This window comes from Aedes albopictus, chromosome 1 (assembly GCF_035046485.1).
Source record: "Aedes albopictus strain Foshan chromosome 1, AalbF5, whole genome shotgun sequence".
In the NCBI taxonomy this organism is placed as follows: domain Eukaryota; kingdom Metazoa; phylum Arthropoda; class Insecta; order Diptera; family Culicidae; genus Aedes; species Aedes albopictus.
Genome location: NC_085136.1, coordinates 87,453,347 through 87,584,272, shown reverse-complemented (window position 1 = coordinate 87,584,272; position 130,926 = coordinate 87,453,347). Strand labels below are relative to the sequence as shown.

The 130,926-nt window shown below is 41.2% G+C and overlaps 1 protein-coding gene across 5 annotated transcripts; it reads left to right on the top strand.

Annotated features, from left to right (window-relative positions):
• Positions 1 to 21,723: 21,723 nt before the first annotated feature.
• Positions 21,724 to 101,700, top strand: LOC109427441 (putative uncharacterized protein DDB_G0277255). 5 transcript variants are annotated; one of them, XM_062844937.1, is made up of 8 exons: positions 21,724 to 22,954; positions 26,072 to 26,268; positions 51,413 to 51,657; positions 61,535 to 61,935; positions 87,956 to 88,311; positions 88,779 to 88,931; positions 100,244 to 100,762; positions 101,165 to 101,439. In XM_062844937.1, the coding sequence occupies exons 1-8, from the start codon at positions 22,944 to 22,946 to the stop codon at positions 101,293 to 101,295; spliced, it is 2,013 nt and encodes a 670-aa protein (XP_062700921.1). In that variant the 5' UTR covers positions 21,724 to 22,943; the 3' UTR covers positions 101,296 to 101,439. The 5 variants fall into 5 exon arrangements, with proteins under 5 accessions (XP_062700921.1, XP_062700922.1, XP_062700919.1 ...); XM_062844938.1 differs by having other exon boundaries at positions 21,725 to 22,954; positions 51,416 to 51,657; XM_062844935.1 differs by having other exon boundaries at positions 21,725 to 22,954; positions 100,244 to 100,949; positions 101,165 to 101,317.
• Positions 101,701 to 130,926: the final 29,226 nt, after the last annotated feature.

Genomic DNA, 130,926 nt, shown 5'->3' with positions numbered 1-130,926 from the left:
GAAAGGATTTGATTTCGGCGAGGATGGCAATGAGGCAATTTGAGCACAACTTGGCTGTATTGTGGTAACACTGGTGGAAGAGCGGTTTAAACTAAACTATGAAATTGTGCGAATTTCTGGGTCACGTGGATTGACTGAATTCAAACTACAACTAGAGAGTAACATTCTCGAACGTTCAATGCTGTCTCACTATTCGCAGAACATCAGCTTTCTTCATATTTTCTTGTTCATTATTGCCTGGTGCTGGTTATTTTTTCGACCTTCTCGCAGGATCTAGCACCATTCCCCTAGCTTACTATCCGGAGGTTCCCAAAAAGTTTCCCGAAGCAAACCTACGGTCAAAGTTCCTACCGGGGTTGGTTACCCGATCATCCCTAAGGTTGCTCGTATCCCGGTCAGTTCCAAAAAGTGTGTGTAGGGATCGGAGTTGCATGGCAGGAGGTTTAAGGACTTTACAAGAGGTCTGAATCGCACAACCAACCCTTACCGAGTATGGACAACAACGGCCTCTCTAAGAAGCTCACTAGACTGAACAAAGCGGCGATGGATGGTACACTGAAACCTCCATTTAGGTAGGAAAAATCTATTCAGGACCCTCCCTGGAGTTTAGGCCATCCGATCTACAAGCGTAATCAGTGATCCATTGGAGCATTATGAATGAAATTTATGCTTACACAGCCTCATGTTGGTATGAGTTGTCAAGTGGTGAGTTCGTTGTCAGTTTGAGGATCTCCAAGAACATCCTTGCGTATAGGTTATCGGATCTACCAATGATATTTTAAGGTTCTTCAAGAACTCCCTTGAGTATAGATCATCGAATCGACGAGGGCTACAGTTGTATCCAAAAGCATTAAGAATGAGGTTTATACTCACACAGTCCCAGGCATCCATGTTCTATCAAGTGATGAGTTCTATGATTATATAGCATATCCGAGAATTCCCTAGAGTTAAGGCCTTCTGATCCACAAACGTAATCAGTGATCTTTTGGAATAATATGAATGAAATTTATGCTTGCATAAACTCATGCACCTACTGTGATAGACATTCGTTAAGCCGAGGCTAAAAAAATTTCAAAAATGTGTCAGGAAACTCATACAAAAGATTTTATGATAAAACTTTTTTATCGTAGTGATAGTATATCTAGTACTGTTTTATAAAAATGTGATACATCATGCTTACATATACACTGAAACAAAAACGAGTGTAAAAACCCTTCAAATGTCATTTTTTGCTTAGACATTCGTTCAGCCGAATTGAACATTTTTTAGAATTCCATAATAAAAAACTAACAAATTTCGAAAAACATCCAACAAAATCATTTTGTATGATGACCTGCATTATCGACTTGTAAATCATGAATTAGGTCGTTTTTGGAAGTGTTGCCATATTTATTTTGCATGCATCTCATATAAATATGTCATAATATTGTAAATGTTTCCAAATTGAGATTTGATGTAGTTATTTTTTTTCGGAAGTGTTTCAAAAGAATGCAATGAATGTTTCATAAACAAAACAGGTTGAAAATTTACGAAAAACAATGTTTATAACCAAGCTTGCTATTTGATGAAAACATTCGCGAAATGATGCGATTTGCTTTCGACAACGAATACGTTTTCACCCATCCTCGCTTTATTCAATCTACCTCCCATACGAGTAGCACACGAACGGACTCAACACTAATCAGCATAGTTGACTCTTCCTTTTCGCCGTTGAGCCGTTGCGTTCTAGCCAAGCATCTCTTTTCATCGCTTTCGATGCTTTTCGACAGCTTATCGCGAAGCATCGTTGGCTGGAAGCTTTATTAGTATGGTATCGGTACATGCGAATGTTGCTTCTGTGTGCGTGTCGAGCGTTCATGCCGTAGTTTCGCAAACCAACCTATTCGGTATGGTTCGGCTGTTCAGGCGAGCGTGTGACGGCCCAGTCAGATGTGTGCAAAATCGTTTGTGATTTACATCATGTTCGTTTTGCCACCTCTTTGCTGCTGGTCATCGCTGATCAGTGCACAGTTCAATCGCACGCGATAAATATACAGTTGATGAGTTGTGATGAGCACTAGTGAGGTGATCATTTGCATCATTGTTTATAACAGAAAAAAATAACGCAAACCATCAAAAAATCACGTATTTAAGTATTGTTTTGATGAAATATTATGGCTTCACTTGCATAAACCACAGCGTTTACTACTATTACGTCTTCTAATAGCTCCTAAAATCTTCCAGACTGTATTCTGGATGAAATAACATACATTGGACGGCTCATATTTCGAGAAATGGCACCGAAATTATTCAAATTTGTATCATGAACTACTTGTTTCATAATTTAGACATTCTTTTCAAATAAATCATGTTAAAAATGAATGTGGTTCACAACTAAGACTCGTTTATAATATCTTTCTTCAGATTGAATGAAATAAGCCAATTGTTTGACCATATCTTGCATTTTTGTATGAGCATCTGCTCTTAAATAAACAGGGTACAACAATTCTGGAACTTCTTGCAGTTCTTTCACTTAGCAGTCTTCTAACTCATTTAGTAATGCTAGTATTAAACAGGTATACTCCACAGGCATTAGAGCACGTCTTTATTTCAATGCAGAACTATTTATTTAAGCTTTTATCAATCCCATTTTAAAGTTTAAACAACCAAAAACTAGTATATTTAATTTTTCATGACATTTTATGCAATAATTTGAACATTTCTAACAATAATTCTTGCTTATCTTGCTAACACGTCATAAACTGAATGCCTTGGAGTATATCCTCGAAATATACTCACGAAATTGCAAAAAAAAAACTAATGAAACCCAATTTTTCATTTACCTCGGCTAAACGAATGTCAAAGCAAAAAATGACATTTGAAGGGTTTCTACCCTCGTTTTTGTTTCAGTGTATATGTAAGTGTGATGTATCACAATTTTATAAAACAGTACTAGATATACTATCACTACGATAAAAAAAGTTTATCATAAAATCTTTTGTATGGGTTTCCTGACACTTTTTTGGTCTCGGCTAAACGAATGTCTACACTGTATGTATGTGCTGTCAAGTAACGAGTTCGTAGTCAGTTTGAGGATCTCCAAGAACTTCCTTGAGTATAGGTCATCGGATCTGCTAACGTATTTGGTTGTCTCAAAGAGATTTACGACTAAGGCTCATACTCACACAACCTCAGGTAACTATGATCAACCAAGTTTTGAGTTCGAAGAATCTTTAATCTAAGAACTCCCTTGAGTATAGGTCATCGAATCTACGAGGGCTACTAGTTGTATCTAAGAGCATTTAGAATGAGGTTTATACTCACACAGCCACAGGTATTGTATAGGAGTATCCGAGAACTGACTGGAGTTAGGGCCATCTGATCTACAACTGTAATCAGTGATCTATTGGAGCACTATGAATGAAATTTATGCTTACACCGCCTCATGTTGCTAAGTGTTGTCAAGTGGTGCGTTTGTTGTCAGTTTGAGGATCTCCAAGAACTTCCATTAAAGAGTATAGGTCATCGGATCTTCTAACGTACAAATTTGGTTGTTTCTAAGAGATTTACGCAATAGAGGAAAAACTAAATGGGCTTCTGTATTCCCCTGAAACCGCTCTGAAGACCACTGAGATGCCTTCAAACGATTTGAAATGCCTCCAGAACCCTCATTAAACCTTCATGACATTTACCTGAGTGCCACTGAACCCTCCTGCAACCTGCAACCTCTGAGATCTCCAGAAACGCCCTGAAACGCATTGAAACGCTTTGAAACTCCTCCAAAACTCCGTGATACACTATGAGCCACACACCTAGAAAATATTATGTAATTTTAGGTGTCCTGATCCTGACATATACGAGCATCATCAAAAACACAAATTTAGAGGTTATAACATGTAAATTTACGTCTTTCAAGACACCCCAAAATAAAACTTATTTTTTCTTAGCGTCTAGCAATCGCTAGAACCGATATGACAGATAAAACATAGAAAAGTAAAATATTGTCATGCATGGGATTCGAACACCGGATCTGCTGATCGTGAGTCACATCTCTTACCTCTCGGCTATTTCACCGAATTAGAAGGTGGCTGATGAATGTGGTACTGATTCTACGTTTCTAGTGAATCGGCTTTGTTGACATCTAACGCAACCAACCAGCACTTACATGATGCGCGTAAAATTGAGTCCACTTTGCGATTCAGTCTTGAAACGTTTACGTTTTTTGGTAATTCCGTTTCGTGGAAATTTCAGAATTTCTAAGTGTGCACTGAAGCCCCATTAACCCTCTTGAAACGCTTGGAAACGCCTTGAAATGCCATGAAAAGCCTTGAAACGCTTTGAAACACCTTGAAACGTTTTGAAAAGCATCTGAAACCTCTATCAACCCTGCGAGAAATTCAGCCTGTAAAGCCTCCTATACCCTTCTAAAACCTCCTTGGACGCCCTGCAACGCATTGAAATCCCTTGAAACGTCTTGGAACGCTTTGAAATGCCTCTAAAATCCCTATAATACTTGCGTAAAATTTATCTGAGAGCCTCTGAAGCCCCCTAAAACCTCTGTGAAACCTCTTGAAACGCATTGAAACGCTTTGAAACGCCTCTGAAACCCCCATGTAAACTCCGTGAAATTACCCTGCGAGTCTCTGCAGGACCTTATCCTCCTAAAACGCCCTAAAACGCATTGAAACGCCCTGAAACGCCTTGAAACACTTTGAAACGGCTCTAAAACCCCTTTTAGACCTACAGAGGGTGGCCAAAATGTTTGGGATAGGCAACTTTTTTTTTCACTCACAAAAAAGTTCAACATGGTGTAACTTTTCATAGAGTGCATCAAATATTTTCAAATTTTGACCGTTTATTCACCTATTACCTGTGCATCAGTGGTACAAATTTGAGCTCGATTAGTTAATCTTTCACAAAGTTATAACCGTTCTGGTAAAACATAATTTTTAAAACTACCAATTTTTGAACTATCATATCTCGGAGACCAGTGAACCGAATTGAATGAAATTTTGAGCGATTATCAACAACATAATAATGCTTGAAAATTCATCAAAACATAGGTACTTTTCAAACGTTGAAAAAAGTTTTGATGGATTGACACTTTTTCCATCTTTTTCGAAAAAATGTATTTTTTTACATCAATGCGCAATGGGAAAAAATAGGAATAAAACGCGAATAAATTCAATATCTCTGCTCGGGGTGAATGAATTTTTGACACAAACTGTAAAATTCTCTATAGTTTCAGACAAGGAACGTGTCATTCACCGCACGATGCTGGAAGTCAATGTATTTAGCTCGTTTTATCCCACTCTCTCTCTTTTTCACCTTTTTCGAAAATTTCTGAAGTGCAAAATAAATGTTTTTTTTTTAAGTCGGAAACACTTTGGAAAGCCTGGAAACACTTAGAAACGCTTTGAAACCTGCGAGATATTCACCTGAGAGCCTCCGAAACCTCCTACACCCTCCTAAGAGCTTCTGGGACGCCCTGTAACGCATTGAAACTCCTTGAAACGACTTGAAATGCTTTGAAATGCCTCTAAAACCATTACAATTCCTCCGTAAATTTTCCCTAAGAGCTTCTGAAGCCTCCTAATACCTCTGCGAAACCTCTTGAAACGCCATGTAACGCATTCAATCGCTTTGAAACGCCTCTGAAACCCCCATGCAAACTCCGTGAAATTCACCTGTGAGCCTCTAAAGGACCTTAACCTCCTAAAATTCCCTAAAACGCATTGAAACGCCCTGAAACGCCTTGAAACACTCTAAAACCCCTTAAGGACCTGCGTGAAAGTCACCTGAGAGTCTCTGAAGCCCCTTAAACTCTTGCGAAACCTTCTAAAACGCCTTGAAACGTTTTGAAACGCCTCTGAAAACCCTATGAAACCTACGAAAAATTCACCTGCGAGCTTCTGAAGCCCCCTAAAACCCTCCTGAAACCTCCCGTGACGCCCTGAAACGCTTTGAAACGCCTCTTAAACCACAATACAACGACAGTGAAATTCATCTGAGAGCCTCTAATGCCCCTGTGAAACCTCCTGAAATACCCTTAAACGCCCTGAAACGCATTAAAATGCCTTGAAACGCTTTAAAACGCTTCTGAAACCCTCATGAAAATTCCGTGAAATTCACCTGTGAACCTCCGAAGCCCCCTTAAGGCCCCCTAAACCTCCTGAAACACCCTGAAATGCCCTTAACGCATTAAAACGCCCTGAAACGCTTTGAAACGCTTTGTAACGCTATGAAATGCCTCCAAAACCCCTTTAAAACCTCCATAAAATTCTCCTGAGAGCCTCTGAAGCCCTCTTAAATCTTTGTGAAACCTCCTGAAATTGCCTGAAACGAATTGAAACGTCTTGAAACGCTTTGAAATGCCGCTGAAATCCCTTAAAAATCTTCGTGAAAATTACTTGAGATCCTCTGAAGCCCCCTGAAACCCCTGTGAAATCTCCTAGAACGCATTGAAACGCCTTGAACGCTTTGAAACGCCTCTAAAACCCTCATGAAACCTCCGTGAAATTCACCTGCGAACCTCTGAAGCCCCCTTAAACCTCCTGAAACGTATTAAAACGCCATGAAATGCTTTGAAACGCCTCTTAAATCCCTATCAAACTTCCGCCAAATTTGCCTGCGACCCTCTGAAGGCACCCTTAAACCTCTGTGAAACTCACCTGAGAGTTTCAGAAGTCCCACAAAACCTCTCTGAAACTTTCTAAAACGCCTTGGAACACCTCTAAAACCAGTTAGCCTAGTAGTTAAGGCTATGGATCGCCAATCCGGAAACGGCGGGTTCGATTCCCGTTCCGGTCGGGAAAATTTTCTCGATTCCCTGGGCATAGAGTATAATTGTAATTGCCTCACAATATACAAACTCATGCAATAGCAGGCAAAGAAAGCCCTTCAATTAATAACTGTGGAACTGCTCAAAGAACACTAAGTTAAAGCAAGGCAGGCCAAGTCCCAGTGTGGACGTAGAGCCATAAAGAAGAAGAACCTCTAAAACACAAATGAAATCCATGTGAAACACACCTGAAAGCCTCTGAAGCCCCTAATATACCTCTGAAACCTCCTGAAACCCCCTGAAACGCCTTCAAACGCTTTGGAACGCCTCTGAAACTCCCGTGAATTTTCCTTAAGAGCATATGAAGCCACCTAAAAGTCCCCTAAAACGCCCTGAAACGCCCTGAAACGCCCGGAAACACCTCTGAAGACACCCCCATCCACTCCCCTAAAAACTCCCTTGAAATCCCTTTTTTCATCCCCCCTTTACATCTGAAAGCCTTGACCTCCTCCGCTTTGCATCTGCATGCCACTTGCCCTTCTCAAACTTCTTTGCAACCTTGAGATCCATTTAGGTAATGAACTGAGTCAATTTAGGTAAAAATTCTATTTAGGCAGTCCCGACTTGTTACCAAAATGGAGATTAGGGTGTATAAAAAAATGCGTAAGAACTCCGGGCGATCTGTCTAGTTCATTCGAACATCGACGGGAACTACGACAAGGTGATGAACTCTCGTGCCTGTGATGTTGAACAGCAGCTGAGATGTGACGGACCGGGCTCAACAACAGGTGCACGATTTTAACGAGCTCCGGCCAATTTTCTCAGCAGATGCAATTCCAGAAGCAATTTTTGACAGAGATTCGAAGATAATTTTAAAGATTCAAACAAAAACGATTCTAGGGAGTTTCTTTGGAATGCAGAATTTTTTTTCTTTAAACTATTGCTGAAATTGCTTCAGAATTCCCTTCAGGTTATAGTTAATGCATTCAGAGATTCTCGCAGGCATCTATTTTTAATTTTCTCTGAAAATTTTTCAACAGAAGTTTCTCCATGGAATCTTCAGGGTTTATTCAGACCTGACTTCAGGGATTCTATCATATTTTTTTCCTGTGATGCTTCAGAAACTTCTTCAAAGATTCTCTCAGCAATTCCTGTAGAATCTAGATTTTTTTATCGTGAAATTCTTCTATGAATACCTGCATAGGTTTGTCATGTCCCCCCAAGAATTCTTTCAAAGTTTTTTTCCAAAATTTCAGAAATTCATGCAGAAGTTCTCTAAAACATTTTTCTAGGATGTTTTTTTTTGTTTCGACAAGGTTTCCTCCAGTAATTTCCCTATGAAATTCTGCAGAATTTCTTCCATAAACATCTTCAGCAATTTTTGCTTGAAATTACTTTAAGGACAAACGTCTTGAAACCCCGCGACAAACAGTGCATCAGAACTTCAGACGCACAAATCTCAATAGGCAAGCTTCAAACAACAGTGCATTTCTTTATTCTGTTCTTGCTCACTTGTAATGAGCTTAAAATGAGAAAATCTGGTGCGCTGGTGTTGTTTACGAAGAGATCTATGCGCTCGAAATCGTGAGAAGGTGTGAAAGTCGGCCATTGTGGAGATCATTTTGGGATTCTAACAAGTCTGCCTTAAGAGTTCCCCAAGTATTTTTTTATGATTTTTTTCTAGGTATTGAGGGGATACTTCGAGGAGTTTTTTTTAGGAACTTTTCAAACTCGAAATTTATGACAAAAAGATGTTTTTTAAAAGAAGGATATCCAGTGTTTTTTTAAGCATGTCTTCGAGAGATTCCTGTGGAAATATCTGAAACAATTCTTACATTGATCTTTGAAGAAACCTCAAGAGATATTTTTGACGGAGGCACAGGATAATTTTCTAAAAAAAAACCTTGTAGAAAACTCTGCAGCAATTTCAAGAGGAATCGCTCATAGAATTCTTGGGGGAACTGTGAAATTTGGAAAGAAATCCCTTAACCTTCCGTAACTCGCGCAGTTGACTACCTGCGTCAGCACCACGCTAATGCTGAGTACAAAAAGCGATATTATTTCAACGTGTTGTACAAAATACAACAGCGCGATCGCTCGAGGGTTAACCCTCTAATACCCAAATTTTTAATTTTGATCTGAATAACATTTTTCGTCATCTAAAATCGATTTAAACATGTTTTGGAAGATGATTCTTTTTAATTCTCGATTTTGTGAATTTCAGTTTTTGATTTTTCTAATTTTTATTTTTGAACATCCCCACACTTTTATATTTTTCCTGGAAGTCTTTTCGGAATACGGATTTTTTGAGACGAAAACATTTTGAGATTTTATGATAATGGTTGAAATATATTTATTTTACATTTTTTTTATAAAAAAAATATTTTCCGTGTATTTTTTAGGAAAATCTTTTTAGAGTGTATTCGATTCCCTTAAACTATTCTACTTTGATAGAATGATTTGGGAAAAATTTTAAATATGTTATTTATAGCGATTCAATACAAAATAATCAATGACTTCTGAAAGGTGACTGAAACATCAATTTTTCAATGATTTTTCAAAAATGTAAATACGCTTTGAAAGACACAAAAAACCATTTTGAGATATACAGAACGGTCCTAAGTATCTGCCAAAAATATAAAAAAATTGATAATCCACGAAACAAAAATTACAAAAATGCTCAAACTATACCCCGTCTAAAGGCGGGGTTGGGTATTAGAGGGTTAACCTCTGAAGCAATTTCTGATCAAAATCTCAGTAAAATTTATGTAGAAACATCAGGAAGTACTCTTGAATTAATCCAAAAATACCCAGGGAAAACCTCCCAGCAGAATAAGGGCAAGATGAAACAGCGGGTTGTTTTCTAATGATGATAAACAATTTGATTGCTCTTACAAAATCAAGTGAAAAAAAATCTTGGATGAATTTCAGGATAAATTCACAAGGGGATTTCTAAAGAAAACTTTTGAAAACAAAATCCATGGATGATTTATGAAAGTATTGTGAGGAAAACTACAGCGAATATTTTTAAGTAATCGCTGGAAGAATTTTTGAAGAAAGCTCTAGAAAAATTCTCAAAGGAATCTGTGGAAAATTTTATAGAGAAAATCGTTGAGAAATTTCTGGAGAAATTCTGAAAGATTTTCTGAAGGAGTTGCATTTCTGTAGCAATCCGAGGATGATTTATGAAAATAATTTGAAAGAATTCATGGAGCTTTTGAGGAAACCCATGGAACTTTTATTGAGGAGTTTTTAGAGAAATCTTTCGAAGATCCTTTGGAGGTAATTCTAAAGGAAATTTCAAAGGGATTTCTCAAGAAATTCATTGTAGACGTTCTACAAAACTTTTGAAGGGGTCCGTAGAAGACTTTCTGAAAAAAAGGAATGCTTCACTAACGGAATCCATTAAGTGCATAAACTCCCACACAGTTTACTCTCGGAACCATGAGTAAGCCTTGGGTTGGCTTTTCACTCGCGAGTTGCTTCACGATGAAAACATGTCCATCACTGCCGATATCTTATTGGTTCCTTGTATAACTGTAGCTGATCTGGCGCATCTACGGGTGATTAATCAAGCTCTCTACAAGAATTCTTCCAGCTAATCATCCCCGGATTCCTTCTGAAATAATTTCAGATATTTCAAAACAAAAAAATCTACAATTTCTTCAAGAACTTTTCAAGAGAATCTCTCATAGAGTTCTTCAGAAATTGTTCCAAAGTTTCCTTTAGAAAATTTTCCAGTGATTCCGAGATTAAATCCAGTTTCTGAAATTTTCCTGGAGATTCCTTCTACAATTTGTATCAGGATTCCAAGTCTATGGTAATTTTCTATAAATTTTAATTTTCAAAATAATCCAGGGATTCTTTCAGAAATAACACTGCAAATTCAGTCTTAAAATCTAACAGTGTTTCTTTTAAAAACTCATTTGGCGGCGGATACAGAAATTCTTTTAGGAATCCTTTAGGAAATCTCTCCGGGGTTTTCTTTAGACATTACCTCATGTGTTTCTCCGGAAATTTCTCCCATTATTATTTTAGGAAGATTTGTATGGGTTCTTTCAGAAACTTCACTAAGGATTGGAAATTCTGGCTAACTTCACTAAGGATTGGAAAACTGGCAGCACTGCTTCTGGTATCCGTTGCAATAATTTGTAGTGATATTATTTCTTGGATATAGTGTGATATCTATATATTTTATTTATTATTTTGATTTTAAAGTGTTTGTTAAAGTCGGGAGTTCGAGCATAAAGTCGTATTTTTGGTGTTCTGTGTATATAAAGGCTGAAAATGTTAATTTAAATTTCTGTTATTTTCTTGGTCATCAATAGTAGTTGCCTCGCTCCAGCAATCAATTATCTGTGTATACCGTTGCTTTTGTCTTGTGTCTGTATTGTGGCAAACAACATTCATCTCATAGGACGTCATAAAGGTGTTGCGAGGTTCTGTAGAACGGCAATTCGTGTTTGTATCGTTGGTTGTTTTTCTGTGGTTCGAGTATTCTCACTAGTAGCACACGTCAGTGGTTTCTCTGGTCTCTGGCAAGGGCCATCGTCGCTGCGTACAACTGCCACCAAGTAGTTTGTATGTATGCAAGTGGTTGCGGTGTAATACTGCAGAATTTGGCGAAACTGAGAAGAAAGAATCCAGAAAACACGTCGAGTATATCCACTAGTAGCACACAATAGTGGTTACTCTGGTCTCTGGCAAGGGCCGTGATACTGCGTATAGCTGCCACAAAGTAGTCTATACGTATGTAAGCGGTTGCAGTTGCGATATACTGCAGTATTTGGCGAAAGTGGATAGAAAGAGCCAGCGTTAAACCGATTGCGCAAGTATTAAACCTGTAGTCTTGAGTACCTCGCCACTCATGATGTGAGGTTGAGTTGTACACGTCACAGTTTGTTTGTTTGTAAGTTCATGTAGCGATAACATCTCACAGATCGATTGTTGTATTGAGCAATACTTTGAAAATTGATTTTGATTTTAACTTGTTCAGTGTGTTGTATTTTGTTATAGCTTTATACACTACACGCCCTTTACACGTGTTTATGCTTGTGTTGCTTCTGTTGTAGTAGTTTTGTCACCATTCTTTTAAATTGTTTGGATTGTTTACATACTCAATTCAAGGTAAGTAGCATAAATCAAGAATGACGGTGGACGACACGAATGATGTTCTTTCTTGTACCGATTGTAAGAAGGAGGAAAATGATCCAAATAAACTTATGACTTGCTTGTACTGCTTTTCGAGTGTTCATTTTAAATGCCGTAACATATCAGGATCTTCAATTCGTAAACTCAAGCAAAACATGTATTTCTGTACCGCTAAATGCTCAGACATCTACAAAAGGATCACTGATATGCAAAATAAACGTTCATTAATAGTTGATAGTCTAGGCTCAGAGCTAAAAAAATCGATACACGCTATTGTTTCCGCTCAAATGAGTGAGATTAAAAACGAAGTCAGCTCGATCACAAAGGCCATTGAAGACTCGCAACAGTTTCTGTCTTCTAAATTCGATGATATAGTGCATGATTTTGAAGCTTTTAAAGCGGAAAACTGTCGTCTTAGATCAGAAGTTGATGTTTTGAAAAATGAGTTGTCTGCTTTAAAAACGTTTACTCATAATTTAGAATGTAGTGTAGATAAAGCCAATAAAGAATCGATCGGCAATAATGCTATGATACACGGAGTGCCAGTCCAGTCCAATGAAGAAGTCACTAAAATAGTTGCAAAAGTTGCTGATTGTATAGGTGCAGAACTTCCTACTGAATCTCTCATATCTGTCTCTCGAGTGTCTCCTGTCAGTTCTACCATTGATAAACTTGTGCCAATACGAATTGTATTTAGGAGTAAAGCTGTAAAAGAATCATTTTTGGCTAAAAAACGCAAGTATGGAATGCTATCATCCGCTGTAATTGACCAGTCAATTGTTTTAAATGGGAAGCCTTCAAATATCGCCATTAGAGATGAGCTAACTTCATATTCATTGGAACTTTTACATGAAGTACGAAGCTTTCAGAAAGACATGAAACTAAAATACGTTTGGGCTGGCAGGGATGGAGCAGTTTTGGTGAAGAAGGATGAAACATCAAAACCGATAATCATTAAAAACAGAAATGATATTAATAAGCTAGTACAAGGATCTTCTACATCCCAGTCGCTCACAAACTTCAAGAGGGCTGTGTAAATGTTATCTTTTTATTTGTCAAATGCCCATTCACTGTTTTTTTTTTCGTTTTGTTTATTATTATTATTATTTGTATCTTTTTAATATTAATTCACAATGGCTTACCATAATAACTACTCACATATACATATTGATGAATACAATGAACATTGTGCTGTTGACAAAAATAATATAAATCAACTGCGCATTTTGCAATGGAACATTCGAGGAATGAATGATATTAACAAATTTGATTACATTCTTGAAACGCTAGAGCACTGTAATCTACCGATTGACATAATTGTCATAGGCGAGACTTGGATCAAAAGAGAAAATGTAGCTTTGTATAATGTACCTGGATATAATGCAATATTTTCGTGCAGAGAAAGCTCTAATGGTGGTTTGGCTATGTACATCAGGAATGACCTTCATTTTGCTGTTCAGTGTAACGTACATGTCGAAGGTTTTCATCACATTCATGTTAATATTTGTCAAAATAATCGTACCTTTGATATTCATGGCTTTTACCGTCCCCCGTCATTCGATGTTAATAACTTCTTAGATATTTTGGAAAATGTATTTGATAATTGTGTCTCTAATAGATCTTGTTTTCTTGTTGGTGATGTTAATATACCTATGAATACTTTTGGCAATAATGTAGTTGTAAAATATAGAACGCTTTTAGAATCGTACGGGTTCGTCTGTTCCAACACTTTTCCTACAAGACCGATAAGTGCAAACTTAATAGATCACGCAGTCTGTAGAATTGATGATCTGCCTCGTACTAGGAACGATACAATCTCTTCGGATCGTAGTGATCACTCCATGATACTTACGTCTTTCCAATTATTTGAAGATAGACAAAAAGTAACTCTCGTCAAAACAATTGTAAATAATCAGAAAATCTCCAATGATTTTAAAACCTATTTGGATTCTCTTGGTGAAGTTCAGGATCCAAATGTATGCCTAGCTAACATCATATCTACTTATAAAACTTTACATGAAAAATACTCAAAAGTTATAACTAAAAATGTCAATGTAAAAGGAAGTTTCTGTCCATGGATGAACCTTCATCTGTGGTATTTAATTAAAATAAAGAATAATTACATTAAGCGACTCAAAAGAAACCCCAATGATCAACACCTCCAAGGCTTGCTCAAACATATCTCTAATAAAGTAACTGCAGCGAAAAAAAGTTGTAAAGTGTTGTATTACAAAAACCTTCTAAATAACACTCCACACTCCAAACTATGGACACATATTAATAAAATATTTGGGAAAAGTTCTAAATCAAGTGAGATTACTCTCAATGAAAATGGTATAAAAATTGATAATAGCCAACATGTTTGTGAGATTTTTAACAAATATTTTTCCAACATAGGTCAAGAGCTCGCTAACGATATTGTAGTGGATACCTCGTCTAATCCGTTGTCGTATTTGAAGAGAGTTTCCGGTTCAATTTTTTTTAACTCCAGCATCTCCTAATGAAGTAACTTTGCTCATTAATGATTTAGCTTCAAAAAAATGTGGAGGTCCCGATGGTATCACAGCCGATGATCTTAAGCAAAATTCTGTTAGTTTTTCCCGAATCTTGGCACAGATCTTTAATAGGATTATAGAAACAGGAGTTTATCCCGATTGCCTGAAAGTAGCTAGAGTGATACCAATTTTTAAATCTGGCGATGCCCATGATGTGAGTAATTACAGACCTATATCAACGCTATCCACATTTAACAAAATTATAGAAAAGTTACTTATTAATAGACTTGTTCCATTTTTAAACCAGCATAAAGTGCTTTATAAATTTCAGTACGGTTTTCGGCAGGGTAGTAGTACTGAAACGGCTATTTCTGAGCTGCTTGATGATGTTATCAAGGGAATCGATGACAAACAATTAGTTGGAGCCCTCTTCTTAGATCTGCGGAAGGCGTTTGACACGTTAAACCACACAATACTTTTGAGAAAGCTTGAAGCGTATGGAATCCGAGGCATTGCTAATGATATAATACGCAGTTATCTGACAGGTAGAAGACAATTCGTGTCGATAGGAGAAGTCGTTAGTTCTTTAAGGCCAATTTCGGTAGGAGTGCCTCAAGGCAGCAATATTGGCCCATTATTATTCTTATTATATATCAACGACCTTAGTAAGCTTCCGCTAAAAGGAGTGCCACGTCTGTTCGCTGATGACACAGCATTGTTTTATTCGCGTCTTGACATTCAAGCAGTAGCAAACGACATGAATGATGATTTGAAGGTGTTATCCAAATATTTGGCATCAAATTTACTTTCATTAAATATTTCAAAAACAAAGTATATGGTCTTCCGTTCTCCTAGAAAAAACGTTGATAATAGTTTTATAGTTTCTCTTAATTCATGCTCAATTGAACAAGTACAGTCGTTTAAGTATCTAGGTCTATTTTTAGACACGACTTTGAGTTGGTCTGAACACATCAAACATGTAGAGAAGAAAGTCTCGTCGCTTTGTGGAATTTTGCGAAGGGTTAGTGGGTTTTTACCTCGTAGCGTACTTCTTAAATTTTACTTTGCCCATATTCATTCAATTTTAAGCTATCTTATAATTGCATGGGGTCGTGCCTGTAAGTCACATCTGAAAAAAGTCCAAACTCTCCAAAACAGATGCCTCAAAATAATTTTTAAGAAACCTTTTTTGTACCCTTCTTTACAGCTTTACTCCGACAATTCTCATAACATTCTACCCATCAATGGCCTTTGTGAACTGCAGACTGTAATCTTTGTATACGATACACTTCATAGAAATAATTTTCATCATAATATTCAAATGTCCTCTATTCCTCATAGATACACTTTAAGACGACCTAACAACCTACACCAATATAGAGCCACAACTACATTTGGTAAAAAACGAATATCCATCATTGGTCCTATCAAGTACAATCAATTACCAGAGGAAATCAAGCAAATAACAAATCGTTCAATTTTCAAAGCCAAGTTAAAGAACTTCTACAAATTGCGTATCACCGACATTCTAGGCTAATATTTTATTGCAACCTCTACCAGAAGTAAGTTTTTGTTATTGTTATTTAAATTAGTTTAAGCTCACAGTGGCTCCCTTAAAAGGAACAATATGTTCCACTGGGATGTCACGCCCAACACTTTTATAATAGTTATCTTTATATTTAGTTCTTTTTTATTCTTAATCACTTAACCTAATTTACAGCTCTATTGTCCACTGGGGCACTACGTGAGCAATTTCAATTGACAGCTGCACTTACATTTTGTACAGCGCCTAGATTCTATTCTACTTTATCGAACTGGTTGCCTTTCTGCTGCTTTCACTTTTTCTACTTTATACCTAGTAGAATGATGAGCACAAGGATGATGATGATGGATGGCCGTTGTTCCTTTCCAGTCCGATTGCGGGTCCATTATGAGTAGCAGTTCGCCAATGTCTAGGTATCCGGGTCCGTTTGAGCCATGGGGCTCAGAAGAGGGTCAGTGTCAGTTGCTCTCGGGGGAAAAGCAACTGACGAAAAATTGCAAGTGCCGGGGCTGGGAATCAAACCCATGACCATCCGCATATAAAGCGAACGTGTGACCAACTACGCCACGGGCCCCGGCTAATATTTAGTTCTTTATACTTAGCATTTTGTTGTTTTTTTTACTCAGCTCGTTTCAATTTCATATTAAGTTTTTGTTTTAGTGTTGCCAGAAAAGAGCTGAGATAGTTGCGTCCACTACCAGGGGACTCACTCTACGAGTCCTTTGGTGTGGGGGATAGTGGCGGGTAAAAAAAAAAAAAAAAAAAAAAAAAAAAAAAAAAAAAAAAAAAAAAAAAAAAAAATTCTCCCGAGGATTCGTTTACAAAACTCATCGGCAATTTCTTCAGAGATTCCTTCCGAATTTTCTACAGGATTTTTCTAGCAATCCTTTTAAGAATTATTCCATACATTCATTCAGTGGTTTCTTTAGGAAGTTTTTCAGAGTTTCCTTCAGATAATTGTTCAGGAATTGCTGTTTGGAATCCATTTCAAATTTGAGCAAGAATGTGTCCAGGAATTTCACAAGGGATTCGTCCAGTAAATCTTGCAGAAATTCCTCCTCCAGAGATTGTTGCAATTATTACTTTCAGTGATTTAGACAGGAATTTCTCTAGTGAAGTGGGTCTGATGTGATAATTAGGTCACGTGACTATCGTGCCGAGGGCCTGGGATCAAATTCCAATCCCGACAAACTCACAGAATGTGTGTTCTTCCTTGGGAAGGGAAGTAAAGCGAAACGAACTAGCTCCAGGTTAAAAATCTCGTTGATAAAAGTTATAAAGGAATTCCTCCAGAGACAAATGCAGGAATTCATATTGAGATTTCGTAAGGATTTCCTCAGGGTATTCCTCCATGTATTTTCCCAGTAATTTATCCGGCATCTCCTCTAAGGATAAATCCAATAATTTCTCCACGAATTCTTTAAGAAATTTAATCAGCAATATTCCTAGGGAACTTCTGCAGAAACTTCGTTATGAATATCTCTATCCAAAAAGTATCGCTGATCTAGGTGTTTCTCTAGATGTCCCTGGAGATTTTTTTTCAAAAATCAAAGAATGCTTTTTGAAAATCCTCCACGAATATTAGTAATGAATTTCTTCAAGAATTTTTCCAAAAATTCTTCAACCATTTTTTCTAGCAACTCCAACAAAGGTATCCCAAGAAGTTTCCACATATATTTCTGCAAGCAGCTGTTCAGAAATTCCATTTGAAATTCCTTCAAAAGTTTCCCTGCGATTTCTTCAGGTATTCCTCCAGATATTTATTCAAACTTCCCAAAAAATATCTCTGGAGCTGAGAGAAAGGGTCTACAGAAACTACTTAGCATACTTCTTTAATTTATAGAAAAAAATGATGAGAGATTGCTGAGAAATTTTTAGCTTCCTTGAGAAATCCTTAGAAGATGTTTTTAAGGAATCTTTTAAAAAAGGTGTACAGAAGTTCCTGCAGACATCACATAAAAAGGTAGAATTCTGGAAAGAATCCTTGGAAGAACTTTTGAAGATACAGGGGATGGCCGAAATGTTTGGGATATGCAACTTTTTTTCTATCACAAAAAAGTTCAACATGTTATAACTTTTCATAGAGTGCATCAAAAAATCTCAAATTTTGACTGTTTATCAACCTGTTATAAGTGCATCATTGGTACAAATTTGGGCTTGATTGAATAATTTTTCGCGAAGTTAGGACAGTTCGGGTAAAACACTATTTTTTAGACAACTCATTTTTGAGCTGTCATATTTCGAAAACCAGTGAACCGAATTGAATGAATTTTTTAACGTTTATCAACAATATATTGATACTTAATACAACGTTATAAAATGTAATATTTTCTCACGGCGAATTAAGTTATACCGGGTTGAAATTTTTACCCATTACAGGAAAATAAGTCAAATTTACAATACCGCACAAAAATTACTAAATGTGTTCTTCCTTTAATCTAAATAGGCTCTACTATATCTGATGAAAGATAACTTGAGAACAGTAGTGGAAAATCTTTGGACATCAACACTTAAATTTATTGACATTGACGTTAAAATGTTACATTTTTTTTGAGAAAAATCCAAAAAGTGTCAATCCATGATAACTTTTTTCAACGTTCAAAAAGTATCTATGTTTTAACAGTTTGTGAAGCATTTGTATATTGTTAGTGTACGTTCAAAATTTCATTCAATTCGGTTCACTGGTTTCCGAGATATGACAGCTCAAAAATGAGTTGTCTAAAAATAGTGTTTTATCCGAACGGTTCTAACTTTGCGAAAGATTAATCAATCGAACCCACATTTGTACCAATGATGCACATATGACAGGTTGATAAACAGGCAAAATTAGAGATTTTTTGATGCACTCTATGCATGTTGAACTTTTTTGTGAGAGAAAAAAAGTTGCCTATCCCAAACCTCTGAAAGAATTCCCTGAATTATTAATACCATTTTTGAAGGAATTAGTTCAATACAAAAAAAATATTACTGGAGAGAATCCTTCTAAAAAATCATGGTAGAATTCTTAGAAAACTATTGGAAAAATTTTAGAAAAATATTTGAAAGAATATTCGAAGCTCCCGCAGTTTTTATGAAAATATTTCTTGAAAAAGTCCCATAAAATTAAAGAATAGATTCTGGAATAATTTCTGCATGAAATGTTGCGAGTCTTAAAAAAGCGTGTTATAGAATCCCTAAAGGAAGGTTTGAATAATTCCAGAGCAATCATTGGACGAACTTTTGGATAAATACATGAGGGAACATCCTGAAATATCTGCTTGAGAATTTTATAGAAGAATTTATAAGTTAATGCCAGAGAAAATTCATGAATGATTAAAAACTCTGACAAAATTAAAAAAAAAAATATTTCTGAAAAAAATCTGGGGTTTCAAAGGAATACCGTAGAGGAATTTCTGAAAGAATCTTCGAATCTCTGTGAACAAAAATCTCATGGAATTGCATCTTTTGAAGAAAAGTTAGGTAAAAAATCCTTGAAAAAATCTTAGAAGAGTTTTTTTTATATAAATTTTGGAGAAATTCCAAAGAAAAACTCGTGGTGAAAACTCTGGCAACATTCATGGTGAAATTCCTTCCATCCTTGTAGCAATCCTTGAAAGAATCATCTAAAGTATCCCTCTTAGAATCCCAGGAGGAATTTTTGAAGGAATTTCTGAGGAAACTAGTGCACTAATTTCAAGGTTTTTTTTGGAGAAATTTCTTGAGAAATTCCTGAGGAAGACCAAAGAAAAGCTTCTGGAGAAATTCTTGAAGAAATGCATGGATGCATTCAAAAGGGTTTCCTTGAGGATATTTTTGAGCAGGGATGGGAACACTCACTTGCAGAGAGTTACACTCACTTGCTATTTTCTCAACTCAGAAGCGTGCATTCAAGATACGATGTATGGACGATTTTTGCCTTGTGGTTTTGTCTAAAATTTTGCCGAATAGAGTAGGGGTCGCACACGAATCCTAAAGTCGTGACAGAGCCGTGAAAGCCACTCTCCACGAGGAGAGCGTAATTTACATTCACCTCGTGGAGAGTTGCCTTCGCTGCTCCCTCACGACTTCTGTATGCGTGTGCAACCCCTACTCTATTTAGCAAACTTTTAGACAAAATCACAAGGCAAAAGTCGTCCATACATCGTTTTTTGATTCGTGTGAAGAATTAGCATTAAGTTTAAATTCACAAATACAAAGAAATAAAAAAAAAGTTTCTTGATTGCACGCTTCTGAGCTGAGAAAACTGCAAGTGAGTGTTTCCATCCTTGTTTTTGAGTGATTCTTAGCTAAAACATTCTAGGAATCCTTCAAGAAACTTTTTTTGTAATAATTCTAAAAAAAAATATGATAAATCAAGAAAGAATCGCCAAAACAATTTCAGGCAGTATCCCTGCAAGAAGTCGAAGAGAATTTTTAAGAAAATTCTTTATGAGTTTAGCAAGAATTCTTTAAAAAATCCTTTAAAATCTGTATACAGAAAAAAATACGTGAAATAGTAATGCATCAATCTAAGGAGTTTAAGAAAATTCTTTATGAGTTTAGCAAGAATTCTTTAAAAAATCCTTTAAAATCTGTATACAGAAAAAAATACGTGAAATAGTAATGCATCAATCTAAGGAGTTTATTCTCAATAATGCGCAATAGTGAAGCCACCAGTAAAAGAGGCGCTAAAATTTGGAAACCTTGAGTATACAGCTCAGATTTTACCAGATTTTACAGCATTGATACACCGCCAAGAAATTTTTCTGAGATTCCTCCAAAGATATTTCCTATTTTTTATTTCTCAAAGGGCAGGCAAATGAAGATAGATAGACAGACAGAAGCGCTTGTCAAAGAAAATTATCTACTTAGCCTTCGAAGTTTGCATTCCTCTGGCCTGAATGTATTGTACCATATGGCGTACGACAGAACGGAAATACAATCAGATTCCAATATATTATAGAAAACATATTTTATATATTTTGGGGAAACGGTTCATTTGAAAAATATTTTCGTTGGATAAACAACAAACTTCATTCGGAGAACTGATTTCCGGGGCAATATCGTACGATTGTTTTAGATGTAATGGTATCAAAGGAAAAGCTAGGGGCTGTCCATAAACCACGTGGTCATGAGGGGGGGTTCGGCCAAAGACCGTTTTGTATGGACGAATAAAAAAAATTGTATGGACTAATGACCACGCGGGCGGGGGGGGGGGGGGGGTATTGAGAACTCCCAAAAAAAATGACCACGTGGTTTATGGACAGCCCCCTATAAGACCGTTTATTCTGAGATTAAAACTTCTCAGAAATAAGCATAATTTTATACGACCATGTTTGCTGTTCTAGACTCTTTGCTAGAATGTGAACTCTTGGCTAAAAGAAAAGGCTGACTAAAAGTGATTATTTTTTCACTAGGAGTTTATTGACATAATTTCAGTACGTCTTGTGCAGTAGCACCATAACATAACTCCGTAGCAGATTGTACAAGTGCAACCTAAATTAACCTTTGTCCGGTTCAACTTCTGGCGCCAAGCAGCGTTGGAACCATTCAACAGCACATCTGAATTCATTGATCGTTTGTATCGTTTCTCTTCTTCTCTCAGCTTCAGAGCGTGGAGTGCATTCCCTCTCCCAACTGCCTGACAGCAAAACGTTCAATGTCAGATGGTTTCCGCTCTCTTGAAATCGGTGAATGACACCGAGTGCGCTCCGTTCCACGGGTGCAACGATACGGGTGTGGAAGCGAGATAAGCGAACAAAAACACTAAACGGCCGGAACGAGAAGCAAAACCCGCGGGAAAGAAACAGTTTCTTTGCTGTTCGAGAAGCGACAAGCGAGAGGAAAAGAAAACGGTGTCAAGTGATACATTCTTCCCAAGTTCGATCAGCAGGCAAGAGGCACTTCGACGGTTCGCAGTTTTCGTCGTCGCTCGTCGTTTGGATTAGACCTAAACATTTTCCTCTGGATTCGGGTTTTAAACCTGGACGGAGGGGTGCCTATTATAATTCGGTTCGTGAACTTGTCCACTGTTGGCTAACAACAGCACAGAGTGCGGCAGTCGTAGTTTCCGTTGTTTTCGTCGTCGTCATCGTTGTGACCGAACAGGAAATTCCATCGATTCTTTCCGATATTTATGGCCTCAAAATTGGGCTGAATAGTGCTGGGTTTGATTGGAAGTGTTTCATGGTTGCAGTTTTCATTTCCAAAGTTGTTTCATGTGACTTTGAAATCCAAACAAAAGTGTTGATTTAATGCTAATTTCGGGGTTATTGTTGTTAGCCGATCGTGACCAGTTAGAGAAAGAGAGAGTGTGTTAGTGTTTGTGCACGAGCAAGTCATTCAATGTTGATTAAGAACAGTGAAAATACGCAAAAAGGGTGAGCAAGCAAAGTGATTGGGGGAGGTAAACAGCAGCAGCAGCAGTAGTGGTCGCTGCAGCAAAACAAAGCTGACAACGGAAACCGTGGGAGAGGAAAGTGGTGCAGAGCTCTGGATGGAGCGGCAAGTGGTGTGAAAATAACTGTGGGAACCTCCGCCGATGAAAGGCCCCTTTTGCCAGAAGCGGGTCTTGGAAAGTTTCCGGATCTTTGGGGAGTGAAGTGAAAAGTTTTCGGAATCAGTCGCAGCAGTTGGAAGCAGGTTTCGGGCAAAGAAAATTCAGTGTGGAATGCGTTTCCAAGAGAAAGATTAGGAAGAAATCAGAAAGGAATGTGATATGGTGAAAAATCAAAACAAAGTTAAAGTGAACTAAATTCCAGAGTGCGACACCAATTTGGCGTGAAACGATTCAGTTACATCTACCATCAAGCTACAAGGCAGTAGTTGCATGTTCGTAGCAGATAAGTCACGCAATTGCTGCTCTGGGCCTGTCAAGACACCAGGTGTGTGTTCGAATTAGCCAATGTTACTCATTGGCATCAACATTAAGGAAACAAGGGGGATTGATGTTGTGGCCGTACGTGCATAGTGCACCACGGTGGTAGACAAATTGAGCAACCTGAAGAGAGACGGCCGAGGAGTCATTCGACGAGTCATGGAGAAAAGGTAAATCGGTCTCGCCGCTCGCAAACATTCAAATACCTCAAATAGCTGCGAGTGCTGCACGAAGACGATGGGAAGAAATGCGAATGGTACACGGAACAGCAACAGTCCGGAATGGCTCCAGGTTTAACAAACCTCATCTTCTACTGAAAGTTGCCAGAAAGTTGTCTTCAACGCTTTCGATAAAGCCTTCCAAGCTTTTGGGACCAAGACTTGCAACCTTACAGATGTGGCCTTCTACGCTTGCGAAACGGAGTCTCCCAAGCTTCTGAGAGGAAGTTCTTGAACATTCTGGAATAAACATTTCCAAGCTCTGGGACGAAGCCTTCCAAGCTCTGGGACTTCTGGGACGAAGCCTTCCAAGCTTCTCGGGACGAAGCCTTCCAAGCTTCTCGGGACGAAGCCTTCCAAGCTTCTCTGGACGAAGCCTTCCAAGCTTCTCGGGACGAAGCCTTCCAAGCTTCTCGGGACGAAGCCTTCCAAGCTTCTCGGGACGAAGCCTTCCAAGCTTCTCGGGACGAAGCCTTCCAAGCTTCTCGGGACGAAGCCTTCCAAGCTTCTCGGGACGAAGCCTTCCAAGCTTCTCGGGACGAAGCCTTCCAAGCTTCTCGGGACGAAGCCTTCCAAGCTTCTCGGGACGAAGCCTTCCAAGCTTCTCGGGACGAAGCCTTCCAAGCTTCTCGGACGAAGCCTTCCAAGCTTCTCGGGACGAAGCCTTCCAAGCTTCTCGGGACGAAGCCTTCCAAGCTTCTCGGGACGAAGCCTTCCAAGCTTCTCGGGACGAAGCCTTCCAAGCTTCTCGGGACGAAGCCTTCCAAGCTTCTCGGGACGAAGCCTTCCAAGCTTCTCGGGACGAAGCCTTCCAAGCTTCTCGGGACGAAGCCTTCCAAGCTTCTCGGGACGAAGCCTTCCAAGCTTCTCGGGACGAAGCCTTCCAAGCTTCTCGGGACGAAGCCTTCCAAGCTTCTCGGGACGAAGCCTTCCAAGCTTCTCGGGACGAAGCCTTCCAAGCTTCTCGGGACGAAGCCTTCCAAGCTTCTCGGGACGAAGCCTTCCAAGCTTCTCGGGACGAAGCCTTCCAAGCTTCTCGGGACGAAGCCTTCCAAGCTTCTCGGGACGAAGCCTTCCAAGCTTCTCGGGACGAAGCCTTCCAAGCTTCTCGGGACGAAGCCTTCCAAGCTTCTCGGGACGAAGCCTTCCAAGCTTCTCGGGACGAAGCCTTCCAAGCTTCTCGGGACGAAGCCTTCCAAGCTTCTCGGGACGAAGCCTTCCAAGCTTCTCGGGACGAAGCCTTCCAAGCTTCTCGGGACGAAGCCTTCCAAGCTTCTCGGGACGAAGCCTTCCAAGCTTCTCGGGACGAAGCCTTCCAAGCTTCTCGGGACGAAGCCTTCCAAGCTTCTCGGGACGAAGCCTTCCAAGCTTCTCGGGACGAAGCCTTCCAAGCTTCTCGGGACGAAGCCTTCCAAGCTTCTCGGGACGAAGCCTTCCAAGCTTCTCGGGACGAAGCCTTCCAAGCTTCTCGGGACGAAGCCTTCCAAGCTTCTCGGGACGAAGCCTTCCAAGCTTCTCGGGACGAAGCCTTCCAAGCTTCTCGGGACGAAGCCTTCCAAGCTTCTCGGGACGAAGTCTTCCAAGCTTCTCGGGACGAAGCCTTCCAAGCTTCTCGGGACGAAGCCTTCCAAGCTTCTCGGGACGAAGCCTTCCAAGCTTCTCGGGACGAAGCCTTCCAAGCTTCTCGGGACGAAGCCTTCCAAGCTTCTCGGGACGAAGCCTTCCAAGCTTCTCGGGACGAAGCCTTCCAAGCTTCTCGGGGCGAAGCCTTCCAAGCTTCTCGGGATGAAGCCTTCCAAGCTTCTCGGGACGAAGCCTTCCAAGCTTCTCGGGACGAAGCCTTCCAAGCTTCTCGGGACGAAGCCTTCCAAGCTTCTCGGACGAAGCCTTCCAAGCTTCTCGGACGAAGCCTTCCAAGCTTCTCGGACGAAGCCTTCCAAGCTTCTCGGACGAAGCCTTCCAAGCTTCTCGGACGAAGCCTTCCAAGCTTCTCGGACGAAGCCTTCCAAGCTTCTCGGACGAAGCCTTCCAAGCTTCTCGGACGAAGCCATCCAACCTTCTTGGACGAAGCCTTCCAAGCTTCTGGGACGAAGCCTTCCAAGCTTCTGGGACGAAGCCTTCCCAGCTTCTGGGACGAAGCCTTCCAAGCTTCTCGGGACGAAGCCTTCCAAGCTTCTCGGGACGAAGCCTTCCAAGCTTCTCGGGACGAAGCCTTCCAAGCTTCTCGGGACGAAGCCTTCCAAGCTTCTCGGGACGAAGCCTTCCAAGCTTCTCGGGACGAAGCCTTCCAAGCTTCTCGGGACGAAGCCTTCCAAGCTTCTCGGGACGAAGCCTTCCAAGCTTCTCGGGACGAAGCCTTCCAAGCTTCTCGGAACGAAGCCTTCCAAGCTTCTCGGGACGAAGCCTTCCAAGCTTCGCGGACGAAGCCTTCCAAGCTTCGCGGACGAAGCCTTCCAAGCTACTCGGACGAAGCCTTCCAAGCTTCTCGGACGAAGTAGTTCAAGCTTCTCGGACGAAGTATTTCAAGCTTCTTCAATGATGTCTCCCGTAGCTTAAAAGAATTATTCTTTCAACTTGTTTTTATAAGAATTATTCATCAGCCCGTCCCTCCCAACTATGACGGCGACGTCCAAGAGCGCCGTAGTTTTCACTGTTGCACGTTGTTACTTCGACTCAGGCCCAAGCTTTGGCCCGGGTACTTCGGAGCACTTTGTGCCTTCCCTCTTCGCCATCGACCGCCGCCGCAACTCCGGCAAGCAACAGCAGTTTTGTATAATTGCATAAACGCATAACTCTCCCCGTGTGTGTAGAGCTGCCCCGTCCCGTCCCGTCCCGCGCCACCGTACATACGTACAGTTAATGCGTTTTCCACATATTCACTCACTCTCAGTCGCATAGTTGCCGGGCCGGTCGACCGACGAACAGCTCGGAAAAGCAGCCAGCCAACACTCGCGATTAGGCAGTTCGAGTTCTCCGCCGTGCACTTACAGCCAGTTTGGTTCGATTTCGTTCTTTCTTCTTTCATGTTCCCGTTCGTTCCCTGTGCTCCGGCCGTCCGTGGCAACACAGTTTCGACGATATAACAGTCTCCAGCCTGTCGGATCTGCAGCTGGTGGGAAATTCGGTGTCCGGAGCGGGGGTCACGATACCGGATCATCTCCGGGAAGCGGCAGCGCAGCTCATCAATAGTAGCAACAGCAACAACAACAACAGCAACAGTGGAGGAGGTGGTCAACAACAACGCAACAGCTCCATCAACGGTAACGGTGAGAAAATGACTTATGCTAATTAATTGAATTAGAATTCCTTTCGTGGCGTCTCCAGGCGAATGGTGGACACGGTTCTCTGTGTTGAATGGTTTGTTGAGTGTCAGAGTCGTGCATGTGCAATAATGTATTGTCTGTTTTGACGAAGAGTTTCTTGGTTTATTTTCTTACAAATCATCCGTTTTTTTATAATCAATTCTTTGCAAGATATTTTTGTTCCATTTGAAGTGCAAAGCTCGGTTATCCCTGCTAGAAAAGTTATTGAATATTCTTAGCGATACTTCTTCGTATTGTTAACACGAAGTTGTAGAAATCGACTTTAGCTACAAAACGCTTATTTTAGTTAACTATTAAGAATATTTTGTTACTTACAGTTTGTCAGTTTCTTTACAAGTAATCATCCTTTATGTGATAACTTTCAACTACTCAACGTCATATCTCTCACCCGTTAACCAAAGGCATCGAGTTCTTTCTTTATTTACTTCCTCCTACAACGTCCAATAACGAAAACCCTACCACCGGCCTTATTAGAATGACTTTCGCAGTCGTCGTCCAGGCTTTTCCTGTGACAGCTTCCTGAACTCTTTCTCATATCCACTGGCCTCGAGCTGCGCCCTTCATGACTAACACCAGATCTCTTTCATTATAACATCCAGATACCAGATCTTCATGACGTTCTAGATATCATTGGCAAGCATACTTCCCTCCATCTTTTGCTTATTCCATCCGATGAGTTCTGCACAAACCTTTTTTAAGTTTCTCAATGTTGCTTGGTTGTTCGTTGACTACCCCCTTCATTCGTTGACATCCGTCTTTGACAGAATATCAAGAATTAGAACATTCGGTATCCCCCAAAACGTCTACCTGGTTTATGAACAACTCCATGCTGGACACTGCTTGGTGAACAGGCAGCTCCAAAATGGCTACGTCTATTACATAGGTAACCTAAGGAAACGTCGACCATGAGGTCGTTTGAAACATTTCCTTGATATCTTTGGTCACGGAGATGCTAGGAAGTCGGACTGTTTCAAAGAGCAGTGATCAGAGACACTCAATTGACTGTTGTTGCCCGCGCGTCCCAAAATGTCTATTTGTTCTACTTTTCGGTTTCAAAACTATGCCAATACCAATGGCAGGTACCATCTTCGGTTACGGTTGGTAGTGGTCAATTCTTCGTAATCTCGAACCTACTGTCTAACTCGTTCGTATAGTAGGTACTGTATTTATCCTTCTTTTCAGCAGCCTTTCCAAAGATCGTGTTCGATAAAACGCCATGTTATGACTGGTGTGTTGTCCAGCCCAGTTTCGAAGGCTCCACCGACTCTTCTGGTGGACGTTTTAAGCCGCATTTTTGATCTCTTGTCCTCCTTGGATTCCAGAAGCTTAATGAGACGCCTTATACCGGTGTTTTCAAACGAATTGGAGTCGCGACCTAGTTGGTTGAGCTCCTGCTCTTGATCGGTCCAGCTGTTTGGTTGTTTGCTCAAGTTTTGATTAGTTCATACTATTTCGTTAATCCTCTGCCTGAGATATCCACTTGACGTTCCCAGTCCACTGCAAGTTCAGTAATTCTTTTGGTCCAGGCATTCAAAGTTGATCTTCCCCCGTACCCCCTTCTTCCTATAAAGCGTCACAGGGCCTCCGCTAAATCCGACTCGTTCGGTAGATTTTTCGCTACTGGCAATAACAAGAACTGATACTGCGTGCACAGTAATTTGACCTCCCCGCGAATACAGCCCTATCCGTTTTCATTGCTGAAAAACGTGTTTAATTAGGGAAGAGGCTCCGTCTACTCCGTACCTTACCGGGGACCCCATACCTTATCACGAGTTGAACTACAACCTCTAGGTTGCCTCTACACCTCCAACCTCTAGACTGCAGCCACGACGACCAAACATCATGGAGTCTTTCACCCGTCAGGTCCCGACAGCGACAGAACCTGAGTCAGTCCAACACTTCCGTCGGAATCCTCGGAATCAACCTGTGAATAAACCTTCCTTTGGTGAAACTATCCCTCGCACGCTACCTGTTGAACGCCTGATAGATGGTCGAGCTCAGGCCCGATAGAGCGTTAACGGATGTATCTGCAGGTCACTCTTATTAGCGTAATCGGTACACTAGCACGAAAGTCCAAGTGATAGTTCTCACTAGAGTTCATTGAATAAATGTTGTAGTAATCACGTTTACAAAACACTCATTATATTTCGGAAGTCATGCTAGGTTTATTTACACTATATACAATGTTCACACTAATCTAATTATATCATTGCCCCGTTCCCATTCTGTGGGCGAACGGTGCGACGCGGCGGTAGAACGCGCAAAGCACAGTGAAGACTGTGCCATAGGACCGTACGATAGGGCGATCAACTACAGTACTGACTGTCTGCTACAGCTACTGCACAGTAAATCAGGATAAGAGTCCCCAAAGAAAGGGGGGAGGGGGGGGGGGGGGGGGTAGGTGTACGGCAGGAAGGTTATTGTTTTATAATCAGCGGTCGATCTCGTACACACGAACTGGGGAAGCATTCAGCTCGGATGCTGCTAATCGAGCAATACAGTACAGTATAGCTATCCAGACGTTGTTACGAAACAGCGTGGAAACGCTCCGGACAGTGATATATAATATCATTTCTGGATGGTAGGCTATATCTGTACACATACAGTCTGTCCAGTTGGGACGAGCTTCATAACGAATCAGCGTTGAAACAATCCAGGTAGTATTCGCTGGTCTGGCTCTTGATCGGATGGAAAGAGCGATAGCTGGATCGATAGTGGTTCATATGATGTAACGAACAGTGGGTGCGACTGGTAAGATTCGTTGGCCAAAACTGAATCCAGGATATAACAGTTCACATTGGCGTGAACATACTCCCCGCCTTGAATCAATGTGGATTCAACTTAATTCGACGTGCTCCTAGGTAATTCAGAGTTGGCGATGTTCGACGGGTTCATTGGAGTTGTATTGAATGTTGACATATAGCAGCAACGGGGGCTGTCGCTTTCGATTTGGCTTGACTGTCGGTTTAGTGACTCGAATCCGAAATCTATGCGAATGCTGAAAGGTGGAAACGGCTAACTACTGTCTGTAAAAGGAACATAAGGGTACTTGCCTGTATCCAAGTCCCGTCCGTTGGGTCCGATGACCCAACGGAGAGCATTGTTCCTCTTTACAGTTGCTCCTCGTGCATGCTCGGTTCCCCCGAGCTTGGGTCAGGAGTCCTCTCGACTGACGAATTCGTTTTGGAAGATGGATGGGGAACAACGGTTGACGGTTCAGCAATACGATGCGATGTTTTCTTGAGATGTCGGTTCCTAGGATTGCTTGTAGATGGCAGCTTCAGATTCCAAAACCCTGTGTGTATGTGTAGGTGGTATGATGTGTGGCCAATCTTGTGGTACATTTCTTGGAGATTTGTACGCAATAATGAATTCCTCCGGTCCGATCACATATGATGCGTCGAGGAACAGAATTCCAAACGGAAGATTGACCGTTGCAGTGTTTCGAGCAATTCATCCTGTGGTGCAGTCTGATGTGGGACTGCACGCAAAAAATTCCCCCAGCCCAATCACAATGAGTGCATTGCGGGAAGAAAGTAACAGAGGATGATTGCTAAGGCGTGTGTGCGATTCGCCAATCCCATGGTACAGCTCTCGTAGCCATACGCGATGAAGAGAAATTGGACGGAGAATCAGCGAATCTTATTTGGGCGTGATAAGCGTGGTTTTGGAACATGCTGTCTACTTTGGAACTGCAACTACATGCCGGAATATCCAGTTAAAAGATGGTGACGCCAATGAAAAACTGACACTTGTGAGTGACCGTTTTGTGGAGTTGATTGATGTGCAGGAAGCTGTGCGGCGCTAGAAAGTATGACCGGCTGAATAACTGGTAATTAAAGGGAAAAAAACGGTACTTGCCTGTGCTCAAGTCCCGTCCGTGGGGTCCGGAGACCCACACGGAGAGCTTCGTTACTCTTTACAGGTGCTCCTGGAACATGCTCGATTCCCCCGAGCTTGGGCCAGGAGTCCTCTCTACTGGCGAATCGAAACTGGTGCTTGCTTGACGAGGGCTGTTCACACTGATAACATGGTGTCTGAACCATGTCCCGGTATATCGACGATGACTGGTAGAAGTGACGATGATCACGTTCGTTGGAAAAGGTCCATTCATACTGCCAAACTTGTGGAGCATTCCTCTGATTTGCTCGCAAAGATGAGTCCCTCCGGTCCGACAACAGATGGTGTGTCGAGGAACAGGAATTCATAACGGAAGATTGGCAGCTTGATGTTGGTGCTCGAAGGCCACAGTTTGAATTATAGTTGTTAGGCAACGAAGATGGCGATGACGATTTTCCCATAGTGCGACTGATGCACTTTGGCAGGTTCCTCGTGCCATGTGATGATGAATTGGTGTAAATTGGTGAAGAATTCTGCTCGTACCGCAGACGATGATGGAATTTTGCTTCGACTACTGTTTTAGTTGATGAAGTCACGAGTGTTCAACAACTTGGTTTGCGTTAGAAGAAGACTTAGAAGCAAGTGTTCCACCATTTTGACGTGGTGAATGCAGGTGTTGATGGCATTCGGAGAATAGGGACACGTATGAAACTGGCGCGTGATGGCGCCCGTAGGGTATGCGCGATGGCGATCGCAGACAATACCCATAAGCTTCTGTAAGGTCTGAAGAAGCATGAAACACCAGGCCTGAGCGTCTATCCGGCTCGAAGGACCAATGTTGCGGGAAGAATCCGACGAAAGACGAGTGCTAGTGTATTCATCGTCAACCCTGTGGTGCAGCTGTCGTAACTACACGCGAAGAGAAATGTACGGAGGATTGACGAATTCGATGCTGATATGTTGGATTTTGGAGGGCAGCGTAACAACGATACACGTTGCGCACAGTTGAGCGATACGAAGAAACAACAAACGGCGGTTTGGACATGCGCTGAAAACTCCTTACTGGATTTAGGAAGAATTCCACGCTCGGTACCTCCAATGGTAAGATGAAACATGGCGCGTTCGTTGGTAATAGAAGATGCACAATCATTTGGATCCCACAGACCGTGTTACAATGGCGTCCGCTATACTGTCGCAATATCCATTGCGATTGAGGTAAACGGGCTTCTATTATCCTCAGAAGCTATGGGACGCCAGGCCCGAGCGTCTATCCGGCTCGAAGGACCAATGTTGACGCCGGTGCGGGTGGTCGAGCTCAAGCCGGGGAGAAGGTACAAATTCGGAGCGTTCATGTCACATATGCCGCACTAAAGTAATTCTTCCACTTGTTCAATCCAAAAGACAGTCTCTTTACAATAGTTCAGTCTTTATTAACTTATACGGGCTATGTACACTAATTTACATTCTTGCACCACTCCCGATCTGTGGGTCTACATCGCGTTGGTGAACGAGCACGCGCGGGCGGCTCTGGCTGAGCCGCAGGACCGTAATAGTCGGCGGTCAACTAACGTACTGACGGGAGTGATGGGATACAACGTCTACTGCTCTAGTCTAGTGCTCTATACAGTAAAACAACAATGTTAGGAAATCGTAGGAAAATGGGGGGGGGGGGGGGTGTTCTACAGAAGCAATTGTGTTGCTCTGCTTCGTATGTTTAACGATACGATAGCTAGATGTGCCCCCATACACACATCTCTTTACTACCTAAAGCCAGACCAATAGTGCAGATCTGGATTGTTTAGAAGCAATGTAGAAACGGCTCGGACTGCAAAACTATTATCTCACAGGTACGGATGTACTCAGCTATCTCCCAGCATGTGTGATCGCCTCAGCGACTGTAGAAACAGCAAATTTTACCATCTGCGCACCATGAGTGTGTGGTAGGAGAATATTGGCCAAAATACAGAAGCTTTGTTCACGTTCGGCGTGAACACTACCATTATGTAGTCTCGTGACCCAAGCCGGGCCTATACGTAAGTATGGACACAAGGCTATACTAGCTAGAATCTTCCGGACATCATTTGGGACAGTGCCACTATAGCTGTGGAGGCTCTCTTGCAGAGCTACAGCAGCAGGCCCCGTTAACTTTGACGACTACGAAGCCCCAGAATGCAGACTCCAAATCCTGGACTAAATAACCTGCCCCCGTTGTCCATACCGCCGCACAGTGGTTTAGACTTTAGGTTTAGCTGCGACTTGCTTACAAGCCGAGCACTCTGGGCCTCTCGTCGGGTACTCGCTGGCCAGGCCTTTCCCGGAACAAACCATGCACTTGGATGCACAGCTTGTGTCCTGGTTCAAGACACCTGAAGCAAGCCTCCGGTGGCTCGTATATACGCGTCCGTGATCTCGTCTAGGTTTATGACCTTTGGAGTCGCTTTCGCAGTGAGAATCCTCATCTCGTCACCCTCACTAAGATCCTCTTCCGCTAGGGCTAGACAGTTGTAGTCTTGCAGGATTTATCACGCTTTAGTTCGAGGATCACCCCTGTACGAGTATGTCGAATACTGCGTGTACGTAGGCTCCAAGATGCACGAGCTTGGCATCGCTCTTCATCATCGTTTTCAAGACCTCTGAGTGCTTATACTCTTCCATTTTGATTACGGGGGCGTCTCCTATGTCGCGCTTGGCACCTGCCCTTCCATCTTTCTTTTTCTGATATTATTGCGAGAGGGGCACTCTTGTAGGAATTTCTTATATGAGTTCAGCAATAATTCTTCTAAAGATTCCTTCAAAAATTATTTGAGAATTTATTCTTTTCTTTGCACAGCTCAAAAATTTTGTCTTTGATTACCTCCAGAAATTACTTTAGGGATTTTTTCAAGTTTTATCAATGTTTTTTCGGATTTTTTATAGAAAGAAAATTCTTGCACAATTTCATGCAACGTTCGTTCAGAAATTCTTCCCTGGACTCCTTTAGCAATTATTTCAGAAATTCCTTCAAGGATTGCTACGGAAGTTCGTGCATCTATTCTTTCATGTATTTCTACAAGGTGTCCGGCCGTTTGGCTGAAAGACGTTTGGCCGAACGCCATTTGGCCGAATGGGTCGTTTGGGCGAGTGCCGTTCGGCCGAATAAGGATCCAGAGAAAGTTTTTGACATTCTAACTGCAAATAAGGTCATCCGAAATATTTCCATAGGCTATTCTTTCTAGTTTGGACGTTCAGGGATTAGTTGGCGTTGAAACTGCCAATATTTTATGAAAGATTTTTCCTTCTTTGAATCATAGCCTGTTTTTTCGAGTTGCGAGGAACAGTGGCATGGCCACTTAAGTTCATCATTCTTTTTTCGGCCAAACGGCATTCGGCCAAATGACCCTTTCGGCCAAATGGCCCGGAACCTTTCTTCAAACATTCCTGTAAGAATTTCCCATTAGAATTCTTCTGGAAATTTCCCAAGAATCCTTGAATTTTTTCCAAGATTACTCAAGGAGTTTCTTCAAAGATTTCTTCGAAAGATGCAGTTCCAGGAAAAACATTGTGATAGCGATTCGGATTTGTTTTTCATAAATTCATTCTAGAATTCCTCTGGGGATTTCCTTCAGAAATGCAGATTTTTCCTAGTCAGTGCGGGAATTATTGTCGAAATTTCTCCAGAGTTTTCTTAAGTCTTATTTCATATATTCAACGATTTCTTCAGGAATATATGTAGAATTGTCAATAGAAAATACTTAAGAGATTCTGAAATTTCTTCAGAAATTCTTCCAGGAATTGCCTAGGGTTAATTGAGATCTTACTTCAAGTATTCTTTAATATTTTTTTTTCGGTAACGCTCTAGAAATTTCTCCAAAGATTCTCTCAGGAACTCCTATAGAAATTACTCCAGAGTCTATTCCTTAGGATTTTTTTGAAAAATTCATCAAGAAATTCTTCTATGAATAACCGGAGAGGGTTCTCCTGTTCATCCAGTAATTCTTTAGGAGATTCTTTTAAAAAATCATTCTGCAGGATTTCCTTTAGGAATTTTTTCCAGAGATTTTTATGTAGTTATCCCCGAAGAAATTGTGTTAAAAATCCCAGGAATATTTCCAGGATGTCTTATAAAGATTGCTTCAGAAATTCTTTCAGAGATTCCTCAGAAAATAATTGATGGATTTATACAAGAACTCCACCAGTACCTTTATGTGCAATTTCTGCCGGAATTTTGGCAGACATTTTTAAGAGGTCCTTCTCTTCGGATATCTGCAGGGCTCCTCTCAGAAATATCTAAAGCAATTTCGGAATGTAAAACTTTCAAAGTTCCTCAGTCAAGAAGTTTCTCGTTATGTTTTGTTCTTCTAAAAATTAAGGAGATATCTTAAGGAGTTTCTCCATATACTTTCCCAAGATTTTTTGTCCAAGAATCGTTCCGGAAAATTTTCAAGAATTTTTCTTGGAATCTCCAATGTTATAACAAGGAGTTTTTTTTTTAAAGAAAGGATTCTTTCAGACAGTTATCCAGGGATTTGTTTAGAATTTCCTTCAGAGACTCTTTTTAGAATTCATCCAGGCATGTTGTGTGCAATTTCTGGAAGAACTTCTGAAGAAAAAATCCTGGAGGAATATCTGAAACATTACCTCAAGAATCTTTGAAAGAACCCCAGTAGATATTTCTGACGGAGTCACAGGAGCAGGTGAGGGAATTTTTGCAGGATTTCCAGAAGGAATTTCCCATGCAATTCTTGGAAGAACCATTCCCTTTCCGAAAATTCTTCCTTAAAGAATCTCTGTAGGATTCTTTGGAAGAAATTTTACGATGAATTCCTGTAAAACTCCGTGAAAAAACTGTTGAAGAAATTTCACACTGAAGTTCCTGAAGAAATGCCTCAAACTCTGAAGAAGTCTCCGTAGATATTTTTAAATGAATGCCTGCCGGAATATCAGAAGAAATCCAAGCGGTAATTTCTGAAAGAATCTCCGAATTTCTCTAAAAATTTCAGGAAGAGCTTACGAATGCTTCCCCAGAAGAATATCTGAAAAATCCCTTGGTGAATTTTTGAAGCAATCCAAGCAGGAAGTTTCCTAGAGAAAAATCTGGAGAAACTCCTCGGAAAAGCCTTGGGAGGAATTCCTGGAAAAGTTTATTGAGTAATCTTGAAAAAAAATGCTGAAGAAATCCTTGAATAAAATTCTTTAACGAGCCTGTGGAAGATGTTTTAAAAAAATCATAGAGAAATTTACGGAGGAATTTTGAATTTTTGATTTTATGAAAGAATCACTGTAAGCATTTCTGAAAGTATTCCTGGAGCAATTTTTTAACATATTTCTGAAGAAATTCCTGTAAGAATACTTAAAAAACGCCTAGATAAGCTTTTGTAAAGATCCTTTGGAAAAGCCCTAGATATTTCCAAAGGAATTCCTGTAAACATTCTTGGGAAGCATTTCTGAATAAATTCCTTAAAGAATCTACAGAGATATTTTAGAGTTTTCCTTTAATACAATTCCGACGGAATTCATGGGGAGAGACATAGAGAAATAACTGGAGGAAATCCTTTAAGAATCTTTGCATGAACTCCAGAAAGAATTCCTGCAGGATTTTCTGGATGATTTTCTGTAGAAGTTCTTGGACACATTTTGACGGTAATTTTCAATGGAATTCTTTGAGTAATCCCTGAATAAATCTCTGGAGGACTTCCTGAACGAATTTCTGAATGATTCCCTGGAAGATTTTTCGAAGAAAACACTGGAAGAATTTACGAAAGAATCTTTGAAAGAATTAATCCCTGAAGTAATCCCTGTGGGAATTTGTAAAGGAATCTCTAGAAGAAGAGGGTTCCCTATACGAAGAATTTCATTATTATTTCTCTGGCGGAGTTACAGAAGGGTCCCATGGGAATGTACATTAAAGAACTCTTGGATGATTTTCTAGGGAAATTCTCAAAATAATTTCCAGGGAAATTTCTTAAGTAAACCCTGGAAGAATTTCTTAGGAAAACTTTGAAAGAATTACTAAAGAAGTCTATGGAAGATTTTCTGGAGTAGTCCGTTTTAAAAGTTCTGGAAGAATTTCTGACTTTTGATTTCCTGAAGAAATCGCTGAACAAAAAAAAAATCACACCTAGTATTTAAGCATACTTTTTTGAACCGACTTCGATTTTATGGAACTGAGATCTGTATCGATTACCGTTGGCAAATTACTTAACTGGCCGATGTTATCAAAGACAATAGTGTCATTGGGTTGAAGTTACTCCAAGTAACTCACCCAGTAAGCAGCTCTTCAGGTCCAAAATTATGTTTTATTTTTCAATTCCCAGAATTGAAGGTTATGGTTTTTTTGAAATCCACAACCTTGGTTAATCGCAACCTCATATTCCACCAGAGATTCTTTCAGATATTCATTCGGGTATTGTTTCAAAAATTAGTCCAGATGATTATCAATAAATCTCTTCAGGGGTTTCTAACTTCAATATTTGCTTCGGAAAATTCTTCTGAGGTTTTCGGAAAATCTTCAAAAAAATCCTGCAGAAATTGCTCCAGAGGCTTCTTCTGTAATTTCTCCAAAGAATCCCTCAGAAATTTCCCCAGGTGTTCCTTCACCGATTCTTCCAAAGACTCTTCCAAAGATTTGGTCGATTTTTTATTCAGGAATTGCTGAAGAAATGCTTTCAGTAATTTCACAAAAAATTCTTTCAGTACACCTATCATTGATTGCTTGAAAATGCCTGTCTATGAATTTCTGCAGAAGTTTGTGCAGAAGTTATTGCCACATTTTTACAGAATTTCGCGTGGTGGTTCTTGTGGGTATATTTTATGAAAGAAGAAAGTTTAAAAATCCTTACAGATTTCTTCAGAAATTCTTTTGGGAAATTTCCGGACAATCTTCCATTTTTTTTTCTGAGAAAAAAATGTTTTTTTTTCAGAATTTATGAAATTCTTTGAAAATTTCACCGAAGATTCCTCTACAAAATCCTTCAAACCTTCAGAATTTCTTCCAAGGATTTTTTAGAAAATGTTCCAAAAATATTTCAGACATTCCTCAAGAAATTTCTCCAGGGATTTATATAAGAATTGCTCCTTAGATTTTTTTCACTTGATTTTTCATGACTTGATTGAGAAATTCCTTTAGGAATTTTAACAATTTAAGAAAACTTTCCTCAAATATTTCTTTCAAACATTTCACCATGGATTCCTTAGGAAAATTGCAGGAGTTTTTCCTGAAATTCTTCTAGAGAGGCTTGCATTATCTACAGATTCTTTCAGAAATTTCTTGAAAAATTTTTTCTTAAATTTTCCAAAATATTTCTTCACCGATTCTTTTCACCGGATTTTTTCTTCAAGGGTTGCTGAAGAAATTCTTCTAGGGATTCCTCCAAAAAATCCACAAAGAATTCTTTCAAAACATGTTCCATTGATTTCTTCAAAAGGCCTTACCATGAATTTCTTCAGAAAAATCTCCAGATTTTTTTTCCAATTTCTTACATTATTTTATACAGCGATTTCTTCAGCAAGGGATTCCATTACAGATTTCTTCAGAAACTCTTCCGGCAGATTTGATGAGAATCCTTTTTTTCAGAAATGCTTACAAGCATTTCTTCAGAAATATCTCCAAAGATTTCATTATAATGTTCTTCGGATATTTCTTCAGAATATCTTCCAGAGGTTTTCCAGAAAATCTTCCAAAAATCTTTCAGACATTACTCCAGGGATTCCTTCAGCAAAATTTCTCGAAGCCTTTATCTAAGAATTTCTCTTCGGATGTTTTCGAAAAACATCCCAAATTCTCATATGAGAATTGAAAAAGATTACTTACAGTATGACCCATAAAAAAAATGCGACATTCCATTTTTTTGCGGTATTTCATGATTTTTAATAAAATAACCCTAATGAATTAATCTTTTTTGGATTAGGATACAATAAGGAGGTCATTGTCATACATGATCTCTAAAATTTTTGTCAAAATATTCATTGGTTACGTATATGGGATACCTTATAATTGTTAACAATTTCTAAATAAAATCAAGTTTTCCTCTAATTTTCAGAGCAAAATGAACTAAGACAGAAACTTTTAAACACATGAGAACAATGAAAAAATATGTACTCTTTAATACACCCATGTTTGAAAAATATTTTAAAAATAATTTCAAATGTTTAGGAAACAAAAACTAAAAAAGGTGCTACATATTAAAAACCATATTTAAGATAAATTAATAAAAAACTAAACACTTAAACATTTTTCAAAACAATTTTTTGTCGAGAAAGGCATATAAATCTACCTTTATGATAGGTACAAATACTAAGTACTTGAAAACAATTTCATGCTCAAAACATTATATTTTCTAAAAATTATCGTTTGTCAAATAATTCAATCTCCAGAAAATGTCTCTTAATTTATAAGTAATAGTTATTTATGTAACGAGTTGCAAAATGATGATTTTTACAGCACGAGTCGTACATTTATCCAACGAGGCTTGCCGAGTTGGATAAATATGACGAGTGCTGTAAAAATCGAGTTTTGCAACGAGTTGCATACAACATTTTTTGCAATGAGAAAAACTAATCACTGTAATACATATGATCATTTTCATCAGCATCACCATGCTTCCAGGTGGTTGTACGAGATCACCCACGTGTTCCATCAAGCTAGACGCAAAACTTGAATCAAGTAAGCTGTGCTATAACCGTCACAGTTTTTCAAGCTCTTGACATGGAAACACAGGCTGTTGCCCAAACAATTGCATTATGATTCATAATGCAACCCAAATGAGTTGCATTATGAATCATAATGCAACTGCTTTTTATAGTAAGGAAAAGTAGGCCGTAGTGACACTTAAACGGCAAGTATAAAATGCAATATTATAGTGCCAAGTTGCAAAAATATTTTTTTCGTTCTTGTCCGATGAACCAACGAACTCCTGAAGACCTTATCCAGCCATAAAAGTACTATTTTGAAAATAAAATTTGATTGAATGTGATTGAAAGCAATTGAAAGAAAATGATATCCTTAAAAAACGGCCTCTGGCGCGTGGACGATTTCGACATCCATATGTTCAACGTTATATTTCCAAACGTAAGTGCATGAAATCAGTTTATGTCCCTTTGCCATTATCAGATTAGTGGCTCTACTATACTATCCAATAGATACATGCAAGGTTAATCAGTTCGAAGTAGGGGAACGATGACTTTGAAAACTGTCGCATTTTTTTATGGGTCATACTGTACTTACCAATCAGGCTAAGGCCGGGGTGGCCTCTGCTGTATATAGTAGCCGTCTCCATTCCACTCGGTCCATGGCTGTTTGTCTCCAATTCCGCACTCTGCGTAGGGTCCGCAGATCGTCCTCCACTTGGTCGACCCACCCAGCTCGCTGCGCATCACGTCTTCTTGTACCGGTCGGATGAATCTCGAGAACCATTTTAGTCGGGTTGCTATCCGACATCCTGATGACGTGACGCGCCCACCGTAGCCTCCCGATTTTCGCGCTATGGACGATGGTTGATTCTCTCAGCAGCTGATGCAGCTTGTGGTTCATTCGCCTTCTCCAAGTCCCGTCTTCCATCTGCACTCCGCCGTAGATGGTACGCAACACCTTCCGTTCGAAAACTCCAAGGGCGCGTTGGTCCTCTGCACTTAGGGTCCATGTTTCGTGCCCATAGAGAACGACCGGTCTTATCAGCGTTTTGTAGATAGTTAATTTCGTGGGACAGCGAACTTTATTCGATCGTAGAGTTCTGCAGAGTCCAAAGTAAGCACGATTTCCTGCCACAATGCGCCTCTGAATTTCTCTGCTGGTGTCGTTGTCGTCGGTCACCAGTGAGCCCAAGTACACGAATTCTTCAACCGCCTCGATTTCATCATTGTCGATATGAATTCGGGGTGGCGGGCGCGGTGATTCCTCCCTGGAGCCCTTTGCCATCATGTACTTTGTCTTCGACACATTAATGACTAATCCGATTCGCCTGGCTTCCCTCTTTAGTCGGATGTACGTTTCCGCCATCGTCTCAAATTAACGAGCAATAATATCAATATCATCAGCGAAACCAAGCAGCTGAACGGACTTCGTGAAAATCGTCCCACTCGTGTTTATCCCCGCCCTCCTAATTACGCCCTCTAAAGCCAGCCTTTTCAGGACCACCCTTCCCAGCTTTCCGGACGTCCGGCATGCCAGCATTACTGTCGACCTTCGGGGTTTAGTATTCTCCTAGCCTTGTGGGCACTATCACAAGCAGTCGCATCCGCCATATTTTTTGAACTTCCTGCGGAAGCGATGGCCTCCGTCTGGGTAGACGTCGTAACCTTTACTTTCACCGGTTCCGCCGCTGCTGCAGTCTTCACGAGTCTCACGTGATCCTGCTTGGCATCGTCCATCGACTTACAAAGTCGTAACAGGGCCGTTTTCAGGTCCTTACTTATGTTGGACTTCGTGGACGCAAAGTCGGTGATCTTGCCAAACTGCATACCGTGCCGGGAAGTTAAACCAAAAATTTCAAAACACGTTTGTGCAATACAATGTTACTTCTGGATATTTGAAACCCTGCTTCGATTATACAAAGTGCCACGGAGGTGCGTGACCATCACGGTAACTGGGTGTCGGTTACTTCCTTTCACGTCTCGGATCATCCGTCAACATTCTCCACCTCCCATTGTTTAGGCTTAGGAGGCGTATCAGCCACTCTGACTAGGTATGGGGCACTATAAAAGACATTCACGCCTCTCCCACAAAAAAAAAATGGTCACCATCTCCGTTTGCCTACACACAGCCAAAAGCCATCGCACCTAAACATCCAACCGCGAAATGGATAGCCCAGCCTAGCAAGAAAGAAAGACACAGATACGCAGATACGTCCGCGCCAAAGACGTGTGAACTCAACTCGTCAATCTTCGCTCCTTTGTGGATGGCGAGCGACGGCGCATCGCGCATTCCACACTGTCTCTACGTTGATGCGATGTCACGCGGGGGTGGAAATAACACCGTGCTAGCTGCGATAAGCGCGAGCTCGTCATCGACTTTTGCACCATTCTTCTACTTCCATATCTTGACCACCACCGTGAGGCCACCGTGTTTATTGTCTGGTTTTATTTATCTTCAACCCAAAAAAAAGCTGGTTGAAATCTGAGACGAGACTCGCGAAGAGGAAAAAAAGCAACGTCAAGTGTAGCTCAACTGAGCTGTCAGTTGTAGCCCGTTTTATTACGTTACCTAAAACGAGGAAAGTATTGCTATCCGAGATAAATTCTGAAGCCAAAATTCACTCCAAGCAGCATTTTCTTCTCCTGTACAGTCAAAAATAAATTGAAAATAAAATATTCCAATTATTACTTTGCTTGACGATTGTTGGCGATGCAAAATTTCACCTCAACATGATTTTGTGCGTGAATGGGATTCAGTCACACTGCATGTAAGGTGATGCGGTCACGTACGTGTTTGAACCACCAGCCCAAAACATAATGTCCTGATAATGTCAACACAGATAGGAAGAAGAAAAAAATAACAAAGTGGAGAAAAAGAAGACCGTCTTCGCGAGTCTCGTCTCAGGTTGAAATATTGCGACCATCATCTGATGGACGAGCAGAAAAGATAGTCAGCGCATTGTAGTGTAGGTAGATAGCAAAGCCTGTGGTGTTGTGGTCACCCATCCAGATGGTTTACGTCGGTGCTGTCATCGTAGTCCGCTTTGTTCATACAAATTTCCACCCTCGAATGGTTTTAACGACGATTCACGGTTGGGTTCGTTCTTCGTTCAGAGTGCAGATCTACCACTAATTGTTTGCTGCATCGTTATTATTCCAGTTTCACTATGAATGAAATTGCATAGAATTTGAAATTCCTTCACAGTTTGATATTTTTCGTTTATGGACATCAAAGCATTTCAATGTTTCCCTTTGTTTTTGTTTTGGAAAATCTGTCTAATCAATGTCAGCTTTGAGTAAATTACTTTTAGATTATTTAGCAAATAGATAAGCTTGTGTCTCCTAAATCCTTCCTTTCTTATTTAATTTTTAAGTTATCTCCAAAACAACCGCTACTGGAGCTGTTCAAACTAACATAAGTATCATTATATAGTATAAGTATTAGTATTAGTATTAGTATTAGCATTAGTATAAGTATTAGTATTATATCAAATTCAAGATAAAACTGAATCAATTCAGATTTATCTTGAATTTGGAGAAATTTTCTCCATGAAACACCGTTCGTGGCTGCCGCTCTCCATCCTCGGTCACGCCCGATGCTCGCCAAGTAACGCTCCATCTGATCCGCCCATCGTGCTCTCTGCGATCTACGCCTTCTTGTGCCAACCGGGACACCAACTTTGCAGGGTTTTTATCCGGCATTCTTGCAATATGCCCTGCCCACCATATCCTTCCGGCGTGCAGTGAGCTCGTGGTTCATCCTTCTCCGCCACACCGTTCTCCTGCACACCGCCAAAGATCGTCCTTAGCACGCAACGCTCGAAAACTCCAAGTGCTTGCAGGTCCTCCTCGAGCATGGTCCATGTCTCGTGTCCGTAGAGGACTACTGGTCTTATTAGCGTTTTGTACATGGTGCATTTGGTGCGTGGGTGAATCTTTTTCGACCGCAGTTTCTTCTGGAGCCCGTAATGGCCCGACTTCCGTTGATGATGCGCCTCCGGATTTCACGACTCACATTATTGTCAGCCGTCAGTAAGGATCCGAGGTAGACAAATTCCTCCACCACCTCGAAGGTATCCCCGTCTCTCATAACACTACCACCCAGATGTATCCGGTCGTGTTCGGTTCCGCCTACCAGCATGTACTTTGGTTTTTGAGGCATTCACCACCAGTCCGACCTTTGCTGCTTCGCGTTTCAGGCGGGTGTACAGCTCTGCCACCGTTCCAAATGTTTTGGAAATAATGTCCATGTCGTCCGCAAAGCACACAAATTGTCCGGATTTTGTGAAAATTGTTCCCCGACTGTTGAGCCCGGCTCGTCGCATCACACCATCCAAAACAATGTTGAAGAGTATGCATGAGAGTCCATCACCTTGGCGCAGTCCCCGTCGAGATTCGAATGAACTAGAACTGGATAGTTCACCCGAAACCCTTACGCAGTTTAGCACACCGTACATCGTTACTTTTATCAATCTAGTCAGCTTCACAGGAATGCCCATGATTCCCCATAGCTCGGCGCGGTCGATACTGTCGTATGCCGCTTTGAAGTCGATGAATAGATGATGCGTTGGGACCTGGTATTCACGGCAGTTATGGAGGATTTGCCGTACGGTAAAGATCTGGTCTGTTGTCGACCGGCCGTCGATGAAGCCGGCTTGATAACTTCCCACGAACTCATTCGTTTTAGGTGACAGACGACGGAAGATGATCTGAAGGGATAACACTTTGTAGGCAGCATTCAAAATAGTTATCGCTCTGAAGTTCTCACATTCCAAATGGTCGCCTTTCTTGTGAATGGCGTAGATTACCCTTATCTTCTACTCCTCCGGCAGCTGTTCGGTTTCCCAGATCCTGACTATCAGCCGGTGCAGGCAGGTAGCTAACATTTCCGGGCAAATCTTGATGAGTTCAGCTGCGATACCATCCTTACCAGCTGTTTGTTGGTTTTGAGCTGGTGAATGGCATCCTTAACTTCCCTCAGCGTGGAAGTTGGTTCATTTCCGTTGGTTCCCATGCCTACGTTCTCTACGCCGTTCAGGTGCTGATCGAAGTGCTGCTTTCACCTTTCGATCACCTCTCGTCCGTCCGTCAAGAGGCCTCCGTCTTTATCCCTGCACATTTCGGCTCGCGGCACGAAGCCGTTGCTGGACGCGTTGAGCTTCTGATAGAACTTCCGTGTTTCTTAGGAACGGCAAAGCAGTTCCATTTCTTCGCAATCCGCTCCTTCCAGGCGGCGCCTTTTCTCCTGAAAGAGGCGGGTCTGCTGTCGCCGCTACTGTTTGTAACGTTCCACGTTCTGTCGGGTCCCTTGCTGCAGCATTACCGTCCGCGCTGCATTCTTATCCTCCAAAACCGTTCTACACTCTTCGTCGAACCATTTGTTCCGTTGATTCCGTTCCTCGTTGATGGTGCTCTCGGCTGCGTCGTCTAGGAGATATCGCGGCAATAAACATTATAGAAATGTAAAACCAATGCATGAAAATGAACAAATGATTTCGGATTGGTAAAGCCGATGTGAATCTTGATCTTTTTAGGAAGCACACGCACATAACGAAGCTGAAATCATTTGTTCTTACATATCTCGCGTTTAGTATCATACGGGCGTATCTACAATGATCGATTTCTCTTCATCGATTTTCTCTTTGGATTATTGCGAGGAATACGATCAGTGTTCGTATGATCTCTCGGTGTTTTTCGATGCTCATCGACTAGGGCTAGCCTCTAGAAAAACAAAAATAACTGGAAATTGTTTGCAGATCATGTCATTGATCAAAGAGAAAATCGATGAAGAGAAATCGATCATTGTAGATACGCCTGCATGATACTTAGCGCGGGATATGTACCCAAGTGAATAAATGATTTCTACATTGTTATATTTCAATGCAGTTAAACCTTAATACCACAGACAAACAGACGTAGGTATCACTTGGAACAAAATGCGATAAAAATCATCGTCACGAAAACGTAATCGCCAATGCTGATTACGAGATGGTTCGCAAACCCACTTAATAGTGGCGATAGTGAATAGATGACGGTAGTGAGCAAACGTCAAACAGGAGCAAAAACGATGCGAGCGCCATGAGCGAGCGATTAGCGAACTACTGAATATTTGAATAATCCGTTAAAAAGGGTAATGATGTAGAGTGAGTTGTGTGAGACGCTAGGGGCGGGACAGCTCCTAATACGCGTTCTAATACCAGCTAATAAATATTAGTTTCCTAATCCTGTCTGAATATTGAAGTAATTGTATTACAGTATGTCATGACTTTTAGTTGAACATTCATCTGTCAACAAAACATTCAGTGGACTGTTGGGTAATTTCTTTTCAATTGATTTATGATATTTTAATTACTTTTAGAAATCCAAAAGGCACGACCATTTTTAATAGAGCCATCAGAATTACGAAAAAGGAACTGGCAAATCTGGATGTCAAAAGCACATTAAGGCCCGTCTACTGTTTTGATAATCCCAGGACTTGACGTGACGGAAAACCCTAAGACGCGTGAGATTTACAAGTAAAGCTGATTTAAGAAGTTATAACACGCAGGCAATCAAAGGATAATGGAACCGTCTTCTACTTAGTAGTGTACCTACTCTCACTGTTTCAATTGTGTGTTGAACAACCTTGAGTGACCGGTTTGTAGATCGAACAATGTCAAAGATTCTTGATGTATATGTGGAAAATCTATGAACACTGTAGCAAGGATTGACCATACGGCTACAATAATTAAATTACATGCTACAATGTAAAGATAAAATACTCCCAATACCATGTGTTCAATTTATTCACACTGATGGATTATAGAATGCAGACCAGAATGTGAATATTGATCCGTTTGTAGACATAAAGATAGTTGTTAAGGCTCATTTCTAATACATCCTCTAAAATTTGGTTTGATGTCAAATGCCGAGAACTATCGACTGTAGTGCCACCTGCGTCCCTGCCTAGGCCTTCGTTGAGGATATGTAGGGTTTAGTCCTATGGCATCAATAATGAGTCACCGTTCTATGGGTTGTGTTTTTAACAATATTTTATCGACGCACGTCAAATTTTTTCCCATGACATACTTGATTGCAAAAATCATAGTCATGATATTAATATTGCCTAATACCACTAATATCATTAATTATCATCAGAGCTGTACCGCCCCTAGGTGAGACGTCTGTTTGTCTGTGTTAATACCATGTTAGTTTGAGGGACCGCAGTAACCGCGGTAGGAAAAAAAATACTAATAGTTTGCTCGTAATCCATAATTTATTGTATACAATGTTTCAGCCATTCTTTTGTGATACGGATGCTAGCCAGTTTTTATTTATAAACAACACATGTCACACAGCCAAGTGTCAGAGTTCTTTATTTGCCATGGCTTGCTTGGTAAAAAGTTTCTCCAAGGCGGTATATTTCAGGATTTATATTTCCTAATGCCGCTAATATCACTAATTTTAAGCCGTCCCGGCACTAGTACATGGTCATCTCTTGGAAGTATCCTGGAAAATGATAAATTCGACTACTTTTATCATTTTTCTTGTCATTATCAATACTTGCAAGGCATCAGAGATACATTACAAGTATTTAAACGGTCAGGCCTACTGTGCATTGAAAACAATTGATCAAAGTCATAGAACAGCGACATTTCGTCAGCCGCTCCGTATAATATGCTTTATATATGAGAAGCAAAAAAATTGGGAGTGACGTTGCTAAGAAAGTAAATGTCACTCCATTGATGCTCTTCTGCTTGGAATGGGACATAGAAATTTCCGCCTAATGCCCTGACATGAACGCCTAGGCTAAAGCGCCACTGATCGCTCTTTGAAACGAGAAAAAGTATTGTTCTCATCCCCTTTCACGCTTAAAAATTAAATAATAACTTGAAAAGATATAAATGGAAGATAAAAAAGAATATCCTCACCAAATCTCTCGGTACTAGATAGATCGGGTACAACTCGAAAGTTGTCATGTGCAGTAGCGTGGTTCAAAAAATCGTTTTTGCTCCCCACCGCTTATTCGATTCGTAACCAGATTCTAAGCCTTCTTCCAAAAAATGAGCTGATTTGGTTGAAAATTGAGAGTGCACAAGCCCTTCAAAGTTTTTATGGAAATTACTATGGGAAAAGGGCGTTATTCATTCAATTGACCGTAGCATTTCCCCAAGTGCCCTAGAGTGTTGGGGGCTGTCCATAAACCACGTGGTCATGAGGGGGGAGGGTTCGGCCAATGACCATTTTGTATGGACAAATAAAATTTTTTGTATGGACTAATGACCACGCGGGGGGGGGGGGGGGTGGTTGAAAAGTCCCAAAAAAAATGACCACGTGGTTTATGGACAGCCCCTTGTTGACCCTTGGTACTCCTAAGCTACTCTATCAGCTACAGCTTTACCGAAGACCATATTCAAATCGGACGACTCATTAATTAGTTATTGATTTGTACCCAGAATGATAATCTTTGATCATGATTATTACACTATTCGATGGGCATCACTGCAATTTGCCTTGAAACATAGTAGCCATGATTTATGTGTGCTATCTTTGGCACCATGTGCAGCAATGTTGCCTGCTAGGAAGCTGAACGATCACTGTTAAAGTTTCTGCAGTTGGATAAAAATCGATAACTAATAAATGAGGCGTCCGATTTGAATGTGGTCTTCGGAAAAGTTGTAGCTGATAGAGTAGCCTAGGAGTACCAAAAGTCAACTTACACTCTAGGGCACTTGGGGAAATGATAGGTCCATTGAACGAATAACGCCCTTTTCCCATAGTAATTTCCATACAAACTTTGAAGAGCTTGTGCACTAGGCCGTCCCTATTTTTGCAAAAGTTGGAAATGTTAAAAGTTCAATATTGCAAAACGATCATTTTAGCTAAAAAACCATCATGCCAAAATTTGAAGTCCCTATCTCAAGGCTAAGTGGTCCCCCACGGGGCCTTAAGTTCTCAAAAATTGTATGGGGTCAAAAAAATCATGAAATTTTTTCGACGAAAAAAATATCCTATTTTACTAGAATCGGTGATTTTAGGCCCCTAATGGTCCAAAAATGTGCTCAGAATTGCGATATCTCTTTTCGTTTTTGAGTTATTCGTCGAAAAAATTTTATGATTTTTTGACCCCATACAATTTTTGAGAACTTTAGGTCCCGTGGGGGACCACTTAGCCTTGAGATAGGGACTTCAAATTTAAGCATGATGGTTTTTTAGCTAAAACGATCGTTTTGCAATATGGGACCATTCATAAACCACGTAGACTTTTTGGGGGGGGAGGGGGGGTCTGGCCAAAGTCTACGCTCCATACAAATTTCAAAATTTTTGTATGGACGAAAGTCTACGAGGGGGGAGGGGGGGGGGTCTGAGATGGCCAAAATTTGGTCTACGTGGTTTATGAACAGCCCCTATTGAACTTTTAACATTTCCAACTTTTGCAAAAATAGGGACGGCCTATTGTGCACCCTCAATTTTCAACCAAATCAGCTCATTTTTTGGGAGAAGACTTAGAGTCTGGTAATGAATCGAATAAGCGGTGTGGAGCAAAAACCACGCTAATGTGCAGGTTGTCGTGGTTCCGGATTATCCTCGGCAACGAGGTGCGGTGGTATCACATTTACTTCTGCTGAAAACAAAAACATGTATACGTACTCCAGATGAAAACCAAGGAAAAGTGTATCCAGAATTCTACCAACTGCACTTACCGTGATAGGAAAAAAGTGGGAACTAAAAGTTTGAGCAGCTCGTTCTTAGCCGCCTGTGAACCGATTTTTAAGAGTCATAGTGCAGAGGTTAAACAAAATGTTCGCAACTATCTTGATCATCCATAGATACGATCAATTGCATATCTCGGCGAACAAGCACTCCAGTGCTCTTGTCAAGCATCTTAGAGAGTTGAGGTCTTCAGCAAAGTTGTCTGGATTGATTGGGGCTACACTTTTATGTCCTTGATTTTAATCTTGATCTGCTGAAGCAGATCTAGATTAGTTTTATCTTTCAATACAATGCTCTAGCGTTTTCCATATGTATCCTAGAGGGTTGGAGTCTTCGACAAAGTGCTTTGGATTGGTTGGTACTACATTTTTACATCTTCGTTTATTTATCTAGATATCGAAGACAAACAGACGTAACACCTTTCAAAACGGCTTGGCACACGTATTTAACGATCAATTTAAATTCCAATTGATTTCCGCGATCCTTCCCCCAGAGGCGCTAGTGTTCGATCGCTTTGACGTTTGCCAGTGTACACGTTGCTGAATGATGCAAACGACAATTACAGGCAATTTGTATAGTAGTGTGCGTGTTAGACAAACGTCAAACCGTAATCCATCACGGCCGACAGTGTCTCGCGAGGTTATACCAACAGGCGGCAGTGTGCTCATGAAAAAGACACCGGGCAAATGTTTTTGATATATTTCCTCTAAGAATTACGTCTGTTTGTCTGTGTAGATATGCTTTAACTGATCCAGACTAGTTTCTTCTTACCATATATGTTTCTTCAGCTCTGGTTAAGCATGTTGGAGGGTTACCGTCTTCGGCAGTTCTTTGCACTATTGTATCTCAGGATTAGGTGAAACGAATGAAAAGATATTTTGTACATTCATGGCGCATATAGTGGTATTTGAAAACATTTGACTCAACTTAAATGTTTGAAGAGAAACAAGTTACAGCTACATTGGTCTATGGAAAACACTTGACTCAACTGAAATTTGTTTGAGTGGAAAAAAGTTACCACATTTTGATTTTTTCCGTCTGTTTCTCTGTGATGTTACGTCTGTTTTTCTGTGTTGAAACCTTCCAATATCTGGGTAGCCAATTGGCGATCGATGATGGCATCGAGATCAATATAGGCACACGGATCAAGAAAGCGAGGGCGGCTTCTGCAAGTTATAAGTAAAAATGTATGGAAAACAGCCAGATTAGTCGACGCACTAAAATACGAAGTTCCAATCCCCAAAATCTGTACTGCTCTACGACAGTGAAACCTGATGTGCATCAGTGGAAACATTCGATGCCAGCAGATCTTTATCACAAGTGCATACGGTCTGCACATGATTCGTGCATGCTGGCCTCACAATTGAATCTCAAATGCGGAGTTCCATCGTTTTGGCGTCAAGGCAATATTGGACAATCGCCTGAATCATTCATAGTCTCAAGTTTAGTTGAATTCTAAAAAATGAAAGCGGTCATGAGGAAAGCAAGCCTGGCAACAACCATGTTGACAAAGAAAGCTCACAGTTTACAACTGTGGAAGTGCGCTAAGCTGGGAAACAAACTGTACTGAAGTTGGGATGTAGCTTCTTTTTAATTTTGTTGTTACATCTCAAACTAAATCTTTATCATAACAATGTTAAAGTCCCACGTAAAGTAGTTCCCCTTCTGTTTCCTATCCGTTTCGTACTGGACAGCAAAAGCCGGAAGGAAAATGACGAGATGGTTTATCAAAATTCCAACAATAACATTTGTGTGCAAATGTTCGGCATGTTTAAGGTGATGATGCCCCTCTTCCCCACGACCGTTTTTTTGAATATTTCCCGTTGCCCCTCGCGTGTTTGCATTGATTAAACTGAACTGCCCACGACAGCGCCACCAACGAGCAAGTTCAAGTCGTTATACCGTCAGACGTCGATTGCTACATGCAAGCAATCCAAGTGAAGAATTAGAGCGAAAAGCGTACCTGCTGGTGAGTCGTGAGTTATCGCCATCGGCACACCACTCTGGTTTCAAACAAAAATTCAATATCGTTTGGCACTCGCGGAGACGTCCTTGTACGAATCAACAGCAATGAAATAAGAACGAAAAATTGTTGGTGGAAATATACATATTTGCGCGTTTCATTGCCACCAGGGGGGTTCTACCACCAACACTAATCTATTGGGGCACAGTACTCAGCACGTAACTTTTGTACTCTAGAACAGTGCTTCTCAACCAAGAAATCGAATTTCCCAGTATTTCGTAGAAAAATAAACAGATACACGGAAGTTGGGGTCTCCAGTTTGCCTAGTGGCTAAGGCTATGGATCGCCAATCCGGAGACGGCGGGTTCGATTCCCGTTCCAGTCGGGAGAATTTTCTCGACTCCCTGGGCATGGAGTATCATTGTGCTTGCCTCACAATATTACAAATTCATGCAACGGTAGGCAAAAAAGCCTTTCAATAATAACTGTGGAAGTGCTCAAAGAACACTAAGTTGAAGCGCGGCAGCCCAAGTCCCAGTCCGGACTTAGAGCCATAAAGAAGAAGACGGAAGTTGAAATAATAATCGAGATTTTACATCGTGTATCGTAAAAAAAAATCAGTTAGCAACAGAAGCTCTCTCCTAAAAATTATGGAAATGCTAACAGAACACTAATCTGACTAGCCAGTTATGTCCCATTTGGGATGTTACGCCAGAGTAAAGAAGAAGAAAAAAACATTAGCTAAATTAAACCTTGAAAATAATCATCGGATATGATTGAATATCTGTTTATTCAGAAGTTTAGAACCTCTGATCCACCAACCACGGTTCGTCCACACCCCCAGCCCACCCTCATTCAATACAAATGGATTTCATTTTTTGTTTATTTTTGCTATTCTGTTTCTTCCTCCTCGGTCGCCTCGCCGTCGTCGGTGGTCTGGTCGATGTGGTCCGGTCGGTCTTCAATGGATGCGTCAACCCAAAGCAGCGGAAAACAATTTAAACCGAGCGAAAAAATCATCCACCAAATCGGTGAATCTGCAGCAACAGCAACAACCACAACAATCTGTGTTATTCAACCCGCCACCTCATTCCAAACATCTGGACGTTTGGCTGGCCAACGCCATCCGAGGGTTGGAAAACAGCTCCAGTCAGGATTCGCCCGATCAGCTGGACAGTCCAACGCCGAAGGGGAGCTACGGGGAACCACTGTCGCTGCCGCCCAATTTGGTGAGTACCTACAAGACATATGTTTGTTAATGAATTTTGTCGCCTCCACCCACAGCTAAAGCAGAAGTGGCGTGGCGTGGTTGGCCTTGCGTGAGGTAAGCCAGGTGGTCGTTTTTTGGCATTTCTCTTTGTTTAGTGTTGTTGATATTGGACTACATGCGTCTTGTAAGCACTAGGAAATCAAAATCAAAATTAGGAAACATGCATTAAGCATTTTCTTTTTCCGAAAAAAAAAATAGATTTTACAATACAAAGGGTTTATGTAGCCACAACTGTAAAGTCACCATGCTGAGGGTGACGGGTTCGATTTCGGTCGGTTCATGTATTTTTCGTAATGGAAATTTCCTAGACTTCCATGGGTATAGAGTAACAATTTGATGCTGTATAATCGTACTTTCAACCAACGAAAGCTGAGCACAAGTTGTACAATCCTTTATTCAGCCCCTAAACATCTATTTTTTTGTGATTTTATCGAACCTTAACCTGGTTTGAGGTTCACTGAAAGGCTGATTAAAGGCTTAATATGCGCTTAGTCAGCAATCAATTAAATTTATTAAATTTGGTTAAAAATAAAAAAATAAACATTTTTTTAAGTTATTTCCACTTTATACGGCTTTCTTTTTCCAGAAGAGATGTTTAGGAATGTATAAATTAATCTATTGGAAAACTGGGAGTTGAACTCGAAACTCCTGATTTAAAGTCACTCACCTTGTCACCTACACCACACACAAATGTATACATATCCTTGAAAACGAGAGCAATGCTTGTGGAATCTGAATAATCAAGAACATGAGTTGAACTAAACCTGTATTGAGGTTGAACAAGCTATGTGAACTCTGTGAAAACACTGCTTGGGTCAGCAGTCAAAAAATATTTGATTAAAGGTTTAACAACAGATGATTAATTCTGCATATTGGTGTACGTTTCAAAGCTGGTTACAGAATCGAATAATATTCTAATAAACTTGATATTCAGCTATCTTTGAATGCTGATTACAGAGGTTGAACAAGAAATACTTCAGACCAATATTCAGCTGTCATTGTATTCAGGCATTGCCACTATTAATCAGCCAATGTTCAGCTAATACTCTCACTGTTCAGCATTCATTGTTACTTGGGTATCTTCGTGCGTCTGCAACACCAAAATGCCTGCCACATGCAAAATGGTCACTGGCAGAGGAACCTCACAGTAAATAAATGTGGAAGTGCTCATAGAACACCTAGCTGAGAAACAGGGTTTTTTTTTCCCAGTGGGGAATGTAACGCTTAGAAAAAGAATAAGCAGAACACAAAGTTTTAATGGGTGTTAGGAAAGCGTTGAAGGGATTTCCGGAGCATTTCCATGCGTTTCAAAACGTTATAATGACTTCAGGGGGTTTCAATGATTTCAATGAATTTCAGAAAGCTTTTAAGACTTTTTTGCTTGCTCCTCGAGCATTTAAGGTCGACCTTAGGTGGTTTCAAGAATGTTCCCAGAGAGCCAAAAAAGAAGATTCCAAGGGGCTTCAGGAATTTCTGAAATTCATCTAAGATCTCCCATGCAACCCCCTCGGATCCCATGTAACGCACCTGAGAGGGTCCGAAAACCCCCGAAAACTACTCCGTAACGCTTCCGTAATGGCTCTGAATCTCGCTGACGATGCTCTGAAACTTCCTGAACTGCCTCCAAAATTCCCCTTTAACCTCTTTGGATCTCATGTAACACACCTGAGAGGTTCCGAAACCCACGATAACTCCTTCGAAAACACCCTCAGGCCCCCGAAAACCCCCTTGAGATCAGAGGGTTTGAAGGCGATTTGTTGAGTTCCAAGGAGGCTTCATGGTTTGGATGCGTTTAGAGGGGATTCATGTGCGTTTCTGGGATATATACGGATTTTCCAGGGAGCGTTCAAGATGATTCAGGGGGTTTCATGAGGATTCTAACGGGGTTTCAATGCGATTTAAAAGGTTTTGAGGGTACTTCGGGGGACATTCAAGGGGGGTTTAAGGCCTGTTTCATGAAACTCAAAAAGCAGTTGTTCAGCCCACCGACTTCCTTCAGGGATTACTCCAGAAGTTTTGTCAGGATATATTACTGAAATTAACTCAAGGATTTCTCTGGTAGTTCCTGCAGATATCCTTTCATGATTTTCTTCTCGGATTCCTCTAGAAGTTTTTTCGAAGATTTCTCCAGGAGTTTCCTCGATGGTTTTCTTTCAATACTCCTTCAAGGGTCTCTTTGGAGTTCATTTAGAAATTTCTTTAGAAAGCTCTTCAATGATTCCTCCAGGAACTTTATGAGGGATTGATTTAGGATGTTCTTGAGTGATTCCTCCATATTTTTTTTCGTGGGTTCATTCAGGGATTACTTCAAGAACTCCTTTAGAAGTTCTGGAAGTTTCTCCTGCACCAATTTAAGGGTTCTTCTAGATGTTCCTTCAGATATTGCTCCAGAATTTTTTTTCTTGATTTTTTTCCAGGAATACCTAAGGGACACATCTAGAAATTTCTTCATATTTTCTCCAGAAATTTATTCAGGGATACTTCTGAGATATTTTTCAGGGTTTCCTCCAGAAAGTTCCCAAGAGATTTTTCCAGTAATTCTTGCAGGGATTCGTCCATGACATTTTCTAGGAATTCCATAAAAAAAAATCTCCAGGAATTCTCGGAAGAATTTTGCTTGGTGTTTTTTGAGGAACTTCTCCTCAAATTTTTTGGGGAACTTCAGAAACTTCTTCCAGGATTTTTTTCAAGGCTTTCTCATTGAGCTTCTAGAATTTCTGGATGGATTTCTCAAAAGAGTTAGTCAGGGATTCCTCCGGTGACTCTTCCAGGAATTTCTCCAGGAACTCTTCAGGGGTTCTTGTAGAAATTCGTTTAGAAATTTCTATTAGAATTCTTTATGTGGTTTTTCCCTTTTCACCGCAATCCTTGAAGAACTTCTTAATGAACTCCTTCTGGAATTCTTCCAGAAATTGCTGCTGGTATTTTCTTGGAAATTTTTAAGAAATTTTCCTTGGATTTTCATATGCGAAATCTTCAGGAATTTCTTTCAATTTCCTCCAAGGATTTTTTCCTGAAACTCTTTCTACTGGAACTACTTCGAAGACACTTCAGGAACTGCAGAGATTTTTCCTGGAATTTCTCCAGGAACAGCTTCTGTGATTTCTCTAGGGTTTCTTCGGGGATTTCTCTAAGAATTCCTTTTTGAACTCCACAAGGAGTTTCTTTGGACTTTGCTAGAAATTTTTAAGGGACTTCTCCTGGAATCGCTAGAAATGTTTCTCCAGGAATTTCTTCGTGATTTTCTCCACGAACTCCTCCAAGAATATTCCCAGACAACTTTATAGGAATTCCTTCACGGATTCCTACTTAATTTTTGATGTGGATTTTTCCTAAGATCATCATAATTTTTTTCAGAGATTACTCCATGAACTCCTTCAGTGATTTACCCAGGAACTATTTTAGGGATTTCTCGAAGAATTTCTTCTTGAATTCCTTCTGTTTTTTTTTCAGGAATTTCTCTTTGAATACTTAAAGATATTTTATTTGGAGTTCCTTGAAGTTTTTTTTTCGGAAATTTCATGAGTGTTTCTTGCGAGAACTACTTCGGCGTGTTTTTCCAAGAACTTATTCGGGATTCGTTCAGAAATTCCTTCAGACATTTCTGAGTTCCGTCTAGGATTTCTCCTAGAGTTTATTCAAAGATCTTTCAGAGATTCCTCCTGGATTTTCCTGATATTTTTCAGGGATTTTTTAAGGTATTCATTCAGTCCGTTTGGGTGTTATAAGTGGGCGTTAACCGATATCCAAGTTTCCGGGTCCGTTGAAGCATTGACTCAGAAAGGGGTCAGGGGGGGGGGAGAGTAGCTGACGAAAAGTTGCAAGTGCCGGGGCTGGGCTCGAACCCATGACCAGACCATCCACTTATGAAGTGAACGTGTGACCACTACACCACGCATCCCCGCCTGGGAATACCTTGAGAAATTTCTTTAGGATTTCTTTGAGGAATTCCTCAAGGAATCTCTCTAGTAGTTCCTTCAGAGAATTCTCCAAGGACTCCTCAAGGGAATATTCCTAGAAATCGTTTTAGAATTTTTATTTGAAATTTCTTGATTTTTTCATAAACTCCTTCGGAGATTGCCCCAGGATCTCCTTTGGTGATTTCTGTAGGAATTCTTTAAGGAATTTTGCGAAGATTCTTCAATTTTCCCTGGAATCCAAGAGTTTGAGAGATTTCTCTTGGAATTGTATGAGAGATCTCTTCCGGAACTCATTAAGGGATTTACGAACTCCTGGCATTTCTACAGGAATTCGTAGAGAGATTTCTTCGGAAATAACAACTGGAATTTTTGAAGGGATCTCGCCAGGAGTTTTATGCAATTTTTTCTCTGGAATTTCTTGAGGGACTCCTTCGGGGATTTTTCCAAGTTTTTCATCAAGGATTCATCAAGAAGTGCTTTAGGGCTTTCTCCAGGATCTCTTTTAGGGATTCCTTCAGGAATTTCTCCTTGGAATCTTTCAAAGACTTTCACGGAATTTTTTGAGAGATTTCTGCGGGAATTGCTGAGGAATTTTCTCCTGTAATTACTGGAGTAGTTTTTTTCAGCATTTCTTTAAGAACTCTTTCAGGGATTCCTCCTCAGGGATTTCTCCTGAAATTTCTTGAAAGATTTTCCCAGGAATTCCTTCAAAGATTTCTCCAGATCCATTTCAAGGATTGAACAAATCCAGGTATTTTTTAAGGAGTATTTCAGGATTTTCACCATGAACTCTTCAAGCATTTCTCCAGGAACTACTTCAGGTGTTCTTATAGAAAATCGTTGCAATGTAAATACCTTAAGGGATTCCCATTGGAATTTTTTCAACTATTTCTGCTGAAGTTTCTTGAACAATTTTTCCTGTAATTCCTTGAGGGATTTCTCTTGGAATTTCTTCATTGATATATTCAGGATTTTTTTCATGGACTTCTCCAAGGATTTCTCCTGGAATTTCTTCTTGAAATCTTCCAAGAATTTCTTGAGCTATCTCTCTAGAAAATCCGCCTTGTGTTTCTCTTGGTGGTTATTCAAGGATTCCTTTAGCCGTTTTTTCAAAGATTCCACCATCAATACCTTCAGGGATTTCCCCTGCTGTTCTTTGAGGAATTTCTCCTGAAGAGATTTTTCCCGGAACTCCTTTGAGGACTCCTTCAGTAACTGTTTCAGGGTTTACTTCAGGAACGCATTTTAGAAGTCCTATAGGAATTATTTCAGAGGTTCCTCCAGGAATTTCTACTTGTAATTCATCAACAATTTCCGCAGAAGTTCATCTGGAATTCCTCTAGAAAATCCGTCAGAGGTATCTATTTTATGAAGTTCTTTCAAGGATACCTCTACATATATGTTTTTTCAGGGATTCATACAGAAAATCCTTCGAATGCGGAGCGGACCTGGTGTAATGGTTAGAACACTAGACTATCGCGCCGAGGACCTGGGATCGAATCCCACTCCCGACAAACCCTAGTAGTTATGATTTTTTGAATTTCGAAAATAGTCAAAAGTACCGGGGCTGGAATCGAACCCATGACCATCCCCTTATGAAGGGTCCGAGTGATTTTGAGGGGCTTTCAGTGGCATTTAATGAAGATTCAGAAGATTTTCAGTGGATTTCGGTGGTGTAATAGTGAGTTTTGAGGGGGTTTCAGGAGTTCTATTATTTTGATGATACATTTTGTATCACTGCCTTCAGCTTCAGGGGACATTCAGAGGCGTTTTGAAGCGTATCATGTTGTTTCAGAAGGATTTCAAGACGTTCCAGACAGATTACGCTTGTATCCGCTCAATCCGATCAGGGGAATGCGTGAAGTTTCTTGCGTAAGCATTGAACTCACCAATGGACAGCACATAGCTGCACTAGGCTGTGCAAGCATGAGTTGCATTCAAACTCACAAGTTATGCATGCAGATCCGATAACTTTCGTTCAAGAAAGTTTTTCTTGATATGTGCAGTTAAACACAGTGGTCGAAGTTGAAGAAATTAACGTTTAATGAACTGTGGCCCATATAGCCGAGGCGGTAAACGCACGGGTATTCAGCATGACCATGCTGAGGGTGACGGGTTCGATTCCCGGTCGGTCCAGGATCTTTTCGTAAATTTCCTTGACTTCCTTGGGCATAGAGTATCTTCGTGCCTGCCACACGATATACACATGCAAAATGGTCATTGGCAGAGGAAGCTCTCAGTTAAAAACTGTGGAAGTGCTCATTGAACACTAAGCTGAGAAGCAGGCTTTGTCCCAGTGAGGACGTTACGCCAAGGAGAGGAGAGGAGAGGAACTGTTTTTGAGGAGAGTGGGAATTGAAATGAACAAATATTTCTTAGTTTGTAACAATCAACCAGTTGCTAAGTACGTCTACGTAACCAATAGTATCTTCGATGTCGATTACACCAATAGTTTTTGAGAGCCTTACATTGTCCCAACTCGCTGATTCTTTTCCGTTAATCAACCTTGTCCCATATCTTAAGTGCTTCAACTGGATATCTAAGAAGATTTTGCCTAAATAAAGGTCACAGTTACCCTAAGGCATTGCAATGAGTTTCAAGAGGGCTTCAGAAGGGGTTTCAGGTTGGATTCAGGAGTGTTTATGGGAGTTCAAGTTTTCAGGAGGTTCAGGGTGTTTAAGGGGGATTTAAAGCTTCCGAAAGCGTTGTAGGAGCTCGAAAGCTTTACTGGAAGTTTTAAGTCGTTGTAAATCAGTTAAAGGCCTTCCAAGATCTTTTGCGGGTGTTTCAAAAAAGTTTCAGAGGCTTTTCATGTGTTTTAGGGCTATTTCATGAGACTCCTTAAGGCCACCTTAAGTTCCCTTGATCACTCTTGGCACGCAATGGAATGCATCCGAAATATTTCTAAGCTCCCTGAAAATGAAAGTCTCAAAAACTTCTCTCTAACTTCTCAACACGCTTCGGAATGCCCCTGAAACTCCTTGAGTTTTTAATAAATGTGTCTGAAAGCCCTCGAAGCTTCCTGAAACGACACTTAAATTCCTTGATATCTCCTGCAAGCCTCAAAAACGCCCATTTTTAAGGGTATAAAAAATGCCACTGAATTCTTCAGAGACGCTAAATCCACTTAACTTTGGAAATAAGCACTTGCATTGTATTTGATCTTGATCTTGCGGCCTTTTGACATTTGTACTTTGTGCATGACCCTTTGTTAAAGATTCTTTAATCATCATTTGAAATTCCTGTAACCTCTTATATCCCCTTGAATCCCGTTGAAACCCTCTGAAACCGCTCTGAAACCACTTTGAAGCTCCTTTGAAACTGCCTGAATACTCCTTACATCCTCTGTGAACCTTTGAAACCATTACTGTGTAGGGCATGGCGGTCACAACAAGCCCTCACATTATCCGGGAATGGCCCTGACTGCCCCTGAAAACCCTTGAACTGCCAGAAATGACCCTGAATTCCTTTGACATTCTCCTGGAACCACATGAAACCCACTGAAATGCTCTCGAAACGCGTTTTTACCATCTGAAACGCCCCTGGATCCTCGCAAGATCTCCCTGGAGTTACAGTGTCTATAAACTGGTTAACCATAAAGCTTTGCTATCATTTGTGAGTCCTTTAAGTTCAGGAGTTTAGGACATCTACCATGGTATCTCGGATTTGAAGCGAACGTGATGAGGCCGGTGATTACTAATTGAATTAGAAACAATTTATCGACAGAATATCAAGGACGAACGGACTGCAGGACGCTAAAGGATCAGAAATCCCTATCGACATTGGTTATGTCAAGCAAGAAGTAAAAGAGATAATTTTGGACAATAAGAACTACCGAAAGCGGCTTGGACAACTGCTGTGTGTGTTGGTGAACAATACACCGTACATTTCGGCGGTCGTCTCCATCCTTAATCGAAAGCAAGTTGTCCTACACAATACGACTGGAACGTGCTGAAACGGGTGGCTCAGTACTTGAACTGTACGAATGACTACAAACGCTGACTGGGCCGAAAGAAGACCGGAAGTGAAATATCGGATTTTTTTATGAAGTTCAATGGTTGAACCATTAGCTGAGCATGAAGGAAGCAGACAACTGCTGAGGTGAAGTTCGTTGACGTTTCGCGTATTTGATTGAAGCGTCTTGTCTTCTGAAGGACTTTAACGAGAACCAGAAAAACCTTGTCTTACCCCAAGTAACTTTTTTTTAGCCAAATAGTCTAGAAAAGGTTCTTGGAAGCATCATAGAACCAAAATTAAGTATATTTGGTTTTATGAAGGTTTCCAAAACCTCTACAAGACCAATCGAAATGTTACTTAGAGTATGAGGACAACCCAACTAACATTTTTGCTGTATAAGAGCTTAATCGACCACTTTCACATAAACGCTTGCTCCAAATGCTTTTATGCAGCAACTTTTGCTAGTTGGGAATCAGAGTGCACGGCAGATGTTTAAATCAGAAAAAAATCAGCAACAAGACAAAGCAAAATGCTTCCATTTTGCACGGAACATAAAAGAAAAAGTAAAAGACGGAGCGAACCTGGTGTGATGGTTAAGGCACGCGACTATCACGCCGAGGACCTGGTATCGAATCCCACTCCCGGCAAACTCACAAAATGTGAGTTCTCCCTTCGGAAGGGAAGTAAAACGTGGGTCCCGAGATAAACTAGCCTAGATCTAAAGATCTCGTTCATACAGGTGAAATAAAGAAAAGGCCAATTCGCGTACTGCTCCGCAGATGAAAAGCCTGCTGATCTGCCGACTAAACCAATAGGAAGGGGTAAGGAAGGTCAAGTTTTGGGCTATGTGCAGTTCAGAGGCCTCGTGTTTCCTAGCAGGGCTGCTTGTCCCAGGTGCGTTCCAGAAATGATTAAGGAGTTTCAGAGGCGTTCCATGTATTATCGTGGACGCCACATGAGGTTTCACGAGGATTTAGAGGGGTTTTCAGGGAGTTTTAGGGACGTTTCAGGGTATTTCAATGTATTTCAGTAGCGTTTCAGCTGGTTTCAATGAACTTCTGTGACGTTTCAGAGTATTCCAGAGGTTTCCCATAAGTTTCTGGAACATTCCAGCTAGTTTTAGGAGTGTTCAACCGAGTTCAGGAGCGTTCCATGAATGTTCAAGGAGTTTCAGGGGCATTGCAGGCAGCTCTACAACTGGGTATTCTAGGGGGTTTCAGGAGCGTTACAGGGGTTTTCCAGATGTGTTCCAGGGTGTTTAAAAGGAACTCAGGGCCATTCCAAAGATTTTCTTAGGGGTTTTAGGAGGTCCCAGTGTCGTTTCAAAGTGTGCTCCATGAACGTTTCAGGTGTTTCAGGGGTTTTCGGGAGTGTTACAGGAAGTTCCAAAGGGTTTCAGGGTCATTCCAGGAAGTTTCGGAGGGTCCCAAGGGTGTTCTAGGAGGTTTTAAGAAACGTTCTAGATGTCCCCAAGGAATTTCAGTTCCGTTCCAGTAAATATCAGGAATATTCCAGGGAGTTTTAGGGGGTCCTAGTAGCGCTACATGGGTGTTCCAGAGACATTCTTCTCGGTCCATCAGTAGTTCACCGGTAATGCGGGCGCTCCCAATGAAGTTGGGAGAATTGTATATTCACCTATCGAGCATCCAATCGAAAGTACCTTTCGTAACGCACTGTATTACTAGATTACCATAGTGTGCTATTTAGCTTAGACTCTATACTGGCAATCGGACGATTATCAGTCGCTTCTAATGGATCATCGTGTGAGTTTAGAGTTTAATCTGAAAATTTAAGAAGTTCGTTTCTTGGCGTAATTCATACCCAGATGTCTGATTGTTTCCAATAATAGGCCTTGAGGCCGCCTTAAATGTTAAATATTTGGACCACTCCTTCCCGTCGAAGACAGAAAAGTTAAATAAATAAAAATCGCCATTCCAATTTTTTTTTCCCTCCTCACAGAACTACCTTGACGGACCGAACTCGTCATCGCCATTCAGCACCGGTCTGTTTTCGCCGACTCAACTGCTGCTGCAACAACCGCCCCCAATCGGCAGCAGCAGTGGTATCGGATCGATTGAGCTGGGCGTTGGAGGTGGCGGAGTCGGGGGCTGCGGCGGCGGCGGCGGAGCAGCTGGTGGTGTCATTCAACAGAATCCGTATCGATTCGGTGGCGGCAGTGGTATCTCCAGTCATCAGTATCTGCTCAACGACAGCAGTGAGTTTGCGAGCCTTCCGCCACGGATCAACCATCAACAGCAGCAGCAGCAGCTGCACCAGTCAGCCGGAGCCGCAGGACGGAGAAATCTGCTGCAGCGGAACCAGAGTTCGTCGTTTCAAGACCTGTTGAATGCGCAAAGAATGTGAGTACCATTATTGTTTTGCTGAGCATGGGGCGGGAATTTGGGGTGAAATGTATCACAATTGGACACTTGAAGGATGGGTTGAAGGCCATGAGTCTGTCCACGTCTACGCCACTGTTTACTTTCCACGTCGAAAACCCCAATTCGGGCATGGAATCTCCTGAATGTAGCAGAGTTCACGCTTAAATTACTTATTATTTTATAACTTTATTGTTATCATGAGGATGATGTGCATTTCCCCCGATCCTCCCTCACAAGTATGCGACTCGGTGTCAGTGTGGCCGTATTTGCTTGCTCTCCTTATTCACACTGTTGGCGGATGACCGCTTTGCTTCCTTGCGGTACCACATGAGATGTGTGTGATTTGCGCAGAGGCGCGATTCATGCACCGTTGAATATGGGGACGAAATTTGAATATCATTTTCAAAGTGCTTGGTACACTCATCATGATCGGAGCGGTCGTCGATTGTTTGCAATAAAATTGCCGTCATTTAGAGTGATAATTCCTTAAAAATTGCAATGCAGTACATGCCGCGTCGGTGCATGAAGAAGTTGATGAACTGTTGAAAACGTGATGATATTTGGAATCCGTTAACTTTTTTCATGAGTATTGAGCCCTACAAACAAAAATAACTGTTTAACAATTTATAGAGCAAACGCCTTTGGATGAAAGTCGTTTATCTGTACAATAAACAAAATTCTCTACAGTATGAAAAGTGTTGGCAAATATTCTATTTTTTAGGCTAGAATGGCGTCTGGTACGCGAGAATTTGCGTGCATGTGGGACTGGGGAAGCAAGGGACGATCTGACCAAGGCATACCGAGGATGAATGAATATGCTCATCACACACCTGAGTAGAGTCGGTAGTATTTTTTTTAGTCAAATAGACTAGAACAGATTCTTAGAACCATCATAAAACCAAAAAAGGTATAGATTTTAAGATGGTTCTGAAAACCTCTACATGACTAAATGGCCATCAACATGTTACTTGGGAGGGCACATGCACAGTGTGCGATTACGGACCAACTCCAGGGACAATTTTTTCGAACTTAAAAACAGTGACAGTTAGTTAAACATTTTTTGAAAAGCGAAACTTGTGCCTGTCTAAGTCTGTCCCGATCTTTTTGTGTATCCCCTTTAGCCTCGATAGGCGATGCGGCGTCGACACCATGCGAACTCTTGCAAAAATTCTAAAAGGAACTCCTGGTTGATCTTGGTTGATAATTCTAGAGGAATCCCAAATGAAACTAGTGTAGGAATCCTGCAAGCAACATCTAGGATTTTATCATGAAATCTTTCCGGATTTCTGGAGCTTATTTCGGAATTCTTCTATCAACTTTTTCCAGGATTCCTCCAGGAATAACTGCAAGGAATTCTACCATAGTTCCTTTTGCGAATCCTTCAAGATTATCCACTGTGATCGCATCAAGATTTGTTTCTAGATACTTTTACGAGAGTTTTTCCCTAAATTTTGTGAGGAATTCCCTATGGGATCCCTTTTGATTCCGGAAATTTATCTGGACTCCTTCACGAATTCCACCCACCAAAAACTTCTTCTGAAGTTCCTCCAGGAGCTCGTTCCAGGCTTCCTCACACAAATCCTTGTAGAATTTTTCAAGGAACTCCCTTTGGGTTTCCACCAAATGTGGAACCAGATGACCTAATGGAAATCCTCCAGTTTTTTTTACGGAATTCCTGGAGGAATTTCTAAAGGAATTCTTAATTATCCAAGGGAAAAAACCTTGAGTTATTCTGCAATCACAATCAAAATTTGTTTTCTGCTTATGTAGATTCTTTAAAACGATTTCAAAACGGTTTCCAGAGTAATTTGGAAGAAAAAAACCATTTCAAGATTGTTCCAAGATTCTTACCTGAAAATCCCAAAAATGTAACTTCAATCACAGCAAATATATGCACAGCGCGTTCTAATGTACACATCAATTGAACACCCCAAGTTCTCCATACAAACTTCGGTCATAAACTGTGAAGGCCCGGTTCAATATTTTTCAAAAGTTCTTCCACTTTGACACTTCTAGGGTCCCAAACCCCTGTTCTTAGGGGAGGACCCTCCTTGGACGAAGGTAGAGCGGAAGAAGAAGAAGAAGAATCCGCCGGTAGTAGTACAGGACGACAAGCCAAGGCGTAGGAGACGGACCGTCCAAGTACTTGGACGTATTGGAGGCGATTCGAAGCGACGCCAAGCTTGAGGGTCTCGGAGCCGACGTACGCAGTATTAGACGTACTTGTAGGGGCGAGATGATCCTGGAGCTGAAGCGCGAGAAAGAACACAAGGGCGCTGCCTACAAGAGGCTGGCAGAAGAGGTCCTTGGTGAGGGTGTTGATTTGAGGGCTCTTACACATGAGGCGACTCTAAAGGTCAAAGACATTGACGAGATCATCGAAGTGGAAGAGCTCGACACGGCACTGCGGCAACAGTGCGATGTGCAGCCGTTAGGCTACGGAAGGAGCCAGCAGGGACACAGATAGCTTTGGTTCAGCTACCTGTGGCGGACGTTAAAAAGTCCGTTAAAGTAGGCAATATTAAGGTGGGCTGGTGTGTATGTCACCAGTCATTCCACGAGCCACCAGTGGTTTGCTTCAGGTGTCTGGAACCAGGACACAAGTCGTGGGACGGCAAAGGCCCCGACAGGCGCAAACTGTGCAGGCGATGCGGCGCTGAAGGTCATAAGGCCCAAAGCTGCACATGTCCACCCATTTGCACGATCTGTACCGGGGAATCCGCGAACAACAGATATCCGACAGGTGGTCCAAGGGGGCCGCAGTGAACAACAAAACACAGTGCAGGTAACGCAGCTGAACCTGAACCACTACTGTGACGCGGCTCAGCAACTGCTTTGTGAGGCGATTTCTGAGTGGGCGATGGATATCGCCATCATAGCGGACCCATACCGAGTACCCGCCCAATGTGATTTACCACATTGGTACCCGCCGGCAACGGCAGCTGGGTCGCGGATGGGTCCGGAAAAATACCCCGTGCAGGAGTTGGTGTCGCCAAAGCATACGGGGTTTCTTCTGTAGCTGTTATGCGCCTCCGCGGTAGTCGATTGAGTAGTTCACGCGGATGCTGGACTGTATGACGACTGCTGAAGACAGAGATAAGGGCTAGCAAAAAGGCCTATTTTGAGGGTCTCTTGCAGAGTGCCAATGCGAATGCGTGGGGTGATGCCTACAGGGTCGTGACGGCCAAGACGAGTGTTGTAATGGCTCCTACAGCGCAATCTCCAGAGATGTTAGACGGCATCATCGTGGGGATTTTTCCGCGTCATGATCCTAGTCCTTGGCCTCCTTTCGTAGGATCGTTGGGGACTGGGGCTGGCGATGAGGAGAGGACCACAGTCATGTGGAACTTGCGGGGATAACAAAGTCCCTTAGCGTAGGTATGCCCTCAGGTCCGGACGGAGTTCTGAATCTGGCCTTAAAAGTAGCTGTTGCAGAGGCTCTCGGGATGTTCAGGTCTGCTATGCAGAAATGCCTGGACGAGGAAGTTTTTCCAGGAGTATGGAAGAGGCAGAGTCTGGTTCTACTGCCAAAGGCGGGAAAACCACCCGGAGACCCATCGACATATATACCAATATGCTTGACGACTCGACGGGGAAGGTGCTTGAAAAGATCATCCTCAATTGTATGTTGAGGCACACCGAGGGTGGAAATGATCTCTCGAGTAGCTAATATGGCTTCCGGAAGGGAAGGTCGTCCGTAGACGCTGGGATGGCGCTCCAGCGTAAGGAAAGTTGTAACGTTTTGACGTTTTTGTCTTTTTAAGTAAAATAAATTTCGTTTAGATTTGCTTTGAATTGCGTTGAATGTGTATATAGTTTCTATTTAAGAGTATAAATTGAAATAAATTCTTGAGTTAATACAATTGCTTAATCGAAATTAATTATCAGAAAAACGCTTTGACGTTTTTCTCTTTTTAAGCAAAATTATTTTTGAATAATTGTATTTAGTAAATAGTTGAATTATTTTTATTACAAAATTGAAGTTTAAATTCATAGACGAAAAGCATTTGGATTAGATTGAAACATAACCTGACTTTGCTTGTGACTGTCCACGTTAGAAGTAAATTTGTTATGTCGACTGGTTTGTGTCTCGGCTATAACCACACCATAATAAGACGTAGTGAGTGCAGCAATGGCTCCTGAATATATGTGTCTCATTATCACCATCTTGACGAACCTAGACAAGCGCCAATTTCTTATGTCGCCTTTTGAATTTGCCATTGGCGCAATTGCAGAAGATAATAGGGGAATTGTTAGAGTTAGGTTTTGTAATAGAAAGACGACTTAAGCTCGATCACTTCGCTCGCATATCGGCTGGAGAATAGTGGTTATCGCGATTACAGTAAATTTTCAGTTAAGTTGAGTTGTGCTCTAGTTAACCTTTAGTAAAGGTAATTTGAAGAAAAGTGAATTCAGTGAAGTGTTCAAAACGGTGATATTTTGTAATTTTGTATTTTTATAGCTTGAGACGTAGTCTCCGTTGTTCCACGCGAACACTATTCTAGTGTTTTACTTTAAAATCGTACAAAAAAGGTAAATTCTTAAAATTGTGTTAACTAAATATCAGTGTAATTAAATTATCATTCGCGTTGGACTTTTCAGCGCCTGGGCGCTTTTTTGGTACGGGCTGGAGTTCGAACCTTCGACAAGCGGAGTCGTTTGGGGCTTTTATGGTGCTGTGCAAGACACCGTGATTAGCTTGAAAGGAGCTCGTGCATCCGCTAAGGCCCGCCTAGCATAGGCAGTCAAACGGGGGAAGTGAAGATCGCCAGTAAGACGAGCGATATTCTCCAACGGTCGCCAATCAACCGTTGTATAAGATCCACCCACCGTTACAACCCCTGTGGATCGGGAGTCAAGGAGAGCTCGGAATGGGTTCACGTCGCCAAAAGCGTGTCCCTTTCCGTACAGTCCGAAGGTCGGCGCTATTCCTCGCTCGGTCATAACGGAAAAGTACGTGAAGCCGGGTCGTTGGGTCTAGTGTCGGTCCGGAAGACCGTCCTGGGAAATCCGCGACGAATTGTCGGCGAAAAGCTCTCCCTAAAGAAAATCGGAAGGCCTCCGTCCAGCCGCCACTTCCCACCGCAACTTTATATCGGCCATCTTAGCACGAGCTCAGATCCGCTCCTCGCCGCCATCGAGCGAGGAACGCTGCTAGCAGACCGCTAGCAATTCTTCGAGTTCCACCAAGACTTCTTCGCCGGCACCCCGCCGGAAGCTCATCGAGTCGAACATCGCATCGTAGAACACGCCGCTTCGAGTCAACGCATCCAAAATCCTGCGCAGGTATGTGGTAGTTTTTTCATGGTCATGAATAGTTTTTCCCATTTCCCACTACCATAAAATAGTCCAACCCGAATGAGAAAGGTTCAATAAATGTAATTGTAAAGTTGAAGTTCCGAGACTTAGTTTGATCCCGTTTTTGAACACTGAAAGTTTTCCCTTTTTCTTACGTTTCCGTTTCCGTTTTTCGTTAGGGCTAATTGAGCCGCCGGACTTCTAATTTTCATTCGAGTTTGCGATTGTGTTTGAGCGAGTTTAAGTCGACGAAGGTTTGGGTAATTTGGATAATAAGATTGGTGATCTTAGAGCGAAAGTTTGGCGTTTTTCTAGCGGTCGAGAAAGTGTCTAGTTCGGTCATTTTGTTTTGGTGAGTCAAAAACAGCCGTTCGAATAACCCCTGAGGACTTGTCTCAGCAAAGTCGGGCAAATCAACAGACTGGTGGTCTCTCGCAAGCGAGAGTGGCGCTAAAGCCACCGAAAGTTTACAAAAAACCTCGGTTGAGTTCTTGAACGGTTACAAAGTGGGATTCGTTACTGTGCAGTAGTGACTCTGGAATGCGTTCAATAGCACCACTTGACCGGCTACTGTCGATGCGCTTCTGTGTCTGGGAATACCCGGGTAACTGAACAAGATTCTCGGAAGTTACTTTCAGAATCGAGTACTAGTTTACGACACATATGTAGGTGGGTCGGAAGTGCTTTCACATAACCTCCGGAGTCCTGCAAGGTTCCATCCTGGGTCCGGTGTTATGAATTGTCATGTATGACGAGGTGTTGAGGTTAGATTTCCCGGTAGGGTGGAGATCGTCGGCTTTGCTGACGGCATTACGCTGGAAGTCTACGGTGAATCTGTCGAGGAAGTGGAGTTGACTACCACCTAATCGATCAAGGTTGTGAAGGCGTGGATGAGATCCAAGAAACTGGAGTTGACTAACCACAAAACTGTGTGTCGCACTGAGCAGATCTCGGAAGGTCTGCAGAGTTCAAAAGTCATCCGGATTATGGGTTGGCAGCACTTGTTAGTTGGAAGCGCACGTCCTCGGTGGACTTCGAATGGTGCTCACGTTGTACAGTGAAACTAAGAGAGTGAACCCTAGACTGAAAGCTTATCGGGTGTCGAGAAGCCGGGGTCGCTTGGTAAGCCGGAGCTCCTGCTGAGCAGGCCTCGACTGGAGATAGTCCTAGATACTTACTACCATGCGCGCAGTGCACCATCTGTGACGTGGCGCAATCGTATAGGACGAACTATCGAGTTTCTTCTGTCTTAGGTTGAACCTTGCATGTCGTAGTTTTTCTGGCGTCTCTAGATTGAACTCATTTAAGAACTCGTTTTGATCTAGAATGCCTTAAGTCTTATGCCGATTTCGAGGTTCCTAAAAACTCTTTCGCTTGGTAGATCCATACCGGGAACGGTCAGGACTGCTCCTTCTGAGTGAGCTTAAAATAATTGGTGGACGCCGTAACGTAAAATGCCGGTTGACGCATTTGTCATAGAGCTCTTCCGGTGCAGGCTCTGACCTCTGTCTGTATTGGAAATTTTCCAAAACTATTCATTTAGTCTTATTAAGCTGCCTATTAGCAAAGATCGATGATAGCTACTCGATCCTTTGCAGCGCTTTAGTGTGCAACCGGGTGAGGCCGACCTGCAGCTCATCCTGCTCCTCTAACTTCGATGCCGGGATGTTTCACAAATCTCCTGAGATTATTATTCTGCTTGTAGTACAAGTCCAACTTTTTCGCATATGATTGCAGGAGGGATTACAACAAACATTATTGCCGTACTAAGTAAAGTATGTGTGCCATCAGTAATCTCACGCTCCCATATTCATCTTATTCGAAAACAAGCGAATATGGCACCGATTGATTGCGTTCTTTTTGTTTTTATGGATGCTCACGTCTAACAAAAAATACAAAAATAAGAAACAAAACAAACACTGCTTATGCCACAAAAGTTCAGCCTATTGGACGCAGTGGCTTAATTTCCCCAACAGGGGAAGAAAAAAAAACACTGCTTAAATCCTTTGTTTTTCGTAGGATGAAAATGGGAGCCACATGCTTAATAAGGGAACAAATACCTTAGTTGTATACTGTTTGTATTGCAGCTATTTTTAGTTTATGGTTTGTTTATGACTAACTTCCTTTTTATTCAGCGTTTATTGCTTTAATTAAACTTGTATACAGCAGAAAGCAAATTACTGCAGCTTATAGCGCTGAAAATGATAGTTGGGACACCACTTAAGATTTCCTATTTTGATGGATTTTATAAAAGTAATCCAACCTTCTTTGTAACAAAAGATAAATATTAGCTTCTTGCGAGACGATGTCTGTCAAGAATGTCCAAAGCACTTGCTAAACTCATCGTAATCCGTACTTTTCACAAAACGCTGTTTCTATCGTTGTACTAGACTGTAGACCTATAAATTATCGACTTGTTACTGAAAAACTGCAAGCTTCTCCTCAATTGGTGGATGATTTACCGAGCGTGCACCCGAATAACCCGCGATCGCCGATCACTCTTGGTAGCTCCATCGAAGCTTCAACGATCGCCGCCGCGATCGCGATCATTTCCATTCGAGTAACGTACGGGATCAGAAGTGCTTCGCCGCTGACTACGCGACCACGAAAACAAGAAGCGCAGGTGCGCTCGTTCGCCGCGCGTATTCGTCGAGTGTATCATCAAAACAATCAAAGATCGCGATCGGTCCTCGTTGTTGGCGTCCGTCGCGTCGGTTCGGTGATCGGTGGTGCTTAGAGCGGAATATAAACAAAGAAAATCGGTTCGTAATTCGACGTTCGTTGGTGGAATTGGGCTCTTCACTATAGCTACCATTATTGCGAGGTGGCTTGCGGCGCGATCGCGCGGTGGTCGTTAATTGGAACTCAGCTGTTTGTGGTGGCAATGGAGGCGCCTGTCGATTGACGGCCGGTCAGACACAGGCGTACAAGTGCGTAATATTAGAGTGATCCAAGTCAAGTTTTATCCGAGAGAAAATGTCAGGAATTTCGAAATGTCTGTTTTGATGTGACTCTTTGAACTCATTTAGTGTACAAAAAATTTGGACTTAAACATTATTAGTTGGTCTACTTAGACACGTTTTAGTTACAGTCGACTCTCTACATCTCGATATTGAAGGGACCATCGAGATATGGAGAGATTGAAATGCAGAATGAATTTGTAATGCACACTAGATTGAAAACCCCTCCGTAACTTGGAAAAACCGTCAACAAACAGATGTCACTTCGCATACCCTCAATGTAAAAATTACCAAAAATTTGAAAAGTTTTGTGACGTATTAATTTTGCACCATACGTGCATTCAAACAGTCCAACAACAAGCTTTCATATGCTGGATAACATAAAACATGTATTCCATTCTCAAAATATTATTATTTTACTTTTTTCGAATGATTCATTTTTCAATTTTACGACTTAGGCCACTTTGGCGGTGAAAATGTTATTGAAATACAAAAGCTGGTATGCTTTTAATTAAGAATCATAAAACTACAATACATTAACTTTGTTATAAGGTGAAATAAAGTTTAAAAATATCAATTTCGTTTTTTGAGAGTTTTGGCCGCCCCTTTGTATGGAGCCCGACCAATGTGCAATGGCAGCAGCATAAATAACCCATTCATAACCGTTGTTTCTGTATCATCATCGTCGTGTCGTGTCTTTAGGTTCGTGCGATTATCAGGCGCGAGCGAAGGGGTGCGTGAGGCCGGTCCATTGGGTCGTTCGTACCCCAAATTGATAGCACACGCACGCGTGGGGTGTGTGAAATAATAGTAAATACGCGCGCACGTCGATGAACTGGCGGCACGGTGCGGAGTGTGATTGCGGTGCGTTTTTCCTTCTGTTTCGTCGACGTTTCTAATCGCGCACGGTTTATGCGGATTTTGGCGTAACATGGTAAAACAGTTTATTAAACGCTTGCGGTGAGTAAATATTAATTCGCACAGTCAGTGAGCGGGAGGGATTTTGATTCGATTCGAGGTTTGATTGCGACCGAGAGAACCTCCCGTTCACTATGAGTGGTGGTAGTTTTACGTTACAAAGTGATGAGGTGTGTTTATTTTTCCTGGGAAACATAGTTATCTGATTGAATTTCAAATCGTTTGCTGAATCACTGGAGAGGCGGGTTGGGCGGCTAGATATGCGCTACGGGTTGCAACAGAGGGGCGAAGTGATTAATCCGCTGTGCGTGATCAATGGGTTGCTTCATCGATAATAAAAAGTAAGACTTATTTGGTTCCTGTTTTGATTCTATGATTTGAGTCGTTGCATGCCTTATTACAGAAAGATTTAATAATACGGCTAGAAAAAAAAATCAGTTGATGGTAAACTGGGTCTGACATGTGTCCTTGTTTACATTGTTTGTATAAATTGCCCCCATAGCTACAGCTGTAAAGACGCAGATATTCAGCATGACTAGGTGTCGAGTTCACAGGGCCCCGGGGGTCGATCGCATATCAGCCGAGATTCTCAAAGCTGACCTCGTAGTACCCGCACAACTGCTGCAACAATTAGAGTAAAGTGGGGCAAAAGTTCGAGTAGGGCAAGAGTTTCTTTTGAAGTTTTTGAGCTTAATTCAAATGATATCTTTCGGGTGTCAAGGTTGTTCGATGCCTTTTTGAAAAAGAGTCTTTTAGCCCAAAAATTATGAAAATTGATCAATATTTCGAAAAGTTATGACAAAATGTTGGTTTTTGATCAAAAAATTGTAATATGCGATGGTCCTTCCAACGCATGGAATGGAATTGTAATGAAATCGAATTCGATATTTCATTTTGAGTCGTAACTAGGTATATTTTTAAGATGCTTTAGCATGTATAACTTTTTTCAAAAAAGTTTTGGAAATCATATTTTACACATAGTGGGGCAAAAGTTCGAATTGTGGGGCAAGAGTTCGAGTCATGTGGCAACTTTAGGTAAAAACCTAAAATTCTGCAAAATGTACATATTATCTCTAAAAATGATGGAATTAGTGAGAAAATTCGATCGAAGTTGAAAAAAAAAATGTTGTTTTATTTGAATTTGGCGGAACACTACTAATTTTTGGTGAAGTAAATTTAACCCTGATTTGGGTAAAATCTAGACCGAACTTTGAAGTGTATTCCAATTTCAACATCAAATATTTATTGGTTTTAGGTATTCCAATTACCAAAGTGTCGAAATAGTGTGCTACGGATAGCGGAATACCACAAACACTAGATTCTAGACACACTAGACACAAAAAGTGTTGTAACTCAAAATTGAAAAGACATTTGGCGTAACTTTGTTCAGCAAAATTTTAGCTCATGGATGGTGGAATCACCACACGGTATTCATTTATTTTTATCTGCTTCGATTTCTTGAAAATAATTGAATTTTCAACTAGGGTCGAACTTTTGCCCCACCTTACTCTACTCTGCTACATATGGGAAACCGCGACATTTCCGGTCGACTGGATGCAAGACGCCTAAGTGAAGATGCCCAAAAAGGGTGACTTGATTGTATGCATAACTGGCGGGGCATAATGTTAATGTATCGTTCTCAAACCGGATACAGGAGAAGATTGACGCAACTCTCCGGCGGCAGCAAGCAGGATCCCGTTCCGGACGATCCTGTGTGGACCATATTGTCTCGCTCCGTGGAGCAAATCAATGAATTCCAAGAATCCTTCTACCTGGCGTTCATTGCACAGTGGTCCACGAACCAGATCACGGGGATGCTACGGGGATCTGATTTTGTTGCCGCTTATCATGCGCAACCAGTGCTCACTAATACCAACATTTACTCAATACAGCAGCGGGAGGAGATAAGGTAAAACGCACTTTGGCGAACAAAGTTTGCGAAAAGAGGTGTTGTGTGTCTTTTCACTTGCAATTCTCACTCTCTGTAGGAACTTAACCTAAACATCGACACTCTGAAATTGAAAATTATCAATTAATGCCGCTTTTTCATGATCAACACTTTTATGAGATCTAATGTGATGTAAGCGTTTTGCACCGACATCCCTCGTATAAAAGGTAAACATTCAAATTTCACGACTGTGTTGGTGAATATTTTGGCTGGAGCATAAATTTATGCTCCACGTAAGGAGGCACAATCCAACCTGTCAAACTCCATAGTGAAAAAATAGGTTGCCGTCCCCTTGAACCAGATTTACGAGGAAAGATGCATTCAACGCCTTCAAATGAGTTTTTAGGCAAATATGGTCTTCTACAAAGTTGTCCCTAATAATAAGGCCCTCTTAAAAATGTGCATGAAAATTAGGGTGGTCCATATTTTCAAATAAATTGGTAACCAAACTTTTTTATTTGCAAGAATAACTGTATACATTCTTCGAGAAAGTTGTAGATCTATAAATTTTGAGCAACTTTTCTGAAGACACTTTTTATGTAGCTTTAAAATTTACCGATCTAGAGGTATTTTTCTGAATAAGCTTAGGGTGGTTCAAGAAAAACCTGTTTTCTGGCGTTAACTTTTTCATTTTCGATTTTTCATCAAAGTCACCCAAGAAACACTTGTAGAGCATTCGAAGACGCGTCGTTTCGTGCGCTGAGATGGTCGTTATCTCTTTTGGATCAATAGTGACAGGCGTTTTTCTTAAAAAATCATGTTTTTTTTTAAAGCTTTATGATGGGTTGGGGCAAACATAAAAATATCTTTTGCCCGCATTCAAAAGAAGACATGTTGTTATGAAACATATCAAAAAATTAGAGGGGTGTTATTTTTGTAACTCAAGTGAAAAATACTTGAAAAGTGCCCATTTTACCTAGAAAATCATCAATATCTTTTGAACGGAATGACGTAGCAACATTCTCAGCGAACGAAAATGCACGTTTTTGGAAGCTCTAAAAGTGGTTCTTATGCGACTTTGACGAGAAATTTGAAACAAAAAAGATATAGCAATAAAACGATTTGTTCTAGCGTCCTATGGGAAAATGCTACAAATTTGGTCAAAACAGTTTAAACGCTTTATCTTTTTTGTTTCAAATTTCTCATCAAAGTTGTCTAAGAACCATTTTAGAGCTTTAAAAACGCACATTTTCGTGCGCTGAGAATGTTGCTACGCCATTCCGTTCAGTATTCTTCATTTGAGTTACAAAAATAACGCCCCTCAAATTTTTTGATATGTTTTATAACAACATTTCTTCTTTAGAATGTGGGCAAAAAATATTTTTTATGTTTGCCCCAACCCGTCATAACACCTTTTTAAAAAACTATGATTTTTTAAGAAAAATGCCTGTAACTTTTGAACCAAAAGAGATAACGACCATCTCAGCGCACGAAACGACGCATCTTCAAATGCTCTACAAGTGTTTCTTGGGCGACTTTGATGAAAAATCGAAAATGAAAAAGTTAACGCCAGAAAACCGGTTTTTCTTGAACCACCCTAAGCTTATTAACCTTCCGTTAATCGCGCTGTTGTACTTTGTACAACACATAAGAATTATCGACTATTACTTTGAAACCATCTTTTCTATCGATGTCAGCCCCAAATGTATTCTACAGGAATCTTATTTGGAATATTATAAGACCTTTTTTGAAAACAGTATAACTCCTTATAATGCGGAAAGATGAAAATCGCAATATGAAGAACGTACTATATTTATGATAAGATAGACAGTTGAATGTGAATTAGTGTATTTCAAAATCTAAATGATCTAGAAATATGATGTCTTCGGCAAAGTTACTTGGGATATCAAGGGCCTTCGCGAGGTGATCTGAGAAAATCAGATTTCAACCGATAGGCGGCGCTAGTGAGCATGTAATTTTTATATCCCATATAACTCAGGATCCTGAGTACTTAGAAAGATGGTGTCTTCGGCAAAGTTGTTTGGTTGGTTGAACACTAACTGATAGAGAGCCGTTTGGTTTGAAACTCCACATCTAGGTGACGCTAGTGGGCATTGAAATTTTATAACTAATACATCTCAGGACCCTGATAACTTAGAAAGATGGTGTCTTCTGCAAAGTTGTTTAGTAGATCGAACACTAACTGATGGAGAGCCGTATGATTTGAAACTCCACATCTAGGTGGCGCTAGTGGGTATTCAAATTTTATAACTCATATATCTCGAGATCCTGATTACTTAGAAAGATGATGTCTTCAGCAAAGTTGTTTAGTAGATCGAACACTAACTGATGGAGAGCCGTATGATTTGAAACACCACATTTAGGTGGCGCTAGTGGGTATTCAAATTTTATAACTCATGTGTCTCAGGACCCTGATTACTTAGAGAGATGGTGTCTTCTGAAAAGTTATTCAGTAGATCAAACACTAACTGATGAAGACAAATATGACGTGCAATTTCACATCCAGGTGGCACTAGTGAGCATTCCCATTTTATACCTCATATATCTCAAGATCCTGATTACTGAGAAAGATGATGTCTTCGACATTGTTATTTGATGGATAAAGGATGGATGTACTTATCCCTTGACATTGACAACCTTAAGATAGAGTATATTGAAATACGACGGTCAGATATTGAATATTTTACTAAACGCTTTAACTTCATGTAAAATCAATCAATCAAGTGCAAATTTAAACAAATTATAATCAACTAGTTGTGTAATTTTCAAATTTTGAAAACTTTCGGGAGTATACAAATTTACAGCTCGTTGATTTTTTTCTAGATGAATAATAACACGTTTATGCTTTTGCAAATTTACAACTAGCGTCTTCTGGTGGCAGAAGGACGAATCAAATGGTCAATCAACTGAAAGCCCTTGATCTACCAACCAACCTTGCCAAAGATATCAACTTCCCAGGAAATCAGACTCGGAGATATAAAAGATATAAAATTTGCATACTCATTAGCACCACTTACTGGCGAAATATTGATTTCAACGACCCATTAACAAAATGCACTTAACCTATTTGACAACTTTGCCGAAACCACCATCGCTCTTCTAGTAACCAGGATCCTGAGAACTATTGCATCTTCTTCTTCTTCTTCTTCTTCTTCTTCTTCTTCTTCTTTATGGCTCGACGTTTGCATTGGAACTTGGTCTGCCTCTCTTCAACTTAGTGTTCTTTTGAGCACTTCCACAGTTATTAATTGAAGGGCTTTCTTTGCCTGCCATTGCATGAATTTGTACAGTGTGTGGCAAGTACAATGATACGCTATGCCCAGGGAGTCGAGAAAATTTTCCCGACCGGAACGGGAATCGAACCCGCCGTCTCCGGATTGGCGATCCATAGCCTTAACCACTAGGCTAACTGGAGAACTATTGCATATACATTTTTTATGTCCACTAGCGTCATCTAGTGGTGAAATTACGATTCAAACGGACAACTATCTGTAAGTTTTCGATCTTTTAGAAGGTCGGCACGAGAGGTAACTTTTCCTCCATTTGGTCTTTGATCTACCAAACAACTTTGCCGAAGACACCATCTTTATGAGTAAAGTGGAGCTTCGTGGCCGTTCGGTTAGCGTTACCAAGCGTGTAACCGCACCATGCTATCCACTGGTGGATGTAATGTATGTCGTGTCCATGGTCTAGTGTTAAGTTCTGTTCAGTCTGTACAGCCTCTGGCTGAAGACGGTGTCCCGTGCCTTTTTAATCGGGATCCTGAGCTACATGAGATTAAAAATTTACATGCTCACTAGCGCCTCCTAGTGGTGGCATTTGAAATCAAACTGTCACTCATCTATAAGCCCTTGATATACCAAACATCTTTGCCGAAGACACTATCTTTCTAAGTAATAAGGGTCCAGAGATACATACTATATAATATTTACGTGCTCACTAGCGCCGCCAAGTGATGAAATTTCAAATTAAACTGCGAATCATCCGTAAGTACTTGACCTACCAAACAACTTTGTCGAAGACACCATCTTTCTAAGTTATCAGGTTCCCGAGATACATAGGATATAAAGTTTATTTGCTCACTAGCGCCGCCTAGTGGTGGAATTTCCAATTAAACGGCCAATAAACTGTAAGCCGTTTACCTACAAAACATCGTTTCCGAAGACACCATCTTTCTAAGACATCAGGATCCTGAGATATAAGATATAACATGAAATTGCTCACTAGCGCCACCTAGTGGTGAAATTTCAAATTAAACTGCGAATCATCCGTAAGTCCTTGACCTACCAAACAACTTTGTAAAAGACACTATCTTTCTAAGTAATCAGGATGCCGAGATACATAGGATATAATGCCTTTTTAATCGGGATCCTGAGCTACATGAGATTAAAAATTTACATGCTCACTAGCGCCGCCTAGTGGTGGAATTTCCAATTAAACGGCCAATAATCTGTTAGCCGTTGACTTGCCAAACAACTTTGCCGAAGACACCATCTTTCTAAGACATCAGGATCCTGAGATATAAGATATAACATGATATTGCTCACTAGCGCCGCCTAGTGGACGTATTACGAATCAATTTTGTCAGCATCAAGTAGCTCATGAAATTTACAACAACTTTGCCAAAGACAGTCCTCCTCTAAACAATCAGGATCCTTTGATATTTCAGAATGTATGAGTGTTGTACAAAGTACAACGCGCGACTGCTCGCGTTACAAAAATTGGCGCGAGTACTGAAAGGTTAAAAAAAATACCTCTAGATCGGTCAATTTCAAAGCTACATAAAAAGTGTCTTCAGCAAAGTTGCTCAAAATTGATAGATCCACAACTATCCCGAAGAATGTATATGGTTATTCTTGCAAACAAAAAAGTTTGGTTCCCAATTTCTTTGAAAATATGGACCACCCTAATTTTCATGTATATTGAAAAGAGGGCCTTATTATTAGGAACAACTTTGTAGAAGACCATATTAATCTAGAAAATCATTTGAAGGCGCTGAATGCATCTTTCCTCGTAAATCTGGTTTGTGGACCATTGTTCATTGGTTACGAAAAAGCTGTCGACCATATCAATCACGAAAACATGTGAAAAGGCCTTTAGGCGCAAGGGTGTCCCTGAGAAAATCATCGGCCTCATTGAAGCACAGTACAGGGCATGTTCGCGCAGAATACTGCAAAACGGTGTCTTTTCCGATCCCGTCCGGATCGTTGCTGGAGTAAGGCAAGGCAGGTCCGTGAACAGAAGTGGCGCCAAGGGAGGAGTTTTCCCAATTTCGGCAAAAGGCGGAGGGGCGCCTAGTGTATGAAGCGCGTCGGTAATGGGGGAGTGGGATTAACACCTAAACCACCTCCCCCCCCCCCTGTGCACGGGCTTGAGGCAGGATGTATACTATCATTGCTACTGTTCCTCATCGTGGGTTGCTGTGCCAGCCCTTTACCTAAATGACTTCGATCTGGTTGATGATGACGTTACTCTCAACAGCTCAACAGCGCTCCAATATGCAGAGTAAGCTCGATGATCCTGCCGATCGCTACTCGGTGGCAGGTCGTATCATCAACGTCAACAAGACTATCATTGGATGTGGCACCACGATCGACATAGGTGCATGGATCAAGAAGGCAAGTGTTGCTTTTGGGAGTTAAATCCTCTACAGGGCACCTTAAATAATGGTCCGTTTCGGATACCTGGAGTCTATTTAGACCCCAAATTTTATCTTCTATATCTCGTGAACCTGACTTGTTAGATAATTGGATTCTTAAGCAAGGTTGTTGGATAGGTCAAGTATTTACAGAAGATGGACCGTTCAATTTGGAACTTCACACATAGGTGGCGCTAGTGAGAATGTGAATATCAACTATTTGATCACATAGGTATACCTAGGGGTGTAAGATCCTACCCCCTACGCCCACCCAAAAATGTCCACCTGCGCGCCATCTACTGTTGGTTCTAATTTGTAAACATCTTTTGTTTAACGTTTTATAAACATCAACAGTGGCACAAACATCAGTGTTTTTCTCTCAATGTTGATGCTTATGAACAGTGTTTTCGATAATAATCGGAATTTCTTGAGTCTTTGTGTTGCACATTTGAGCAAAATAATCGCCCAGAGAGTTTTAAATTTTCAGCCGATTTCCGCACTCCAAAAAAAAAATAACAACAAAAACAAACTAGAGTATAGGTAATTTTTCATAATGGTGAAAACAGAACACTGTTTTTTTTCCGAATTAAATTTTTCAATCTATTATGATGAATACAACTTTCTCTATGGGTCTCCAGTTAGCCTAGTGGTTAAGGCTATGGATCGCCAATCCGGAGACGGCGGGTTCGATTCCCGTTCCGGTCGGGAAAATTTTCTCGACTCCCTGGGCATAGTGTATCATTTTACTTGCCTCACAATATACAAATTCATGCAATGGCAGGCAAAGAAAGCCTTCAATTAATAACTGTGGAAGTGCTCAAAGAACACTAAGTTGAAGCGAGGCAGGCCTAGTCCCAGTGGGGACGTCGTGCCATAAAGAAGCAGAAGAACTTTCTCTATGTTTTAATCACATACTGCCTTGCTTTTAGCATGATAAAACGGTAATAAAGTCACTTTTGCAAACGAAAATTGATTTTTTTGTATGGTGATTACGTCTTTTTACTGGTTCTAAAACATGATAGAGGGTAGGCGCAATTTGTTCCCAGTTGACAGCCAACTTACACCCCTGGGTATACTGCCCTCTTCGCATGTCAGTCCGATGTTGTTTTTCCAAGAGGCTGCCTTTTGTACTTTAACTCCAATTATTTTCATAAAAATGTATTCACTACATGTATACCCTTTTCGTAGCATATGCGAGGTATGCACTTCGAACGGAATCGCTCAAGTAATTTTCGTACAGTGCATTATTTTTCCGTGACCGGAATGGTCAAGAAATTTAACACAGCAAGTCCCATTTGAGTTGACGTTTCGTTTCAGCTCCGTTCTAGGATCCGCAATAAAGTGACGCTTTATTATTTCTTGAGCGATTCCTTACCTGAATTTTCCACGTATCGAGATAGGTCAAGAAATTTCTTGCGATCTACGTACTACCCAATAGAAATGTTTACTAATGATGGACCCTAAAACTGCTATTAACAAAATAAAATACCCATCTAGGTGGTACCCACCATTCGAAAGATATTATCCAGGTATCATCTCTGAAATTTTGGAAATGTTTCATCGAGGCAATTGATAGTTTTAATGATTTGAAATTTTGGGGTGATTTTCAATGAAACTTTCTTTAAACTATTAATACTCAATCGTGGTTGTATCATGATAGTGGCCACCAATCCGTCCCTTATAAATATGGCATTCATCATTCGGAACGTATGGTATTCGAGCATTCTTTCTGAAAATTTCATCAAAGAAAGTTATTGTGAATTGAATTTATAATCAAAATCCATAGGTTTTTACAGTATTTATGGCAAATAAACGGTTTGTATTTACTACAAATACCCAGAACCAATTCAAACTTCCGCTGTTGTAGTCAATCACAGCATTCAATAGCTGGTTGAAATAGGAATTCAATGTCTGGGGCGTACGCTATCTCTCCCATGTTTCTCAAAAATTGTTGGGAACGCTCTCAGTATCTTGCTCTCCGAACACACCAAGAGATTTTCCAGTATCATCTCAGACCTGCTTTACGTGGAATTGCAAAATATGAAACTTTAAGAAATTCGACAAATCAAGGGCCTTCCATATCGTTCCAAATCTAGCCTTCAACGTGATATTGTCCGGATCAAATTTATCTATGAAACACGCTCTGTAGATGTCTCTGTTGAGTTTTAAAGCCTGAAATATAATTATTATTATACCATCATAGTTAATTAAACGCTTACGTTTAAAAGATCGTGTAGCTTAGGACCTCCTTCAAGAATAACCATAGCGTCTATTAAATTGTGTCATGCTTTTCCTGTGTAGCCATACGTTCGTTGCTGATGTCTCACAACAGCCGTCATGGACCACAACTGTACCTTTCCAGGACTTGTTTTTTTTTTTTTTTTGGCGGCTTGTACACAATGCGTTCCAAGAGTTATGTGTAAAGCAGGTGGGAGAGTGGCAGTCAATATCCACTCCTGATCCATACCGTTAACTAGGGGCTCATTTACACAACAAACGTGACGTTTCGCTTACCTACAAACTCAGATGTTTTTGCGGGCAATAATGATGACAACGCTACTTCACCATGCCGTGAGGCTGATAAAAAATTACCCAACAATTTGCTTTAGTTACTGACTCGCTTCTACACATTACATACAAAAATACTGCTTTACCTTCTCAATTTCGGATAAGCGTTGTTACAAATCTGCTTGGCATCCTTTGACCATTCATATACCACGTTGATTGCAAAGTTTGGAACAATTTCCTAAAATTTTCATATTCAGCAGCGGTTTCACGTAAAGCAGTTCTGAGAATACACTGTGAAATCTCTTGGTGTGTTCAGAGCGCAAGCTACTGAGCGGGTTCCCAGCGATTTTTCAGAAACATAGGGGAGATATTGTACGTCCAAGACATCGAACTCCCATGTCATCTAATTATTGACTACAATAGCGGGCATTTGAATTGATTTTGATTATTTGTATTAAATTGTAACTATTTATTTTCCATAAATACTGTAAAAAAATATGGGTTTGGATTATAAATGCAATTAACGATAACTTTTGATTTCGTAGATGTAATGTTTTCAAATTTTCAGTAAGAATGCTCGAATACCATACGTTTCGAATGTTGAATTCCAAATTTATGAGGGACAGGTTGATGGTCACGATCTTGATACAGTCACGATTGAATATTAATAGTTCATAGAGAATTTCATTGAAAATCGCCCTAAAATTCAAATTGCTTATACTATTAATTTTCTCCATGGAACATTTCCAAAATTTCAGAGATGATACCAGGATACTGTATCTGTCGCATGGTGGGTACCGCTTAGATGGGTATATTATTTTGTTAATATCGGTTTTAGACACACCGTGGACCGTTTATTAAAAATTTGCTGTTTGATTCTGAACTCAATATATAGGCGGCGCTAGTGAGCATGCAAAAAAAAACACGGACACGTTCAATGCTTCCAGTGAGCTATTCGCTCTTTGATGGAAGCACGACACTAGACAACGGACTAGCATGCAACGTCCAGTGGCACAGCCGAAAACTTTTCCTGACAGCTGCGACGGGAATCGAACCCGTACTCCTCAGCACGATGCGACTAAATGCTTGGTGACATTAACCGCACGACCACGAAGCCACATAGGGTATGTGTGCCATCAGTAATCTCATGCTCCCATTTTCATCCTATTCGAAAACAAGCAATTACGGCACCGATTGACTCCGTTCTTTTTGTTTTCATGGGTGCTCACTTCTAACAAAAAATACAAAAATAAGAAGCAAAACAAACAGCGCTTCAATCCTTTGTTTTTCGTGGAATGAAAATGGGAGCCACATGCTTAATAAGGGAACCAATACCCTATATGCATAGTTTTTTTACTATATGTAAGTTTTATATACATATGTCTCACGATTCTGAACACTTAGATGAGTTCTTCGGAAAAGTTGTTGTGTAGGCCAAATACTTGCAGAAGACAAGACGTTTAATTCAGAAATCCACACATAGATATGGCGCTAGTGAGCATGTAAATTTTATGTAAATAACAGCCCGCAGTTCATAATTTCAGCGCACAATTCTTGCACAGTGCGCACACGCTAAGTGTTTGGAAAGGTCAGTGTTATTCGAGCATTTAGATGAACCAAAGTCATACCAGTGTATTCGTTCACCCTCCCCCGGGACAAACTTTTTATTTTTAATCGGCTGATACTCAGGAACTATTAAATATAAAAATAAGTGGTTTTCACTATGACAGACGGGAGAGTTGTACTTCAGGCAAGGGTAATTTTCAAACCGGAAGTCCACGCTTGAACCTGATTTAGCGCCGGAAATAAGTGTTCGCAGGTGCAAAGTTTGTATGATATGTTCTACAGCTGTTTTTTGGCTTCTTTTTCTATAAAAACTTGTTTATTCTCGATAGATAAAATGAAGTGATTTTTTTTTATTGAAACGTGTTTTTACAAATTTAAAGCAATTTTGCAAATTGGGACATCAACCGATAAACGCTTAAAAAAATGCAATGATTTTGTTTAAGTTCGACTGTTGCGATCTATAGAGCTACTAATTTTGGCACTGCAGTCTTAGGGAATTAAAACGAAATTTTTAGATTTTTCCTAACGTTTTGGCTCGCGTTAGAGTCTTCTTCAGTGATAACTACTCACTAGGCGGCGCTAGTTGAAAATTTGCAATAGCATGCAAATGATTGGAATCGCTAAAAATGTGTTCAGTCAGATTGTACTTTTTTTCCCTTTGTACATATTTTAATCGAGTCAAATAGTAATCAAAAACCATAATATTAGTCACAAATTTTCAAAATTTTATTTAATTTGGTTCACTTAACCTTAAGATATTGTAGTTTAATAAACGATAGTGAAAGTAGGAGCATTTTACTAGAAACACTCCAACTTCGTGTAGCGCTTATAGCAAACTAGTTGAGGAACTAGCAGTAAGTTCGAGAGTTTTTGGTGCACTTAATAAAAAGTTACTGCTTGTTGAACATTTTCCAGCTAATAATTAAAATTTGCATGCTATAACTCCTGCCACCTAGTGGTAGAATCTCAGATCCAACAGTTATTCAACTGAAAGTTCTTGATCTACTAAACAACTTTGCCGAAACAACCAAATAATCAGGATCCTGGGTTAAATCAAATTAAAACTTTGAATTCCCTCTAGTGCAGCCTAGCGGTAATACTTTGAATCACACGACCCGTCAACTAAAGCATTGTCCAGTTAGAATCCGGACGCAAAGGATAATTTATTGTGACGCTCTAAATGATCATAATTATATTTTTTTCACTGCAGTCTGATTGTAAACAAGTCCTCTATTGATGGTGAAAATTTCATCGATTTTCTTACTACGAGTGAAAAGTTATTTCAGATTGAAGACATGTGAAGGAAAAAAAATTTGCACAAACACGCTGAAAATTTAGAGTGGTCAGGTACGACAGTCACGAAAAATGTTAATATCTCCAAAACCATTATGTGTGATGTGCTCAGATGTTGTTAACCATGCCATGAGGAAGTGTACAAGGATGTTTAAAATTTATGTTCATGGTTAAATCTGCTTGGAATTCCAAGATTTGCGAACTCTGGACATCGTTTTCTCACATCACGATTTTTACACCAAATGTGTACAAAGATGACAAACTCAAGAATCGCGCGCTGCTTTTCAAAAATGCCCACAAGAGATCTGAAGAGGTTTGAGCTACTTTGGTGAGCTATAACGACAGCCTGAGATGTGAAGTGGTGTCATCACTGTTGGATAGTGTTTATTTACGAAAAAACACTCAAATTTTGCTTCTTTGGAATTCACTAAACAGCCCTTAATTTCGCAAGAAGAGAAATATTTGGTAAAGTTTTTTTGGATTCCTAATCAGACTAGTAGAGGGTCTCAGGACACTACAGAGATGACCCGATTGTTAAACAAATACGCCGAAGGGGTTGCTGTTAAAATTTACTACCATTGTGCAGATTTTTAAGGAAGTTATCACGGTAAAAATGAGGAAATGTATTTAAAATTAAATTTAATAATTTTAATGATATTTTTCCATGAAACTACAGTAAATTATCTTTGTTTTGAGGGTTTAACCTTTTCTGTTTGTTATTCTACCTCTGAGATATAAGTGATTATCTGCGTCCGGATTCTAACTGGACAATGCCTTATCAGTGGTGTAATTTTGTATCTATCCGCGCTGCTTCTTTAGCAGCTAAAAAAGGTTTGGTGAGTGGCGATAGTATTCCGCCTTCCGATGAAATGGATTGCCAAGATCGAATGCGTATCGCAGATCGCCGAAGTTCAAATCAAAACAAAACAATCTTTTACTGCGATAGAATCACAGTGAGGGTGCCTGTACTGTGGTTACTGTGGTTCAAACAACACACACAACTGTTCACACGGTGGGGGAAAGTGGACAAGATGCTCGAACTATATGTGCGGAAGCCAACTTATCTTCGATCATCAGTAAGGTGGGTAGAATTGGTTTATCAGTTGGATCCAGACACAGGTCAATTCCCGGAAATAGAACGGATTTCGCGGCAGATCGATACGGAATTTATAAGAAGAATTTTTTTGGCCGACGACGATCAATTTCTCAACTACGTTGCTACGGTGAGCACAGATGTCTCGTCATCGTTCTTCATAATTAGTCGTAATCTGATCGCAGTTGATCAGATTTTCAGTTTAGGTCAACCTCCGACATCATCGGCTCCAACATAACTCAATTCAAGTAGGACACTCAGTGTTACCTCCGAAAGATCACTGTCCATCATTATTTCCGAGAGAATCAATCTGAGATCAGGAGACCATCGCAACTCATCGCTGCTATCTCATCGACGAGAGAATCGTTTTCTCTCCCGTTCTCACAATCATTGCGATCAATATCGAAGCCTTTATCGATTCACTTTGGGCCTGTCCATAAACTACGTAGACTCTTAGGGGGGGACGGGGGGTCTGGCCAAAGTCTACGCCCCATACAAATTTCGAAAATTTTGTATGAACAAAAGTCTACGGAGGGGGAGGGGGGTTCTGAGATAGCCCAAAATGAGTCTACGTAGTTTATGGACAGCGCCTTTTCGTATTCGTAACATGAGCCGATCACTGTTGTACCAATTTTGTGCACAGCGTTCTCCGGTTGGAGATCTCACACGGATAGCCAAATGGGAACAGCACAGAAGTTGTTGTTTGGCATTAGAAGTTAATTACTGGCAGTCGTCGGTAACACATGACAATCGTGCATCACACTAGCGATTTGCAGTGAAATAGCAATCAGTTTGAACTATAAAATGCTGCTAGATGGAACAAAGATAAGAACTGCTTACAAGAAGCAGGACGACTACGAATTGGGCAGAAACGGAATGATAACAGTCGGTAGTGGTAAAACCGATGTTACAGAGTTCGTCCAAGTCAACTTGACCCCCACAATCAAGTTCGCTGAAATGCGTCACAAAAGCCGTACCCAAGGATATCGTTCGTATTAATGAAATCAGCGACTCGGATGATATCGGGAACAGTCCACCCAAGGGGACTGCTGATCGTGACGTGCTGATCGTTCATCCCTTTGGCGTCGGAGCAACAGGAAGCACTGACCCCAAACCATTTCCTCTTAATGAGTTCAACCGGAGTAGTACAACCACCGAGGACTCCAGCGGACCCGAAGATGGTTTGCAGAGGAAGCTGGGAACTTTGCCGATCTATGGTTGACCAATTTTGGAGGAGATGGGTACGAGAATATCTTCCAACTATTGCTCGTCAAACCAAGTGGTTCGAAGATGTGAACCCCATTGGAGTAGGAGACCTGGTGATCATGGTAGAGGAGAAGATACGGAATGGATGAATACGGGGAAAAGTAGTGAAAGTCATGGAAGGTCAAGATGCAAGAGTGTGGGCCGCTATGGTTCAGACGGCGACCGGAGTTATGGAGCGACCGGTATCCAAGATGGCGCGATTGGATGTAGAAGGACGTGGTAAAGCTAATAAAGAGGGATCTAACCAGCCTTACGGGTCGGGGAAGTGTTACGGTGTGTTAGACCGAACCTTCTTGCGTGGTAATACGGATGGCAACACGGGAGACTTTTACCAATAGGGTAGATGATGGACAAACACAGAAAGGGAATTGTTTTGTTATGATTACGGGATGGACTGGACATGTCAACGATTAGCAATACGAACTGATAAAGTGAATTGTAAAAGTTCAGTTTCAAATTCTTTAGTAAACGCCTTAGTGTTTTGTTGAAGTTACTTACTTAAAACTAATTCCCAAATATTATAAGTAATTCAGCGATACTGTAGTGCTTTAGCTAGAAGCCTCACGGCTGATGTCTCTCCGCTTTAGGCTGTAATTGAGGTTAAACGGGGCGTGAGTAGACAGATTGATTAATGATAGTTGGACATTACATAATTGGTCATTATTACAACAGTCATTGCGTACTCAACAGACGAGCTGGTGATTTTTGTGTAGAATCAGGAGAACAGGGTGACCTATGTAAGTTTAAAGAAATTTGAAACGACAGTCTACAATGATTGATGATTGGGAACAGAATGACTTTATTTGCCAATGATATCCTAGCTTGCCCTAATTGCTACGCCTACTTCAACGGAAACCGAAATAACCAACGTACTTGATGAACACGCTACTACAACTAATATGTAGTGCTAATTCAATAAACTTAGATTTTAGCATATCTTCACCAAAGACTCGGTGTGTGAGGCTCAGAAGACCCCGAAAACTCTCCCTACAAGTGTCTTCGGAAGATATGTCAAAAATAGCAGAATGAACAACTTTGCAGAAGAAAGTTTTTTTCTATGACGCTTCTAGAGAAAGCTAAAACTTATCTAGATCAGTTGCAACATATCTAGATCAAATATTTTGTAATCAGCGTTTAGCAAAAACTCTTACAAGACACTTCTCTAAGGACACCAAAGCTCTAGGATGGATGTCCAGAGCACTAGAGGTTTTGTCTGTCCATAACAGCGTTCTGCCCCAGTGTGAGACGCTTGAATCAGGAGTTGTACCAAGTGTAAAAAGAGCCAAATATTGTGAAACATATCAAATACAACAGACACGTAGTGCAAATGTCGGAAGATAGATTAGCGAAAACTGAGTTTTCTCTACGAATTTATGTATTGTTCGTATTACCTGTAATATAAAATGACCAGTATCAATGAATTTATTGTGATAGACACTGAGGGTTTTTCCAAATTTAATAACCATGAAATGTTATCGCGACCTTAAAAATTGTTATTTTATCGAACAATCATCAATCTTACCCTTTCGTTTTATTCACTCTTTCTTCAGCATGACGGACTCGTACATCAACGACTCGTCGGACAACGAATCGAAGAACAGCTGTGCCAAATCGAAGCTGGAGATGGCCGAAACCCTGCTGGCGGACCTGAACCTGCTGAACAATGGCGGCAGCGGTACCAGCACGGCGTCCGGCGGAGGCATCGTCGTCGGCAATGGAATCGGTTACAACAACGGTAACTCAGCAACCAGTACGGCCAGCGGCGTAAACCAGAGCAACGGCGGGAACAATAATAGCAATAATAATAGTAACAACAACAACAACCTGGTCGTGGTTCTACTGAAAGAGATTAGCAAACTGCACGAAACGAATAAGAAAATCTGCCGAAATTTGCATGAAACCAAAGGTGAGTTGGCTCTTAGCGGCGTAGACGATTGTGCAAGCTTGATTTGATATTAGCTGCGGGAGACTGCGCGTGATCACCGTAGTGTGTTTGTCTGTGTGTGTCTTGTGCGTGTGTGCCTCTTTAGTTTATTGCAACAGCATGCTTGCGTTACAGTTCTTTCTGTTCTATTTCCCTGCCCACCTTGTCTGCTGTTTAATCTCATTTGGTTATAAATATTTATGATATCTGCATTGTTGCTCGTTTATTGCCCTTTACTCTAGACTAATTGTGTGATACCTGAGCAGCGAGTAGCTAATTTTTGATCTCTTTTCTCTTCTCTTGTTTTCATCCCACTTCCTTCTCTACTCTGATACAACCCATCACCATCACAATCATCATCCAATTCCCACGCCCTTATTCCACACCTTTTGCGTGACCTATTCCACATCTGTTTCACCTGTGTTTTCCGTCTTCTTTTTTGTTTCTAGTGGAGATGGAAGCTTTGAAGCATTCTTCGCACTGGGGCCTTAGCCACCGTAGAGACAGTATAAGCGGTTTGAGCACCAATAGTCAGCCAGTAGGGATGCGTTCTTACAATAGCTTCGGACTGCAGAGTCCCGCACCGACGTACCACTCGCAAGGTATTACTCTGTTTGTTTTCTAGAATTAAGACCTATTTGTAGTAAGACAATTGTTGCACTAATTGTTAGGATTTGAAAATCAGAATTTATTTTGGTATAACCTTCATAAATCTCAATACTGGAGAAATTATTGCTTAAAATGCTAAGTATTCCATCAGTATAGAACAGGGTTCCTCCCGGAATCGGGAGGAATTCCTTCCAGGAATCTGGAGAGATTCCTTCCAGGAATCTGGAGAGATTTCATTCCAGGAATTTGGAGAGATTCCTTTCAGGAATCTGGGGAGATTCCTTCCAAGAATCTGGAGAGATTCCTTGCAGTAATCTGGAGAGATTCCATTCAGGAATCTGGAGAGAATCCTTTCAGGAATCTGGAGAGATTCCTTACAGGAATCTGGAGAGATTCCTTTCAGGAATCTGGAGAGATTCCTTTCAGGAATCTGGAGAGATTCCTTTCAGGAATCTGGAGAGATTCCTTTCAGGAATCTGGAGAGATTCCTTTCAGGAATCTGGAGAGATTCCTTTCAGGAATCTGGAGAGATTCCTTTCAGGAATCTGGAGAGATTCCTTTCAGGAATCTGGAGAGATTCCTTTCGGGAATCTGTAGAGATTCCTTTCGGGAGCCTGGAGAGATTCCTTCCAGGAATCTGGAGAGATGCCTTCCTGGAATCTGGAGAGATTCCTTCCTGGAATCTGGAGAGATTCCTTCCTGGAATCCAGAGAGATTCCTTCCTGGAATCTGGAGAGATTCCTTCCTGGAATCTGGAGAGATTCCTTCCAGGAATCAGGAGAGATTCCTTCCAGGAATCTGGAGAGATTCCTTCCAGGAATCTAGAGAGATTTCATTCCAGGAATTTGGAGAGATTCCTTTCAGGAATCTGGGGAGATTCCTTCCAAGAATTTGGAGAGATTCCTTGCAGTAATCTGGAGAGATTCCATTCAGGAATCTGGAGAGAATCCTTTCAGGAATCTGGAGAGATTCCTGACAGGAATCTGGAGAGATTCCTTTCAGGAATCTGGAGAGATTCCTTTCAGGAATCTGGAGAGATTCCTTTCAGGAATCTGGAGAGATTCCTTTCAGGAATCTGGAGAGATTCCTTTCAGGAATCTGGAGAGATTCCTTTCAGGAATCTGGAGAGATTCCTTTCAGGAATCTGGGAGATTCCTTTCGGGAATCCGTAGAGATTCCTTTCGGGAGCCTGGAGAGATTCCTTCCAGGAATCTGGAGAGATTCCTTCCTGGAATCTGGAGAGATTCCTTCCTGGAATCTGGAGAGATTCCTTCCAGGAATCTGGAAAGATTCCTTCCATAAATCTGGAGAGATTCCTTCTAGGAATCTGGAAAGATTCCTTCCAGGAATCTGGAAAGATTCCTTCCAGGAATCTGGAAAGATTCCTTCCAGGAATCTGGAAAGATTCCTTCCAGGAATCTGGAAAGATTCCTTCCAGGAATTTGGAAAGATTCCTTCCAGGAATCTGGAAAGATTCCTTCCAGGAATCTGGAAAGATTCCTTCCAGGAATCTGGAAAGATTCCTTCCAGGAATCTGGAAAGATTCCTTCCAGGAATCTGTAAAGATTCCTTCTAGTAATCCGGAAAGATTCCTTCCAGTAATCTGGAAAAATTCCTTCCAGTAATCTGGAAAGATTCCTTCCAGTAATCTGGAAAGATTCCTTCCAGTAATCTGGAAAGATTCCTTCCAGTAATCTGGAAAGATTCCTTCCAGGAATCTGGAAAGATTCCTTCCAGGAATCTGGAAAGATTCCTTCCAGGAATCTGGAAAGATTCCTTCCAGGAATCTGGAAAGATTCCTTCCAGGAATCTGGAAAGATTCCTTCCAGGAATCTGGAAAGATTCCTTCCAGGAATCTGGAAAGATTCCTTCCAGGAATCTGGAAAGATTCCTTCCAGGAATCTGGAAAGATTCCTTCCAGGAATCTGGAAAGATTCCTTCCAGGAATCTGGAAAGATTCCTTCCAGGAATCTGGAAAGATTCCTTGCAGGAATCTGGAAAGATTCCTTCCAGGAATCTGGAAAGATTCCTTCCAGGAATCTGGAAAGATTCCTTCCAGGAATCTGGAAAGATTCCTTCCAGGAATCTGGAAAGATTCCTTCCAGGAATCTGGAAAGATTCCTTCCAGGAATCCGGAGAGGATTCCTTCCAGGAATCCGGAGAGGATTCCTTCCAGGAATCCGGAGAGGATTCCTTCCAGGAATCCGGAGAGGATTCCTTCCAGGAATCCGGAGAGGATTCCTTCCAGGAATCCGGAGAGGATTCCTTCCAGGAATCCGGAGAGGATTCCTTCCAGGAATCCGGAGAGGATTCCTTCCAGGAATCCGGAGAGGATTCCTTCCAGGAATCCGGAGAGGATTCCTTCCAGGAATCCGGAGAGGATTCCTTCCAGGAATCCGGAGAGGATTCCTTCCAGGAATCCGGAGAGGATTCCTTCCAGGAATCCGGAGAGGATTCCTTCCAGGAATCCGGAGAGGATTCCTTCCAGGAATCCGGAGAGGATTCCTTCCAGGAATCCGGAGAGGATTCCTTCCAGGAATCCGGAGAGGATTCCTTCCAGGAATCCGGAGAGGATTCCTTCCAGGAATCCGGAGAGGATTCCTTCCAGGAATCCGGAGAGGATTCCTTCCAGGAATCCGGAGAGGATTCCTTCCAGGAATCCGGAGAGGATTCCTTCCAGGAATCCGGAGAGGATTCCTTCCAGGAATCCGGAGAGGATTCCTTCCAGGAATCCGGAGAGGATTCCTTCCAGGAATCCGGAGAGGATTCCTTCCAGGAATCCGGAGAGGATTCCTTCCAGGAATCCGGAGAGGATTCCTTCCAGGAATCCGGAGAGGATTCCTTCCAGGAATCCGGAGAGGATTCCTTCCAGGAATCCGGAGAGGATTCCTTCCAGGAATCCGGAGAGGATTCCTTCCAGGAATCCGGAGAGGATTCCTTCCAGGAATCCGGAGAGGATTCCTTCCAGGAATCCGGAGAGGATTCCTTCCAGGAATCCGGAGAGGATTCCTTCCAGGAATCCGGAGAGGATTCCTTCCAGGAATCCGGAGAGGATTCCTTCCAGGAATCCGGAGAGGATTCCTTCCAGGAATCCGGAGAGGATTCCTTCCAGGAATCCGAAGAGGATTCCTTCCAGGAATCCGCAGAGGATTCCTTCCAGGAATCCGGAGAGGATTCCTTCCAGGAATCCGGAGAGGATTCCTTCCAGGAATCCGGAGAGGATTCCTTCCAGGAATCCGGAGAGGATTCCTTCCAGGAATCCGGAGAGGATTCCTTCCAGGAATCCGGAGAGGATTCCTTCCAGGAATCCGGAGAGGATTCCTTCCAGGAATCCGGAGAGGATTCCTTCCAGGAATCCGGAGAGGATTCCTTCCAGGAATCCGGAGAGGATTCCTTCCAGGAATCCGGAGAGGATTCCTTCCAGGAATCCGGAGAGGATTCCTTCCAGGAATCCGGAGAGGATTCCTTCCAGGAATCCGGAGAGGATTCCTTCCAGGAATCCGGAGAGGATTCCTTCCAGGAATCCGGAGAGGATTCCTTCCAGGAATCCGGAGAGGATTCCTTCCAGGAATCCGGAGAGGATTCCTTCCAGGAATCCGGAGAGGATTCCTTCCAGGAATCCGGAGAGGATTCCTTCCAGGAATCCGGAGAGGATTCCTTCCAGGAATCCGGAGAGGATTCCTTCCAGGAATCCGGAGAGGATTCCTTCCAGGAATCCGGAGAGGATTCCTTCCAGGAATCCGGAGAGGATTCCTTCCAGGAATCCGGAGAGGATTCCTTCCAGGAATCCGGAGAGGATTCCTTCCAGGAATCCGGAGAGGATTCCTTCCAGGAATCCGGAGAGGATTCCTTCCAGGAATCCGGAGAGGATTCCTTCCAGGAATCCGGAGAGGATTCCTTCCAGGAATCCCTAAATTGATCGTCAATCAGTTCGGACGCGTTTTTCAATCGCTCCCGGTCGCGCACCTTTTTTAATTATAGCATACGTTTCATTTTCGTTTTCGGTCGTACGTGCCAAGTATCGATATAGTGTAATTAAAATGAGCTGTGAAATTTGCTTGTCGGATACTGCTGCTGAATCAACTATGTGGTCATGTATAGGGTGTTCGCGTAACTTTCATCCCGCGTGCATTGGCATAAATGTGCAAAGATGTTCGCTCCGTAAGAAGGACAAAAGGATGGATACATCATCGTTCGTGTTGCCGTGCTGCAGCTCCTGCCAAAGCATGGTGGCTACTAGTTTGGATTTCAAGTTACTTGTTGATCAGCAGGAAATACTTACAGAGCAGATCAATAAAAACACGGAGGTGATTCATCGCACCTCAATTCAACAAAGTAATATGGGCGTAATCGATGAAGCCATTGATCGCCTGGAACTGCTACTGACCGATGTAAAAAATCAGCTTGCGACGGCAAAAAGTAGCTGTTTTACTGGTAACGTTAAAGCCGTAAAGAGCCATATTACCGCACTATTTGATAATGCGCTTGAATCGTCAAAATTAAACATATCTACGGCTGTTAAATTGATGGCATCAAGTTTATCTGATGAGGTCAAGACTCTGAGCAAAGATATAAGAGAGTTGTCGTCTTTGACCTTGGACATCACTTCTTTGGAGCCTATGCGGAGTAACCCGATGCTTGAACTCGATATTTTAAGCGAGTTGAAAACAATATCTGCGAACATGATGCCTACAACAAGCGCTGACATTGAAACTTTGAACTCCTCTCTCAATCAATCCACCAGTCTACACGCTGAATTAAATGCAGTTACACACGACAAGTCCGGTTACTCATCAAATACCGTCAAAGAAGACAAGTCCGGCTGGCGCTTACTTGGTTCAAAAAATATATGGAAAGCTGATTGGACCGACTACGACAAGCGTCAGTCGAATCGTCTAAATCAGCAAAAGCAAGCTGACAAGGCCAGGAAGCGTAAAAAGCGAACAAGCCATAACAATATACGTAATGCACAAAATCAAAAAAATCGCTCCGTACCTGCCAGCCGAAACAACGACAGACATCGGAACGCGAATTTGCTGCCACCAGATAGAATTCTTCTGGCGGAAGCAAAGCAGAGGTTTTCCAAACCACCGTGTTGTTCGGCTCGCGATGCAATGCACTCTAGAAGGCCCGTACAATATCAAAGTGGAGAAACTCGAACCCCGGCTTACGATAGAAACCAGAGGGGCATCCAATTTCAGCGTGGCGAAACATTGAACCCCTACCCAGCTGATCGGGATATTGTACAACGAATCCGTGAATCATCTTGTAATTGGACGATCGGACCGCCGCCAAGGCCATCCGTCAAAAACCACTGTGCGTCGTGCTCCTGTCAGCAGCCGGGTTTTTAGCTGAATCGACGCAATCTGAGGATGTAGGATGCAATTCTTGTTTACCCAATTTGACACAATCTACGGAGGAAGAAGCAGACGACCCAGAAGCGCCTGGTAATAAATTATTAATTTTAAGTGATATTGCACAAACGAACGAATTACCAAAAATTACTTCAAAAACAAGTGCCATTGAAATTTTAGTTTATTGCCAGAATTTCAATCGCATGAAAAGCGCAAAAAAAGTAAATGAAATTCACAAACAAATTTTGAGTTCATCCTTCTCGGTTGTTTTGGGTACTGAAACCAGTTGGAATGATAGCGTTAAAAGTGAAGAAGTTTTTGGTAATGATTTTAATGTTTATAGAGACGATCGAGATTTAACTCTTACCCATAGAATGTCTGGTGGCGGTGTTCTCGTAGCAATTTCCTCAAAATTCAATTCAGAGCTTGTTACTTCTACTAAGTTTAAAGAATTCGAACAAGTTTGGGCTAAAACACAAATCGCCGGCGAAACTCATATTTTTGCATCGGTATATTTCCCACCTGATCAAGCTTGTAAATCAACATATGAAATGTTCTTCCTAGCTGCTGAAGAAATTATTTCACAATTTCCTCCGGAATTCAAAGTGCATATTTATGGCGATTTCAATCAACGTGACGTAGATTTCATATCAGATTCTGAAAATGAATGTATTTTATTACCAGTTGTAGGTGAAAATGAAACGTTACAGTTGATTTTTGAAAAAACTGCTTGTTTAGGTTTAAACCAAATTAATCATGTAAAAAATCAGCATAATCGATATCTAGACTTTTTATTAACTAACATCCTTGAGGACTTCTGTGTGGAAGAAGCTCCCTTTCCATTATGGAAAAACGAGGTGTTCCATACCGCTATCGAGTATTCCGTTTTTATCCATATGAACGTTAACTCAAATAATTGTGACTATGAGGATGTATATGATTATAGTAAAGCCAATTATGAAAATATTAGACTTCAACTTAATAGAACTAATTGGCAATCTGTTTTAAGAAATCCAGATGTAGAATATGCTGTTGAGGCCTTTTATAGCATTTTGTCGGAAATAATTAATTCGGAAGTTCCACTAAGGAGAAAACGACGAAATAATGGTTCTAAAAATCCAGTCTGGTTCAACAGGCAAATTATTAACTTGAAAAATCGGAAACAAAAAGCTCACAAAGTATACCGACGACACAAAAGTCAAGAAAACATTGAAAAATATTTAAGCATTTGCAATCAACTTAATCTAGCCATATCCACTGCTCTTGAAGAGTACAACAGAAAAACCGAGAATGAAATAAAATCCTGTCCCAGGAACTTCTTCAATTATGCTAAAACTAAGTTGAAGTCGAGCAATTTTCCATCAAAAATGTCGTTAGATGATAAATTGGCAGAAAATTCCGATGAAATTTGCAATCTTTTTGCAACCTATTTCCAAGAAACTTATAGTACATTTTCTGATGCCGATCGCGACTATGAATATTTCTCCCACTTTCCTGACTTTACCAGCAACATCGGAATCAATCAAATCATGTTACAAGATATTTTAACCGGTCTAAAAGACTTAGATCCGAACAAAGGTCCAGGGCCGGATGGAATTCCGCCGGTTCTTCTGAAAAACCTGGCAACTGAATTTGCGGCTCCATTATTTTGGCTTTACAACATGTCACTTGAAACTGGAAAGTTTCCGAAAGGATGGAAAAAATCTTTCCTTATACCCATCTACAAATCTGGTAAAAAATCCGATGTTCGTAATTATCGTGGGATTGCCATTATCTCATGCATACCAAAACTATTTGAATCTATTATAAACAGATGTGTGTTTAATCAAATCAAACTAAGAATTACAAATGCACAACATGGATTTTTCAAAGGTCGGTCGACTACAACAAACTTGTTAGAATTTGTTAATTACACCTTATGTGCAATGGACAGAGGTAACTATGTTGAATCGCTTTACACCGATTTCAGTAAGGCGTTCGACAGACTTGACATTCCAATGTTGATTTTTAAGCTTGATAAAATGGGAATCGAGTCTAGACTACTTAAATGGATCGAATCGTACTTAACTGACCGATTACAGATAGTAAGATTTGAGGGGAAGAAGTCAGAACCTATCAACGTATCATCAGGAGTTCCCCAAGGCTCACATTTAGGACCTTTGCTTTTCATATTGCTTGTAAATGATATCACGTATATTCTAAAGCATCTCAAAATCCTTATATACGCTGATGATATGAAACTCTTTATTGAAATAAAAAATGAAGAAGACAGAGAATGTTTTTTGAGAGAAATACGGATATTTGACCAATGGTGTAGTAAAAGCCTGCTGCAGTTAAACGTGAAAAAATGTAATTCAATTACGTACAGCAGAAAACATAGTACACCACCAATAATTGTATCTTAAGGAAACCAAGAAGTTGAAAAGTGCAATAGAATTAGAGATTTAGGTGTTATCTTAGATTCTAAATTAACTTTCACCGATCATTATAACGCTATCACTCATAAAGCAACTAATATGTTAAGCTTCATTAAGCGTTTTAGCTACGACTTTCAGGACCCATACACGATAAAAACATTGTACGTCGCTTATGTAAGATCAGTTCTAGAATACTGTAGCATAGTATGGTCTCCCTACATGGTAACACATGAGGATCGAATCGAATCAATACAAAAGCAGTTCCTCCTATATGCCTTACGCAAGTTAGGTTGGTCAACATTTCCACTGCCTTCATATGAAGCTAGATGCATGCTTATAGATATTCAAACTTTGAAGGAGCGTCGCGAATTTGCCATGGTTTCGTTTATAAATGATTTAATATCTCAACGCATCGACTCCGCCAACTTACTATCATGTATAAATTTCTATGCTCCTGCTAGACTATTGAGAGGTCGTAATATATTTGCTCTAAACAAACATAGAACAGATTATGCAAAATTTGGTCCTTTGAATCGAATGATGAACCTTTATAATCAGCACTGTGCATCTATTAGTTTGACCATGTCTAGAACAAATTTGAGAAAATATTTTAGATCTTTGAGATATAATAGAATATAGTTATTAAGTGATATAGTTAAGTGAAAATGTAGTCTACGGTATGTTTGACGAAATAAATAAGCTAAATCCGGAGAGGATTCCTTCCAGGAATCCGGAGAGGATTCCTTCCAGGAATCCGGAGAGGATTCCTTCCAGGAATCCGGAGAGGATTCCTTCCAGGAATCCGGAGAGGATTCCTTCCAGGAATCCGGAGAGGATTCCTTCCAGGAATCCGGAGAGGATTCCTTCCAGTAATCCGGAGAGGATTCCTTCCAGTTATCCGGAGAGGATTCCTTCCAGTTATCCGGAGAGGATTCCTTCCAGTTATCCGGAGAGGATTCCTTCCAGTAATCCGGAGAGGATTCCTTCCAGTAATCCGGAGAGGATTCCTTCCAGTAATCCGGAGAGGATTCCTTCCAGTAATCCGGAGAGGATTCCTTCCAGTAATCCGGAGAGGATTCTTTCCAGTAATCCGGAGAGGATTCCTTCCAGTAATCCGGAGAGGATTCCTTCCAGTAATCCGGAGAGGATTCCTTCCAGTAATCCGGAGAGGATTCCTTCCAGTAATCCGGAGAGGATTCCTTCCAGTAATCCGGAGAGGATTCCTTCCAGTAATCCGGAGAGGATTCCTTCCAGTAATCCGGAGAGGATTCCTTCCAGTAATCCGGAGAGGATTCCTTCCAGTAATCCGGAGAGGATTCCTTCCAGGAATCCGGAGAGATTCCTTCCAGGAATCCGGAGAGATTCCTTCCAGGAATCTGGAGAGATTCCTTTCAGAAATCTGGAGAGATTCCTTTCAGGAATCTGGAGAAATTCCTTTCAGGAATCTGGAGAGATTCCTTCCAGGAATCTGGAGAGATTCCTTCCAGGAATCTGGAGAGATTCCTTCCAGGAATCTGGAGAGATTCCTTCCAGGAATCTGGAGAGATTCCTTCCAGGAATCTGGAGAGATTCCTTCCAGGAATCTGGAGAGATTCCTTCCAGGAATCTGGAGAGATTCCTTCCAGGAATCTGGAGAGATTCCTTCCAGGAATCTGGAGAGATTCCTTCCAGGAATCCGGAGAGATTCCTTCCAGGAATCCGGAGAGATTCCTTCCAGGAATCCGGAGAGATTCCTTCCAGGAATCTGGAGAGATTCCTTTCAGAAATCTGGAGAGATTCCTTTCAGGAATCTGGAGAAATTCCTTTCAGGAATCTGGAGAGGTTCCTTTCAGGAATCTGGAGAGATTCCTTTCAGTAGTCTGGAGAGATTCCTTCCAGGAATATGGAGAGATTCCTTCCAGGAATCTGGAGTGGTTCCTTCCAGCAATCTGGAGAGATTCCTTCCAGGAATCAGAAAGTGATTCCTTCCAGCAATCTGGAGAAATTCCTTCCAGGACTCTGGAGAGATTCCCTCATCTGGAGAGATTCCTTCCAGGAATATGGAGAGATTCCTTCCAGGAATCTGGAGAGATTCCTTCCAGGAATCTGGAGAGAATCCTTCCAGGAATCTGGAGAGAATCCTTCCAGGAATCTGGAGAGATTCCTTCCAGGAATCTGGAGAGATTCCTTCCAGGAATCTGGAGAGATTCCTTCCAGGAATCTGGAGAGATTCCTTCCAGGAATCTGGAGAGATTCCTTCCAGGAATCTGGAGAGATTCCTTTCAGGAATCTGGAGAGATTCCTTTCAGGAATCTGGAGAGATTCCTTCCAGGAATCTGGAGAGATTCCTTCCAGGAATCTGGAGAGATTCCTTCCAGGAATCTGGAGAGATTCCTTCCAGGAATCTGGAGAGATTCCTTCCAGGAATCTGGAGAGATTCCTTCTAGGAATCTGGAGAGATTCCTTCCAGGAATCTGGAGAGATTCCTTCCAGGAATCTGGAGAGATTCCTTCCAGGAATCTGGAGAGATTCCTTCCAGGAATCTGGAGAGATTCCTTCCAGGAATCTGGAGAGATTCCTTCCAGGAATCTGGAGAGATTCCTTCCAGGAATCTGGAGAGATTCCTTCCAGGAATCTGGAGAGATTCCTTCCAGGAATCTGGAGAGATTCCTTCCAGGAATCTGGAGAGATTCCTTCCTGGAATCTGGAGAGATTCCTTCCAGGAATCTGGAGAGATTCCTTCCAGGAATCTGGAGAGATTCCTTCCAGAAATCTGGAGAGATTCCTTCCAGGAATCTGGAGAGATTCCTTCCAGGAATCTGGAGAGATTCCTTCCAGGAATCCGGAGAGATTCCTTCCAGGAATCTGGAGAGATTCCCTCATCTGGAGAGATTCCTTCCAGGAATCTGGAGAGATTCCTTCCAGGAATCCGGAGAGATTCCTTCCAGGAATCTGGAGAGATTCCTTCCAGGAATCTGGAGAGATTCCTTCCAGGAATCTGGAGAGATTCCTTCCAGGAATCTGGAGAGATTCCTTCCAGGAATCTGGAGAGATTCCTTCCAGGAATCTGGAGAGATTCCTTCCAGGAATCCGGAGAGATTCCTTCCAGGAATCCGGAGAGATTCCTTCCAGGAATCCGGAGAGATTCCTTCCAGGAATCCGGAGAGATTCCTTCCAGGAATCCGGAGAGATTCCTTCCAGGAATCCGGAGAGATTCCTTCCAGGAATCCGGAGAGATTCCTTCCAGGAATCCGGAGAGATTCCTTCCAGGAATCCGGAGAGATTCCTTCCAGGAATCCGGAGAGATTCCTTCCAGGAATCCGGAGAGATTCCTTCCAGGAATCCGGAGAGATTCCTTCCAGGAATCCGGAGAGATTCCTTCCAGGAATCACGAGAGATTCCTTCCAGGAATCCGGAGAGATTCCTGCCGGGAATCCGGAAAACTAGGCTTGATTCTTTCAATACTCAACAGTTGTATCTTCATTCTGTGCCAAAATCATATTACTAATTCCGATGTTTTGCCGAACTTGCTAACATCTGTTCAATATTTTGCAGGAAGCTACAGCCCCGGCCTGGTGGCGGACGTTATTCGAGAGATCCGTGAAGTGTCGCGCGTCCGAGAGGAAGCCATGATGGACCGCATGAAGACGATGATCGAGGAACGTTCGTGGGCCCTCAACGAAACCAACTTCCGACTGCTGAAAGAGACGGAAGAGGCCAAGAAGGGCATCCACCTGGTACGATCCGAGATGAACCAGATGGTGGACCGAATGCTGAAGCTCGAGAACGAAGTCATCAACCTGCGAGCGCAGCTGAACAACCAACAGCTACAGCAACAACAACAGCAGCAGCAGCAGCAACACCAACAACAGCTGCACCTACGGGAGCGGGACTCCTACGGGCAGTCGTCGGCGGGATCTTCCTCGGCCAAGCACCGACGCAACAGTATGCACCTGAACTACGGTCGGATCAACAACACGGACGAGTTCTACGGGGGCAACAACTTCAACGACCTGAGCAACGAGCTGCGGTTCGGCAACGGGAACGGAGGCAACCTGCGCGGGTCCAAGATTGGTGAGAATACCTTTGTCGGTGGACAGACCTTGAATGGGGCTGGTGGTGGTAGTAGTTACGGGGATGAAATGCATGAAGACTCCGCAAGCGATCAGGTGCTGTTGCTGGAGAAGGATGCGCTGAAACTGCGCCGGGAGCTACAGGACGCTCTGGCCTCCAAGCAGGAGTCGGAAAACCGGATCACAGCGTAAGCTAACCCCATCGTAGTTGTGTTGTACAGTACGCTCAGTCGGTAAAACTAACATACGATCTATCTCTTTCTCTCTGTTTGTTTGTATTCTCTCTTTTCCTCATCCTCATCTGTCCATGAATCATCATTCGAACAATTTCCTATCATCGGTGTTATCGATCAAAATGTCCCTGTCCAGATTGGAAAGTATTGTAAGTACTCTCAAAGAGCAGGTTCCGCCAGCCGTAACGTCCAGCGGATCCGGCACCCAGCAGTCGCTGACGGGAGTGAAGGGTACGACGACTACGATGACGACGATGAATGCGACGAGTGCCTTGAACCCCGTTGGAATGGTGGGAGCTAGTGGCCATCATCAGCATCACCATCCGCACCAGCAGCAGCAGCAACATCAGCCGAACCATCATCACCAGTACTACTTTAGAAGCATCAACAACGGTTCACCAAGTCAGCAACAGCCCCCGCCGCCAGTTGGTTCCATATCGCCGTCCAAGTTCCAAAAGGCGGCACAGATTCAGAGTTTACCCTCGCCATCCGGCAAGCAGTACATGCATCTACCGCCAGGGTCATCCGGCGGTACCATCAATGTTTCCGGTCCGGTAACGGATCTGTAGGTTGACGGAGAGGTAGCTTTAGGGTGATTGGAAGGGAATTGCTGAGTGTCCAATTCTGTTTCCTACTCGGGATTCGAACAACCTCCTGGAAACTACACAGGATTCCTCCTGAAATCCGGAGAGGATTCCTCCTGGAATCCGGAGAGGATTCCTCCTGGAATCCGGAGAGGATTCCTCCTGGAATCCGGAGAGGATTCCTCCTGGAATCCGAAGAGGATTCCTCCTGGAATCCGAAGAGGATTCCTCCTGGAATCCGGAGAGGATTCCTCCTGGAATCCGGAGAGGATTCCTCCTGGAATCCGGAGAAAATTCCTCCTGGAATCCGGAGAGGATTCCTCCTGGAATCCGGAGAGGATTCCTCCTGGAATCCGGAGAGGATTCCTCCTGGAATCCGGAGAGGATTCCTCCTGGAATCCGGAGAGGATTCCTCCTGGAATCCGGAGAGGATTCCTCCTGGAATCCGGAGAGGATTCCTCCTGGAATCCGGAGAGGATTCCTCCTGGAATCCGGAGAGGATTCCTCCTGGAATCCAGAGAGGATTCCTCCTGGAGTCCGGAGAGAATTCCTCCTGGAGTCCGGAGAGAATTCCTCCTGGAATCCGGAGAGGATTCCTCCTGGAATCCGGAGAGGATTCCTCCTGGAATCCGGAGAGGATTCCTCCTGGAATCCGGAGAGGATTCCTCCTGGAATCCGGAGAGGATTCCGCCTGGAATCCGGAGAGGATTCCGCCTGGAATCCGGAGAGGATTCCTCCTGGAATCCGGAGAGGATTCCTCCTGGAATCCGGAGAGGATTCCGCCTGGAATACGGAGATGATTCCGCCTGGAATCCGGAGATGATTCCGCCTGGAATCCGGAGAGGATTCCGCCTGGAATCCGGAGAGGATTCCGCCTGGAATCCGGAGAGGATTCCTCCTGGAATCCGGAGAGGATTCCTCCTGGAATCCGGAGAGGATTCCGCCTGGAATACGGAGATGATTCCGCCTGGAATCCGGAGATGATTCCGCCTGGAATCCGGAGAGGATTCCGCCTGGAATCCGGAGAGGATTCCGCCTGGAATCCGGAGAGGATTCCGCCTGGAATCCGGAGAGGATTCCGCCTGGAATCCGGAGAGGATTCCGCCTGGAATCCGGAGAGGATTCCTCCTGGAATCCGGAGAGGATTCCTCCTGGAATCCGGAGAGGATTCCTCCTGGAATCCGGAGAGGATTCCTCCTGGAATCCGGAGAGGATTCCTCCTGGAATCCGGAGAGGATTCCTCCTGGAATCCGGAGAGGATTCCTCCTGGAATCCGGAGAGGATTCCTCCTGGAATCCGGAGAGGATTCCTCCTGGAATCCGGAGAGGATTCCTCCTGGAATCCGGAGAGGATTCCTCCTGGAATCCGGAGAGGATTCCTCCTGGAATCCGGAGAGGATTCCTCCTGGAATCCGGAGAGGATTCCTCCTGGAATCCGGAGAGGATTCCTCCTGGAATCCGGACTGGATTCCTCCTGGAATCCGGAGAGGATTCCTCCTGGAATCCGGAGAGGATTCCTCCTGGAATCCGGAGAGGATTCCTCCTGTAATCCGGAGAGGATTCCTCCTGGAATCCGGAGAGGATTCCTCCTGGAATCCGGAGAGGATTCCTCCTGGAATCCGGAGAAGCTTCCTCCTGGAAGCTTCTGAGAGGATTCCTCCTGGAATCCAGACAGGATTCCTCCTGGAATCCAGAGAGGTTTCCTCGTGGAATCCAGAGAGGATTCCTCCTGGAATCCGGAGAGGATTCCTCCTGGAATCCGGAGAGGATTCCTCCTGGAATCCGGAGAGGATTCCTCCTGGAATCCGGAGAGGATTCCTCCTGGAATCCGGAGAGGATTCCTCCTGGAATCCGGAGAGGATTCCTCCTGGAATCCGGAGAGGATTCCTCCTGGAATCCGGAGAGGATTCCTCCTGGAATCCGGAGAGGATTCCTCCTGGAATCCGGAGAGGATTCCTCCTGGAATCCGGAGAGGATTCCTCCTGGAATCCGGAGAGGATTCCTCCTGGAATCCGGAGAGGATTCCTCCTGGAATCCGGAGAGGATTCCTCCTGGAATCCGGAGAGGATTCCTCCTGGAATCCGGAGAGGATTCCTCCTGGAATCCGGAGAGGATTCCTCCTGGAATCCGGAGAGGATTCCTCCTGGAATCCGGAGAGGATTCCAGGAGGAATCCGGAGAGGATTCCTCCTGGAATCCGGAGAGGATTCCTCCTGGAATCCGGAGAGGATTCCTCCTGGAATCCGGAGAGGATTCCTCCTGGAATCCGGAGAGGATTCCTCCTGGAATCCGGAGAGGATTCCTCCTGGAATCCGGAGAGGATTTCTCCTGGAATCCGGAGAGGATTCCTCTTTGAATCCGGAGAGGATTCCTCCTGGAATCCGGAGAAGATTCCTCCTGGAATCCAGAGCGGATTCCTACTGGAATCCAGAGCGGATTCCTACTGGAATCCAGAGAGGTTTCCTCGTGGAATCCAGAGAGGATTCCTCCTGGAATCTGGACAGGATTCCCCCTGGAATCTGGACAGGATTCCCCCTGGAATCTGGACAGGATTCCTCCTGGAATCCAGACAGGATTCCTCCTGGAATCCAGACAGGATTCCTCCTGGAATCCAGACAGGATTCCTCCTGGAATCCAGACAGGATTCCTCCTGGAATCCAGACAGGATTCCTCCTGGAATCCAGACAGGATTCCTCCTGGAATCCAGACAGGATTCCTCCTGGAATCCAGACAGGATTCCTCCTGGAATCCAGACAGGATTCCTCCTGGAATCCAGACAGGATTCCTCCTGGAATCCAGACAGGATTCTTTCTGGAATCCAGACAGGATTCTTTCTGGAATCCGGACTGGATTCTTTCTGGAATCCGGACTGGATTCCTCCTGGAAACCGGACAGGATTCCTCCTGGAAACGGGAGAGAATTCCTCCTGGAAACCGGACAGGATTTCTCCTGGAAACCGGACAGGATTTCTCCTGGAATTCAGAGCGGATTCCTACTGGAATCCAGAGAGGTTTCCTCGTGGAATCCAGAGAGGATTCCTCCTGGAATCTGGACAGGATTCCCCCTGGAATCTGGACAGGATTCCTCCTGGAATCCAGACAGGATTCCTCCTGGAATCCAGACAGGATTCTTCCTGGAATCCAGACAGGATTCCTCCTGGAATCCAGACAGGATTCCTCCTGGAATCCAGACAGGATTCCTCCTGGAATCCAGACAGGATTCCTCCTGGAATCCAGACAGGATTCCTCCTGGAATCCAGACAGGATTCTTTCTGGAATCCAGACAGGATTCTTTCTGGAATCCGGACTGGATTCCTCCTGGAAACCGGACAGGATTCCTCCTGGAAACGGGAGAGAATTCCTCCTGGAAACCGGACAGGATTTCTCCTGGAAACCGGACAGGATTTCTCCTGGAATTCAGAGCGGATTCCTACTGGAATCCAGAGAGGTTTCCTCGTGGAATCCAGAGAGGATTCCTCCTGGAATCTGGACAGGATTCCCCCTGGAATCTGGACAGGATTCCCCCTGGAATCTGGACAGGATTCCTCCTGGAATCCAGACAGGATTCCTCCTGGAATCCAGACAGGATTCCTCCTGGAATCCAGACAGGATTCCTCCTGGAATCCAGACAGGATTCCTCCTGGAATCCAGACAGGATTCCTCCTGGAATCCAGACAGGATTCCTCCTGGAATCCAGACAGGATTCCTCCTGGAATCCAGACAGGATTCCTCCTGGAATCCAGACAGGATTCCTCCTGGAATCCAGACAGGATTCCTCCTGGAATCCAGACAGGATTCCTCCTGGAATCCAGACAGGATTCCTCCTGGAATCCAGACAGGATTCTTTCTGGAATCCAGACAGGATTCTTTCTGGAATCCGGACTGGATTCTTTCTGGAATCCGGACTGGATTCCTCCTGGAAACCGGACAGGATTCCTCCTGGAAACGGGAGAGAATTCCTCCTGGAAACCGGACAGGATTTCTCCTGGAAACCGGACAGGATTTCTCCTGGAATTCAGAGCGGATTCCTACTGGAATCCAGAGAGGTTTCCTCGTGGAATCCAGAGAGGATTCCTCCTGGAATCTGGACAGGATTCCCCCTGGAATCTGGACAGGATTCCTCCTGGAATCCAGACAGGATTCCTCCTGGAATCCAGACAGGATTCTTCCTGGAATCCAGACAGGATTCCTCCTGGAATCCAGACAGGATTCCTCCTGGAATCCAGACAGGATTCCTCCTGGAATCCAGACAGGATTCCTCCTGGAATCCAGACAGGATTCTTCCTGGAATCCAGACAGGATTCCTCCTGGAATCCAGACAGGATTCCTCCTGGAATCCAGACAGGATTCCTCCTGGAATCCAGACAGGATTCCTCCTGGAATCCAGACAGGATTCTTTCTGGAATCCAGACAGGATTCTTTCTGGAATCCGGACTGGATTCCTCCTGGAAACCGGACAGGATTCCTCCTGGAAACGGGAGAGAATTCCTCCTGGAAACCGGACAGGATTTCTCCTGGAAACCGGACAGGATTTCTCCTGGAATTCAGAGCGGATTCCTACTGGAATCCAGAGAGGTTTCCTCGTGGAATCCAGAGAGGATTCCTCCTGGAATCTGGACAGGATTCCCCCTGGAATCTGGACATTATTCCTCCTGGAATCCAGACAGGATTCCTCCTGGAATCCAGACAGGATTCTTCCTGGAATCCAGACAGGATTCCTCCTGGAATCCAGACAGGATTCCTCCTGGAATCCAGACAGGATTCCTCCTGGAATCCGGACAGGATTCCTCCTGGAATCCGGACAGGATTCCTCCTGGAATCCGGACAGGATTCCTCCTGGGAACCGGACAGGATTCCTCCTGGAAACCGGACAGGATTCCTCCTGGAAACCGGACAGGATTCCTCCTGGAATCCAGAGAGGATTCCTCCTGGAATCCAGAGAGGATTCCTCCTGGAATCCAGAGAGGATTCCTCCTGGAATCCAGAGAGGATTCCTCCTGGAATCCAGAGAGGATTCCTCCTGGAATCCAGAGAGGATTCCTCCTGGAATCCAGAGAGGATTCCTCCTGGAATCCAGAGAGGATTCCTCCTGGAATCCAGAGAGGATTCCTCCTGGAATCCAGAGAGGTTTCCGCATTGAATCCAGACAGGATTCCTCCTGGAATCCAGACAGGACTCCTCCTGGAATTCAGAGAGGATTCCTGGAATCCAGACAATACTCCTCCTGGAATCCAGACCGGATTCCTCCTGGAATCCAGAGAAGATTCCTCCTAGAATCCAGTGAAGAATCTTCCTTGATTCCAGAGAAGATTCCTCCTGGAATCCAAAGAAGATTCCTCCTATAATTCAGAGAAGATTTTCCCTGGAATCCTCCAGGAACCCAGAAAGTATATCTCCAGCAATCCAGAGAAGATTCCCCCTGGAATCCAGATAGGATGCCCCCTGGAATCCATAGAGGATTCATCCTGGAATTCAGAGAGGATTCTTCCTGGAATCCATAGAAGATTCATCCTGGAATCCAGGGAGGACATCTGTTGAAACCCTGAAAGGATCCTGGAACCCTGGGAGTTAGGCAGTGTTCTGGTTAAAGTATAGGGAGAAAGTAGGAAAGTAAATCCCTTCCAATCGTCAATGTCATCCATCTTGCATCATAATCAGTCACAGTCGTAAGCCTATTAGGACAAAAGATATATATTCTAAAAGACAAAACAAAACATTTCTTACTTAAGTAATGAAGGACTGTCAAACCAAAAGTGCCATCGAAGTAGAAAGAGAATTGCTTTCCAATCCTTTGCAAAATTACCGCTGCAAGATATCCACTGGAAGGAGGAGTAATAACAGCTTGTTAAAGCCCAGTTTTTGTCACAGTCGTATATACAATCCAAATGAGATGAGTGAACGCGTACTGGAATACTTAAATGTAGAGGTGTCCCCACGGATGCATATTACCATATTTACTAGACAAGATAGCTTACATAATACTATAAAACTACTTAACGAGAGATGCGGCTTAGGAGGGCATCGGGTACCGATTAGTCATTCAGTCTACACAGCAAAGCAATAATTGAAAACTACAAAATTTTCGATGAAACAAATTTAGCAGCTTATTTTGATTCTATTTTGAAGAAGGAGAGGAAGAACAGTCACTATTCCAGTAAAAAAAACTATCATTCAGTCAAAGTTTTCGAACAGTCGTTGATGCTTTTGTGTAGGCCTTATCAAATGAGTTAGTGATTACCAAACGTAGATCGACATAGGTTAGCAATTAGTAGATTAATGTAAAAAGAATACGTTTTAAAACCTTTTTTAAATTACAAGATTCACACTGATAGAATCAAACGAAAACGGTAAAGCAATTGCATGCTTCAAATTTGCTTTCCAACCTACCATTATGACACGCAAATAACCAGAAAAACGATAGCAATAACCAACACAACCACAATGCATCACGAAACAATTCCAAATGTACAGGTAAACGAGAGAGCACTACTACATACTGGTAAGCTTTTTAGAGACGAGAGACGGGTGAGCAGATTCAGAAAACATAAAAGGATCGCTCGGGATATCGTAGATAATATTTTTAGACGAACTTAACAACCAACGGAAAGCGGAAACGTTTGGGTGTGTACATAGAATTATATTTATTTATGAACAGAAATACCACTGAAGAATAAACTTTTATCATTCAAACTAGAGGTTAATGATTCTGCAATGTTTGATCCGAAATTTTCCCTCTTATCAAATACTTATTAACCCTAGTAAGTTGTTGGGGTCAATATGACCCAGACAGGTACGTTGAATGTGCACTACGCCATCGTGGTGCGAAGATCCTAACATCAGTCTTGACAGAAACTCCCTCGCGAGAAAATGATGAAGCGATTTTGGCGATTTTCTGAGGAGTGAAAATAAAACTCAGAAATCACAACGCAAATCCTCAACAGCAACGAGCGCGAGCTTGCCGCGCAGCGAGGAGTTCGTCCAGCACTCATAATTGCTTGTTGTGTTTCTCACGCCTACTCACACTCAAAAAGCTCTCGCGAGTTCCACTCCCATACAAAGAAAGACTCGCGAGGCGAAAATCGCACTCAAAAACCCGAAATGATCATCGGCTCTTTTTTAGTTCCCCTCTTCCTCGCTCAGTTTTTATCGCCTCTCTGTTTGGGGTTCGTTCGCTCCCTCGCGACGAGGCAAAAGTAAAACACCGCTCTAGAGCATGTTGCAAAACTCTTTTGATTTCGAGGAGGATTATCAAGCCTGCCTAACATCCTAGAAGGGTTAAGTATCTTATAAGATGTAAATTTGGTATCTATGGGAAATTTTACATTTTTCTCCTAAAGTATTTATTTTTATATTAGTTTTCCTTATGTTTTCCAACTTTAAACAATTGATTTTTCCTTGACTTGAAATATAGGTCTGTAACTACCAAGTTTACGTTATCACTAATAAAATTACAAATTATAATTACAATGTTATTCGGTGGATCAATAACTTGGCGCTAATAATAGGTTTACATAGCGACGGCAGTGGAAGTGGTTTCACGGAGACGAAAATCGAGATAGCAGTTTGTTCGACATGGTTTGCAAACTAGTGGATATATTGAGTCCCTTAAGATGGTCCCAAACGGACCGAAACGTTAGACAACATAAAATAACAGATAAAAAAGTAGCAGCGTTTTGATTTTGTCAAGACTGAGAAGCCACAACAAAACAGTTTTCAACTACAGTCCAGCACTCCTACGGTACTGGAACAAAAATCATTAGCTTCCCCAACGGATCTGAGCTATTTGTTTTCATGGCAGAACATGCTTCCCCAACAGGCCCAAACACCATCGTTGGGTCTTAGTTCCCAAACAAAACCTAACTTACCAATCAAAATGGAATTCTTCAACAGAACCTAAAGGAAAAAAAATGCACCATCCTGTACCCGGACGCTTCCCATCCGATTTAGCTGTTCTGTAGCCTATTCTTCCACTAGGATCTAAGCTCGGACCATTGAACCGTTGGGGGGCGAAGTTGGCTCTCTGGTCAACCAGCACTCTATCATCCGGAGGAACCACCACCAAGTCAATTGGGAGTGATTCCAGCGGCATGTCGACTACGTGGTGCACCCAGACACGCCTGAAGACATCTTCCCCCTGCACTCATGCGGAATTGTCTGTCAGGTAGGATATTTTATATTTCGGTGTACGCTGCAGGCTCCTTAGGGAAGCAAATCTGGACCAAGTTTGTTGAATCTCTCCACCTCGGTCATGCCCCAGTGGATCTGTATCGTTCTTTGCCAATGATACCGAAATCGTTCAGAATGAAAGGGTCAGACGAACACTCCCGTCAAGACTGCAAAGAAAACTGAATTTCCTGACAGATTGAAGAGTAATTTCAGGATTTCGTCCCCAATTCCTTCTTCCGGATTGCAAAATCACCCTTAAATGGTTCAGCGGTCTTGGCCTCACTTTGGAGAGCAAACTATACTGTGCTACACAAAATGATCCCCAAATGTTAAATCTTGCCACAGGTACATTCCCCTTTTATTAATTGGAAGGCGACCTTGTCCCAGAAGAACAAGCTTGATGGTATCTACAAACAGATCATCATTCTAGTAGTGATCCAATATGACCTGTCAGGTTGGGAGAGCTAAGCCAGAATCCACCAGCTTAAATGCTAAACAGTTCAAAATAAGTTACTACTGATGATTCACAATGCTCCTTCGAGAATGAAAACATTCGTGGTCCACCGTCTGGTCGAAATTGAAACATTTGATGAGCGATTTAGTTAGTGACTGGACCACAATTCCAGATGTAGTATTGCAACAATGCATTTGGAGATTTCTGCGGGAAACGTTATTTTCGGGCAAGTCATTTTTTGGACGAAAGAAATTCGAGCAATGTTGCACCGCATCAGTAATATAACAACAATTCATTGATTACGCTTAGAGAACATCTTTGGAAATTAGTTCATTACACAACAATTCTCCATGGACCTGTAGGATGTGGCACAGCAGCAGTAATATAATGAAAATTCATAGATTGTCCTTGTAGATCTTAAGGCCTCTACTTGGGATCACGCTAAGCTGAAAAAGTGTGTGAGGAAAGTCTCACACCTCAACGCATGGGAGTCGATGTACATTGCGACTGCGGAGCAGCCGTTGATGAATGAAGACGAAGCTCCAATAACATCTACACTATTCCACTTGACGAAACGAAAAATCAAATGACCTACCACCAACGTGTTTGCGGTATACTATGTGAAGCTGTATTAGTTTTACTTAGTAAAGAGTTGGACATCGTCCTGATGATGGGTGACAACAAAGCCGAAACCGGTCGTTAAAAAAGGTAAATTTATATTTTTTTTTTCGTTATTTGTAAGAACAAAAAGTGTTATGTCCTGTTCCGCGTCGTGTCGTGTAATTGTGATATAGTTCTTACGTTGCACTAATCTCAAAAATATGAGTCCGAAGTTGACCAAAGTCTATAGCTATCGCAGTCGCAGTTGACAACCGGAGAACCTAAAGGATATTGCACCGCATCAGTAATATAACAACAATTCATTGATTACGCTTAGAGATCCTAAGGGCTTCACGGAAGTTCTTGGAAAACCTGCTAGAACATCTTTGGAAATTAGTTCATTACACAACAATTCTCCATGGACCTGTAGGATGTGGCACAGCAGCAGTAATATAATGAAAATCCATAGATTGTCCTTGTAGATCTTAAGGCCTCTACTTGTGGTAGTTCTTGGAGAACTTAGAATATCTTTGGAGATTTGTTCTCTTCAGCTCAATGCTCCATGGTTTTGTATGATCTTGCACCGTATAAGTAATGTAACAACAATCCATTGATTACGCTTGTAGATCTTACGGCTTTTACTCATGGAAGTTCTTGGAGGACCAAGAAGATCTTTGGCAATTATTTCTCAACAGAACTATACTCCCTGGACCTGTATGACGCTACACTGTATCAGTAATGTGACAACAAACCATTGATAACGCATGTAGATCTTTAGGTCTTTATTCGTGAAAGTTCCTGGAGGACTTAGAACATCTATGAAATTAGTTCCTCACAGAAAATGGTTCATGGACCTGTAAGATGTTACAACGTATTAGAAATGTAACAACAATCCATTGACTACGATTGTAAAACTTAAGGCCTTTCCTCGTGGAAGTTCTTGGCGGTCCTAGATCATCGTTGGAAATTATTTCTCTACAGAACTATGCTCCCTGGGCCTGTAGGACGCTACATAGTATCAGTAATGTGGCAACAAACCATTGATAACGCTTGTAAATCAATATTCGTAAAGTTATGACAAAATGTAAGTTTTTGATCAAAAAATTGTAATATGCGATGGTCCTTCCAACGGATGGAATGGAATTGTAATGAAATCGAGTTCGATACTTTATTTTGGGGCGTTACTAGGTATATTTTGAAGATGCTTCTGCATGTATAACTTTTCCCAAAAAAATATTTGGAAATCATATTGTACACATAGTGAGGCAAGAGTTCGAGTCATGTGGCAACTTTAGGTAAAATCCTAAAATTCTGCAAAATGTGGATGATCGAAGTAGGCACCGCCGCGATCGGACGTGTTTTTGTTTTAATTGTCACGGTTTTTTCACTCTCCTGTTTTGTGCGGTTTCGGTAGAAATTCGGCTGCATCCGGAAGCCGAACGCGAGTGATTAACGGAATTTGTTGGGTGTTTGCATTAGCGCAGTTATTCCTTAATGTTGATAACCTGAAGAAAAGTTAAAAGGACACTTATGCTCTGGTGACTTGTTTAGTGATACGCCACGAGCAGGCGGACAGCAGTTTTCGTCGTCTCCGCGTGAAGTTAAGTGTTGGTAGCCGATATTGGGATGTATATTGAAATTCACTACCTCGAGTCTTAAAAACAGAAAGAAGCCTTTTTGATACGGAAGACAGGAGATAAAATTTTCGCGAAAGTTGTTTCCTAACCCTGAGTGTTCGGTCAAAAAGTGATGCAAGGGACGCGCGATACTTCCGTGAGTGCGAATCGACAGGAAGGCATTATTTATGTTTCACCTTGCATTTCGTTGAATTGGAACATTAATTGTGAAGGTGGGAGTGCTTCTAGTGTGTTTGGAAATAGGAAGAAAATCAGTGTCGCTAGGAAAACTCCTTACTAACCGAAAACATAAAAAATATGTTAATTCAACATGCAAGGGATTGTTTTCCATCTGAACATTTCACGTGTAGCAGAACAGTGGATCCGAATGAAACCGGAATCGGGGTCGGAGAGCTCCACATTCATTGTGGCATTGCTGATGTCGCATCAATTCAGAATGACACTTCAAATAAAACCTGAATCCGGTGAGATCTTTCTATTTTTTTTTTTCCTTTATTATAAAAGTTTTGAATATTTTAACAGGGGGTGGGATCTGTCATGCTATTTTATTCTCGTTTCAGAGAGCGAGTAATGGCGCTTAAGCCTAGGCTTTCGAGCCTGGACACATGGATCAAATACCTGTGTTCCATCCCAGGAGTGGACATACCAATGGAGTGCGTTTTAACCTTCTTAGCTATACCACTCCCAACGATTCTGTATCCAAACATTATTCCCCTGATAAAGAAACGGTTGGTACGGTTGTCCCCGTTTCCTCAATAACCAAATTTGAAAACTTGTGTCAACCATGTTATTCATAAGTGGATAATCTGATTGCCATATTTTTTTGAATTATCTTCAAATCCATTAGTCTGCACAGTGGGCCTGGCCGTTTTAATATTTGTATCATATCATCACTGATTTGCTGCAAATATTAATATTGACAAGAAAATATCAGAAGAAATTCTGATATTTCCAGGATGCTTTTCAATACTGGCTGTGCAAGCACTAGAATAGAATAGAATAGAATAGAAATCCTAAAATTCTGCAAAATGTAAAAACCAGATCGAACTTTGAAGTGTATTCCAGTTTCAACATCAAATATTAATTGGTTTTAGGTATTTCAATTGCCAAAGTGTCGAAATAGTTTGCTACAGTTAGCGAAATATCACAAACACTAGATTCGAACTTTTGCCCAAGTGGTGGGCCAAGAGTTCGAATTAGACACACACATACAAAAAGTGTTGCAACTCAATATTGAAAAGACATTTGGCGTAACTTTGTTCAGCAAAAGTTTAGCTCAGTGATTTCCAAAGTGGTCGAAATCACACCCTTGGGGGCGAAAATCAGGCCCAGGGGGGCGAAAATTTTAGAAATACAAATTGGGGGGCGAAAATACTAAAAAGGGGGGCGATTTTTTCAATGATTGGAAAACATCTTCTTCTTCTTTTTTATGGCTCGACGTCCCCACTGGGACTTAGCCTCACTTCAACTTAGTGTTCTCTGAGCATTTCCACAATTATTATTTGAAGGGCTTCCTTTGCCTGCCATTGCATGAATTTGTATATTGTGAGGCAACTACAATGATACATTATGCCCAGGGAGTCGAGAAAATCTTCCCGACCGGAACGGGAATCGAACCCACCGTCTCCGGATTGGCGATCCATAGCCTTAATCACTAGGCTAACTTGAGACCCCGATGGAAAACATCGAAAGTATTGAATTACAAGTCGAGAAAGTGAACTGAATCATAAAAACTCCCTGACATTCAAGCTTACAGTTCAAGTTTTGTCTAGGTCTAGGATAATAAAAGAATGCTGTGACTATTAAACAAAAGCATCGACTTACTTTTACAGAATTATTGGAATTTATGTGGACTCTTTGGCAAAATTGCTAGACAAAACCGCTACACGTATTTCTGAAGGGTTTGTGTGATTCTGGAAATCTAAATAAAAATATATTTGGAAACTCCTATAATGAACATTCACACTTCACTGATTAGTTTTTGTCAAAATTATGAAAAGAACATAGTTTTTTTTTTTCGCGGAATGATGAGAAAAATTGCATTTCAACGCGTAGGCGGACTTATTCATGGAATTTCCAAGCAAAAATATGAATATCAGACGAATTTTAGAACATTTTGCTGATTAAATTCGTATCACAGTGTTTACAAACAACTGTGTTTGAAAATATTTCAGAGAAGCTTCTCGGAGGAATTCCAAATTTTACTGAAGTTAATTTGAAAACATTCCGAAAAATCTGCGTAAAATTCCATTTAGATATTCCATTTAAATCTAGTCATGAATGCTGTATATTTATTTATTTGATAATTTTTTAAAACACAGAAAGCATTCAAATTCATACGAAGCTTGTTGATTTTAATCTGGAGAAACGTAACTACATTTGAAAATACACCAATATTTATTATTATTATTTTTCTTTATTATCGAGATTTTCAGCCCTCGGCAACACACCGATTTTTTTCTAAGTTGCACTTTCACATAACATATGTTTATAATGTTTATAATTGTTTTCAAATTCTCCACCAGTATTATTTGGCTACTTGTGACCAAACATTGACTCTCAGTTGTTGAAAATGTCCTTTTAAAAATGATAATGATAAAACATCTGGTAGGAATATCGAGTGTTCATATGTGTTTACAGTTCGTTCTATTTCGATTAATAAATGTTTAATTAACAACGGTTTGAGAAGTAGGCATAAACACGATTTAAATTTTTTGTTAGTACGAAGAAAATTCACTATATTTTTTTTCAAATGCGGAAAATCAACGCATTTACAAAACAATTTAATGAAAGTGAGAGTGACACAGATATAGATACACTGAATGGTACTGCTATATTTGCCACAGTAGCGCTTTCAAAGGCTTTAGCTACGTACAGTTTCAGCCTTCTATTATAGAAAAAAAAATGAAATCGTACCTAGGGGGGCGAAAATATTTTTTGAAGCTCTAAGGGGGCGATACCTCCTAAAAATTTGGGAAACCTTTTTGGCTCATTGATAGAATCACCACACGGTATTTATTAATATTTATCTGCTTCGATTTCTTGAAAAAAAAGGGTCGAACTTTTGCCCCACCATACTCTATCAGTAATGTGGCAACAAACCATTGATAACGCTTGTAGATCTTCAGGTCTTCACTCGTGGAAGTTCTTGGAGATCAAAATTGGAGGTCGTGTTTGAAAATTATTTATTTACAGAACAATGCTCCGTAGACCTGTAGGATGTTGCACAGTATCAGTAATGTAACAACAATCCTTGCAACAATCAATCGATTTCGTTCGCAGATATTGAAGCCTTTACTCGCAAAAGATCTTGGGTGTCCTGGAACATCTTTCTCTACACCACCTTGCTCCACGGACCTGTGAAAGACTGTTAACCTTGATACTTCGCTTCGTCCGTCTAAACAGTCCTTAACACCTCAAAATATCCTCTGCGATCTTCCTTGGAAACAATATGCTGCTCCCCAACCCGTCCCTTAGGGCCCATATAGCCGAGGCGGTAAACGCACGGGTATTCAGCATGACCATGCTGAGGGTGACGGGTTCGATTCCCGGTCGGTCCAGGATCTTTTCGTAAAGGAAATTTCCTTGACTTCCTTGGGCATAGAGTATCTTCGTGCCTGCCACACGATATACGCATGCAAAATGGTCATTGGCAGAGGAAGCTCTCAGTTAATAACTGTGGAAGTGCTCATAGAACACTAAGCTGAGAAGCAGGCTTTGTCCCAGTGAGGACGTTACGCCAAGAAGAGGAGAGAGGAACCCGTCCCTTGTTCCCTTCCCCACTTACCCCTAGATTCAACCCTTACTACCACCCCCTCTCTTTCCTTATTAACTCTAAAACAATCCTCGGCAATCTGAGGGCGAGGACATTTCAAATATTTTCAGATTTCCCTTAGTTTTTTTACACGGGTCCCCGAATTAACACGTTTTTTTTTACACGGTACGTATCCTCCGTGTAAAAGAAGACTTTAATGTAAGCTTAGGGTGGTTCAAGAAAATCAGGTTTTCTAGTTATATTTTCAATTTTAACTTCTCATCAAAGTTGTCCAAACACACCTATGAACACTTAAAAAGGCATTGCTTCGTGTGCAGAGATTGTCATTATCCCTTTTGGTTCAAGAGTGACAGTCGTTTACTTTGAATACCACAGTTCATTCAAATGTTAATATGTTTAGGGCAAAAAAAATATCTATTGGCAGATTTTAAAAGTTGTGATGGTTTTACAAACTCAAAGAAATGTAGGTTGAAAAGTTCCTATTCTTTTAGAGAAATCATCAATATCCTTTGCAATAACACCAAACCCTGCACACGAAATCTGCGTTTTTGATAGCTCTAAAGAGTGGCTCTTTAACGGTTTTGATGAGAAATTTGAAACGACTATTTAAAGCGATAGAACAAGCTCAGTTTTAAATCATTCAATTCTTATCAAATAGTCAATGATATCTGGGCCACTTTAGCTGATAATTCTATGTTCATCACGTTTGCCGAAAACGAAATTCTTCTATGTGGTCTTATTTTCGAGATACAGAAGTTTAGATTTTCTAAGAATCACTAGCACCATCTAGCGGATGAACCTATTATCAACTAGTACATTATCGGATACCTCTTGATGTCCTGATCAACTTTGTCGTAGATGAAATTCTTCTATGCTGTCTGATTTGGATGATACAGAAGATTATAATTTCTTAGACTTACTAGCGTAACTTAGCAGAAATATACAGGTTAAACTAGGTTATCAACGATCTTGATCAACTTTTCTGAAGACAAAATTTTTCTATGAGTCTGATTCTCGATAAGCATCTCGAGCATATGCTCTAACGGACCCGGAAACTTGGATATCGACTAACGGCAACTCATAATGGACCCCCAATCGGGCTGGAAAAGGATCAAGGGCCACACAGCAACAACCTCGTGATACTCATTCTACCATGGACAGGGTAGAAAAGTAACAGCATCGCAAAGGCAATCAGTTCGATATAGTTATAGAATGTTCTACAAGGTTCCTAGAAATTACCCCGGAAATCAATTTACGAACGGATTCCCCTCGAAATTGCTCCAAATATTCCTTTAGAAAATCTTTCAGAAGCACGGTGTCAAAATCTCGGTTATTATCGAACTTTCATGTACCTCCTATTTTTCTTCGAAAATGACTAGTATTTGGGCTATATATTCATAATCGGAAGACTAGAAAATATTTCATCGGCGAAAATTTTTCCATACATTTTGTATGGGACGTATTTTGGGATAAATCAGTACTTATTGAATTTTAGTATGGAAAACAACCAAAAACTTACCTTAATCAAAATTTTCCCGATGAAATATTTTCAAACTTTCCATTCATACTATTTAGCCGAAATTCTGACATTCTATGAACAAAAAATCCGAGGTACATGAAAGTTCGATAATAATCGAAATTTTGACACAGTAAGGAGTTCCCTCCAGAATGCCTTTCACGGATTGTTTGTGAATGTTCTACCAAAACATTTTTTTGGTAGGATTGCTTCAGAAATTCCCATAAAGGTTTCCCATGACTCAAAGAAAACTCCAAAGATTCTTTTGAAATTGATTGAAATCCTCCAGAAACTTTTCATGGCTATTCAGAAAACTTGTGACATGGTTTCTGGAATACCGGAATTCTAGATGCTATCAGCCAGTGACGCTAGCTTCGACTTGAACCTGTCGATTTTGTAGTGCTCGGAAATGGAAAAAGTAAAGCTAAAATTATTTGCGAAATGAGCCAGAAATATTTTTCTTCGGTCTCATCTGACCAGGAACGTTTTTCTACTGATCTTGTTGACTTTTCAGCATGTTTTTCGAACCTGCACCAGAAATACTCTGTTTCGTCGAGGAAGTGGGCGCTGACAGTGTTTGACCATAATGTTCATCTGAAGGAAGTTTGACGACTGTATACCATACGAGAAGGTGATTTTATCTCTAGAAATTTCAAATCCATTCAAAGTTTTTCTTAAAACGTTCATCCAGAGATTTCATTGGAAAATATCCTTCTGAAATTCTTTATCAAATTGTGCCATGTATTTATCCAAAGATTGTGCCATGTATTATCCAAAGAACCTTCTCCGGATTCCTTCCGAAAATGCTCCAGAAATTTCTCCATGAACTTGGTCTTAAAATCTACCGCGGATTTTTTTTAAGAAACTTCCTCAGAGGTTTCTGCAGGAAAGTTTCCTGCAATTACTTAAGAAATGCTCACAGGTTTTTCTTCAAAAAGTCCACCAGAGATCTGTTCAGGAATTTCTCTAGGGTTTCCATTGAAAATTCCTGGAGGAATGTGTTCAGGAATTTCAACTGGGATCTAGAAAGCCCTGAAAAAAGTTGAGTCTAGAAAATCCTGCAGAAATTTTTATAGAAATTCTTGCATAACAATTTTCAGTGATTAAGGCAGAAGTTTCTCCAGATATTCCTGCAGGATTTACTCCTCATATTACTCCATTTATTTTTCCGAAAATATTATTTCGAGAAATTTGTTCAGAATTTGCTCAACTAGGCATTTCTCCAAGCATTTATACAAAAATATCTTCAAAGGTATATACACAAATCCTCCAAAAATATGTAGAATTAAAGAACTTCTCCTAGGTTTTTTTTTCCAAAAAATCCGCAAGCTTTTCTAGGTATTTTACCAATGGTTTCCCCTTGAGATTCACCAGGTTTTTCTCCAGGAAGTTCTTCAGTAATTGCTCCTAGAATTCCTTCACAAAATTCCTCGTAATTTCTTCAGGCATTTCGTTAAAGATTCATTGAAGAGAACTTCCTGGGATTTGCATAGGTTGCTTATCTACTGGAGATATTTAAAAAAAAATCCTTTCATCAGTTCCTCCCCGAAATCCTTAGGATTCAGATGTTTTTAAAGAGATTTGTTCAGCAATTTTACAAAAAAATAACTGGCAGAATTCCTGAAAGAATCTCGTAATGAATTTCTGAAGATTTTTCCTGGAGGATTGTCTGTAGGATTGTGTTATATTTCTGGTAAAATATTTGAAAACTTTTTGTGTAGGAGAAAGACAAAAAAAAAACTAGATTAATCCATCTAGTGGTGATAGTGCCTTTGTCGTCGAATATGTACTCATGAACTTTTCGTCGACGTTAGCCAAAATGTTCCTGAATCCTGAAAACACTTCATATAGAAAAGCAACAATTTTAACAAAGCCATCATCGATTTTCGAAACTTATTGATGATACATATTCCGATGTTATGTTGAACAGCTAAACAGAGCTGAAAAATATCAGACCTCCCAGTTGACTGCTTGACCACCTTAACCCTAGTCGTGTATTGGGGTCATTATGACCCCATTTCATCCACTACGGCAGCGGGGTGAGCGTTAGCTAATGCATGAAGAAGGTTAACTTTATTCACAATCACTGAGACTATGTTTTTGTCAACTGTTCATCGGGTTACCTGAAAATGCGATTTTATGTATCGCATGAATGATTTTGGTTCACTTCTATTGAATCACTTCCGATGGAACACCCGCAATCGATTCCGAAATATTATTACAAGTTCTAGACGTGGCCTGAGACTATTTTCTTGTTGACCGTTCATCAGATTATCAAAAACTCCGCTATGGTTTAGTTCCCTTCTATATTTTACCACTTCCAACGCGTTACTCGTCTTGTCACCAGTTCTGGAACACTACCGGTTCTCCCAAATATGGTCTGCGATTATTTGTTAATTAACCGTTTATCTTGTTACTGAATAAGTCATAGATATGTCGCATGTATTGGTTCTCTTTTACATTTGACCATTTCTGGCGGGACACCCGTAATCGGTTCCGTAACACACTGATATGGCTTGCGTCTATTTTCTTGCAACTGTTCATCATGTTACCTAAAAAGCCGTGATTTGAGCTATCGCATGCATGGCTTTGGTATCCCCCTCGGCCCGGAACCGGTTGCGGAACACTACCGATAGTCTCTTAAATAGTCTGAGCCTGTTTGCCTGAAGTTTACTAGCTTATCAAAAAAGCCATGGGTTTGGTTCAATTTTATATTTAGCCGCTTTCGGAGGGAAACCCGGAACTAGATTCGGCACTACTGACATTCCATAATGTGGTCTTAGCCTACTTCCTAAAAGTTTTGTCAACTTTTATATACGGCCACTTCCGGCGGAACACTCGGAACCGGTTCCGAAACACTACCGGTTCAGATATGGTCGGAGACTGTTTTCTTGCTAACTGTCCATCAGGTTATCCAAAATGCCGCAGTTTGATGTGTCGCATGTATGTATTTGTTACATTACATTTTCTGGAACACGTAAATGGCCATAACTCCGGAACGGCTGTACCGATCCGAACCAATTTCAATAGGAAGCAATGGGACCAGATTCTGCGTCGAATGAACCGTCGGTCATCAAAATCAGTTGAGGTTTACTGCCAAAAAGTGATGTGAGTTTTTTTTTGTCCACATACACACATACATACACACTCACAGACATCACCTCAATTCGTCGAGCTAAGTTGATTGGTATATGTGACTTGACCCTCCGGGCCTTCTATCAAAAAGTCGTTTTTGGAGTGAACATATAGCCTTTCCAGTACACTTACACACCAAAAACCGTTTAAAGGTTTCAGCAAAATGCTTTGCTGAAGCACATTCAGCAAACACATACTTTACTGAAAAAAAAACAGTGAACCGAATGTGTTTGCTGAAAATCAGCTAAGTCGACTGAATTTCTGAAATTTCAGCAATAAAATCCGACCGCTCGCCACCTCGGCTGGCCACTTGTCAAAATTAAAAAAAATGTGTACATCGCGTGTTGTCGCGGCAACCAAAATCCTGTTTTACTATTATTTGAGAAGTTTTTTTTTAATGGAAACGTGCGTAAAAACTGTTTAAATAAATCATCATGCAATGTTACACCTTTTAACAGGTATGTATCATCGTTTAAATACATAACAGTTTTGGTCATTCCGGAAACTATTTGTTTTAGATGGTAAACAATGTCCATAATTTCTTCGCATCCAAGTTATTGGTGGATCCAACATTGTTCCCGATTGTTGAAGCAACAATCAATCCAACTTTTATAAACTTTTTATTAATTTTGAATAAAACTCTGAAAATCAAACAAGTGTTTAGCTTTTTAGCCAGTTGGTTTCAGATAAACAGTGGATTTTTTAATTTCGTATCAATTTGCTGAAATCCATCAGCAATAAGCTGGCAAATCTCACGCCGGACGAGTTAACTGAATTTTCAGCAATCCTCAAGAATTTGCTGATTTTTCCAGTAAACTTTTGACATTTATGATGACAGCCGAAATTGCTGAAAATTTCAGCAATTTTTATTGCTGAACGGATTGCTGAAATTTCATCTCGGCAAAATTCAGCAAAACTTTGCTGATTTTCAGCGAAAAAAATTTGGTGTGTAGTGTACGAGAAAGGCAAAACATGGAAAAATTTCTGTAAGGAAAATGTTTGATTATTTCTGTGAAAAAAATCTCCTGGAATTGCATTTTTTAAAGAAATCTTTAAAGAAAATTCCAAAGAAGACCTCCTGAAAAAAATTGATAATATTTAAGGAAGGATTTCCTCAAAAATGTTTGAAGAAATACATAAAGAAAAGTCTGCACGAGCCTCTGTAGGAGTCTTTGGAAAAAAATCCTATAGAATCACTGAAGAAATCCCAGGAGGAATTTCTGAAGAAGCTCGTTTGGTAATTTCGAGATAAAACTATTGAAAAATTCCTGGGGAAATGCCAGGAGGAATTCTGAAAGAATCTCAGTAGAAATGTTCAACGAAATACATAATTGAACAAAAATGTGTGCTAGAAGGTTTTTCGGAAGAATTGTTGCTGAAATCATTTTAAGTATTCCTGAAAAATTTTTCTTTCTATAGAAAATCTTTAAAAATATAAATCTTCAAAGAATCTCCAAACGAACTTCTGATAATGTTTCTGGAGATAATCGTGGAAGTTCTAAAGACATGATTAAAGGAAGGAATAATTGGAACAATCTTGCCGAATTCATGCAAGAATGCTACTTCCGCAATAATCACAGAAAAAGTCATTTAAAAATATTTTATGGAGAGGTTATACACAGTTTCTCTAAGGACACATGAAAGCCAAGTTTGGGGATATGAGTCCTCGTTGGTGCAAGATGGAAATATACCGCTTACTTTTCAAGTTTTACATAGTTCAGAAGAAGTAACGAACGAAGCATTGTGGTTACTTAGGAGGCTGATTTGCGAGAAGCATCTAATACAGCCTCCGTGCTGTTTAATAATATGCTACACAAGATGCTCCTAACAATGTTTTCTTCAAGAAAAAAAATCAGGGAACGAGGAACGATACTAAAATATGTTAAAAGGTAAAGGTCGGCACAAAAAAAATATCCATAGGAATGCAATGTTATAAAGATTTTTAATGCAGATTTCTTTAAACAACATTGACAGATATTATCGGGGAAGGGCTGTCATCACATTTCTCAAAAAAAAAAAAAAAAATCCCTGATCTAAAAGCAGCAACTTTCGGAATTTGACATCTGCTCGTCTTATGCAACGACGAAATTTATTATAAAATATCTCATCTCTAGTTGTAACATTCCGACTAGCCAACAGACAGGAAATGCAGATTCACTTAAAGCTACGCGTAACTCTATTTGTACAAGGAAATTGTCGTCATTTTTCTTTTTTTTTATCTTGTCGTGAAAAATTCATCGATTCGTGAAATTAATCCTTAACATCTAAGCTGTGTTTCTTTTTTTTTTCTTTGTGGACATAGATACAACTCGAAAAAGCGGATGAAGTTGATTTCAATTTTCGTTTAGAAGCTCAGCTTATCTAATCCTCTCTCGGATTCCGATTAATCCTCATCGCGGCAATTTTCCTTTCCGACGGTTTGTTCTTCTTGAAACCCCTACAAATGGTTGCGGGTTTGCTTTGATACATGGTCGCTTTTTGTCTATCACCGTCCGACGCTCCTTTTCCCAGAAGGCTGGAACGAACTTGAAAAACTCTTTTCATTTACCTGGTACCTTTCCGTTTTTTTTTCTCGGTAGGTCAGTCAAACTTGCGATGGATGTCGAGTTTGTTGTGGGAAAAATCGTTGAAATGATTTGTCGGAATTTTATTGATTGATGGAAAGGTGAGAAAACACTAGGTAGCGGCACGCCTATCCGATATCTACCTGGCTTCGCGAAAGCTGTAGATTTGTAGAAGCGATTGATATGGAATTCCTTTGGGTGCTTTTTCTTCCACGTAAAGGCGTGATACCCGGCTTATGGGTTCACTGGTTCGGAATTTCTACAGCGGAACCACTTCAGCGGACCCTTCCATTTTCCATTTCAAATCCAACCGCAAAAGGTTTCCCAGTCTCTGTCGAAAGGGATTCCGGAACGATACATTATTAACTTTCATCTCACGCACATTTGCCACTTCATTCGGGGGGGAAACTTGCGTTTTCCTAGTCCATCCCTCATCTCTAAATCCTTTTCCTCTTAAGCAAAGCTCTTCCTTTTGGATGATTCTCGAATTCCATTCTCTAGTTTTCAACTTTGATCTCATTAAAATGAAGAAGGATGCAGTTGGAATCTGGACGCACGTTTAAAGCTTTATTTAGAATTCTGTTTAACAAAGTTGAAGCAGTTCTGGTTTTATGAAGGTTTTGAAGCAGCCTTCATACCTAATTGTTGTCATAATTACCGCGATAAAACCTATAAATTAGTAGAGCTACTTCCGGAGAGAATTGCGTATCATTCTTGATGTGTATAACAACTTCAAACGCCCGTCCTGATTTCAATTGGCTCAGAAAAACCCAATCGACCCCAGAGAGATCCAATCCACTCGACTCGTCGCAGTGAAATGGCAAAACAAACAAAGCTCCCTCCCTAACTCCCTTGGGAGAATCAAACATTTGTCATAACTCTGGCAGTCCACACACGGGATTTGCGAGTTTTCGGGTTTCGCATCGCCTTATCGAACATCCTTAGAAACTAAAACCTAACCTAGAACACTCAAACACGCGCACGACTTTCAAGCGCTGCCGCCAACCAGATCCAATGACGCGACGCGCACTTCAAATGGAAAGATTTTTCCCGGTTTCGATTGTCCCGAGTTTGGTGGACCGTGCAGGCATATCGGGTTCAAGTCCACGTATCCTTATCACCACCCATTGACTACGAATGGAAATGATTGATATCGCAGCTTATTTGTCTCCTTGGCTGAGTGGTTGGGGGCCACTGAGTGGATTACCCGCATGCGGCTTTTTGGCTCTTAAGGTTAGGGTGGTGTTTGGTTACTTGGAGAAATATATCAGGGATGGAAAATGTCATTTAGTTTTTTGTCTATTTAACTATCCCTTGTGAGGAATGTTTATCGATGAAATAAATAAATTCATGAAAAAATCCATTACATGACACCAGAAATCATATCGTTTATCTGGCTTTTGATTTTTGAAACTTAAACTCCACCTTGATTTTTGAGTCATCATCTTGCTTTTTAAACTGCTATCTTGAATATTACATTCATTTATTTCGTTATTTTTGGACTCCCCACATCTTCGTCATACCAAATATAACCATATTACATGGTTTTTAGCCTAAAACTCCAATAAACAGCTGTCATCTTGAATTTCCGGTCGCCATCTTAGAATTGTGGGCCACCATCTTGGATTTTAGACCGTCATTACAGATATTCTGGTGGTCATTTTTGAAATTCAGACATCTTACTCATACCACAAATACAAATATTGCCTGATGTTTTTGCCTAAAACTTCATTCAGTAGCCGCCATATTGAATTGTGGGCCGCCATCTTGGATTTTATATCGCCATCTTGGATATTTTGGTCTGGGAGTCCAAACACTTTCCCCATTGCAGAGCAGAATTGGAATTTTACAATAAACAGCCGCCATCTTGGAATTTAGACTAACATTTTGTATATTCTGGTCGTCATTTTTGGACTCCGGACATCTTTTCTATACCAAATTTACCCATATCGCATGGCTTTAGAGCCTGAAACACCGTTGAACAACCACTATCTTAAATTTGGAGCCTCTGGTCGCCATTTTTGGACCTCGGACATCTCCCCCGTACCAAATATATTCATATTGCATGTGCTAGGGCCTAAAACTCCAATAAACAGCCACCATCTTGAGTTTGGTACCTCCATCTTGGTTTTGAAGCCACCATCTTGCATATTCTGGTCGTCATTTTTGGACTCGCGACGTCCTTCCCATACGACATATACCCATATTGTATGGTTTTAGGGCCTAAAACTTCATTAAACAGCCACCATTTTGAATTCAGGGCGCCATCTTGAATTTGGAGACGCCATCTTGAATTTTGGGCTGACACCGTGGAGTTTTTGGTCTCCACTGTCGATATTCGCACAAAGTTTGTCAACCATGCTAAAGATTACAAAATCGCCGCAGTTCGATGTGTCGCATGCTGGGACTTGTTTCAGTTTTATATACGGCCAGTTCTACCGGTCAACTGGTCCGGATAATTGGAATGTCCATAACTCCGGAACGCCTTGACCGATCTGGACATTTTTTTTAATAGCAAACAATGCGGTAAAATTCCGGTTCGATTCGAGCTAAAATCCAAAAAATCATCCAATGGGAAGTGACTTAAAAGTAAGTGAACTTTTTTTGAGCGCAGACATACATACATACATACATACACACATACTGACATCATCCCAATTCGTCGAATTGTGCTGATTGGTATATGTAACTTGACCCTCCGAGCTTTCCATCGAAAATGTGTTTATAAGTGAACACATAGCCTTTCAGTACACTTTGATAATCGAGAGAGGCAAAACATAAATAAAAATATGTACGAATTCCTAAAAAAATCCTTGTAATACTGAAGAAGCGCCGTGAGATATATCTGAAGCCATCTTTAAAGACATTTCTGAAAGAATTTACGAAGAATTACAAGTCGGATTCCTGTTAAAAAAACTGCACAGGAATTCACAGGAATAGTCAAAGCAGAATTTTTTACAAAAGTTTATGGAGGAATACTTGAAGAAACTCCTGGAGGAAATCCCGATTGAATCCCTAACATAATTTCATGCGTTATTTTTATAAGAATTCCTAAAGAAATTCCTCAGCATAATTTCTGGATGATTTGTGAAGGAAGCCGTGGAAGAATATCCGAAGAAAACAATGCAAGAACAACTGAGAGTATTTCTAGAAAAATGTACTCAAAATTTCCAAACTCTTTTACTATACATTGTGTATGGGAAAATTCTTGGATGAATCCAAAAAAATCAGAGAAAATTCGAAGATAATTATCCGATTGAACTTCTGTACGAATTTTTCGAGGAATTCATGGAGGAACTTTGCTTAAGCCATTACTGGATCTATGAAGAAGCCTCTGAAGAAATTCCTGGAGACATTCCTTCGGAAATTTCCAATGGAATTTAAGGTGGAGTCACTGGATTAATTCCTGAAAGAATCCCTAAGGAGTTCGTAGAGGAGTACCTACAAAAACTCATGATGAATTCCTGAGCAAATTTCTGAAGAAACTGGTTAAGAAATTTTCGAAAAAATATTGAAATCTAATACATCCTTGTAAATTTTATAAAGGAATCTCAAAAAGAATCCATGGGAAGAAATTTGTAAAGGAAAGTTTAGACACAGTTTCGGAAAACAAATCTGAGTTTCTGATGTTCTGAATTGAATCATTGGAAAATTTCCGTGAATGATTTTGCCAGAGGGATTTATGGGAAAAATGTTGGAGAAATTTCATGTTTTCTAGTGACATTATTGGAGAAAACGATTGGTGGAATTTCGGCTTTGCAGTCTAAAGTTCTCTAGAACGACCGCTTGGGACTTTAGACTGCAAAGCCAAACTCCCACCAATCATTACATTCAAACAGTCGAACCTTCGAACATTCAGTATTGGAGAAACTTCGGGAGGAAATTCTAGAAAAAAAAAATCAGAAAAAAGCCATAAAGGAATCCCTAGAGGATTTTTGAAAGGTATTCATGAAGCATCTTGGGAAGACATTTTTGATAGATATTCGTAAGGAGTTTTGGGCGGAATTTAAGGAATCTTTGGAAGAATTTCTAAAAAAACACCCAGAAGGTTCTTTGAAATATTCCTAGGAGGATTTTTGATGAATGTTCAGAAAACCTTTTTAAGAGAACTTCTTAGAAATTTTATTACAAACCTTGGATGAATTTTTAAAGAAATTGCTGAGGAACCTCTTAAACAATCCATGAGAGAGTTTCTAAAAGGACCTCTTGAGGGTTTTCTGAAGAAATCAACTAGGAATAACAATGGAATACAACTTCGGGATGAACCTGCCTACGGCAAAAAATCCCTAAAAAAAGAAAAGAAAAATGGAAAACAATGGAACGCTTTCATAGGGAATCCTAGCAAAAAAAATCCTGGTGATAACTCTCGAGAAATATCTGAAGGTAGTTTTTGAGGAAATTATGAGACAACTTATGGATGATATGCGACACATGTATGGGATTCCTTCTGAAGAAATTCCCAAAAGATTTTCTGTAAGAATCCCTAAAGTAAGATCTCAAAGAATATTATTTCAAATGAAATGTTTGAGAATAATTCAGGAAGAATATTTGCTCTAACTACAGAACAGATCACTGGAAAACTTCCTGACAGACTTTAGATAAGATATTCTAAAGAAATTCCTGTAGGATTTTCTAAAACAAACTTTTGAGAACATATAAAAGAAAAACCATGGAAGGGGTTTTAAAGTTATCATTCATCATCCCGAAATTTCTTGACGAATTTCTAGAAGTATTTATACAAAAAAATCTGATGGAATCGTTAGAGAAATTAATGAAGATTTTAAGCTAATTTAAGAAAGATTTTCTTGAAGAATTGTTTGATAAATTTGCAGAGCAATCTGAATAAATCCCTGTAGGAACTTATAAGATGATGTTCAAATTAATCCAAAAGGATAAAAAAAAGTTGGCGTAGAAATTTGTACGGAAATTTTTGGAAATATCTATGGAGAAATTTCGGAACGAGACTTTGGAAGATTTTCCAGAAGAATTTCTGAAGAAATTTCCCAACAACGCCTTTGAGTAATTTCTGTGCAAATATCCAGGGGAAAATCCGAAGGATCCTCTGCAAAGTGTAGAATTAGCATTTAAGTTAAAATACACGTTAATACAAAAAAAAGGATCCTCTGGATGAAATTCACATATAAGAGAATCGCTGGCTAGATCGCAGGTGCATTTTTTTTAAATATTCGTATTGGGAATTTCTTGAACAATCACTGAAAAAAATCGTATTAATCTTTGGGAGATTTTTCGAAAAAAAAAACCAAGAAGGAACTCCTGGAGGAATCTTGGAGAAATTTGGAAAGAGATTCCTGGAGGAATTTTTGATAGATTTTTTGGAGACTCCCCTAAAGAATTAAAAAAAAATGTTTGAATTACATTACAATTGAATCCTCACACATATTTCTGAATGATTTCATGGAGGAATTTCCGAAATAGAGACGAATGCCGCACAGCGGCACCCAGTCAACCAATGATCGTATGAGATGTTGCATAAGATGTTAAAGTGGAGGCGATATGCGTACATTTTATATGTGCCTAAATGTAGGCATGCACATATATTGCCTCCACTTCATCATCTTATGCAACATCTTATTGCATCGAGCGAGCGCTTACTGATATATGGGAATTCCCAATAACAATACCATGGTTAAATAATTTGCAAGAATAATTTAGGAGGATTTCATCTAATAATAATGCCTCAATATCCTTAAAGTTTCAAAGGTTCTCAAAACAACTTTATCCGGAATTCTGCCAGCTGGTTTACTATTCATTTCAATGCAACCAAAAAGATTCAGCTCTAAAATCATCTTGATCCTCAACGGAGCCACCATGATTTCTTCAAGAAATTCTTCAGGAGAGCTTGAGAGATTTTTTCATTAATAGGGCCTTAACGAAGGTGATAATCCTGCTGGTATCATTCCAACATATTACATTGAATTGTATTCAGGACGACCGTCAAAGATTTAAGCACACACAAACAGACGTAACTCTTGGAGGAAATTTTTCAAAAACTTTTGCCCGGTGTCATTTTTATGAGCACACTGCCACCTGTTGGTAAAACCGCGCGCGACGCTGTTGGCCATGATGGATTTCGATTTGACGTTTTGCTGACACGCACACTACTACATAAATTTCCAGTAATTTTCGTTTGCATAATTCAGCAACGTGTACACTGGCAAACGTCAAAGCGATCGAACACTAGCGCCTCTGGTGGAACGATCGCGCAAATCAAATGAAATTTGAATTGATCGTTAAATGCATGTACCAAGCCGTTTTGAAGAGTGTTACGTCTGTTTGTCTGTGATTTAAGGGTTCTAGGATGCGATCAATTGGACCAAAAATTAATTTAGAACTTCGGCTGGAAGACATTACATGGGAATGTCAAACAACATTTTGTTTTCAAAGTTTTTTTTATATATTTTTAAAATTGTTGAGGTATCAGAAGGCCGACTCCAAAGGCACGTTATCCTCCATTTGGGACATTTGTGCCATTAAGCAATTCAAAAATTCTTTTTTGGCACACATTTGAAATATGGGGTCCTAGAGAATAACAGTAAAAATTACAGTTCAATCGCAATATTGGAGATGTATTAAGGGAGCATTTTGCTAAAAAATAGAAAAAAATCGATGTCAAATCGTTTGTATGGAAAGTGTTAAACAGGAACAGAATACTTTTTTTTCACGTTTTTGAACTCAGGGCATGATTATACATTAAAGATTATCACCAGCTTAACAGGTAGGTAATACTGTAAACTAGTGCAATTGACAGAATCTTCGAATAAATCTGCAGCTCCTGAAATGCAATCCCTTAAAAATTAAGGTAATCAGGGAACAGTTCTCGAAGGAATCCCTGGAGTAATCCTTGACGAAAATTTTGCATAAATTCTAGAATACTAAATGGAATAATTTCTGCATATTTTTTATGCAAATGTCTCTGAGGAAATTATTGCAGAAATTTCTGAAGATTTCCCTGTCGAATTTTCAGAAGAATTCTATGAAAAAATCTTCCGAATTGAAAAAAAAAACCAGGCGGTTTTTCTAGGAAATTCTCTGGAGAAATGTCGGTCAAAACTTCTGAAATAATTAGTTACGTAACCCGATCAGAAAGGCATAACAAAATTATAACCGATTGAGTTATTTATTTCAAAAATTTTTCATAACAGAATGAGTTATAAAATTCGCCGGTTAGGTGTTAAAATAACAAAAAATATAACTAAAATTGCTCTAGCCATAACTTAATTATAACAGGTGTTGATACAATTTTAACAAATTTATAACAACGTGAGATATAATAAATATTGGAATGATCAAAAGGTTATAACACATGTTGTTATAAATTAGATATAAATATATTGGGTAAAAATTGAGTTGGGTAAATTTTAACTCAATTTTTGGGTAATTTTTATTAGGAGTGTTATTTATTTTTAGCGAAAAGTTTTTTGTATAAAAAACTTGCCCTACGTAGTATATAAAAATCCCTCACCCAGACGGGAATCGAACCAAG

Bases quoted from the DNA above. Each gene is read 5' to 3' on its own strand.
- LOC109427441 (XM_029854883.2), top strand. The intron at 88,312-88,778 runs GTGAGTTGGCTC...TTTTGTTTCTAG, and splicing joins AAATTTGCATGAAACCAAAG to TGGAGATGGAAGCTTTGAAG. The intron at 88,932-100,243 runs GTATTACTCTGT...AATATTTTGCAG, and splicing joins ACCGACGTACCACTCGCAAG to GAAGCTACAGCCCCGGCCTG.